Raw genomic sequence first — 121,896 nt, forward strand, 5'->3', positions numbered from 1 at the left:
CAAAAGGCAAATGTTATGTTATGAACCAAAAAAAATAAATAATAAATAAAATTAAATAAATTAAAAAAAAGACAACTCGAGGGTGAACAAATCCAATCTGGCAACATTAGACTACAGTTAGTGATTCATATTGATCCACTTTCTTCCTGTAACCAACATTATCCTTAGTTTGATTTCAGGAATTATAAGACTGTTAAAAATAAAGACTGGAATAGAATGAACTGTGGCAAAAAAAAAAAAAAAAAACATATAGTGAATAAGGTAGAGAAACAAATCTGAAAAAGAAAAATCTCAGTTTCACTGTTGCCATGGAGCCCAGTGCTGAAAGACAGCTTCATTTTCCTCCTCAGAGTGTTTATTGGTCAGTTTACCTCAAGAAAGAATTTATCACTTTTACTAGTTAGTTAGTGGGGTCACTGAAATGTTACTGAGGCCCTGAAAACAAAGAATTCACTTTGTTTTCACTAACAAAACATAATATTTCATGAATTGTGGGAAATTATTGATATATTGTCAATACATATGGGGTAAAATTTTCATTTTTCAGTGAGGGCCACTGAACACATTATGAATAAAAATCTATTATACTGATAGATGTATTTATTATAGTGTAATATAGTGTATTCTTATAAAAATATGAAATTAAGATATTAATATTTTTCCTTAGCAAAATATATAGTCATGGTCAGGTAGCTAGCTTGCTAATAAGATCAGTATTACATAGACTAGTTAGCTATTAATTAGACTAATATTACAATGGATATAAAAAGTCTACACACCCCTGTTAAAATGGCAGGTTTTTGTGATGAAAAAAATTAAACCACGATAAATCATGTCAGATCTTTTCCCACCTTTAATTTGGAATTGCAAAGTACACAAATAAAGTGAAAAACAATAAGAAACATTTTAGGGAAAAATAGGAAAAATAAAATAACCAGGTTGCCTAAGTGTGCACACCCCTAGACTAATACTTTGTTGAAGCACCTATTGACTTTATTACACCACTCAGTCTTTTTGGCTAAGCGTCTATCAGCACGGCGCATCTTGACTTGCCAATATTTTCCCACTCTTTCTTGCGAAAACATTCTACATCCATCAAATTGTGAGGGAATCTCCTGTGCACAGTCCGCTTCAGGTCACCCCTCAGATTTTTAGTTGCGTTCAGGTCTGGTCTTTGGCGCTAGGTCATTCAAAAAATTGATCTTCTTTTGGATAAGCCATTGCTTTGATGATTTGGATGCATGATTTGGGTCGTTGTCATGCTGAAAGACTAAATTCCCAGCTTACTAGTAGAACCTGAATGTTTTGCACTAAAATTGGCTGGTATTCATAGCTATTCATGATTCCCTCCACCTTGATAAAAGCCCCAGTTCTGGCTGAAGAAATAGCCCTAAAGCATGATGCTGCCACCACCATGCTTCAATGTTCTTTTGGTGATGTGTCTTTTTTGCACCAAACATATCATTATAGAATTATTACACCTTTTGGAATTGGTTTCATCAGACCGTAACACATTTTGACACATGGTTTGGGGTGAATTAATTGGGCTTGGATGTTTTTGTGACCAAGGGCTTCCAACTAGCCACCCTACCCCATAGTCCAGACATGTGAAGAATATGAGAGGTTGTTGTCACATGCAGAGAGTAATCAGTACTCATCAGATATTCCTGTAGCTCCTTTAAAGTTGCTGTAGGTCTTTTGGCAGCCTCCCTGGTAAGACTTTGTCTCGTCTTTTTGTAAATTTTTGAGGAACATCCTGTTCTTGGTGATGTCAATGTGGTGCTACATTTTGTCCACTTGTCTTTGATGGCCTTCACGGTGTTCCATGGTATATCTAATGTTTTGGAAATGCTTTTATACTCCTCTCCTGATCGATTCCTTTCAACAGTCAGACCCTGTGCATATTTTGTAAGCTCTTTGCAGACCATGGCTTCAGCAGTCAGATGAAATCTAGAAGATGTGAAGAAAATCCTACAGAAACAGTGTGTCTTTATTTGGGGTTAATATATAATAATAATTTCATTGAGGACAGCTGTATGATAATTACTTTTGAACATGAGTTTGAATGTGATTGGTTCATTCTGAACACAGGCCTATCTCCAATTATAAAAGGGTGTGCACACTTATGCAACCAGGTTATTGTAACTATTTTATTTTTCCTATTTTTCCCAAAAATATTTCTGTTTGTTTTTCATTTAATTTTTATATGTCGTATGTTCACATTCAGGGTGGGAAGAAATCTGACATGATTTATCTTGGTTTCATTTTTTCATCACAAAAACCTGTCATAAACAGGGGTGTGCTTGACTTTTAATATCCACTGTACTTGTAATCTTAATAAGTGCTAATAAAATGTTTTTATGGCCCAGTGACAGCCCACACATCCTTCTTTATCTGGCCCACATTTCACGAAATGAAATGATGGCTGTGAATTCATCTGAATCTGACCTCAACCCAATTGAGCATGCTTTTCACTTACTAAAGACAAAACTGAGACAGAAAGACCTACAAACAAGCAGCCACTGAAGGCGGCTGCAGTAAAGCCCTCGGGGGATGAAACTCAGCATTTGCTGATATCCATGGGTTCCAGATTTCATGCAGTCATTGATTGCAAAGGATTTGCATCCAAGTATTAAAAATAATCCTTATATTTATAACTGTCAGTGTGTCCAATTACTTTTGAGTAAAAATGGAGGGACTCTGTAAAAAAATTGCTGTAATTCCTAAACTGTTAATGCAATATTTTTGTTAAACCCCTTGAATTGAAGCTGAAAGTCTACACTTCAATCAGATCTTACCTGCTTCATTTCAAATCCATTGTTATGGTATACAGAGGCAAAATTTAAAAAAAAAAAAAAAAAAAAAAAAAAAAGTCACTGTAGAAATACTTATGTTCCTGACTGTATTTGGCTCAATTTCCTTGATTCACTTGAATGTAATTTGGCGCCATCTAGTGGTCGTAATGTGAAATGCTTTCATAATCAGTCTGAAAGTACTGCCAAAAAAAAAAAAAGTACACGACCTTTCAGTTAGACAAGTTTGAGACAGTCATTATGAAATAAGGGAAACTTAGGGATAACAATAAGGGACATAGCCTCAGCCTTTTCCTGTGTTTAGCCTGTTTTCTGCACTTCAGTAGCTCGAGTGTTTCAACGCCTTAGGCAGCCTCGCCTGTTTTTGACAAAGCCATGAGCATTATACAGCTTGTAGTCACTCTCTGGCACACCTTTCCAGCCTTATCAGCGAGGGCGTGTCCCAAACCAGGGCACTCCGACAGCAATCACCTGAGCTCACTACGCCACTACAGGAGGAGGAAAATGGGTAAAGCAGGTGGACGTGGGGACTTTGAATGGGTTTACGACGAGCAGCCGCACACATGGAGAAGAAGGGAAATTTTAGGTAGGTCCACTTTTAAAACTCAGTAGACATTCTGTCCTTGTAACATTTCTTTTTTTTTTTTTTAAAAAAAAGGTAGGGAATTATATCTAGGGCAGGTGTTTCAGATTTAACCCTGTCATCGCTGGTATAAATCGGCGTGCTTGTTTTATTTCCTTTCATTTTCATCTTGTTTGTTTGTTTGTTGATTTGTTTGGGTAAATGAGTGTCAGGTTCTGTGTCCTGTCTGGCCGCATCCGCAAAGCCACTAGACACACAGTTACTTCCGCTCAGACAGGTGCTCCAAACCTCACCGCATGGATCCTGGGTTCTGTCTCAATCCTGTGTTTAGGAAACTAAACACCCCAAACAGACGCTCGTCTACACACTCGAGGAGCTCAGAACTGTTTCCAGACTTCCTTCTAGTACTTCCTTCTTGCTGAGGGTTAGATCAATGTGTAAAGTTTGCTGGGAATGATTGCAGCACTCTACCCTGCTGAATAGCCTGTTTTTTTTATGATTTATTCAAGTATCACATTTTTTGGGTACTCACAGAAGCATACTAAATAGTTTGTTCAACAATCAGCATCAGTCAGGTGAGGATATAAAAATGGATTATTAAGGACCCTAAAGCAAAGGCATGTGAGGTCGTACTGTAGTACTGTAGACCTGGATTGGCAAAGCACAGATCCACATTTGCTTATTCAGTTATTGTGTGCCCCGTAGATAAATACCATAAACTGTTAAACAGTAACGTCTACTATTCTGGCTTTTTTCAGTTCATTCACCCTCTAGACTACTGTCTTTACCCAGTCTGGTTGAAACAGAGAGATGTAGTGTGAATGACCAGGCTGAGTTATTTTCTGTACACTGACTCTAGACAAATCACACTTTGACAAGAGGAACAATCGGTGAGTGACCCATGTGTATCAGGGCGGTTGTTAGGCTTTGCTTGGAAACAGAACACAATCGAATACTGTGGTGGTCCACACACACACACACACACACACACACACACACACACACACTGTTGGCATTAATGTCTGAAAGTCAACAGAGCAGAACTCCCTTCAGGACTGGTGAAATGCCACTATACTGAGTTCCCAGTTTAATAGTTACTGGATTGGTATACCTAATCAACTAGTGATTCACTCTAAGGATGTATAAATGCGTATACAATGAATTATCTGTTTATTAAATATGTAGTGTATCTAGATAGATGCTGCTCTGACTGATTTTTTTGTCATAAAAATAAGTAAATTGTAGTGATTGTAAGTATTGTACAAGAATGAATGGCATTTGTGTATGATGAAAAATTCAGTTTTATATTCATAGTGTTTTTCCTCTTGTGGGCTTCATTAAGCCTCTGTTGTGAACTGACACCTTTGGCTCTTCAAATATTTATAACGCTGTATTTTATCATCCCTTTGCACATTGAAAGAGAACCGAGGAGTCAAAATGGCTAGTGTTTTTAAGCGACAGTAAGGGTGTGGAAGGTGTGGAAGACATGTTTCCACCACAGTCATTTTACACCTTAGCTGAAGACTCTAATGCTCATTGAGCTGATTCATGGTGCTTGAAGGTCATTAAGAGCCTGCACATTGCTAAAGGGCCATTTCAAGAGAACCATATTTCTATCAAAGAATCATTTACCACATGTAGCTATTTTCATGCAGCAATACTGGGAAATTTTCTATCAAATCGATCAAATGAGCACTCATGAGATACTTTAGTCACATTCAGGAATTATGATGAAATAAATGTAAGTGCTGACTTAACATGTGACCAAAACAGCTGTGTTAATAATTCACATGCTCAACAAAAATGTATCAGGATGAATGATACAGAGAAAGATGTTATTTTTTTTATGCTAGTTTTTTAAATATATATTTTTTAATTTTAAGAAATACTTGCTCTATAATTTTCCTAGCTATAAAACAACTAAGGAAGATGCTGCACATATTGCATTTACATATTTACATATTGCAAGCCGGTGGTGAAAAAGGAAAAAAATATACATTAATCTTTGTCCAAAAGTCTTTGCACTTTATAGTATATAAAAAATGTTTCTTTTTTGTTTGAAAATTGTTCTTCTGTATTGTATTTATCACATTGTCATTTTAAGCTGAGAGTGAGATGAGGAAAGGTTTAGTGTGGTACAGCAGTGTGCAGGTTAGACAGCCAAACGGCTTTCAGTTCAGTCCATGTCCCCTGCATCAATAAATAGATGTTGCTATAGTATAATTTGGGTGTTGTGAAATCCAACATACATTTTTTGGCACAACCGGACACAAAAAGGATGAGAACCACTGCAGTAAATAATTAAAAAATGAACAGGCAAAAGATAATGGACAGCAATACATTTTACTCTGTATTTTGGAAAAAGTCAGTGGTGAGGTAACCATCCAATCATACACAGTGCCTAACTGTGAAACTGTAACACCTTAACAACCCTGCTTATCAACCAGTAGGCTCCTTACATCCTAAATTATTTGGACTTAATTGAGGCCTAGTAATATGCAGAGTAATGCTTTGTCTGAACTAGGTCTAGTTGTGGTCAGTGAACTGTTGAAGTTTAATTTATCAGTGTTTTTCTTGTCTTAAAAATGAAAGGATCAGTAGTATAATTAAATAAAACACAATTAGACTTTCATTCTTGGGGGGAAATGTACAACATAACCATTAGACACCTTTAAAAAAAGTAGTTCATTCAAATAATACTTGTTTGACTAATAGTGACATAAAGCAACCCAGGGGATTTTGAATTTATTCAAATTGGACCATTGTAGCCCAGATGGTACTATTTTTTTTGTTGTTGCTGTTGTTTTAAGCTATTGCTAGTTGCTTTAGTATTGTTGGAACTATTCCCTTAAAAAAGAAAGGATATTTGGGGTTTCCCAAGTGGAAGTGGGAAGGGAAAATCGGACAAGGCACAGGTGAACTGTAAACACACCTACGGTACAGAAAATAAACTGAAATCTTACATTTGCATACAGCCTACATGCAAATTAGTAAGAGTAAGTGTAAGGCCTGGTTTTCTAGAAATAGTTTTATGTTTATTTTATGTCATAGACCAAAATAATTGAGTGTGTTAGTGCCTACCATGAGTGCCATTTGACAAGTAGGCACAGGAGCAGCAAGTGTGCTCATTTAAAATAAATAAATAAATAACTAAGGCACAGGAGCAACAAGTGTGCTAATTTAAAAAAAGGCACAACATCAGGAGGCCTTCCTGCCCCACAGGGAGAGCATTAACCACTGCATGACTTCCTGTGTTCCTTGTTGTATTTCCATGTAGTATCCAGGTTACCTGCGCCTGCAGAAAAAATGAAAGCAGGATTAAAGTAAAATTCAAGGAAATGATTTTGACTTCCTGCTCTCTCTTTATAGCAAAGTATCCGCAGATCAAGACTTTGATGGGTCCCGACCCCCAGCTGAAGTGGGTTGTGTCTGGAATGGTACTCACTCAATTCGTGGCATGTTACCTAATCCATGAGTTGTCTTGGAAGTGGGTGTTTTTCTGGGCATATGCCTTTGGTGGCTGTATAAACCACTCCTTGACCCTGGCGATCCATGACATCTCACACAACATCGCATTCGGGAACAAGCAAGTGCGCTGGAACCGGTGGTTCGCCATGTTCGCCAATCTGCCCATCGGCCTACCTTACTCGGCCTCCTTCAAGAAATACCACATCGACCACCACCGCTACCTTGGAGGGGATGGCCTGGATGTGGACATCCCTACAGACCTGGAAGGCTGGTTCTTCTGCACACCTGCAAGGAAGATGCTTTGGCTCTTCCTCCAGCCCTTCTTCTATGCACTGCGGCCTCTGGTGGTGAACCCAAAACCTGTGACCAGACTGGAGATGATGAATGCAGCCATGCAGTTCGCAGCAGACATTCTTATCTACTATATCTGGGGACTCAAACCAATTGTGTACCTTATCTCTGGGTCCATACTGTGCATGGGCCTGCATCCCATCTCTGGACACTTCATTGCTGAGCATTACATGTTCCTGAAGGGCCATGAGACCTACTCGTACTATGGCCCTCTGAACTTAATCACTTTCAATGTGGGATACCATATGGAGCATCACGATTTCCCCAGCATCCCTGGTAGCAAGTTACCTGAGGTGAGTGTCCATTTATATGCAATGTTCCCGACTTCGAGCGCCTGATTGACATTCCAGAATGTGTGTTTGAAAATGAATTAGATGAGCGTGTCACCATGTGGCTTGACTTTTAGAAATTAGTCAAGAATGGAATTCCAGAACAAGACTGAATGACAACAATAATAAACAGAACATTAGCCACATAGAAAGACAAATATTTGAATTGTTCGGCAGCTTGTTTAAGGTCTTAACTGAAATTAAATCGAGTGGCTCCCCTAGATAATGTGCTTATCTGACACAAGCTTTTAAAGCACTTATGTATATTTTGGTACCGCATCCATGGTATTATTTCTGTCAATATCAAACATATGAATATGCAAATCCCAGATATATTCTAGCTATACTTCCTGGAGCTTGTTTTGTTTCTGTACCTAGAATGTCAGGTTATAATAGTAGGATACCTACTCTTCAGGGTGTTGGGAAGTCAGGAACAAACTGTAGAAATGCATGGTTTGAATGATTTGACAGCATATATGTAAATTAAGCTGAAAACAACCAAAACAGACTCTTCTGAATCTTGACTTTCAGTCCCATTGCCTAAGCAACTATTGAAATCTTTTGTCCTTTCATTACCAGGTGAAGAAAATAGCAGCAGAGTATTATGATTCACTACCGCAACACACCTCCTGGATACGGGTGCTCTGGGACTTTGTGTTTGACGACAGCATTGGCCCCTATGCCAGAATCAAAAGAGAATACAAACTGGCCAAACAGGAATAAGTTGTACTGTGAGTGCATTATTCTCACAGAGCCGCTATTTAAAACGGAAAAGAAGAACAGCTTGACAGGCCTGCTGAACCAGTAGAAACACGTGTTTAAAACTTTTTTCACTTACAACTGCAGCAGGGAAACGGGTTTAGAGTTCACATGAACTGGATGTTCAGTTCCACTAAGTTGAGTTTTCAACTAATCTTGGGCAGAAGCAACGGATGCTGAGATGAAAAATGTTTTTGTGCTAACCAGCCACTAAAATGTCTTTTCATCTGTGAAAAAAGCATACTGTCCTTTGGACATATAGAATATTTTATAAGAGGCTGTAATTCTAAAGCTATTGTAATCTGTGATTAATCACAAATTTGAATAATAATCTGAGTCATGAACTGTAAGTGACAGTGTGAATCACCCTGGATACTTTACAATGCAATGGCTAAATTAAAACAAGCATTCCTTAAGTAGTTGAAGCATAAGAATATAAAGTGTTGTGTTTTTATTAACATATGTGGGATTCTAAGTTTGAAAAAAAAAAAAATACTGTTTCATAATGACCCATACTTTTCAAAGCTGGGTATGGTCAAATCTTATTTCAAAGCAAGCATCCACACATTCCATATTGCGCATATGAATCAATTTCATCTATCTGTACGATCGAAGTTGTAATTTGAGTGTAATATTTACACAACTTAAAGAATGCTTTATTTGCAGTTAATTGAGTATAATCTATAACAAGCTATAGTAAGCAGACTATAATAAGTGCAGTGCTCATACTAAAACATAGGTAATGGGCTTTAGTGCCAGCATGTAATTTGTAAATGTGAATCAGAATACTCAGAGATGGCTCTTTATAAGCTCATTAGTCCTTCAGTTAAGTAATATGTGTATTTGCAGACATAAAAACACCATGAAGTGCTTGGTGAAGTGGGGTTTGAGGTTATAATATCATTTCGGATCAACAAACATGGCAGCCAGGCCTTTTATTCATTTTGGTAGTCTGATTTTCAGTGCTTCATTGATTTCTTTCAGCATTTAAACAAATTGAAATCTTTCAGCATCTGTTCAAGAGGGAAACTTGGCTCACTTATCGCTTATTTATAAATAAAGCTTTAATAAAATTTGTCCTATTCGGTTCTAAAATGAATCAAAACCTAGCTGTGTACAGAGATCTCCTAACTAGCTGCAGGTCAGGTTGGAGAACAGTTCCAATTTCTTTTTACCCTTTCTACAGAGCACACTTTTTTTTATTTGCAACAACCTCGGACAAAAGCATTTCTCACTCACGCCTATCTTCACTGAAAATTTTTTCTCCTTACTGTTTTGGATGGTTCTTTTTCCTCTAATGTGGTTAGACTGCTTTTCTTTTATTGGCTCACTGCTGCAACAGCTGTATAAATTAGGGTGTGTTTCCGTGTAAATTAGATGTGTATGAGGGTAAATTGGGGGTGTGCCTTATGCATATGATATGTAAATAAAGGATTAGTGGGTTGGAGCCTGCGCTCATGCAGGTGACTGTTATGCTCATAACATGCCTCTGGACGTTATGACTTTAACTACTCTACTTACTGAAGTGTACTTGCTCTATTTTATGATACCGATATTGCTTTTTGATTATTTAACTGCAGGTTGTTTAAATTTTACACTCAAATTTACACACTGTCGGCTCAAACATGAGTTTGATAATATGACTATGCCAAAGATGAAATTTGATGATGTGTAAGGAAACTGTTGGTTGATTTTGCACACGCTCATTTTATGATCAGATTTGATCATATGCAATTTTGATGAGTACTAGTCAATCTGAGGATTGTATTTAAAAAAATAAATTAATATTAAATGATATCATTACAAAAATTCATTTAGTTCTTTAAAATACTTTATACTTTATTTGGTACATTAAAAAAATTATGCTATTTATTATATGTGAGATTTAATTAAATAAAAATAGTATTAAGTGAGTATCTTCTTATTATATTTAAAGTTGTGTTATATGGTGTGAAAGTACTTTTATTTGAAGACATATTGTATAAGAAAAATGAAAACAAATATTTGAGTACCTTCTTGTGCATATAAAAGAACACAAATTCACAAGTTATAGATTCAGTGTTTTATTCAAAGATCATTTGAATGCTAACTTTTAAGAGGATTAACCCAGTAGGCTAGGCTAATCATTTTAATAATTTAGGACCCAATATTATGAACCAATTCTCTTTCAAATCAAATGAGGAGAGTCCACAAACTGCCGTTTCACAGGGCTATAGCTACAGATACATCTCTCATACGACCATCATCATCAATAACTTCACACTACCAATTCAAATTCAAGCTAAAAAAATCCAGTGAACATCTGTATTGGCAAAAAAACAAAACAAAACAAAACAAAAAGATTAAAACTGTAATGCAGGATGGTGACAGACCAGCGCAAAAGTGTGCCGAATGTGCTTATCAAAAACCAAAGTATGAAGATAAACTATAAAACGCCGACATAAAAAGTGAGCAACTTTGTGTTTCTCTTTCTCTGGCTGATACCACTGATAAAATTACTTTTACAATAACAGTAATGAAACAATAAAACAGTATAAAACACAAATATCTTCATCAAGGTCCACCTAGTCAAATTTCTCTTTAAGACTTGAAAGACTGGGAGCAGCAAACTGCACAGTGGGCTTAGTCTTTTAATGTTTATACAGGAGGAAATAGAAAATTCAGTGTGAAGGTCCATCCATACATCCACCCATTCACACATGCATACAAGCACTCACTCTCACTCACTTCCATTTCACTTCTTTCTCTTGCTCCTTTCTGTAATGCTCCTTGTTGATGCAACATTCCTGCAATACCAGCTTTTTCCAAGCCGTTGCAGCTATGTTGCAAGACCGTTCCTCCAAAGCGCCACAGGATCCTTTCCGTACTTTCCCAAGAGCCTTCTGGTGGTGTTATCATGCTTCTAAACACTATGTAGCACCCATCCTAGTGAGTTCTCTTCTAATGGCTAAGGAAAGGAAAATATACAAACAGTGCTAGTGTTGTTGCACAAATGTGGCAGGACATATGTTCAATTAGAAAATATGCGAGTTCTCACCATCTATTATCTCATCTTTGACTTTATGCAGTTCACGCACAACCTCCTCCAAGATCTCCTTTTTGAAAAAAAAATGAAAAAAGTCTCATTTCAGATTTCATATCTCATGTCAGTGTTCAGCTGATGCACAGCCCCTTGTGGCAGGTTGTTTTAAATGGTCATGTCTATTCTCTGTATGGCTATAAAACATACCTGTTTCATTCTGTCGAAGTCTCCTGATTCTCCGTCAGCGGTGCTGCCAACAGCTCTCAACCTGTGCAATTAAGGGCATGGTTAATTAGAAATGATGAATGAAACAGTTTATAATAAATCCCTAATTTATAGTAAAGAAATGTTTAGAATGAAGCTGCTCTAGTTCGGGTTGAATTCGGTCAGAAATATCATTCTGATATAACGTTAATCTATTACGTATTCCCGACAGACCTTGGTTATTTCCAGTGACAACTCATCAACATACAGTATGCATGCTCTACCAGGTTGTCAATACTACAGCTTCTGCGCAAACTCTTAGCCAGAGACAGCGATAAGGTTTCGCTCTGTTTACACAAAGCCGCTCCAGGTTCCTGTTCAATATGTTTTATTTTCGGAAGCTGTGTGTTGATAAGACCCACAATAGTTACCAAGGCATTTAGCAAGCCTCATAATGGCTGAGCTAGGTCATGTGCCCATTGACTCATATAAACCTGAGGCTAATGCACTGGGCAAAAGTTCAATTAGACGTTTGCTTGTCTTTGGACATGGAAATAGTGGTATGCGTCTGTGGTATGGTGGTGTAACTGATGAAGGAAAAGAAAAAACAAATTGATCAAATCAAATTTGCTTGAAACTGACCTTGATCCAGCAGAAGATTTGTCTGAAGAATTTGCTCGCTCCCATGGCTTCTTCAGAGCATCTGGAAATCAAAATTCAGTTAATTGTGAGCATTTGACCGTAATTTACACTGATTTCTTTCTTTCTTTTTCATTTTTAACAACATGTTAGACTAACTGACCCAGAGATCATAACAAGGCTTACTATTTGGAAACTGGTCCATTTTCTAAGAACTGGCTAGATATTACTGTATGATGTGGCTCAAGTTTTCTGCTCTTTACATGATGCTGTACACATTTTTTGGACAGAGGCTTTGTTTCCCAAGTGTATACAAATCCAAGTTAATAATGCACAGCTTTGGTTTATTCTGTTTTAGGAGGGTTTTTTTTCTTATCCTGTTTGATGCCAACCTCGATCAATAAACCTCAATCTTTCAACAATTTCCCAAATATCAGGACAGATTCCGTGTTAGCATCTTCAAGAGTTTCTTACATGTCTTTCATTCTATACATCATTTCTATTTTGTGTCTAAAATTGAAAAAAATCCCAACAAGGATGTTTTTTGGAGCCACTTCAAAATATTGCCTTCAAAATGTGGTCTCTCCACATTTTATCCACCAGTTTGTTTATGCCCCTAGTCATGCACAATTTAATCAAAATAAAGATATAAATATATTCTTGGTTTATTACAAACCGATCAAAAGATACTTTACATAATACGACTAAAATGACATGCTTGCAGTTCTGTTTAACAGGTTGATTAATGTGTTTTGAGCCCACTAAAATGTAATTCTCAGTAAAGCTTAAAAAGATTTACGTAACAGCCCACCTGTGAAATAAAAGCCAGTTCAGCTGTATCTGATCTGTCAAAATACCTATCATTGGCCAGATTCTGATGGGGACTCTGATTTCTTTTGTCATTTTGAAATATTCCAACTATGAAACTCAGATACACACTTTCCTAGGCATAGGGTTGTGTCAGGAAGGGCATCCAGCGTAAAACCTGTGCCAAATCAAACATGCGGACCAATGATCTGCTGTGGTGACCCCTAAGGGGAGCAGCTGAAAGAACAACAACAACAACAACAACAACATTTTCGATCTTCAAATTTTCAATTGGTCACTGCCTTTGCAGATATGTGCTCCACTGTCACTTCTCATTTTCATCGTAACTCCAGCTGAAACTCTAAAGTTCTTCTCTGAAATGCCTTTGTGATGTTGCTGATGATGTTCATATTGCTTTTCTCTGGACTTTATTTACATATGCGACCTTGGAGTAATCCAAAACTAATCAGACTATATTCCTTTCATATTGTGATTACATTACTGATTACATTTTTTATTAAGTAATTTGTAACTGTAATGGTATACATTTTTAAACTAACCCTCCCACAACCCTGCTGAAGAGACAGATCAGAGGAGAATGACCAGACTGCTCTGAGCTGACAGGAAGGTGGTGAGCAGAAAAGCATCTCAGAACACACAACACATCAAACCTTGAGGTGGATGTACAAGAGCAGAATAGCACATTGGGTTCCATTCCTGTCAGCCAAGAACAAGAATCTGAGGCTATCCTGAGCACAGGCTCACCCAAACTGGACAGCTGAAGACTGGAAAAAGACCAGATGATTTTTTCCCCTAATCTTCAACTGTCCAGTTTCCACCCACAGAACTGTCACTCACTCACTGGCTTTTGTTATTTTGCACAATTATCACACAATTCTGTGTAAACTCACAGACTGTTGTGTGTGAAAATCTCAGTTCCTGAAATACTCAAACCAGCCCATCTGGTAGCAACACCCATGCCACAATTAAAGTCACAGAGATCACACTTTTTCTTCATTCTGATGTTTGACGTGAACATTAACTGAAGCGCTTGACCTGTATCTGCATGATTTTTTGCATTGTGCTACATGATTGGCTGATTAGATAACTGCATGAATGTGCAAGTGTACAGGTGTTCCTAATAAAGTGGACAGTGAGTGTATATTTTCAGATTTTTTTGCTAACCTGAGCCACGTGAGGCTGGTGAGCCGTTGGACTCTTCCTGCAAGAAACATGCACAACATTTCATACAAGATTAATGGAATTATTACAAAGTCTAAGAGAAAGAAGAAAAAAGTATAAAATGTGAATAGCTCTTTTGAGAAATATACAAACATTTTGACTGTCTTCAGGTTTTTCAGAAGCTTTCCTCCTGAAGGGAAGAGAGGACAGTTTAGTCAAATCAGTGTGACTAATATACAGTCTTGTACATAATCAGCTATAAATAAATTAAGCAAAGCTAAGGTTCTGATTCAGACTAACCTTCGTGCTAGGAGGGCATTCATTTCTTGCATGAGGCCCTCTCCTCCTCCTCCACTGCCTCCACTGGAGCGGCTGGCATCGTTCTTGGCACTGCCCAGCCCTGCAGAGCTCTCCTCAGGCTGCCAGGTTCAAACAGAGGGCATCAGGTGTGCCCAGAACAGATAAATATTACATTGCTCAACAGATTACTCTGTGTCAGCAGTTTATTAATTAACAACTCAGTGTATCATATATAATTCAAATTTTCCATTCAAACAAAAGAATTTTTGCTCTATTAAAAGTGACAAGTCTCATTAGAACTACTTTTTAAATAATTGTATTTTTTTCAAAAATGTACACTCACCCAGCACTTTATTAGGAACGCTATACTAATACTGGGTAGGGCCTCCCTTTGCTCTTAAAACAGCCTCAATTCTTCATGGCAAGGATTCCACAACATGTTGGAAACATTCCGTTGAGATTCTGATCCATTTTTCCATTGATCCACTGATTCAAGTGAACAAAGCTGCTGCTCTGAATCTGTATGATTTTATACATTGCACTTCTGCCACACAATTGGCTGATTAGCTAATTTCATGAATGAGTAGGTGTACAGGTGTTTCTAATAAAGTGCTCAGCGAGTGTATGTGCCAAAGTTCTTGAAACAATAACTTGACAGTTATAAGTGGAGTATAAATATGAGGCTCATACATGTACAATACCTTTACCATTGGAAAAAAAATGAAGGTTATTGTCAACCTGCACAAATCAGGTCATGGATACAGCATATTAAATGCGTAAGCAGTTACAAGGGGCACTTAGAGGGAACATGTAAAATGTGGGAGAAGAAAAAAATGGTGGAGATAATGGAAGCATAGCTGATCACATATTTCATTAGATTTACTCTAAAAGTATAAGCAATTGTCAGGAATTCTAGCTACACTATGTGGACAAAAGTTTGTGGACACCTAACTAGAACACTCATATGTGCTTTGTGAAGATCCCTTTCCATATTTGTCCCCTCTTTGCTGTTATAATAACCTCCACTCTTCTGAGAAGGCTTTCCATTAGATTTTGGAAGAGCATGAGTGAAGTCAGGCACTGATGTTGGGTGAGGAGGCCTGGCATGCAGTTAGTGTTCAAATTCATCCCAAAATTGTTCAGTGAGGTTGGGGTCAGGTGTGCAGGCCACTCTAGTTCTTCCACTCCAACCTTGGCAAACCATGTCTTCATGAAGCTTGCTTTGGGCACAGGTGCATTGTTATGCTGGGACATGTCTGGGCTCGACCCCTTAGTTCCAGTGAAGGGAACGCTTAATGCTACAGCATGTAAACACATCTAGACAGTTGTGTGCTTCCAACTTTGTTGCAACAGTTTGGGGAAGGCCTACATATGACTGTGATGGTCAGGTGTCCATATGCTTTCGGCCATATAGTGTGTCTAATTTTCTCCACCTCCCCAAATCAGGGTCCTCAGTTATCAATTTTGTATACCCACCAATCTGTACATAAATGATGTGTGCAAACCTTTTAATGCAAAGTATGGGATTTATCAAAGCGAACATTTAGATTTGGTATATTTACAAAGTTCTGACCATGTGTACAAAAAGCACCTGTTGGTGAAAAACAATGGCACAATGTTATTTGTTCACCCAGGAGCACTACATTACTGTACATTATTGCCTGAATGTATTTGTTCAGTTAAATGTTGTATTTAATACATTGTGACTAAATAAGATAAAATCATGAACTGTAAATGTTCTCTCTATTAATATGATCACTTAAACACTCTTAACACTAAAAACTGTTGTCATATAGTCACTGTAATAGTTTGAAAGCATAACCATGCTCAGTGTTTTTGGACAGTGGACGGCCTTGAGTGGTGCATCAAATGAATCTACATTGGCAAAGTTCAATTCATTTAAAATGCACAGGGCAAAAGAATTTAATTTGTAGAAATGAATTGCAATGCTCATCACTATTTCACAGCTTCTCAAGACCATCAGTCTTTACAACCAATATACATGCACCCACCACTTTATTAGGAACAACGCATTCTTGCAATTAATCAATCAGCCAATCATGTGACAGCAGTGAAATACATAAAATCATGCACATACAGGGCAAGCCGAGACTGCTGAAGATTGGAAAAACATTGTCTGGTCTTTTTTCAGTCTTCAACTGTCCAGTATGGTAAGTCTGCGCCCACTGTAGATTCAGGTTCCTTTTCTTGGCTGTCAGGAGTGGGACTCAATGTGGTCTTCCACTGCTGTAGCCCATCCTCCTAAGGTTCAATGTGCTGTGCATTCTGAGATACTTTTCTGCCCATCGTGGTTGTAAAAAGTGGTTATTTGAGTTACCATACGCTTCCTGTCAGCTCAAATGACCTGTCTGGCCATTCTCCTGTTACCTCTCACATATATAATAATACGTTCCACCCACAGAACTGCCGCTCACTGGATGGGTTTTTTTCTTTTTTTTTTTTTTCTTCCTCCCCACTTTTGGCACCATTCTCTGTAAATGCTGAGACTGCTGTGAATGAAATACTCAAACTACCCTGTCTGGCACCAACAACCATGCCACAGTCAAAGTCACTAAGATCATATTTTCCCCTTTCTGATGTTTGATTTGAACACTAACTGAAGCTCTTTACCTGTACTTGCATGATTTTATGCATTGCACTGCTGCCACATGATTGGCTGACTGGATAATTGCCTGAATGTGCAGGTGTACAGGTGTTCCTATTAATTAGGCTGGTGAGTGTATGATTAACAAGGCAAATAAAACCTGTAAATGCACTCTTATGTAGCTGTGCCTAGCAACCACTGGCCACTTACCCGTTGTACTTTGCGCAGTTTGGCTCCAGCCAGAGCTGCAGCCAAGCCTGATGGAGCTGGGAGAGGAGGTGGGTTAGGAGGAGGTGCAGCAGCTGGGGGAGGAGGTCCAGGTGGAGGTGGAGGAGCTGGAGGACCTGCCATGGGAGCAGGAGCAGGGGGGTGGAGGGGGGGAGTGGAGGAGAGCATGGAGGGATGTCCTGGAGGAATGGGAGGACCTGCTGAAGAACAAAAGAGAGATGAGTGCACAGGTGTTATACATGACTCAATTAAGGAATTTTAGTAATGAAATATTTGGTGGTTCAGATCAAAATGAGCCAATTTTAAGTGAAACAATACTAAAACCATAATGGACTCATTAAACATGGTTTTATGTAGATCGTATTGACTTGAGAGTAACAAGCTACATTATGTGGACAAAAGTTTGTGAACACCTAACTAGAACACTCATATGTGCTTTGTGAAGATCCCTTTCCATATTTAGTCCCCTCTTTGCTGTTATAATAACCTCCACTCTTCTGGGAAGGCTTTCCATTCGATTTTGGAGTGTGGCTGTGGGATTTTGTGCTCATTCAGCCATAAGAGCATGAGTGAAGTCAGGCACTGATGTTGGGTGAGGAGGCCTGGCATGCAGTCAAATTCTGTTCAAATTCATCCCAGAATTGTTCAGTGAGGTTGAGGTCAGGTGTGCAGGCCACTCTAGTTCTTCCACTCCAACCTTGGCAAATCATGAAGCTTGCTTTGGGCACAGGTGCATTGTTATGCTGGGACATGTCTGGGCTCGACCCCTTAGTTCCAGTGAAGGGAAAACTTAATGCTACAGCATATAAACATGTCTAGACAACTGTGTGCTTCCAACTTTGTGGCAACAGTTTGGGGAAGGCCTGTGGCTGTGATGGTCAGGTGTCCACATACTTTTGGCCATATAGTATATAATAGGAGTGTTAACAAAACAAATGTCTTTGTACATATGAAACAGAAACTCCCTAAGCACAGGAAAGAGTGTTTCTTTTTTTTCTGGCAAATAATGTTAAAAATGCTAATAACGGAGAAGATGAACTGGTGCAGTTTTTGGTTTGGCTAAATTTTAACTGATTATTTACTTAATCTTTTATTTCAAATAAAGACAGTAGTACTGATAGTAGTGATAGCATTTCTAATTCAGCCATCCCAAAACAAACAGTTGCACATATATATATATATATATGCTACAGTTTAACCCATAAATACACACACCCAGTCTCTAGAGACCCATTACCTCATTCTTGTTCATCTAGTTTATACATATTTTTCCAGTTATTCCCCATCCACCTATAGTATTTTCCTTTTTTTAAAACCTATTTACCAGTACTTTTTTATTATTACTAGTACCAAAATCACATAATTACATAAGAATGTACAGTTAGTTGTGATCAGATTAATGTTTGATATAGCCTATAGTGCCTGACCAAAGAATTGTGTACAATTAGATATGTCATTATACAGAATACAAAAAATATATTTAATTTTATTGTCTTGTTATAGCCAAATAAATGTTGGGACAGTTTTACACTATAATAGCAATTTATGTTAAATATTAGTGCCAGGTCACTAGTGAAGTAGTATGCATAGTTCATGAAACACTTTTATACTTAAACCCAAAGGATAAGTTGAGTGTAAACTAAAGTTCTTTAGTAGTAACCATTTCTGATGGAAATTTAATCAGTCAGAAGATCAGGAAAGGTAATATCTTACTCTCAGTGCGCCTCATTTATCAATCTTTTACTAAAGTCCTTTGTGAATGTTTTCATGAGCCAAACTGAACTAAAAATTTACTCCAGATTTACAAAGATTTCTTTCTTCGATTTTCTTTGTACTCACCAATCACCGATAAATTACAAAGCACGTTCACAGGACAACTGATTTACATTTAGTTACATTTTCTACAAGACTCCATGAATGGCAAACAACAAAATGATGACTAAATGGTGAAAGAGTGCCACCTATGCAGTGCACACTAAATCTTCGTGTAATGCAGGTCAGCCATTGCAGCACGTTGGCTACCATACATTACATTTACACTAACACTTCTTCCTTTGATAGGGTGCCATTTCTTTTGTTCTAATTAAATGGCTAGTCTTATTTGTCTTAATTTATGGATTTCTTTTGGATTGCTTTCTTTCAAGTCAGTAAGGACCCAAAGGAGTAAGTTTTAAAAAATTATCATGAATTTTTTTTGTGCAATTAAAATAAATAAGCTATTTAAACTTGTCTACAACCTATATGTAAATTTGTAGTAACTTGTGCTAATTATATGACTTGAAGCATATTGTTCGAGGTTCACGCTAGTTAGTCTCCTTACAAACAAATTTATACAAACAAAGGAGCTCTGGCAGGATGTTCATGAACAACACGTTTCTTGTGTAAAATGCTCCTGTGAATGATTTATGAATAAATTTGTTCATATCCAGTTTGATAAATGAGGCCCATTGTATGTATTATACAATTACATATGCTTAGCCAGTACGTCATCAGTTGTCTGTTAAAATAAGCCGAGTACCGTGACAGTATGTGTATGAGAACAATTGGTGGAAGAGCCAACAGCCTGATGAATAGTGTGTAATGCAAACGTACCAGTATTTCCAACTACGCACCATTACAGCAACTGTATTGTTTCTTCAAGCAGTACGTAAGAAGTGTGTATATCATCAGTCCTACTTTGTGCAACAGCTGTGTGCAGTGTGTGTGAGAACCGTGTTGAAGTCCCCAGACACACTCCACAGCCAGCTGGATGGTGATCTGAATTACTTACTGCTGGGTGCCGTGGCAGCCTGAGAAACAGCAGGGGGTGTGGTCTCGAGTGACACAGAGCTACAAGAGAAAGGCGTGTTTTCACTGGGGGGCTGAGGGCTGAAAGAGGCAGCAAACTGTGGCTGGTGGACATGGCCTTGAACACCCTGACCAGTGTGAGCAGGAAGGGGGATATCCTTGCAGTGGGAAGGATAGGAGAGCTCAGGATTACAGTATTGTGGGAGAGGAGGAGGCCCAGAGGCAGACTTGGAGAAAGGGTTTTGGAAGGGGTAGTAGTGCTCTAACTGGCTGTTAGCATCAAACTGGGTGGAGGTAGCGGGATGTACGAGTTGGTTAAGAGGTATGAGTGGCTGGGATGAGGAGCTATTTGGGCCATAGATATGAGCAGAGGTCCAGGTGGTGTCTTTGGGGTGAGACTGGCGACTTGTAGGGGGAGAGAGGGGGATCTGACGCACATTTCGAGAAGGCAGAGTGCCCCCTGGCTGCACGGGAGAGAAGGCAGAAGCCAGGGAGGTGGAGAGCTGTGAAAACTGCTGAGCCTTTTTCTGAGACGAGTCCTTCATGTGAGAGATGCTGTCTCGCTCCTGTGAGGAAGAGGAGGAGCAGGAGGAGGAAGGCGGGGAGGGGGCGAGGCGGGTGTGGGAGGGGAGTGTGTTGGCACGAAACTGCCTGTATTCTGGTGGAGAGGAGTTGGACTGAGAGGAAGACACTTTAAACTGCAGGGTGGAAACTGAGACAGAAATGGAAACAAGTGACAAACAGAAGGAGAGAAAAGTGACAGTGATGAAAATCAAACAAAAGACAAAACGAAACAGAAATAATGTGCAAGCGTAAGCAGAATTATGAGCAAAGATGTGGCCCATGCTGTGTATAACATGTATTATGTCTCAGCTGTCAGACTGAAACCTGATGAGTATGTGTATGGAATTATGGGATATGCTGGTCTGAGCTGGACTGATACATGGGCAAGCATGAGTAGAAAGCACAAACTGACAGAGTAAGACAGAAAGCAGAGTCTGAATAAGTAATTTAACAATAAATGATCTGGAAACTGTCAGATCAGGGAGGTGAATTGTGTCCACAGGAGTTTGCAGTGTTGAGTGTGAAGTATCCTCCAAAAACCTTGGCAGAAGGGATGCTTTTTATAAAATTAAAAGTGACCAGTTGTGTTGTGCAGACTCTTTACCTGCCGAGCCAGATGTCCGTCGCTCCCTTTCAATTTGCATCTGATGCTGCTCCATCATCTGCCTACACAGATATAAGTTAAGAAACATTACAGGATGAAGCAACATTCTGTCTCTTCACAGCATTAACATATAATTGACTCTGAAACCTGCAAGATTTGTTCTTCTAGACTACTCTGACCACTCTGTGTGTGTGTGTGTGTGTGTTGTTTTTCATGCACTATTTTCAGTCATGCTCCGATGTCACCAGCCCCAGTAAACTGTAGATGCAATACATTCTTTGAACCACAAGAGGGCAAAAAGCGATTTGTAGACCAAACAGTAGCCACCCTTTGAGGAGGTTAAAGGAGGTATATGTTTGTGAGGCTTGATAAAAGATGACAGAAGTATTCAAGTACATGAGCTGAATAAAGTTAATATCACACACCAGTAACTGGGAACATTTATGGTGTTTAGTGATGAGGAAACATTCTGGCCTAAAGGATTTGTTGCATTTAAAATAAAGACTACAACGGGGGTGTCACACTCATTTTAGGTAACGGGCCATGTTACACAAGTCTGACGTAAAGTGGCCTGAACTAAAAAAAGATCAGGTCAGTGACCTATAACACATAAACAACTCATCTTAAATGTGTTATGAGCGTTTATCTGGAAGGTACATTCTGAATGCACAAATGGCTTGAAGAAGATGCATCACCTACAAGCCACATGATTAGACTGTTTCATTTTCATTACCAAGAAAACAAGGTTTCCAAATTATGTTGTAATGTTAAAACATAGAACTGAAATGAACTTAATTGGGATTATATCTCAAATGTTTAGCCTGTTAATGAAGAATTACATATCATTTGCACATTCTGTCAGGAGCTGTGTTTGTGGTCCTAAGTGTATTGCAATACTGAGTTTATTTTGCCCCTAGTGGAATAACACACTAGCACTTTTTGATTTCAAATCTTTCAGCTCAATTGCAGTCCACAGTCCACATTCTTTTGATGGACCGGATTAGGGCCAGTTCCATCCCGGTATGTTTGACACCTCTGCATTAGAACATCAGGGGTTTTATAAATCGGCTGCTCCAGCTAACAAACTTTGGCCTTATAGTTTAGAGTTTGAATCAGTTTCAGTTTCATCACAATCAGTAAATGTCTGATCCAAAGTCTGACATTTTACATTCAGATGTTTACTGTAATTAGAATGAGATATGACGTGACCTAATCCTCACAGATGAACCAGGCTTAACACACTGTACTGTTAATCTAGAAGCTCCTTTTCACATTGTTGATTTCCTGCCTGACTCTCAGCTGTTTGTGTTTAATATGGTAATGATTATTATTACGTGGTAATAAAATCTCAAGTCACCTCCTCTGTGCTTCTGTGTCATCCGTTGCTGGTCCATTCTGCCGTTGACCAGCTGGACCTGCTGGAGAAGACATGGCAATGTTCTAGACATTAATTCGGTTAGATAATGCAGATGAATATATACAGTGCACCATAATAATATTTCCATCTGGTTTACCTAATTAATGTTTTAATATATAATTGACAAAATGGACAGCGTAAAGGAAAGAGACAAATGTCTAAAACCATTATGCAGTGCTGTAAGTATGCCTATTAGACTCTTCTTGGAACTGTATCCTCATTACTTCCCTTCCCATCTCCAACTTTACTCTGTTATCTGATGGATGGACTGAGACAGAGAGCTGCTTAGAACTAAAAACATGGCTATCAGGTTTCTCAGATGATGTCTGGGTGCCTGGGGTGTGGAGTAGTGTTGCTGATATCTAGCTGCTTATCTATGTGATACAGCATAATATAGTTACATAGTTCTTTACAGTTAGTGAGTGATAGATGGCACTTAGGTCAAAGTTGTGAAAAGTTTAAAAGTAAGAGAAGTGTGGAGTAAATGTTGAATATTTTTTGAAAATGCTACTGTGAATGTGAGTTTGGTCAAAAAGGGTTGTAAAGTCTTTTTCCTCAAGGACTGGACTTCCTCAAGCATTAGAGAAATGGTGCATTTTTAGCTGCTAGGTGCAATTTTAGCGTGGTTTGTTTGAACTTCGCACAATGATGATGCGAAGACTGATGCAGTACAGTTTGTAATTAGCACAATATGTTCAAAACTGCAGGCATTAAGACTAGAAATCACAGCAAAACAAAACAGTTTGCTCTGAATGCTGGATTTCTGCCTGCATTATTACCACACAGCATGCTCCTTCTGAAACAAATCCATGGTACACTGTGCACCAGGGGTTGTCAACCGCAGTCCAGATACAGACCAGGCAAAGTATTTCAGCGGTTTGAACCAAACATTTGAAAAATACTCTGGAAAAAAAACAAAAAAAAAACAGCTACTCTAGTTTTTAAACATGAACCACCTCTGCTTCTGTATCAGATGTTCTGTTGTGGCTTGCTGTAGCTATTCACATAAATTTCTGTAAATTATTCAACTGAAAGCAGCTCATAGAGAAAGTGAGGAGTTTTCACAGACTTTCACAGATTTAAAAAAAAATTTAATTTACCCTCTCTGGTCTGATTAGTGAAATGATGATATGGCTTGTTAAAAAAATTCAAATGTCACTGAAGAAAACAGAACGTTTAAAGACGACTGGACAGAGAAATAGGCATTTATTCTTTGCATCACGTTCAAAACAAATGTCTCATCTGTTCACAGTCTGTGGCGCTACTCAAAAGTATTAATGTGAAATGCCAGTGAGAAACAAAACATACCCACTTCAAATCGATTTGCCTTATTTATAGCCATAAACTACACATTATTGGTTAAGTATTAAAAGTTAGCTGTTGTCACCATTCTGTCATGTTAATTGCTTATCTAGACCTTCGTATGCAAGGAATTTTATGTAGCTCGACTTTTGCAAAGATAAAACTGTATGTATCTGTATGCCTGCATAGCAAAATGTCGAATTCAGGAAGACACTGTCTTTGCTATATTAAATCAGTGCAAAGCTTCGAGATCAATAGATAAGCTGTGAAACCTCTGAATAAGAACGAGTATAATTCATTATTCAGCAGTGAGTTCAGTGTCCACTGCTGAGCGTTGCATTTGTCTGGTCTTCTTCTCAATGTCAGAAAGATAGTGTAAGCACTTTCGGTAATCTCTTAATCAGCTGCATCTGATCATGACTGATCGCCACTTGGTCTAGTTCAGCAAGAATTTTGTCCCGTATTTCCCATAATGACATCTGATATTGAGTATCAGTATGGAAGCTAGTACAGATCTGAAATTCTGGCTCAGTTTTAAGCAGATCTGATCAGCCCAGCATTTAAATGAAAAAAAAATTATTTTTTAATTACGCTGATTGACACGACACAGATGATTAGCACAGGACACACAAAAAAAGCCTCTGATGTTTCACAATCAACTTTCAGACAGTCAGCTCTGTTACTGTGAGGATGTCAGTATCAGATCAGGATCAGGTATTAGCCGATACTCAGAGCTCTGATATTGGTATTGTACTGGAAAAAAAAAGACTGGTGCATCCCAACACCATGAGCTAGAATTCATAAATCTATTATGTTAGTGATGAAAATTGTGAAAATGTCTTAATATTAATGTATAAATGTGACTCAGAGACTGTTCTCATTAGCACCACTAAAAGCATACATGATTAATATTTTGGTTCTGTAGCTGAATATTGACATCAGCTCTCAAAACTCAGAAAATATACTCATTACACAGTGAGGGTGTGTGTTTGGTTTGAGGGGATGATGACTCATTTTCTACTCCGTGTGCGTGACACGGCAAGCAGATCACACATTATGTGCTCATACATCATGTGACTCATACATACATACATCAATCTATAAACCCGAAATGGCAACATGAACTACATATACAATGTCACAAATGAAAAAAACCTGTTTTATATCAAATAACCAAATGATTTCCTGATGATCTGTGGTTAAGCTGTGTATACAGAAAACATGTCTCAGAAAATGGCCAAGATTAACACCACGACCAAGTGTGCATCAACATTAAAAAAGGTGAGTATGCTTTTCCCCAAAAATCCTGTTTCCCAAAAAGCTTAACAAGCAGAACATAAAAAAACAATATGTTTCACTCCACTAACCTATTTAAGGCCAGGTTTTCTTAACCACACTTTTTTTTTTTAAGAGAAGTGCTACAAAATAACACTGAATAAAAGAAACACCATTTTACCCTTGTTCTATTTTGTGATTTCCAGCCTTATTTTGGGGGGTTGCCTTTCTAAAAGGAAACAGCCTCCTTTGAAGGTTACAGAAATGCTCTTTTGAGGGGGCCATAAGAGTTAAAAAAAAAAAAAAAAAGTAAGAACATTATACACAGAACAACCTTAGGTGGTTGAAGTAAACTTTGTATTATTTATTTAATATTTACTAAGAGATGCCCACAAATATCCTTATCTGTCACAAGTTAGGTTTTAGACATACCTTTGTTCAACTGTGTTTGATACAGCAGGTGTGTTTCTGTAGCCATTAACCAGGGTTGCCAGGTTTCAGCAAAATTCCAAGCCTAACTAAATTTCAAAAACCACACAAAAGACTGAAACTAACAAAAAAAAAAAAAAGCCCTGTAGTGCATACACATTTCTGATGTATTGACATTATCCACTCCATAATCCCCCTTTCTCTGTTCCAATCTTTGCAATATATCTTACAAGAGAAATGGTATTCATCACAGACACACTGTCTAGACTTACACTTTCCTTTTTTTTTGGAGAAATTTCTTAGATTTAGAGCAAATCAATGGAACATCACCTTATATCTGTCAAATAGGAGTTTAAAATGTGTGTAGTTGTGAATGAGGACTTTATGAAGATTAACATTTGTTGAACAGATAATATAAACTGGCTAAGAGCTAAAGCTTGCTTTATCAGAGCGGAGAGTCAGTGTTGCATAAAACAAGCTATTTTTTCACCTCAGTCACAGATGAGTCTGCGTTTTCACTTCCCAATTTTGCGTTTTCAAATTCTAGAAATACATCTGACAACAACATGCACTGATGCAAACTGGAAACTTAAAACTGCAGATGTTTTTTTAAAGAAAAATCCTCAGAAAGGAGAAAAATAACAGTAAAGTGTGAAAGAAAGAAGGAATAGAGACACCATATGCCAGACAAAATATCACTCCTCATTCTGAGTTTTGTGACAATTTGTGAAAAAGATTCAGAGTCATTATCCCACACCCTTATGTTTTCATGGCACTACCAAGCACTGTGCTGGAAAACTGCTAAGAGGGGAGTTTTTTGTGCAGACATTGGAGAAGCAGCAGCTGCGACTGCACTTGGGATGAACGTAAGATGTGATTTTAATATTTGCCAAGGTATCTCTAAAGTAGCACTAGTCTACATCCTGGTTAGGAGCTGCAAATACAAACTCTGAATCATCAGAAAATCACTAAGATTTCTCCTTTGTTCAGAAAATCTCTGCAGAACTAGGCTTGATTTCTGAATGATAAGTGGTGATGTATTATACTTCCCTAACTATACATGCAAGGTATAGTTGCAGATGAAAGCAAATGAATAGAAACAGTGCAACAGAATTTAGTCATTTTATTGTAAAGAATAAAGCACTATTAAATACTAAATTGCTGGATTAATAAAATGCTGAATTTAGAGAGAGAAAAGTGGTAAGAGTGATGCAGCATTGCTTAAGTCCTTTACTCTGTCCAGCTCTCTCACCTCCTCATCTGTACTTCTTGCTCAAACAAATCGTCAGTTGTCTTGCCAATACTGCAGTTAAAGCTATAGTGCTTGTCATCTCATAGCTCTCTAACTGGCCACATCTCTGCCATAACTCAGTGCAACTTCACTGTATAAGATGCACTGCATTCTGGAGTCCAATGTATGTGGTGTCCACTAACTCTATGCTGTATTTCTCATTAATATGATATTGATTGTAATTAAAAAAAAGAAGCTTTTGCTCTTCTGTTTTAGGAGGTAACAGCAAAACCTGTTAAAGAGAGACATTAAATTCTTTTCTTATTAAACATGATTGTAACTGAGCTAGCAGTGTCCCCCTGTAACGTGAGTGTGGCAGACAACTGCTAACTTCTCACGAAAAAAACAGCACCAATCAACGAAATAGCATCAGAATCACAAATATTTCAATCTAAATATATTTAATGTGTTTCAGGGTGGAGTCTGCCTTTAAAACCATTCCATGTGAATGTTTCATATCCAAAGCACCATCATCATTTGTGTTGACATCACGTGATGTTTCAAATCGAGGTGGAAGGAGATACTGATTGATGCTTTCTGTTCAAAAATAGTCATGACAAACACGTCCACATTCATGACAAGCCTCAGACAGACACTGAGCCAGACTCCTTTCAGAACCTCCACTGAGGACACCACAACAGCACTTCATAGCCATTGCATTATACTGTCAACATCATGCAGAATATCATTTTCACTTCCATTACCAAATCAACATCATCAGCTAATACACCCTTCAGTAATACTTACTGCTGAGTTTTATAACAGCAGAGCTCACCCGTCGCACTGGCCCAGGTGAGAATGGCGGTCCTGGCATAATGCCCTGGCTAATACTTCTTCTGTAGGACATCAGTATGAACAATGTGCTAAACCTGGGTTCTAGAGGTTAGGTTATTATTCTAAGTACCCATGTGAGTGTATCCAGGCATATACAACCTTCTCTGTGCTTTGCATGGTAAGATGCTTCTAGCAAACTCATCTCCAGTTCCCTCCCCAAAAAAAGCACGAGAACATGTAAGATTGGTTCCGCGACAACTTGGCTCCATGGATATTTTAGCCAAGCTAGGCACCAATGGGAAGACGTTGTTATTTAACCCCCCCACCCCATATGCTTTAAGTAGCAGCAACCTGAAACCCAAGAAGCTCATGTGCTGTTCTTAAGTAAGTGACTACATGTAAAGGAAGAATTAACATACTAGACTGCTGCATCACAACAGCTTCTAGAGTAAACAGCAGCTCTGAAACAAAGGCAAACTAAGACTGCCTCAGTGCAGATTTTTTTTTAATAAACATAATCCCACTATTCAATCATTAAGATGTATTTGATATTTTTATCTATCTATCTACCTACCTACCTACCTATCTATCTATCTATCTATCTATATATATATCTATATATATATATATATATATATATATATATAGATCTATCTATCTATCTATCTATATATATATATATATATATATATATATAGATCTATCTATCTATCTATATATATATATAGATAGATAGATAGATAGATAGATAAAAATATCAAAAAAATCTTATTGTATATATATAATACCTATACCATAGTTCAGTTAAGGCCTGGAAGAACCACAAGCTAAGCAATGGTTATTCAGGGTTATTTTACAAATCTATATGATTTGTTCAATTATAGTATGAGAATATCTGGCAGCTGAGCCAAAATTGAACCTACCTGCATCTTGTGAGCTGAGCACATTGAGGGCAAAAAGCATGGCAGTAGAGAAAGTGGTGGCCTCCTCCTTGCTGGCAAAGTTGAGTCCGTAGACTTGTCTGGCATCACGCCACTGGTGGAACGTCGGAGTGGCCTGGTTATATTTCAGACCCTTCACTATAGAGTAGTTTATCACAACCTGTCAAAAAAACAAGGTGAAGTTACAGGCTACAATACTGCAGCAAAGTATGGCAATGACAATCCATATTCATTCAACTAATGAGAAAAATCAGTGAGGAGACAGTATAATAGTCACTCTTTGACAATAAGACACTAAACCTCCATTTTACATGGATATTAATGATGCATAATGTCATATTGTGTATCTAACACCTTTGTAGTTACCCATAAACTTGTAACTTACAACTATAAGGTAACTACTGAGGATGTACACACTTTTAGAGTACTGCATTTCATATGTACAATCATTGAATACACATGTCAGTGTCTACATACATAGTGACTAAACAGTAACTCCACTTATTTGAAAGTGTAACATTTATGTGATTGTTGTGCAATATTTGTTGATCCCCAATACACAACAGTTAGTTCCAATCCACTAATTTGATTAGACAAGTGGCGATTAAGTAACACTTAGTACAACAGCACTGGTACATTTCACTGTTCGTATCACTACGCTTGTCTGTGTTCGCTACATAAAATTCCAATTGTAGCAATTGCTCATTACACTGAAACCGTTACTACACTTACTACAGGCTGTCAGTACGACGGCCACAAATTCAGTACAACAGCACTCTTGCTTGTGCGATATTGTGCTTGGCAAAAAAACTGATGACAGTATAAGAGGGCGACCCTGCAGACTAATTAATTAACTGGTTATTACAGCCTATAACAAATACAGGTTGCACATAAAGTCCCTCTTTATATTCATATCAGCCACAAAATCGATAATTTCCCCTACGGGGAATCAGTAAAGGTACATCTTATCATTCATGAATAATGTGATCATATCACCATGTGTGATGGAAACTCACATGTCCTGTGTTCCTTCATAGCCTGAATGCCAGATATTTATCACAGAGAAGACAACTTGAGACAACAGTATCCAAGAAATCATCCACAAAAACCTCCCAGATTACTGAATCTGAAGAAAGTTGTCTCTAGTTTTTGCTTCAGCAATGATAAGAAAAAAAAAAATCTGTTTCAGAAATAGACCAAAAATATGTGATGCTGTCTGCTGTGTGTGTTCTTCACACTTTTCTTAATGAAAAAGTGTGAATAATTTTGATTCAGAGACAGTATAAAAGTATTACACTACTAAGTGTAATACACATTAACACATACACTGCTAATTACATTAGAAACCAAGTTTTGGGTTTAGTTATTTAGGTTTCCAGGCAACCAAACATTGGGCTAGCTATTTATTTTATAATTTGTCTACCCCATCCATATACCTACACCACTGAATTTATAGTTTAACTCAATTTGTATGGTGTGCACTGGGATACTGTTTGTGTGATTAAAAAAAAAAAGTCACATTTCCTCCACGTTATTGGCCCCTGCTCTCACCTGCTGGTCCTGCAGTTTGACTCCCACCACGCGGAAGGTGTTGTTAGCAGTGTTGTGGTAGATGTTGATGCGGCTGAAGCCCTGCTGGCCTGGCTTGATGGGCACCCACTTCTTGCTAGTGTCATCGTAGATCATCACAGAGGCCCGGGCCTGGCAAATGCTCTGTTCACTGATGGAGGGAAAAGGAAAGTTGAAAGATTAAAAGGAAATAATACTGAACAGAGTTCTCAAGGTCATATCATGATTTGGTGTGGAAATAGATCTGGGAAATGAAAATATGCACAGACTGATGTTGTATATTTACTTCATTTTATAGTAAGTGATTTTGAAAGAACCTAGTGACACATCTCAGTCTAAATTATAGTTATAAATTATATTCATTATACAGTGTTTGCTCAGTGCTTTTCAAAAGTCACAGACAGGGTCCCTCCTATTCATTTCATTTTATACAGTCGCCCTGAGGGAGGAATGGTTATACTGAGTAACATAAACAAGCATACAAGCCATGAATGCACGACAAGCCCTGAAAAAACAGTCCCGCCTCTACTATGGCAATGTAGTGGTAATGTAATTACACCACTGAATGACACTGAGCAAGGGTTATCTATGCTAATTATACAGTAGGACATGAAACAGGCAAAACCATGAAGCAAATGAGAACTGCAGCAGCTGTGTTGATGGGCTGATAAGCGGCCATGGTTAAATTAAAGCCAAGAGTTTCTCAGATGCTTTAAATAGTCCTCTTTTGTCCATATGTTGACAAGGCAATCAATTAGCATCCAAAGAACAGGAAAGTGTTTAAAACATGGGCAAAACTTAGCCTGCTGAATGAGTTTTCACCAGTGTGGGGTTCAGCTGTGCTTAAATTGACGACTTCAATCTACTCCAAGTGCTGCAAGTCGACTCTGACACATTATGAGACTGCAGACATCATCAAAATTTATTATAAAGTACAGCTGAATTGCTGAGGTTTTCAAAAAGATTAAAAATACAGCCTTCAGAGACAGAAATCTCTTGGGAATATTTGAATAGTAGGGAAAGGAAAGGGGATTAAAGAAGGTTGAATAGAATTAATGCTTTTTAATGTTAAAATTGCCTTTCAAGAGGCTTCTTAACTTCTTATATAACTAATACATAACTAAAATTTATATTGTCAATAATAACCATGTCATTAGAACGCTTTTTGGGACCTAACCTTAATTTAAAAATTTGTCAAACTATACAGGCTATGCCTTGAAAAATATGAAACAAATCTAAAACAAGTAACTATATGCTACACTGAGTATAGATGTATTTCCAGATTTGCCACCACATTTTACTTTACGTTTGAAGTCTGAATATTTTTAGATGTCCAATGAGAGGATAAAGATGAAAGCAGTTCTCAGTATCTGGAGCTGGTCTCTGTTATGTTCTAAGTTAAGCATGGCAAATTTCCACCCTGGCTTTCCCATCACAATCCCACCACTACCACACCCATCTCCATCAGAAGCATCCATAAACACGTCCTTTAAAGTGACTCCAGCAACATCATTTCACATGTCCATTAGAGCAAATAATATGATACATGCTGTATTTACACCAGAACTTGTTGGAAACATAATATGATACATGCTGTATTTACACCAGAACTTGTTGGAAACATATTTGGACATCTAACACAGTTGCATTGGTTAAAATGTAAGGAAAATATGACAGACTTACCAGTTAACTGACATGATATTAATGTCTAAATTTGACTGCTGTAGAGACTACAGTACAAGACCAATAATCTCCGAGTCTAATGGACAGAATGAACAGAGGCTGGACTACTGTGGAAAGAATACCCAAGTATAGAAACAGGAAGTGCACGGACATGCACAGGAAACAGGTTGAATATGTGAAAGTGTTAACTTGTCAGTTTCAAAAACGAAGGCAATTAAATGATCAGAAATTAAATGAAGCATGATTTTCAAATGATATTCATTTATTCATTCATCTTCAGTAACCACTGTAAGGGTTGCAGTAGATCTGGATCCTATCCTGGGTACGCTGCGAAGGAGGTGGGAATACACTGTGCTCATACACATTCACACACTCATTCACACCTAGGGGGAATTTAGAGTAGCCAATCCACCTACGGTATGTTTTTGGAAAGTGGAAGTAAACCCAAAAGAACGTGGTGCAAACACGTTAAACTATGCACAGACAATAATTAGAGCTCAGGATTGAACCAGGGAGTTCAATCAATGCTACCTGCTGCACCACTGTTCCACCCTTCAAATAATATGTTCTAAATAAATCTGATCTAGTACACATGGTCTAACACAATTAGGTAAAAATAACCCACACAGACAACCCATTAGACAAAGTGTGGATTTAAGAACCACATCAGCAACTCCAAACTACCATACCTGTCGAACCGTCATAAGAAATATAGTGTATTTCAACAGTACATTTTATGTAATGAAACATGGCCCTTGTTTTCATGACTGAAGCATCACCTATCCATCAACACTTTCAGTTCTTCATTCTGATATTCTTCAGTCTGCTCAACTTACAGTGACATCTATTTATAGAGTAAGTTTTAAATCCGCTCTAAAATATATATAGCATCTTCCCACTTTAACAACCATCAGTCCATCACAGGCCTGACAGCTCATAGCTCCCAGAAACTTTGCACATTTTATAGGCTCACATCTATTGCAACTTTCTGAAAACTCCATTGCACCCTGATACATTGCTCTGTAGTTTCATCAAGCACTTTCGAAGATTCACTGCTAAGGCAAAGCGAGGTTGCACAAAGTACTAAATGCAGGGGTGCCAATAATTGTGACAGCCGGTTTTGTTCAAAATAAATGTTTGCTAGTGGTTTATATTTCTTAGAAAAATTTAACTTCAAATAAGAGATAGATTTCTGTCATTTTTTCATAACATTTTCTACCAATCTCTGCCAGTAAATGTGGAGCTGACTCTGTAAGTCAAAAACAAAACAAAACATAGTTTCATTATGATTCAGATTAATTAATTGACCTTGTTATTTAGTACTAATGAATATGTTTGTCCATTGCAAATCATACAGAACTTGAGTACACGAGGAGGTTAAAAGTGCCTGATGGGTGAGCAGCAGAAAGGAAGCTTTGTGATTACAAAGCCAACAGTCTGATTCTCATGAAGCCCTGCAGCACTGCATTAATGCGTTCACTTCTTACAGTTCCACACAACTCTCTCCACTCAGGCCTTCCAGTCATCTCTGCGTTAGCTGAGTGCTCTCTGCTGTGTATGTGTAGGAGTAGTCTGGCCTGTATGCAGTTGTCTTATTCTGTTCTTATCAACAAGGGTTTCTGCTTAAGGGGGACTGCTTTAATAAAGCAGGTTAGTAGAAGACAATCTAAACCTAAATGGTTGGTTTGTGTTAGTGATGTCATAGCTGGTGGAGTTTAAGTCAGCATTGCTAGTTAATACCATGGAGAGAGTTGTTGTTTCCAGGTGTAACTGTGTAACGGGGCAGGTAAGTGGAAGATATGCATCATATACATTATTGGCTTGGGAGGGTCTTTTGTGTTCAAAGTAACGTAGATATGAATAAACATACCGAATGGACACTTAAATCCTAATAAAATGTATGTCATATATCAAGCACAGTGAAAAACAAGCACTAATAGTTACTGTGGGTCTGAAATGTCTGATACCACATTGAAAATCTGGGATTGTTTTTATTTTCATTTAAAACTTAAAAAAAGAAACTTAGAATTAAAAAGTTTTTTAAAAATATGAATATTCAAGATTCTGCACCACTTCTAGGTCACCACTTAAATGTAAGCAAATTTGTGATATCGACCATGTAAACTCCTTTGTACAAAAGTTCAGATTTTGCTTATGCCTATTCTTGGCTATTGAAGCAGGTGTTCAGACGACACTCTGATGGATTTGATCTAAAATGTATCATAAGGTTTTACAGAAACTTGTGAAGTCCGTGTCAGCTCGCAGGCACACTGTCATTAAAGCAAAAAGGGGACATACCAAGTACTAAGAAACTCTGAAATTCATGTAAATATTTCAGAGATTCTACTTTTCACTCACATATAATTTGTAATAAAAATTATTGTATTAAATTAGAAAAGGATGCAAAACAGAAGCATTTTCACTAGTGCTCTCAGAAACAAAACAAAACCCCACAGTAAGTATATGAGAATGTTTTAGCAGGAGGAACTGCTGCTCTGATAAAATAGTTTTTGATTAATTAAGGTTAATTAGTTCTCACATCAAAAGACAAAAGGAAAACAGAAAATGTTAGACCTGTATTAATCAAGTATCTCAGATTAGGAAGACAGTACACTCATGAACTGAAATTATCCCACAATACGTCAGCACATGAAAAACCATCCTATTCAATCTATTCTTTCTTTTGTGACCACTGCACTCTGAGATGACTTAAAGTGTTAGTTACAGTAACAGAATGAAGGAGGGCAAATACTTAGGTCATCACTTCCTGTGAACAGGTCAACTGCATCAAGGAGGAATGCAAACATACACCACAATATCCACTTTCCATTAAAATTTACTCAAATAAATCCCAAAGGAATATAATTTCTACTCAGATAGTAAATAAAAGCATACCTTCATAGGACAGTATAGGATTTGGTAAAAGCTGAGAAAATGAGAAAAAAAAAATATTAAATGAAAAGAGTCTGCTGAAGACCAGTTTAAAAAAAACAAAGAAAAAAAAAGGGAAAAACATAAAATGCATAAGTTCCTTGTTATTAGGCAGCAGGGAATCGGAAGTTTTATGGCAGGGTTATATGAGGGAATGTGAGTGATTTTTTAGCTTGTAGGCCAGTAATTATCTGGGGAGGGGAGCTAAATCTCTGGTCTTCTGTCAGAGAAGAACACAGAGCTCAGTAAGAAGATGGATTGTGTTTCCTGAAAGATCATTAACTCCTTCCAGTTCCTCCTTAAATAATGCAGGGCCTAAGCAGCCTTCCACCAAGTGAACTCCATAAACACACACACACGCACACACAAACACACCAGATAATTGAAAAGCTATTCTAATATGAGACATAAGGGAATATGTTGAAATAATACGAGTATATTAATATGGTTTTGAGACGCTCCTCTTGGCCAAGAAAGAATGATGTCAAAAGAGTATTTAGTATACTACTACAGTCAGATTGCTTTATAAGTGGCTAACTATTATCATATTGATTTATTGATGAACTAAAAGCATCCTAGACTAAAAATGCTATAAGCATCTCCAGGGTTGGGGGTTTGATTCCCGGCTCTGTTCTGTGTGCGCGGAGTTTGCATTGTCTCCCCAGGCTGATTGGCATCTCTAAATTGTCCATAGTGTGTGAATGGGGGTGTGTGATTGTTCCCTATCCAGGGTGTCCCCCACCTTGTGCCCCTAGTCCCCAGAATAAGCAGTACAGAAAATGGATGGAATGGATTATACAGCTATAAAACACCTAATCTGTGTGGGTTTGTATGTAGCCAACAATGGTTACTACTATATATGAAGAAGACAGATGTTTAAGTCAGACCCTGGGTTCATTAAGAGACCTTTTGCACAATTTTGTGCCAAGTTGAGTTGAAATCAGCAACAACGTGTAGTTTCTTTCTTTTGACTACTGAATCACATGACAAAAATATCTATAATGTGATGTCCTTGAGCTGCTGTGAGTCATTCTGACAATCCTGTAATAGTAATCTTCAGTCAGCATATCACAAATCTACGAGGTCTCGCATAACCACCTCATTAAAAGTACTCATGCTTTGCACCAATCTATTTTTTTATATAATCAACTCACAGAGCAGCATTAATCCAAAGGTTGAAGGGGAGGTGGTTGATGGCTGTTGGTATGGCAGTATTACACGAAGGCCAGATTTCTTTTAAACCCGGAGGAACTGTATCCCCTTGCAACACCTGCCTCAAATATGTCCTTGCAAATAGTGATTTAGTAATGTCTGTTTAAGAGTGTTTAAAATGTACATTACTCACAGTGCAGGGACGGACAGACACTGAGCTTACTTTGAGATGTCCTTCAGTGTTTTGCTATGAGAACTGATTGCTTGAATACAGTTTATGAACGTGACATTGTGGATGCAGACTTTTAATTAGGGATGCATCAATGCCAATACTGGTATCGAGGATCAGACTGATACCATGCTCATTTACTCACACGCTAATGAACAGATGACACAAAATTACAGTGTTCTGGACATCATTAATGATGACAATCAAAGCAAGGCAGAGTGGAGCCAACCAGTTTCACATCTCACTAGTACAGTATAGGCACAAGTTCAGTACAGACATTGCTAAGTTTCTTTATCTGGAAGAAGGTGTGTAAATGCTTGCACAGAAATGGACATGGACAAAAGCTGTGCTGCTGTAAATTTCCACCTTATTTTACAATCATACTGGACTTTGGAGGGAGGTTTAGTCTGAGGACGAGGGACTGAATAGGACTCCTGTTGCTTAAGTCTAGCAGAAACTTCAGTGTTGTACACTTTCACACCAGTGACACTTTATCCTATATGACCATTCACCATCATAATGAAGTATATCAGCCTCTAAGCATACCACACAGCAGCACTTATTACTATTATTTAGTGTTGATTAGCCTCCAATCACTAATGCTACTAATACACGCTAATGTCCCAGTGCCAAACAGCAGCTGGATGTCCTTCTTTGCCATTAACATGGTTATGTGATTAACAAAACATTTTGTGGAAAAGATCTGCTATATTTTGTAATTCTGGATTTGGCAGAGTGTTCACTATTGGATTAACTGTCTTTTCTAATGCTGTGCAATGTACAATTCCACCAACAATGTATGCATTAATTAAAGAGAATAATTAAAATGTGGGTCACTCAGTTTTGTAACAGTGAATCTAGGTTATTACAACATTTGAAATTAGTGATACAATTAGCTTTTTACTACCTATACATTGACTATAGTGAAGAGATTTTAATCATTTGTAAACTACAGCATATAAAGGAAAATGCTGATATATTATTAAATAAAATTGTTTCGATAAAATTACTATTTTTACTACACATATACCTAACAGAGAGATTCTTTTAAATTGTTTGTTAAATGAAAATATCCACATTATTATTATTAGACCATTTTTCATTTATGTCTCTTAACCATATTGTTTCTAGCTCTGATTCATATTACAAAATGGGCCTTTTGTTCTGGTAGCAGTCGTGTGTCTTGTGTAATGCGGGCCTCACCCTTTATCTTTCCAAGAGAAGCACTTACACAAGAACATTTACCCTAAGTCACTCTTTCTGGAGTAACAGCATAAATTAGACATGAGCTTTTATACAAGACCCCACAAAGGACATCCATGAAACTCCCACAGATATCCATCAGTAAACAGCACTGACTGCGGTATGTATTAACTATTAAGAACATAGATATAATATATCCAATCATCACTCAGGACCTAGGTTGAGACACCATCATCACCAATGTTGTCAAGTTTTATAAGGAGTCATAAAGCAATGGAAAGTGATGTGGGTTGGGAATAAGATTCTGGTGTCAGTACTTGTTTACCTTTTAAGCAAAACTAGCTAAATAAATCAGCACAGTGGACATGCAAACAACATGGAAATACACTAAGTTTCTTTTACTCGCACTTAAGTGCAGTCTGGAGTCACTGTAACTCTGTGGTAGGTAGAAGTGAAAAGAATGGAACATCTGCATCTGGAACACGGCTCTGTGTTCTTTGGTAGCAGATGTGTTTCTTTCTACATCTTTCTATCTCTTTCTATTAAGTGGGTTGAAACTAAACCAGGATTCAGCAGACACATCAAAATCTGCGCACGCTAGTCAGAAAACCAGATATGTATGAAGCTATAAGGTTGCATAATCTCAGTAATTATGACTGCTAAGTCAGCAATGATGTGTACTGAGAAATGATCTGGAGAAGAGCCGTGTAAAGCACTTAGACATGACTGAGAGGTCCACAGTAGAGCTCTACTGTATAGCACAGACATGTCATGGGATTGAATTGCACTTTTGAGAGATTTGGGCTGTTAGTGGACATGCCCTGTGTCCAAGCCTGAGGGGGATTACTTCATCTTACACCCAACCCCCTGCCAAGCGAGAAAGAGATTTATGAAACACTGACACATTTAGAGCTTCATGGATGCTTGTATCTTACACAGATAGACAAAATGACTGTGAGCACTAATCCCACCTCATTCACATCCAAGTACGCTTCTTGCATTTTTATAATTTTACCTTCAAAACACACACACACACACACACAAAATCTATTGCCAATGCCTTAAAGCACACATTTTGTCCTCTAGCAGTACTATAAATGTAAATTTGATATAAATGTCTTTGTACATTAAAGTTAATGAAAGGTGACTTTATCAATTTTATATAAAGGTTGTTTATAAATATGTCGTAAAAGCAACAGTAAATCTGTAAATTCGCTGTTAGGTTGACTGTACAGGGGTGAAAAAAATCATAAATTTATTAGCTAGCATACCAGGAAAGTGAAAGCTCCAGTCCCATATTTTGGCTGCCCAGAGACCTAACTGACTCAGAAGGCTAAAGGGGGTAGCTAATATGATGTAATAGTTTGTTAAAGTGCATTTATACAGACTAAGGGAAACAAACAAGTATATGAACATGTAGCATGATTGTGCTAGTGACCTTAACAAAAAAAGTCAGAAGCCTGGGCTAGTGATATGTCAACCCATGCTATAGTACATAAATTTCGTGTGAGGATAAATATGTACCTTTGATATAAGTACAACTACTATGCAGCCCAAGGGTCCCTGAAGGACTAGTGATCAGGCCACGGTGATCTCAACACTGCGACCTGGGTTCGACATGACAGTGCCCTGCCAGTGCCGGGCCCAAGCCCGTATAAAATTGAGGAGTGTTGCGTCAAGAAGGGCATCTGGCATAATAAAAACAAAAAGTAAAAAATATGCAGACCAATGATCTGCTGTGGTGAGCCCTAACAGGAGCAGCTGAAACAAGAACAACAACAACATTATGCAGCCCAAATAATTCAGAGAACTGCATTTGAGAAACATAAAAAAGTGAAAGGTTACCCATGGCAATGCACATCAGAGGAAAATTTGCAATGCCTGCTATTAGTGCAGCTGGTTTGCTTCATAAGCTACATTCAAGAAAATGATTCTCAGAGCTAAACACTGGCTCTCACCGAAGTGTTGTTTCGTGCACAGCAAACTATGTTGTGTAGGTTATAATGTTACTCTTTGGGAGAACAACAAATTTTATTCCTTTCAAGGAATAAAATTACTTTGCAGAAGTGAGCTTCTGTTCTTCCCTTTCATTGCTCCCAGGTCTCTGCAGCTCAGTTTTTCATCCATCCATTTTCCATACTGCTTATCCTACTCAGGGTCACAGAGGAGCCTGGAGCCTATCCCAGGGAACTCAAGGCACAAGGCAAGGGACAAACTGGACAGGGTGCCAACTCATCGCAGGGCACAATCTCACACACATCACACACTGCAGACCATTCGGAAATGCCAGTCAGATTATAATGCACGTCTTTGGACTGGGGTAGGAAACCGGAATACCCAGAGGAAACCCCCGAAGCACAGGGAGAACTCTGTGCACACAGGGCAGAGGTGGGATTTGAACCCCCAACCCCGGAGGTGTGAGGCAAATGTGCTAACCACTAAGCCCAGTAAGAAAAAAGGAATGAGAATAAGAATGATTTTCATCAGTTTAAAAGTAATTCTATAATGTAAAAAAAAAATAGCAAAAAGTAAGAGAATCTAAAAACTGTCTGAAAACTGCATATACACTATACGGACAGAAGTATGTGAACACCTGCTCATCACACCCATATGTATTTTTTTGAACATTCCATTCCAGATTTAGTTCTCCTTTTGTAATAACCTTCACTCTTCTCCAAGGCTTTCCACTAGATTTTGGAGTATGACTGTGGGGATTTGCTCATTTAGCCACAAGAGCATTAGTGAGGTCAAGCACTGATGTTGAGCGAGGAGGTCTGGGGTGCAGTCGGCATTCCAAATTATCCCAAAGGTGTTCAGTGGGGTTGAGATCAGGGCTCTGTGCAGGCCACTCGAGTTCTTTCACGGCAACCTTGGCAAACCATGTCTTCATGGAGCTCTCTTTGTGCACAGTGGTGTTATCATGCTGGAACAGGTTTGGGCCTCTTAGTTCCAGTGAAGGAAATTGTAATACTACAGCATACGAAGGCATTCTACATTTGTGGCAGCAGTTTGGGGAAGGCCCACATGGGAGTGAGGGTCAGATGTCCACAAACCTTTGGCCATATAGTGTACATTATCAATGGCATAATTACAGATACTCTATAAAACTCTTTTTAGGAAATCTGTTTTTCCTGAAGAATTGTGGGATTGATTCTCTGCTGTTTTTGCCTCATCTGTGCTGAGCTGGATGGTTTAAAGTGATGAGATACAATAAAATATAATTATATAAGTTAGATTAACAATTTTATGATAAACATAATAACTCTGCTAATGGTTTATGGTCATGGACCACTTGGTTATGCTTCATGGACCCCTGGGGTATCCTAGACAACCACTCCCTTAAATTGGTTCATGTTAGCCTAAGACAGACCTCCAGGCGTCCGTCAAGGATAACAAAGTGGTCTGTCAATTTTTTTCTCACCATAACCAAAGTTATTATGTTTATCATTGAGCTGCTATAATTAGCTGGTTTAAATAATTACTTGAATTGAAAGGGTTTAATCCAAACCTCAAAACCTCAAAAACAAGTTGGTATGTAACCAATGTGAACTGGTTCTGTCGGGGAAAATTCAGAAATAAAAAGCTCTATGGCTCCAATAAATAGCCAAAATATCACTGTACACATTTGAATAATGAGCCTAATATGTGAATTGTTGGATTATGTTCATAAAATAAATTTCTAACAGGAGGTTTGTGGAACTTTGTACACTGAGATAAAAGTTTGAGAACCTCGGGTTTAAGGTTTATCTGTTACACAGGATAAATTCCATGCGCTAATGTTAGTTGAACTGAAGTCTGAGTGAAGAGTGTATGTGTGTGTGAGGGGAAGCTAATTTCTTAAGCTCAGTTAGCAAATCAGTTGCATGAGCTGGTGAAGTGTCTGATGGAAATGTACTTCACAGTTTTTTCTTCGTTGTTCACTAGGCCGATGTGACTCGATACACTCGGAACAGTGCACAGGAATAACCGAATTAATGCTACTTTAAACAACACCACAGTGCATCTTTGCTGATCTGTATTTTTACAGCATTAATAAAGTCTTCCTGAACCGTAAAACAAATATACTTTACAGCTCCAGCTTTTAATTTTTACAGCAATTAATTTTCAGTAATTTACTGTTAAATGTACAGATCTCTTTTAACAACATGTCCAAGCGAAATAATCACACATGACATGATGAGAAGGACAATTTAGCTCCAGCTCAAGATGTGAGTACAACAGAAACACACACACACACACACACACCCAACGCTCATGAACAACTCTTGCTGTGGGCTCATCATTAAGTCACAAATTAAAAAACACGCTACAAACTGCTCACCCCAGCCACATGATATAAGCAATTATCACATTATCTCCAAATGTATTATTCCTGGTGCTAACTTTCCTAACTCCCCTACAGTCCCAGAGTAATGATACAGACAAAATTGCTCTTACAGAACATTTACCCCAACCCCCCACCCCCAAAAGCCCCAGCGTTAAGCGGCTCTGTTATGAGGACTGAGAGCATGCCGCGCAGGAGGTGAGCTAGGAAGCGGTTCCCATAGTGACGATGAAAGTGGACACATGGCTATCTCCTTCCCCGCTGAGGCTAGAAAGAATAGCAGCTGCTAGTCGCTCATTCACAAATCCTCATACATGCAGTCTAAGGGCTCTGCTTGCAAAAAGCATGTTACCTGAACAGCCATCAGAGACAAGCTGCTGGGAAAGAAGAGATACTGCTCAAAGTAAGTGCAGATTCAGCAAGGCTTCACAAGGTCAGGGACTGTCACAGCACCAGTGTTTTAAAAACACTGTTTTCCTTGCCTTCTCTTTCCTTGAAACTTGTAGATTATCATTAACAGTACAACTGATGCATCTTTTTCAGAGATGTCAGTCTGACAAACGTCTGTTCAACAGAAATGAGCACCAACAGTAATATACAGTAGTTGCTGCAGAAGTATCCACTAATTAGCCAGAAATAGGTGCAGACAAATCCATAATATAACTGTATTTGAATAATCACTAGTACAGTACACAGTGCAAAGCACACACTACCACTAAGCTACAGTACATCACCCTACACACTCTAAAGTCCACTGATCAATATTCCTTACTTCCTATTACAAATAAATTGGCATTATCTGGAGAACATGGTAAAACAAGAAGGAAAAAAATCTGCTGACTGCAAAACCTAATGCAGTTAGATGCTAAAGTACCAAGTTATATTTCTCCTGGCCAGGTAATGCAAGCATTAATTTAATAATTATGGCTTGGATCAGAAACCACTGCAAGTCACTTGGCATGTCAGTAATTTACATAATTATTAGTTTGTCAGAATGGATTATGCAGCTGCCTAAAATAAGCAGTAAACTTCCAAATTCACTTTCTTCCTAGGAATTCCAAATTATTACATCAATAAATTAGTAATGTGGCACAGTGGTGCAGTGGGCAGTGTTGGCACTTCACAGATCCAGCGCCTCGGTTTTGCATGTTTTCCTAATGTTCTCGTTTGTGTGTGTGTGTGTGTGTGTGTATGGTGCCCGGGAATGGCCTGGCATCCCATCTGGGGTATTCTGCCACTTTGTGCCCAGTGTTCCCAGAATAGGCTCTGGATTTACCATCAACCCTGACCAAGATAAAGTTAAAAAGTTTAAAAATGTAGTAAGCAATTCAGTGTACCGGTATTTTGTCAGTCATAACTAACATTATGAGACAGTTATGAGACAAGCAGTCAACAGTACTTGACTGAAATATGTTCCAGGTGTGTATAAATGTAAACTCCAAAACTCACTCTTCCTAGGCGGTCTGAACAATTCTAGCATAAAGAAATCAGTATGTTATACAGCATGTCAGTATTTCACATATTTATACTTATTTATTTATTGTCTTAACCAGTGGAAGTAGAATGAGATGATGGAAAGTTAGCTAGCTACCAAACTAATGTGGATAACCTGGTTATTGGCATCTGGCAGCATTGTGTTAGTTAAACACAAATTAAATAATAGAATAATCAGTGTGAAAGTAGTTTGTTTTCGACTTACATGTGACATGCTAGGCTTCATGCTAGCTTTGTGGCCAGATTAGCAAAGCAAACAGAGGCACTAACATTTTCTGCTACTGCCTTCCGAGCTTTATTTTTCTTTGTGAACTTTGTGCACAGGACAGGATATAATGAAACTGAAGAAGCGTCACACCAACCGTGCCATATGTTTGGGCCAAGGAATCATTTGAGTCAATCGTTTGGATTTGTCACTGCACCTCATCATACCTAATCTGCATATATTGCTTGTCTTGCTGTCACGTTGTTGCTTGTTGATGTCACTAAAATCGCAGCTGCTTGTTGCTTGCTATTGTGAATGTAGAGTGATAGGGTCAAAGAGTAAAAAAAAAATCTTTCCAGTGTATTTATAGATTACATCGTAAGCACTAAAGAGAAAATTCTGCCCAACGCACCTTTAAATGAAAAAACAGAAAGAGGTAGAGACGGTCTTGACTCACAGCTGCAGCTGGCATGGATGCTTATGGAAACTTTCCCAAATCTGGCCTTTCCAACAACATACTTACACTTCCTGAAAAGGCTCCCAAGTGAACGCCGTCTCTATTTTTCTGCCCAGCAGCTCTTCTCTTTTGAAAGTCTCAAAACATTTTTCTATTCACATGGACCCTCATTACATGTGTGTGTTTACACCATACAATTTGTGTTCTATATATGTCATTCTTCACATATAATGAGGCAGCAGGGAATTGTGGGAGGCACATGCAGTAATGAAAGCTATTATTTGACAGCTGCTCCTTGGCTTCTATCCACTGCAGAGCAGTTGTATCTTCAAAAAACTGCATGTTCATGCCTTTAAAGCTCACAAGAACGTGAGAGTTCTGTTTGTGTTATGGCTCAGTGTGAGAAAACTAATCAGCTCGTTCTTCTGGAAGAACAGCTGGCGAGACAAATCAGCATGACTGACTACCACACTTGCTGAATGAGAGTATGTGTATGTGTATGTGTGTGCGTTTTAGTAGTGCTGCGAAGAAGAATTAAACCTTAGACCTTGCACAGGAGAGCAATAGTATGCAAAGAAGGAATGGAGAGAAAGAAGGAGAGGAGCATAAGCATGTGACAGCTACAAACCAGTAGCCTTCTCCTTCTGACAATCATTTCTATCCACAGGAATGAAGGGTGGAGGAGGAGGCTGGAATATTGCTTATGTTGAACAACCACATGATCTTTCTAACTACTGCAAGCAAGAACACACACACACACACACATAGAGTAAAGCCCACAAGCAGAGATTTCTGCAATCAGTAGACATGACACGAGATTGCTTAACTGAAAAACAAAGTTTTTTTTTGTGGTGACACTCAGTCTTACACGTCTTATGATCTAAAATGTATTTTTAAAGACTGTATCCCAGATAACACACATCTGCACACACAGCACAACATGCTCAGATTACATCTCGACAATGTCACATGTAACTTGCTTGCTAAAGTGATGTTTTGGACCACTGTAAATGTATGTTCTTAATATTCTGCTTTATATAGATTTAGACAAATTGGACTATTTATTTAGCTACTGGTTGTAGTCATTAATTGTAGGTTATGTAGCTTAATCACAGGAAGAAACTTGCATGAAGTGAACACAAGCTGAATCTGCTTATCAGTTATCAGTGCGAAAGTGTGGAAATTAAGTTATCCCCAGGAGGGTGTGCTGTCTTACAACTTCTGATAGGATTTTAATCACACAGTATACTGAAGGGTGGCTGAAAGTAACAGATCATAAAAACAACATCGTCCTGACTTCCCATTTAGGAAAAAGGTTGTTGTGACATTGTTGTGATACAAACTGTGCCGTCAAACAATGTCGTGCCGATGTATGAGCGATGTATCTGGGATTTGCAATGTCAAGGGCCACTGTTGAAAGCACTGATGTATAATGCTTCTAAGAAGAAACACTATCCATTCTATCTTGTATGCTTCCCATCCCATAGCTTTGCACTCATTTCATCTGTATAAACAGCCAGCTGGATACTTCAAATCTAGCAAAATGAACCATAAGTTGGGTGAGCTCAAACGCTTACGAGGATTTAAGCAAGTGAGGAAACAACGTAGACAATCCTAACAGGAAGTAGATGTCTTTACAGGAAAAATGACAGGCCAAATAACTGAAAGGATGTCCAATTAGCTACATTTTTTAAGGATAAAGTTTATGGTGGTAAATGTTTTCATGATTTCAAGTCTGCCTAAACAGTCATGAATACTGATTGGGGTTTTTAATTGCTTCATTACTTTTAAGCATGCATGGTAAGGGGTTGATATGTGATTTCAACAAAAAAAGGGGAGAATAACATGACTAAAGCCTGGTCACTGACAACAGTTTGGTCATTTTCACGTTTCCAAGCATGTGGTGAAGCTTTTAGAGGCGTAGCCTCTAATGATTTTTCTGCCTCAAGAGCCCCTTCACTACACCTGTGACATCCAGACCCACTGATCTGAAAACATCACTACACACACATGTACAGACTACACACAGACCCATGCACAGGGCCACCATGAGTCACTCAAGCAAACGCTCTCACAGTCAGTCTACAAAAATAGCTCTTCTGAACATTTTCATATTCCCACTATGCACATATGGCAGACAGGGGAAAGAATGCAGATTCATCTTACCATGATGGAGTACAACTTCAAAATCTAAAAATAACCCACATTAGGAAGATATATATTTATATAAGAGAGCTGTGGGTTGCGTAAATTCTTCCGGCCGACCAGTGGAGTTTTCTTGCTAGAGAGGACGTCAGCTGGAATGGAGAGCTATTTGAGACTTCCTTTTGGCAACAAGTAAAAAAGAAAGTTTATAAAGAAGTGGAAGGAAACTCTTAAGACAAACTCATGATTGTTAAGGATTTGGGGCTAAACCCTTGCTGCGTGACCAGTGCAGGTTTTAGCTGGTCAATCTGATCTAATCAGGAATTTGAAAAATTCATTACAATAAACGAGTAAATAGTTTACACTAAGATCGCAGTACTAGTTCTGCAGTAAAGGTTCTGTGGTGGGGACCAGAAGGTTGAGTTCAATCCCATCATTGGCAATGGTTCATCTATATGCTTGAATTATAATTTTGCCTCAGAAAGTGTCAAATGAATTAATGTAAAGTATTGGTGTTAGACTAGCATTTAGATTTTTTTTTTTTTTTTCAAATAAAATCACTCTTGTGTAAAAGTGGCACAGCAGGTAGCATTGCCCCCTCATGGCTTCAGGGTCCCCAGTTCGATCCAGTGATTTCTTCCTATGTCTATGTGGGTTTCACTGAGGTTTCCTCCGGAGAGTTTCCTCCCAAAAACATGCCAGTAGGTGGATTGGCACTCTAAATGGCCACTAGGTAGAAATGAGCGTATGAATGTGTGTGGTGGCCTGAGATGGACATGCAGGGTATATTCCCACCTTGCACCCTCTGTTCCTGGAATAGGCTCCGGATCCACAGCTACCTTACCTTACATGTTTCATTCTCTCCTCCTGAGCATACCAAGATGAACTTTAGGTGTGAGGTACTATTGTTCACTCTGCTGCACTTACCATAACAGTTTATGTCCAAGACTCACCCATTCTTCAGTGAACAATTTCACTTGGATACTACCGGTTGTCCCAACAGTCTCCATACGTAGCAGAAATTAACACTTTTTAGCAAAATGTCTTCCAAAATTTTTCATACTTACTTTACATTATATATTTTAGATATCCAGATAGCCTTTAAGAATGCCTTGGACAAAAGAAGAACTTAGTGAAATCATTCCCATGACTGGATCGGGAAGCTGTCGCAAGGTTTCACAGGAAACACAGAAAGCACATCACTGACGACGCTGTTGCCAAACTTATTAACAAATTCTAAAAGACAGAAAGTGTTGCAGACCAACCAAGAAGTGGACATCCACGAACATCCACTGACGAAGGCACAACCAATGTGGTGCTGGTGCACATACTCCCCATGTATGGAGACTTTTGACACACCGTGTATAGACGTGAACCTAAAAAATCTGCTTTAATCATAAAGAAACTGATGCTCATACTGAACAACCTTTCAACATACTCAGTACTGTCCCAGTATAATCCCACTATCTGATGTCAACCAGAAGATGATGGATTCCTTTCTGAGTCTGGTTCCTCTCAACGTTTCTTCCTCATTTCCTTGCCACTGTCTGCACTGTGGCCAGTGGGTCTCTCGGTAGGGATCTAAATCTACATCCAGATTTCTGTGAAGCTGTTTTGTGACAATGTCTATGGTTAAAAGCTAAATAAAATTGAATTGACCTGAACTATAGTAATGAGACATAATGAAAGAAAAGACGGGTTCAGCTTCACTGGATATCAATCACCACTATAAAGAACAGATGTGTTATTATTTACAAACTAGTTTGTTGCTACATATTCTGACATTTATAAAGGGGGGAGGGGGGAGAGGGGGGGGGGGGGGGGGGGGGGAGATCCTGAACGTGCGCGCGCGCGTCTTCTCTTAAGAATTCAGCATCTCTGCTCAACATCCGAATTGTGACGTCATCAAGACTTGTCGCGTCGCCTGACAGTCACTACGATTACATCATTTTTACTATTACATTTAGTACACAATCACTAGACTATTAGCCAGTAGATTATATGATGGGCGGATCTTTATTTGCACTGTATACAATTTTTCCCCAATAATAATCAAATCGATGAGCATGACCATATATGGTGCCTCATTCACAGAGCACTGAATGCATAGTCTGTAATATGGATCATAATAGAGGATGAGGATGATGATGTTTGGGCGCTGGATGAAATATAACACACCCTGATTTCTGTCAGCACAACAGGAGGACAGGTGATTTGGCCATTTCACAGGCCCTGTGTGAAATCAGACAGCACAGACATCTGCAGTTAGATGAGACACGGATTTAAAAGCAGATTTCCTGAAATCTCATCTGTCTTTTCATTCACGTTTCTAACGTCAGCGTCCCTGTCGCTGTCAACAAATACGCCAAAGGATCGCTTACCTCATTTTAATGCCGTTTTCCACGAACTATTAGACAATAAGGAGGTAAATGCAATGCAATCTCAGTCCACGCAGAATCACCGGCGCATTTAGATCGCGTATGAGCCAAAGTCAGATGTGCAATTCAGTCGTATAAGATGAAAGCCTTGAGATTTTTTTTTTTTTTTGGAATAATGGCTCTCAGGCGAGGTGATAACAGCTCTCCGGCAGTGATGGGCGACGCAGCCCTCTCAACAGCTCAGCCGACTCAGCAGCGTCTGTATTACATCGCAATTTCTCATTATATACATCTAAAACAAATTCCATGTTCAGACAACAGTCGCGCCCATAACATCGTCAGTAATGAATAGTGTGGCTAAAGCGCTCCGGAGATACCGTTTTAACTCCCTCCTGAATTTGGGCAGCCGGTTTGAAGGGAGCGAAGCTGAATATTGGCCGTAAAACACTGGCCCCTAGTGGCAACTACGAGTACTGCAACGTCTGTGTTAGAAGGTGTGGCGATTACTCTTCCTGTCGCCTCGGTTAACTTCTTCACTTAAATACACAGCTAACTGCATGTATTTCACCAAATCTGAGACTTTTTTTTCTTTTTGGCTTTCTTTTCATTCTTTCTTTTTCTTTTTTCTTCTTTTTAAAGCGAGCCAGTCAGCTCGGGATCAACTCAGCCCATCTGACCTTCTCTCATTGTTGCAATGCGCATGCGCGACAGTTCGACGGGACGTCACGCAGAGTAGGCGGTGCCCTCTTTGTTGGACAATCAATATGCTGTAATGGGGATTCATAGTTCAGCACGTGCTCGGATTAATGAGTTGCTGGGCCACTGTTCTTCCAACAATCATAAATAGTTATGCGGATGAATAATTGTAATAATCATCTTCAGCTGTAGTTAATTAGGTTGTAAAGGCAGCTTCTGTTGACTTTTCCCCTAAAAATATTCCGACTAAATAATAATAAAGGCGCTGAAAAATATCAGCATGGTCTGACCAGCCACCAGCTGCCAAAACACAGGCCGAGCTGGTCAAGATGGTACACCACAAGTTAATTTCCATTTTACTTATTACTTGACTAAATTGAATATACTGTACAATACATGTTTCATATTTTCTGATGTTCTTACTGCTGTGTTATGTTCTTTAAAAAAAAGTCTATTGTAGCTTCAGTAGTAGTAATTTAGGAGCTTCAGCACTTCAGCACCAGTTTGAGCAGCTCGGCCTGTGTGATGGCAGCTGGGAGCTGGTCAGACTATGCTGGATTTTTAGCAGGGTTAGCACTCAGACCTCTAAAAATACTCGGTGAGAACCAACTGAGCAGAGATATCCATGGCCCGATTTAAACTGGCCCATAAAAAGATGTTATTATCAGTCCACCTTTATATAGCCCATAACTATGCAGAAGACCTTCTGTATAGTTGGACAAAATAACAGTAACAATGCATGAAAAATTACACATACAGCTGTATAGATGAGTTATATTAGACTGATTGCCAACTAACAGCATGTAGGTCAGCTATGGAAGAGGTCTGACAATTAGTGCTTTGAGATTCAAAACATCATGAGACAATAAACGGTTCCAAAGAGGGCAAATAGTGGATGCCTGAATAGCAGGTGCATCAGTTACAAAAACTGGAAATGATTTAATGTATAAAGAGAAACAATCTCAAAAGTCATGGCAGCATATCAAAACTGGACAAATGGCAAAGAGGACACTTTACAGAGTTGCTAAGTGCCCAAATATACAACTATAAAATTAACCACAGAATTGAATGAACACCTCTTAATAAAAACTGTATGTCATGAACTTTGCAAAGATAAACTTTGTTTCAAAGGTCAGTGACAAAGATACATAACGTGGTGTAAGGAGCACAACATTTGCAGTCAGATTATTTAATTTTTATCATATTTTGTTACATCTGGATCGATTTATGTTGGAGGAAGACAAAAGATGCCTTCAACACACAGTGTCTGCTTCCAACTGTTAGGTACAATTGGAGATCCATAATGGTATGGGCAGCCATCTCATGGAAATCATTAGGTCCAGTGAATGCTTTTCATAGTTGTATAGCAGCCAACAAACATGAGGACATTTTCCAGGACCAGATGCACCCTGTGGTGCAAACACTCTTTCCTGATGATGTACTGCTATAAATATTTAAAGGTTGATGCACTGGGATGATGTCAAGCTTCTTCTTTGGCCTCCCCAATCACCAGATTTAAATGTAATTAAATCTTAATGGGAAGGTCTGGAGCTCAGACTGCAAAGCAGATATCCACCACCTTCATCCCTCACAGGACTGGAAGATTTTCTTCTTAAAGAACAGTCTAACATCCCACCACAAACCATTTAGGATTTGTGTGACAGCATTCCAAGAAGGATTAAAGCTATTCTGGAAGCAAAGACTGACCTTATTTATAAGGTTCTTGCTATTAATATATAGTTACAGGTTTCTGTTATTTTGTCCAACACCTGTATGTCTTTTTTTTTTTGGTCCTTGGCAAGTTTGACATCTTGAGTACAATTACAATAGTCAACATTTCTATATCATTACAAAAAAAAATATTAAAAAAATATTCAATCTGGTCAAAATTTTGACATTCTATTAAAGATGTCTATTTAATGTCTTTTCATTGTCTAAAGTATGTTTTGATCATAGAATAACAGACTTAAAGTCATAGGTTTTTAATTGACAACCCTTCACCAAATATCAGCATGAATTAAATTCAGCTCTTAAGTTGTTACTTAATTAATAGTGACATTCTAAAACAACCCTGGTTGCGAATGAACAATTCTTTACAACAGACAATATATAATATAATAATATAATATAATAATATAATAATATAATATATATATATATATATATATATATATACACATATACCCTGAAATGTTAACTGAAATTGAAGTTAAAATTTTAAATGTTCATTCATGAGCAAAAGACAGAAAACAGCGGCAATCACTGTAAATCTGTCAGTAACTTGTTTTTTTCTTTTAACTTTGAAGTTACATATTAGCAATTTGAGCAATTAATAGGAAAGCTTGCCTCCAATTTTACCATCATTATAAAAACTTCTCATGTAATTTACCTCTTGTATAATGCATTATATATAACTCAAATGTTAGAACATAAATAACATCAAGCTAATGGGTAGTATTCCAAATTGCATGGACGGAGAGCCTTCTTAGCTATAGAAATGTGCTTATTGGTGCTAGATTAGCATATCTCTTAATCCTAATGGGAGATAGCAAAAATAATCCTTGATTCTTATTTAATACAATAGCAAAGTTAACTAGGACCAAGACCACCATGTACTTGTAATGACTTTATGAATTTTTTCAATGACAAAATTGAAAATATTAGGCACAAAAATTCAGAGTATTAATATAAAGCCGTACAATTTGAAACCTCCTATGTAGAAAACAATATAACCATGTCAGTGGAACCATTAATCAAAAACCCTTGATCAAAAAACCTGCCCTCAACTCTTGTCAGCTGTCTAAAAATAGGGTGTAGCTCAGCAGTTATGCTCATACTTGCATAGGAATAACATTCATGAAATCTTTCAGTCAGGATTTAGGCCTCATCACATTACTGAGACAACAGTGGTTAAAGTGGTAAATGAACTACTACTGGCCTCCAAGCAGGGTTGTGTCTCCTTGCTTGTGTTGCTTGATCTTAGTGCAGCTCTTGATATCACTGATCATAATATTCTTCTAGATAGACTAGAAAATGATGTTGGAGTTAAACGAACAGCTCTCACCTGGATCAGGTCTTATTTGACTGATCACTATCAGTTTGTAGATGCTCCAGATTGCAAATGGTAACATCTCTATGCATACTAAAGTACAGTTTGGTGTTCCACAAGGTTCTGTTCTAGGCCACTGCTCTTTTCTCTATATATGCTACCTCTAGGTACAATTATTTGTAAACATTGTATTAGCTTCCTCTGCTATGCTGATGACACACAGCTACATGTTTCAGCAAAGCCAGATGAAATACACCAGCTTAACAAAGTTGAGGAATGTGTGAAGGACATTAGACACTGGATCCTGAATAACTACCTCCTACTTAATTCTGACAAGACAGAAGTACTTCTACCAGGACCACAGGCAGCTAGAAGCAAGCATTGTGATTACATAATAACTCTGGATGGCCTTCAGTTACATCATGTGCAGCAGTAAAAGACCTTGGTATGATTATTGACTCCAGTATCTCATTTGAAGCTCATGTAGATAATACTACTAGGATAGCCTTCCTTCATTTCAGAAATATTGCCAAGAATAGAAATATAATGTTACTACAAGATGCAGAAAAACTAGTTCATGATTTTGTCAGCTTTCGGTTGGGCTATTTTAATGCCTTGCTGTCTGGATGTTCCATTATGTGCATAAACAAGTTCCAGTTGGTCCAGAATGCAGCAGTCAGAGTCCTTACTAGAACCAGAAGATTTGACCACATTACCCACATTATCCACACTGCATTGGCTCCCATTAAAATTTGGCATTGATTATAAAATACTACTAATGACCTATAATGCACCGAATCGTCTCTTGCCGCAGTACCTGAGCGAACATTTAGTTTTTTATGATCTACTATGCCTGCTTCCATCAAAAGGTACAGGCTCTTTGTTGGTACCTAGAATAAAGAAGACTAAAGCAGCGACCGGAGCTTTTTCTTACAAAGACCCACAGTTGTGAAACAGCATTTCAATTAGTGTTAGAGAATCATCCATAGTCTTAGGCCCAATCCCAATTCTATTTTATACCCCTTCACCTACCCCTATGCCTACCCCTTCCCCTTGTCCCTTGAAACAGAGTGTCAAGGGGTAGGGGTGAAAATATTCCCCTAAGAATTGGGACACCACTACTATACCGTTACACATCATCATACGTGATCTAGGTCCTAATTCTCTCTCTCGAATTGGCAATATTTGAGAAAAAAGTTTAGCGATTTCTGATTATTGGGGGGACTAGACCCCTCAATGTCTTTGGTGGTTACAGCCCTGATCAGACATGAAAATACGTTGTGGCACTATTGTGCAGTCTGTAATTATATGACGTTAACAAACTTTAGCGATTTTTTGCAAACATTTCTTTGAATAACATCACCGTAAATATGAACACACGATTGAATGTAACATAAAACAAATGATTTATGTTCATTAAAATCTTTATTAACGTCAATAATGCTTACATTTGTGGGTCTTTTTGTTCGCTCGGGCAGCCATGTTGCCGCTGTAGCCGGTTTACGCTGAGATAATTCATAGCCTTTCGTTTGCCTTTTGTTAATAGTTTTTCTCTTAGGTAATTGCACAGATCTGGATGTCTTTTGGTAGTCTTTTTGAAGTCTTTTGGCTTGCTCAAGAGGGGCAAATCCAAGTCTATATCCAAATATCTGTAAATCTGCTTTGTGACAATGTCCATCGTTAAAAGTCCTACATAAATAAAATTGAATTGAATTGAATATATTCAGTTGCATTTGAGTGCTGGATAGCTAGCAAACAAGCATTTTAAACCATGTTTCCATCTAATTATGCATAGTATGCATAAGATTTAGCAAATTCATATAAATTTATAACACAAGAACCATGTTCCCTATACTTTGCATTATTAATCTAGGTATCTTGCTAAGAATAAAGAAAAGTGTTTATGGAATTCATGTTGTTTGGTGCTTTTCATGATGACCAGCTGTGCTTGTCTAAGCTATTTGTTTTCAGCAGGGAAAACTAAGCTTGCCTAGTCTTGTTAATGGATTTAACATACAGGTCACATAGGGCCATGCTGTAGTCTCGCTCTAGAAATCAGGTGACACAAAATCTCTCTTTATAAAATATTACAAGTAATTTATCCGAGAGGTGTGTAAATAAAACACCACATACATCCAAACAGATTTGAATTAATTTAATCATGAAAGAAGTATCAAAGTTGTTAATGGTTATAATGAGGCCTGATTTTTACATTTTATTATGCATTCTGCAACAATTGTTGTCCGTTCATAATTGCCAGTTACATGCCTAATACCGACAAGGCTACTGATTCATTCATATGTAACGTTCAATTTCAGCCTACACCTTAATGTTAAAAAAAAATTAACACTCACATTTTCTGAAACAAAATCACATTTTTACATTGTGTTACCTGCCAATCAATAGGCAAATGAAAATCTGAATGAAAAAGTCTTTAAAAAATACAGCCAACCATGTGCATGCTAAGACAGTTTTAATATATCAACTACAGTCATTAAAAACCCTGATGAGTTTCTTCTCTTTCAGTGCAAAAGAAATGAAGCATGGTTATGGCCATTAGGCAATGCAGAGAAAGTTCAGCATAGAGAAGATTAAAATAATTACATTGCATTGCTAGATTTGTGGCATTAATAAAAATTAATGTTAGTCCTGTTTAATCTAGTCTACATGGTAACAGTTTTCTCTGGGAGAGCTTTAGAAATGAATCAAATACAGCGTATTGCATAAATATTGACCTCACCCCACCCCTCCTTGAATTTTACCACATTTTGCAATGTTACAATCTGGAAATGAAATGGAATTAATTTGGATTATATGTCATACATCTACACAAAGCCCATAATAGAAGAATATTGAACTAATTCAACTACTGAATGAACTGAATGAGGCCCGTTTGCCAAAGTTGTACCACTACAAAATGCAGAAGTGGGGTGGGGGGATGGGGGGTGAATACTTAAAGAATGCACTTTAATATTCACCAGTCTTATTAACTTGCAGTGAATTAAGACACTTCATTAAGCCTTATTAGAGAATACCTTTATAAGGAGCCTAGGAACCTAACTATGAACTATTGGCTATAGTGTTGTCATTAGATTTTTAAAAAGGGTTTCACACATCATTTTGGTACAACTGGGAATTATTTTGATCACAGTGCCTTTGCCGTGTTTGGTAAAGTCATGCTGTTTCACTTCTTTAATATATACAATGTCTCTTCAAAAGAAGAGTGAAAGCTGAGATCAGTTCAGAAGGTTTTGCAACAATCATAAATTCACACTGAAATTCAATCACACAGGAGTGGTTGCAATACTTCTTGAGGCCAGACGGTGGGGTCATACACCACTGTCTGCTGTAACAGTTTCAAGGTAAATTTGTCAGCTTTGGCATCACATAATATGTATCATGTGGAGAGAAGTTTTTCATATTCATCACTCCAAGGTAAATGTGTGGGTTGAGGTTGCAAAATGTCCTCGTTATGCCCAGTGAGACAGTAAGCTTATTTTGAATGCTGGGCTCATGTTTTAGCAAATAGCAAACAATAGCTTAAACTGTCTGCTTCACGTCATTACACAGGATATGCCTTCAAATAACTGCCACTCCTTCATTTCAGTCTAATAGAAATGGGAATAGTCCCACTCCATTTCCACATACACTGTCAGTAGTTGTTTATATCACACGCCACTGCATTACACTCATGTCCTTTCCACCAGTGGACACCAAGTGGCTGTCGTCAAACAGGAAGTTAACATTGGTGACATGACTGCTGTGACCGCCATAGACATGACTAGGAGCCTGAGGAGAGAGAGAGAAAAAAACAAAAAACAAATCAAGTGAGGTATATATTTTTCTCCTCTGTATATAATGTACAAAAAGGTAATAGAACATATGCTGATTGCTTACTCTTGTTTGAGAGCAGGGGAATGAGAAAAGGTGCACTTTTCCAAAATCGTCCCCAGTGGCGAGAAGTCTCTTCTCACTGGAAGTGCACACGGCATTAATGTCTGTCCCATCAGAGCCATCTGGCCATAAGCCTGAGGGAGAGCACAAGTAAAATCACCTTACCCGAGAACTAACATTCAGCAAATGTAATCCATATTAATCCATATACAATTATACAAAAGGACATGAAACAGTGCAGGCATTTTAATGAACACATTAAGCACTTTTAGTATCATCTCCAATGAAACCTATTTCATGGATCTTTGACCAACCTTATTATTACACATTACTGCCTGAAACTCACCAAACACATGAAAGCCCAGCGTGCAGGTAAAGGTGGCCCATGGGATATCTCGAGTAGTTTCCACACTCACTACTTGTTTACACACCGAGGGTATCCCTGGACAAACAATCACATTACCCAGTGACTGACTTCTTATTCATTTCAATAATTTTAACAATTGGCATCATCCAGATGTTTTGTACATCACGTTTTGACAGACATAATGTACAAAAGACAGAGCTCATATCAGCAGATGTGTAACTCAATGCTAAACAATGACCTGTTTATGAGAATAAGGTTAAACTGGTTAATAGTAAATGTAGCTGTACTCACAGTAAAGGATCTCATAGTCTCCAGAATTGGACACCAGGTATTGAGAGTCTACAGACCAATCTAGATGAGTTATGAAACTGGAGTGACCCTACAAGAGACCACAGTGAAAATATCTTCAGTAAAACTGCTTTCTAAATTGTAATTTACAGGGAAAACATTCCACCCTGAACAACTTTAATGTCAATATTTATAATTAATATGTGATCTTCAGTGGTGTCAAAACTTTATTTTGTAATGAACTTCTGTGTTGACTTTTGTTTTACAAGTCTTTATTTTTATGGTATATTTTAATTCAACCATTCAACTACTGATAATCGTGTCATTTGGAATAAAGAGAATAGTGGAACAGCGCTTTAGTCCTTTAGTCAGTCCATCTCTCTCACTTCCTCATCTATACACTGTGCTCGAACAGATAAGTTTCCAGAGCTTCAACTTTCAAACTAATACTGCTGTCAACACTATATACAGCACTAACCAACAAATTAGCACCAAGTACAACATAAATATTTCAATATAAACATAAGATATTTAATGTATAAAAGGGTGGAGGTATCCTTTAACTCTATTATTACTGTAGCATAACGTTTGTGTGTAAAGATTAGAAGAACAAACAATGGTCAATTATGGTCATAATTTATAAGACAGCAGTTTGACACTAATTACCATTTTTAAAAAATAAATGTAAACTTGAAATGCTTTACAAAAAAGAAAAATACTGAGCAAAATCTTACTGAGCATTTTCCCACTCGACTGTACTTCTTGCCATTCTCAGCCACAGCATAAATGTAGATGTAATTGTCATGTGACCCAATGGCAAGGAAATTGCCATCTGAAAGACAAAATGTTCAATCCAGTTAAACATAAGTGTCATGTGCACTGATGCTCTGTCAATGTCCCTGCGTTTATTACTTTAAAAAAAAATAAGATGGAGAGGGAAATTAATTATAGTGGCTGTCAGAAGAACACTGACCTGGAGCAAAACGCATAACTGAGAGTTGTTCATTCCCATCCGTATGTACCGTGACTAGATCCTTAGTTTCGGTATCCAGAACAAGCCACCTGTCCATACAATTACAACAGCAGAACAGACCATGTAAAGCGCTGCATGCTGAAGAGCTTGGAGCATTTTCAAAGACTTCTATTGTTATGAGGCTATTTTTTTGATATGTTGATGACTGTTTCATGAATATTAATAGTTTCAAAAGATATCTGAACAATGAATCTAGACTAGTCCTCTGTCTGTGTATTAAATTTGCATAATAATGATGTGTTTGGGGTCTTCCATGTATTAGACTATTAGAAATTTGCCAGAACAGTAATGACATGTCAGAGACCTCATTGCTATGAAGGGACAGCCTCTCTCACCTGCCTGTCTGTGTTCCTATGGCAACGATTGCCCCAGAGGGATGGAAGCCGGCAGACTGAGCAGCATCCTATCCACATAAACACAAACACAGACCTCAGTCATACACACCAAGTTCAACCCAGACTTACATATTAATGTGAGATGCTTACTGACATTTTGGTCACTTTATATAGCTTTAAGAAAGACAGTGCATCGTGAAAATATTCTAGAAGTTCATAAAATCACTACCATGTCTTCTCTGAGATTATTACAATTTATTTTATTTATTTAGCATGTGATGCATGCTGTGGTCTCTGCTCACCTCTAATGTCTTGGTCCAAAGTGGCTGATGGGATTCGGAGTCCCACAGACTGACCAGTTTATCATGGCCACAGGTGAGGAACTGCAGCTTCAGTGGGTGCACAGCTAAGCCCCATAACTCATCAGTATGACCCTGAAAAACAGCCATAGACATAAGTTTCATCTAGTATTAAAGTTTTTGAGAAATAACAATGTTTTACAGTTTCGTTTATAGATACTGTAGAACTGCTCCTGTAATCATAAAGTACAATGATCCTCATGTTGTACATCTTTCCACCTTAATTCTGTTTGACTTTACAAACAGAACTATACAGTTCTGCATACAGCTGTGGAAGAGAAATGCTTTATAATCCCACTATCTGATGTCACCCAGAAGAGGACAGTTTCCCTTTTGAGTGCAGTTCCTCTTCGGGTTTCTTCCTCATATCATCTCAGGGAGTTTTTCCTTGCCACTTCCTTGTCACCTCTGGCGTTCATTTGGGATCTAGATCTGAATCTACATCCTGATTTCTCTAAAGCTGCAGTGTGATAATGCCTACTTGAATTCAATTGAAATATTAAGCTTAGTCGTAGATGAAAAATGTTTCATTGCAGAATATCGAGTCAAAGTTTGGGTTGTACTTACAATAATTACTATGCATTCAGGAAAGCCAGTGTTATTTTTACATAATTTAATTATATACAATTAGAATAAAATGAGGCATTTTCCACCTAGTTAAAAAGAATACTACCTTTATGCGTAATAGTGAATCACCTGTAAAAAGTAATCAGATAAAAAAGACCATGAGCTAAATAGACCTTTTCAAGTCAAAGTTTTCTATTTCTTGAGATAACTTTCAGTATTCACCTGTGTAATGGGGGTGAATTCCCCATTCAGATTGCCCAGCAAGATGTAGTTTTTGGTTGTTCCAATGAGAATAGTTTCTCCCTTTCCCTCAGCAACTGTGCGAATAGGCCCATACACTTCAGGAACCTAAGAAAAATAACACACAGTGGCAGAAAACTAATATTATTATTTATTAGCATACTGGGTGTTTTACTATATACAGGAACACTAAATATAAAAATCAGCACATCACATGCTATTTAATGTTAAATATGAAATAATCATAATTTCATAATTTCATATTGAGGTGACATAACAGTGTCTCACCTCCACCATATGAATCTTCTGGTAGTTTCCATCCCAGGAAGTGAGCTTACGGTCTTTCCCACCCGAAACCAACGTGCCGTCTCTCAACATGCACAGAGCAAACACGCTGCTTTCATGTGCACCCAGAATGGACAAACTAATGCGATTAGAGCCTTCAAGACAGACACAGAGCAGTGAACCACATTAGCAAGCATTAACCTCACTCTCTAAAAGGTCAGAAACAATGAGCATATGAGGGATCTGCTCTGCAAGGCAGCACTGATTGAAAATCCTTACTAGACATCTATAATCAAATTTTGTGGATGCAGCTGTTACACTGCTACAGTTTGCAAAGCTCAGACCAGAATGATAAGAATATAATACTAACACAAACCTGTTTATAAAATATTCATCATGTGTATATGAAATGGTTACAGAATGCATTATGTATGATCTAATATCCATCCAGGCTTTAAAATCAGCAATTCTTTAAACATTGCCACAAAAAAATTGTGTGTCTACAGTTCTACCATTGATTACTTTACCTTTGCCCCATACAAGTAGATTTCCACTGGAGTCACCAGTGATAGCATCACCATTTTCTGAAAAAGTCACACACAGGACAAACTTGGGCTTCTCTTGTTTCTGCAAGAAACATAAATATGGCTTGGTATTACTTACAAAGTAACTGTCTATGCAGCCTACCCCCAAAAATATACTGTAATCTGTAAATTTACCTCAAACAAACCCTGTTTCTTTAGAAAGGAGCCTTTTTCTAGTGACCAAAAGCAAAGGTGGGACTTCCCACATGTTACAATTATGTTTGCATCTGTTGGATGGAAATCAGCAGCAAAAATGGACTCATTGGAACACTGTAATAAGAGTGCAGAAAAACAGTGATTAACATTGGATTTGGAAACTAGCATTGGAAAAAGAGAAATAAACTGTTAACAACATTTTTTTAATTCACATACAAGACTAAAAACATTCCTCTTCTAAAAATCATAATATTTGTAACAGAGGACTGATCTAGCTCCAATATGGCCCCAATGCTTTATACATGACAGTACTAATGGTCAGATTTGAAGTTCGACAACTTGCTCAAAGTGGTTATTTAAAATGTTGACGTGTCCCAAAATTACATACCTTAACTTCAGCAAGTCTCTCTTCTCGCTGCCAATCCCATACTGAAAGGACATGATCGTTGGAGTCATCTACTACACACAGCCAGCTGCCCCCATTCTAAATGGTTAAAATATAGACATAAATACAGTTATAAGTACAATGCTCTGTCATTGATGGAGAGTGTAACAATAGTAGGCTCTTTAATCTGAAAACCCGAAAACAACCTTTTCCTATCAGAAATATTAAAATACAGTATGGTAAATGGATAAGTTGTTGAAACAGACACAAGTATAATAGTACACCTTTAATGTCATATAAAGCCATTCTGAAATGCAATGTGCAGAAATTGTCTCTTACCGACTTTGAGAAGGAGAGGCACACAAGAGCCCTGTCGAAAAAGCCAGTTCCAAGAACATGCAGTGTGTTTAGACTCACAGAGTCCCAAACACGGACATGAGGAGCTATCTGCTGCAAAAAAAAAAAAACCAAAACAGTTAGAATTATTATCACTGAGATAATATAACAGACTACACATCAAACAGTAAAATATAGAATTAAGTTTAAACTGAATCTGAAAATTGGCTTTCTTGTGCTTTTTACTTCAGCTAGGTAGAGGAAGGTGTTTCACAATGTCTAATATAATGGGGTGCAGAAATGGAAAAGGGTCAGTGACAAGATGCCCAGAGGCACAGTAATACTATAACAAAGGCAAGGCTTCACCAAAAAAAAAAAAAAAGACAAGTACAGATAGATATAAATACATTACAGAGGTAAGATCCATGAGTAGCTGGGGCTTGTGGTTGGTCGACTGCCTAGACAGTGCACTGAAAAGCCCAGTCAGGATTAAGGATAGACTGGCATATACATAGTCCACTAAACACTGTCACAAATGCTGAGACACCAAATACAATTTTGAAAACCAAACATTCCACAATCTCCAATCCTTTAGCAGCTGTCAGTGAGTTCTTAGAAACATCCTGACTTCCTTCTTAGTGTGTTACACTTGGCCTTTGGATTGTGTATGGTATTGGAGGTAAGGCTCACTGATTCTCAAGGAAAGCTTTCTACATGCTTACATGGAAATTGGGACTACATCTGAAAGGCCATGATGGCAGAAAACCTCAAATAAAATATCTCTCCAACATGGAATGTATTCAGGAGTGTAGTTATTGGTATGAGATTTCACACCTTGGAGAAATTATCCAATACCACAAAGACACTGGTATATCCTTTTCAGTGGGGTTTGTTGTTGGCGTTGACATTTGGGTAAAGAAAGTGGATGTGGGGACTTAGTGCATGTGCTGCACAACTGAATATTTCTTAATGCATCTTCAGCTAAGGTGGGCCATTCTTCAGCAATGAGGGAGAGCAGTGGCTACTAGACTGTTATGTTTCTTAAACCAGTGATAAAAGTGAACTGATAAAACACATTGTTTGCATTAAGGTCATGCTACCACCACAGAAACCATTTTGCCCTTCATTTTAACCGCCTCAACACTAAACACACACACAAGGATAGAGATACCGCTCTGGTGGAAGGGACATTTCTAAACTTATAACTGATTATTTTGCAAACATTTCAAAACCATATGAATATACTGTATTTAGTATGGTCTTCCAGATTATTTGGTTGGATGAAATCATCTGTAAATATAGCCATGTATACAGCAACTTGCAGAACACATCATTAATGAATGCCTGAAAAATGAAAGGTGCATTAGCTAGCCTTAAAGGCATTACCAGATATTCTTAGTGTCCTGTAATAGTACTAAAAAAGAGGTTTTCCACTGATGCCCTCTTGGATACATTTAGGATTACATGCACTACAAAGGTTTAAATTTGTAAAATACTTCAGCACGAATCTGTGGGTGCAGTGGGCTAAAGTGAGTGTGTTGAAAATGATTTACAAAGAATAATTATGTGAATTATGACATGCGCAAAGCCAGGGGATGAAACAATAAGTTAAAAAAAAAAAGGATTTTGCGTGCATTAAATGTTTCCCACCGTGGAAAGTTTGGATATCAGGTATGGATATCAGAGACTCCTGGAAAAGTAAAGTGAAGTTGAAACTCAAGTTCAAAATACAATATGAATAAAAGAGTGTAGACATGAGTGTGCATTATGTTAATAAGGAAAATGTGAAAACATTTTTAAAGGCTCTGCTGAAATGCTGTTGGCATCTGATAAGTAAATCACAAAATACACCATCCTTTATTTTGCACCTCCAGGACGAAACACCCCAGATTGATTTTTCATTAAGCTAAATGCACGATACATGTGTTATTATGCAAACAAACCTTTAGTAAATGTTCCATGACTGCTGGAACAAATGAAAGTAGAAAGGTCAAAACTAGCATACTCACTATTATAGGCAAAAACCAAAGCAACATGACAAGAAGGGGAAAAGGAAACATTACAGTGATGGGAAATAAATATTTGGACACTTTTGTTTTTTAATTATATAATATAATTCCTGTGTATATATTTGGGTCCATATTCTGGACCCAGTATTTGGACAGTGACACAATTTTTTGTCATTTTGCCTCTGTCACCATCACAATGGATCTGAAATGAAGCAATCAAGATGTCATTGTAGTGTCAGCATTTGCTGATGTCCATGGGTTTCAGACTTCATGCAGTCATTGACTGCAAAGGATTTGCTTCCAAGTATTAAAAATAATCCTAATATTTATAATTATGTTAGTTTGTCCAATTACTTTTGAGCCTGCGATAGTGGAGGGACTATGTAAAAAATGGCTGGAATTCCTAAGAGTTTAATGCAATATTTTTGTTAAACTCCTTGAATTAAAGCCAAAATTCTACACTTCAATCACATCTTGATTACTTCACTTCAAATCCATTGTGGTGTACAGAGGCAAAATTATGAAAATTGTGTCACTGTCCAAATACTAATGTACTCAACTGTATATCCACTCCAAATTTACACGTCTTTTGTGTTTGTACTTATAAACATGACCCAAAAAAGTATATACTAATAAGCATAACCAAAGATATTCTCTAAAAAAACAAAACTGATAGGGAAAAGTTTTCAGACAATGAAAATTACCAACACTAGTACTTTGTTGCAAAGCAGTTGCAACAAAATTCTAATGTACATTAGCAATTACAGCTTAGAGACATCTATAGTAAGAAGTAATTAGGTTTTTACAGCATTGTGGCTGAATTTTGGCTCATTCCTCTTGGCAAATCGTCTTTAATTCCCCAAGGTTACGAGGGTCCCTTTGATGGACTCACAATTTCAAAATCTTCCATAAAGTTTCAATGGGATTCAAGTCAGCAGATTAGCTAGGCCATACAAGGCCTTCTTGAGTTATTTTGGCTGTATATTTGGGGTCATTGAAATGTCCATCATCTCCCCAAATTCACTTTCTTTGCTAAGATTAAATTCTGCTCTAATATGTCCCATAAATCACTCCATTCATGGTTCCTTCAATAATGTGTAATGCCGCAGTACCATTTGCAGAGAAGCAGCCCCATATCATGATCATACTCTGTACTTGACGAGCTGAATTATTGCCAAAGAGTTCTATTTTTGTTTCGTCTGACCAGTATATGTTTTTCCAAAAGAGGTCTGATTTGTTGAAATGTTTTTAAACACAGAAGACTATCAGGTTATCCTGCAATTCTTTTCGAGTGATTGCTGGCTTCTCTTTTACCTTCTGTATCATTGTGAAATCTTGCATGTCTGGGGACCATTAGTTGTGGTTCCATGAACTTTCCACCTGAATATTATCGAACCAATCGTACTGACAGAGATTTTTAAGGTCTTTGCTATGGCTATGAAGCATTTACCATTCCAGTTTCATAATGTTGTCCATGAGAAAGGAGGCACCTTCAACTTCACCATGATCGCTTCTTGTTGCAGGAAATCTTCCCAGCCAAAGGTTTGTGGACACCTGACAATAACACCCACATATGTCTTTGAACATCCTATTCCAGATTTTGTTTCCCTCTGCTGTCTCGAGCTCTTCCACTCCAACCTTGGCAAACCATGTCTTTATAGACCTTGCTTTGTGCACAGAGGCATTTTCATGCCTGAACAGGTTCACCACGGTTCCATCCCTTAGTTCCAGTGAAGGGAAATTCTAGACAATTTTGTGCTTCCAACTTTGTGGCAACAAGTTGGGGAAGACCCACACATGGGTGTGATGGTCAGGCGTACACAAACTTTTGTCCATATAGTCTATCTTTGTTTTATGCTTATGAATACATACTTTTTGGTGTATATTTATAAGTACCATGTCAAGACATTATGTGTGCAAATTTGACGTTGATATATGCACTGTATATTAAACCACAAAAAAAAGTGTCTGAATACTTATTTCCCCTCACTGTAAACACTGAGAGAATGTGCATACAAATAAAAGGCCAAGTAAAGAATAACTCTGTAAGACTTTGTTAAGACAAGCATAAAATGGTAGGGGTTTACAAACTGAAGGATAAGCAGTCTTAAAAAACATGGTCAGAATAAAGAATGGACTAGAATGTGACAATATTCCAACGAGTCTCAAGAAAACGATGTGCTGTATCCATTTGATTTTGCTACATAGAAGTACAAATTTGTTCAGTACACCCATTGTATGATGTATAGTTTTAGTTGGATGCTACACTGTCTGCATTGGGGGAAGGTGAATATATTCCATAACATTTGGTATGTGATTTTCGTACATTATATTTACACTTTTTTATTTAAAAAGAAAGCTTACAGTAAATTAAACATCAAATGTTATTCATGGCTTGTGGTTCTAGCAGAAATGCACTTGAGGCAATGATTCAATGATCATTCAATGACAGGTTTAATTGTGCCCATCCTTCAAGTCAACTCAGTGTCAGAGTCTGTGATGGTATGTACTGTCTTACTTTGCCATCCGAGGAGGTTCCAGCCACTTGTCCTGTTGCTATGGTGATTTTATCAGGATGGACAGCTAGGCTTCAGGGAGCAAGAAGGAGACCAAAAGGACAGTAGTTATTAACAGTGCTGAACAAGAATGAAAAGTACATCACAAGGACTGCTACAACAGTCATGATATAAGGATTCGATATCTTCGTTGGACATTTATTTTTGCATTATATATAAATCAAGTTCATCTTATAGAAAGTAAAGTATTAGTTGCCATATTCACTGTGGCCCCTTTTGACGATCTGTAATAAACAAGATACAAATCACTTTACACAGTTCTACGCAGTATATATTTACTAGTGCACAGTGATAGTAAGTTACAAAAAAGATCTTCAAAGTACCCTGTTAGGCAGAGCTGAGCAAAAATATACTCATTATTATTAGAAACCCAGTCTAAGTAAATACTGCTACAATGTGTACTTGCCCTGTGTTATCACACAAAAGAGAACAGGATGTGGATAAATGTTGTTTACCGTACCAATTCAAACAAATCACAATGAAACCTGGTTTCACTTAGTGTTACAACACCAATCTGGGCAATAGTGACAATAAACTGCTCAGCTGATTAAAAAAAAAGGCATTGCTGAGCTGTTCTTTAATGTGAAAATCATAGTGCAGTCAACACTGCCACATTTTCTTACAAGGTTAAGAGTCGACATTTTTTTTCATTTAACTCATATTAATATTTTTGCATACTATTAATATAACATATCTTGGAAAGGTAGATGGAGTTGCACTGATGATTGAATGCCATCCAGAGGTATAGGTTTTGTTCTTACCATTTGATGTCATCAGTATGCCCAGTGTAGTGTCTCTGCAACTGCTCATCTACGTTGTACAACACCACCACAGAGGCAATAAAATAAACCGTCTCTCCAGTGGGGAGCAGGTAGAGATTGGATCGACAGTCACGGCCCCGGTAGCCATAGCTAACGTTTGGTTAAGAACAAAAGCAAAGCTATGTGAAATTAGGCTGTTAGATACTAATTTGGCTTTGCCGAGAAGTGATCAGTTTAAGAGATTGATATTTGCTCACATTCGCTTTACAATTCATAGCTCACTTTTTTTGGTTTCCAAGAAAGCTCTGACACTGACAGATTACCCAATGTCAATATGTGAAGCTAAATCCACAAGGTAATCACAGAGTTTCTAGAGACATCTCTCTAAAAGTGTATAATCCATTATGTTGTGAAGTGCCTGATGAATCATGAGCAGGAAAAGACCAGACCTGCAGCAGCTCTGACAGTCTCCAGCAATGAAGATTAAAAGCCAGCTGTAACCCACACACTAAAAACTAGATTACTTGGTCTTCCATGTAGATATTACAAGTAAGAAAATTACAAAATAGTAAATCATGTTAAAAGATCATTGCTTCTCATTCTTTGATGTACAAGTAATCCCAGAACACAAGTTGATTTCCCCTTTAGGCTTTTCATGACCTCCATACTGAAACAGAGATGCATTATGCATAGATGAGTCAAGATTATAATATGCCTCCAAACTATAATGATTTGGAAATCAGAGCAACTGCAGGTGGTGAAACTTTTTATATCTCTTATGAAAATAGATTTCCACTTGTACAAGATTAGGACTACAAAGACACTTCTGTTGAAGATTACATATTTTGGCAAAAGCAATTGAAATCCTTTAATTTCTCTGACATACTAAATACATTAGAACACAACATTCTTTGCTATTCATAAAAGCAGCCAAAGGAACAGAGTATCCATTTCACAGCTAATTATGCAAACAAAATACATTCTTGAAGAATTCATTTTCTGTTTCTTGGTTTTGAATAAGAAGAGCTGGTCCTAGCATCTTTCTTAAGAGGAGTGTGTAGCTGTACTTTTCTAGAAAAGAATGAATATTTCCACTTGGTCAAGACACCAGTTCCCTTGGCTGTACTCAAAAGATGAATATTTCAGTAAATGCACAATGAAAAACTCACATTATGTTGTATATAGTATAATTGTATATATTAAAATATACTATATCTAAAATATATTTTAATATAATCAAATGAAGTTATGAAATAACTATAGTTTGGGAGAAAGACCATGCCTGAAGCTCCAACTTCTTATTAGTTAACTTCCTATAAATTCCCATCTCTCCCATTCTCTGTTCATGATAGAGATTCTGCACCACCATCTAGTCTCTTCTGAACTCTTACCCAAGAATCTATGCTGGCTGTCCAGCACAAAGCAGAAGGTATACAGAACTCCAGCACAAGTTCTCAGACTTCTCTCCCCATTACAGTTCCACAATATCTCTTCATGTCATTTATTTGAGGGCATAGTCTGCACTCACGAAGTGCAACATGTGTCAGTAGATAACCCCATTATTCATTGTTTAGGCCTTGTTAACTTATTCATTCATTCATTCATTCATCCATCCATCCATCCATTTTAACTGTTCTATCCTGGTCAGGGTCACAGCGTATCCGGAGCCTGTCCCAGGAACACTGGGTGTTATATGGGATTACAACCTGAAATGGGAAGCCAGTTCATCACAGGGAACCATGCACACACGCATTCACACACTCTTTCACTCATTCCTGGCATGTTGTTGGGACGTAGGAGGAGAAACCAGAAAAAACGTGAAAACATGCACAGAAGTTCATGCATTTGTAACCTACCATCATGTAATATTATTCTAGTGAGTCAAAATGAGTCTACTCATCTGAACAAACGAACAGTTACAGACAAGCTGCAGGTGAGAACAAACAGATTAATAACCATTCACTGTACATGTTCACATCATAGGCAGCGGTGATACAAAAGGATACACCCAGTCTAGCTTCAGTTTCTTAGGAGGCAGATCGGCTTTTGCTTCGAGACAGTATGTATCCACCAGCTCTTTTGGCATGTACATGGTGATGGGTCTTCCTTTCAAATACATTTTGACATACCCTTCATCTAAAAAAAGCAACATATTTTCAGAACAACAAATTATCTAACATTGTGAGACCTTAGTATTATAAGGTTCTATCTCTCATTCATTCGTAACTTAGATAGAACCTTATAATACTACGGTCACAACTGCACTGGGAGGCTGTATTTATGTAAAGATATGGATTAAGATTTCTATAAAATGTCAGTGATATATTTGCTTTAGTAACCAATGTAAATGTTAAGTGAGGTTACAACAAATGAATGGAAAGCAATTGTTTAAAGAAAATGGAAAAAGAAAATTATTTTCAATACATTTTATTATTTCTCTATTATGCATGTTTTATTATGTGTTTTTAATGGACAATGAATAAACAAAAAGAAATAAGTGCAGTTTCTTGGATTGACAGCTTAATAGGTGCAAATGTAAATAGTACAAATTTAAAGAAAGCAGATATGCAAGCAAAGCAGAGAGTAGTAGGTCAAAAACAGATGTTAAAAAACTGATCAACATTTAACAGACAAAAGAAAAGTGTCAAAATGGCAAGTAACATGCAGAAAGACAGACAAAACAGCTCAACAGAAAACCACCAAAAACAAACAAGAAAAAAAGCAAAGAATGAGAGAAGATTAAAAAAAAATCAGAGCTGTTGTTTATAACCACTGACCACTACTTCCATAATCAGTGCTATATCTGAGATCAGTAGCAGATTTGAAAGTACTGGCTGGGGGATTTGATGGGGCTCCTATAACTTGGTGTGTCTAATGGAGAGTCGGTGGAATGAGAAGGACACTTCTTCCTTGGGAGGGTAAACGGTACAACCAGTCTGCCCCTGAACCGAGTTGCCTTGCTGGAAGAGATCTTGGCCTCGGGGGAAATGTGTGTAGAGCGCAAGGGCACAGCTGATTTGCAGGGCTCAGTGGACGTGGTCCTTATAGCTGGATGGTGCAGATAGATCTGCACGGTCACTAGGTGAAGTGATGGGATTGGGGAAATGGCAGAGAAGTTGGATGGAGTATAAAAATAAAAAAAATTATCTTCTGCATCCTCTGACATGACCACATTCAACACAATAGGACCTCTACAAAATGAACTACTGGATCACAAACCAGTGTGGGAAAGGGGCATTTGGCAACTGAGTATTTAATTTGAGCATCATTTTTCTTGTGAAGGGTAATGTAGGGCAAGCAGACACATCACTAACATGGTGACTCATCCACAGACGTAGACAAAACTCTCACTGCATCTAAATCTGCTACTCACATGACAAGAAGATTGCCCAAGAATATTCAGAGGCATTTCATATGGTTAAAAAAAGAATTAAGGCCTCTAAAAGATTGATAAAACAATTAGAGGTGCGTGGAGTGAAAGCAGCTCTACTCTTATTGCCAGCAAGCCTTTGAATGAGCTGCTGGGTAACTGCAGGAGAATGTGGGTTCCTGTGGTGCATGTGAAAAATAGGCATTGAGGGCTGTGAGCAAACACACAGTGTGCCTCTAGCAGGTTAACAGGCAATCAACCACAGGCTGTCAACACTCTCGATGCATGTTAGGGAGAGTGCTCATTAGTCGATTGGGAAGAATTGCACTTTGGGGGTCTCTTACACACACATCCATCAGATCAACCCGTGCCTTTACACCAAATATGGATCTGGTGCATTCTGTGCCATTCTAAGCTAGGCCAGGCTGCTCTGAGACGGTCTATGGAGGAGCATGTATAATTAAAAAAAAGGACTGCTAAATTACCCCATTGGATTAAAATCCAGCCTGTGGCCTCATTTCCTAGAGCAATGTTTCTTAATCCTTGCAGTAATGTAACCAAGCACTGCACTGTTTTGTGATTTTCTGGATTCAGCACACCTTATCAAATTATTGAACTTTTCAATGGTTTAACTTCATATGATAAAGTTATAAGAATAAACAGTGTAGTGTGAAGCTACTCCTTTAGAATCACTGGGAAGCTCACTCCAGTATCTTTATTGTACATTCATTCGTGCTCTACTGTACCTTTCCTTGTAGCTGGTGTGGTACCCTTAAGAGTACATCTTTTGTGCATACAGTGCACCTTTAAAGCTTTACGGTTAAAAGTCATTACGGTCCAACTATGAATCTTAAATTATTTTGAAGGTATATTATACCTTATATCCATATTTCCAGGTGAAAGATGCATATCAAAGGTAGAAAAGGCCATCCCAGCAACACAGAAAGGTACAGTTTAGTACCCTTTTTTTCTGAGACTGTACTCAGAGCAGGAGTTCATAATGGATGTCTTCCAGCTTAAGGATGACACAGTGCCCATAGAGCCATTTGGGTAAGTGAGGGTTGATGATCAGAGCCTACCTTTGCAGTGTGTCACCCGCCGCATCCCTTAGTGAGTGTACACAGACAGAGACAGAGACTGTGTGAGAAGGCTCTTTACAAAGGGAGAAAGAGAGAGAGATCCTGGCTCACTGGCTCCTAGACCTTTCTTAATTACTCTACAAGGCCCTTCGGGGAGACATCTCTCTGGACCTGTGCTCTAGATAACAAATCACTTATGTTAATGTGCTGTTTTGTTAATTTACTTAACATCTGGAGTGGTTGGTGTGATGACTTCAATTAATCAGGGATTAACCAACATGGACAAACATAAGATACATGCCATGTGAGGTCTAAGGTCCCAGATAGTGTAGTTCAGTATTATGTAAAGTAGACTGGATTTAAAAGAGTGGTAGGTGTATATATTAAATCAAATTATTGTGATGATCACACTTTATACCTTTGGTGCCTTATGAGGTTTTGTGTGCTGCCTTCAAATCTAAGGTAATGCAATAAAATAAACAGTAAATGATATACGCTTGTAATGTGAATGACATACTGTATGTGTATTACATTACTGCTTGTAAAAAGCAGATAACCATTGACATTCTGCTTAAAGTAAATTAATCTGCAAAGAATAAAACTATGTAAACAAAAGCACAATCACGTTAGCAAAACAAAGAGAAAGTATACTGTAGTTAAATGATGGGTGAAATGGGTTACTGATGATAGATGTGGTTGTGATTAGCTGATTGGATGAAATGCGTCATACCCCAACATACACAGAAACAAATTGTCACCAAGGTTTTTATGAGCTGAGATCAGAGGAGGCAAGCCCATGCATTTGAAATGATATTTCCTTTAGACTTGTTTTCCTTGTCTTAAAATGGAAGAGATTAGGGATATACTGTAACCCAATATAATATTTGAAATGCACAAATGCTGATGTGTTCTTTTTTTCAGGCAAGAGGACTGCGAACCAATAGGGCATAAAAGAAAAATCGTACAAGTGGGAGGTTTTTACTTCCACGTGGTTGCAAGCGAATGGTCAGATATGAAGCTTGCCTGACAAACATAGACCATGTTCAGTCATTTGTCCTTAGTAACTGTCTGCTTAGGGTCATGGTGGTTTAAAATAAGCTACTAGTTTGTTTATATTTGGGAAATAGAACCAACTAAATTGGTTAGCAAATATTTTACACAGGTACAAACAAAAAGAATTTTTTGAAAATTGGATCTCTGTAACGTTAACCATGGCATGGTGGTTGGTGCCAGATGGGCTGGTTTGAGTATGTCAGAAACTGCTGATCTCCTGGGATCTTCACACACAACAGCCTCTAGAAACTCTAGTGAATGGTGAGAAAAAACAAAAAACATTCTGTGAGCAGAGGGTCTGCAGGCTGAAGCACCTTGATGATGAGAGAGATCAGAGGAGAATGACCAGACTTGTCTGAGCTGACAAGGAAGTCTACAGTAACTCAAATAAGCACTTTTTACAACCATGGTGAGCAGAAAAGCATCTCATAATGCACAACACATCAAAGCTTGAGGTGGATGGGCTACAACAGCAGAAGCCCACCTAAGGGTTTGATTTGTTGTGCATTATGAAATGCTTTTCTGCTCACCACAATTGTAAAGAGTGATTATATGAGTTACTGTATCCTTCCTGGCAGCTTGAACCAATCTGGCTATTTTCCTCTGACCTCTCCTATCAACAATTCATTTCCACTCACAGAACTGTTTCTCACTCAATGTTTTTTTGTTTTCACACAATTCTGTGTAAACTCTAGAGACTGCTGTGTGTGAAAATCCCAGGAGATCAGCAGTTTCTGAACTACTCAAACCAGCCTGTCTGGCATCAACATGCATGTCACAGAGTCACAGAGATCACATTTTTTCCGCATTCTGATGTTTGAGGTGCATATTAACTGAAGCTCTTGACCTCAATGTGCATGATTTTATGCATTGTGCAACTGCTACCTGATTGGCTGATTGGATAACTGCATAAATGAGCAGGTGTACAGATGCTCCTATTAAAGTGGACAGTGAGTGTATAGATACATATACAATGAATTTCTTGCCACAGCCAGTAGTAATCAAACAACCGTATGGAGTTGTTCGTGCAACTATGACGTCTCCAGTCGTGGTTCATAATTTTAAAACGTTGCATGATAGTGAATAACACTGCAGCATGTGTCACTTACCAGCACTGAACACAGGCTCCCTCTGTTTGCTGCAAGGTGTGAGAGAGAAAAAAGCATATAATCCAAATAAAGTGCATGTACCTGTGAGTGCAGTGTTAAATTAACCAGAGAGTGATATTTATATCAGCACTGTAAAATTAGATAAGTTTAATATATTCATAACTGGGGGGTTACTGTGTCTTTATTTTTAGTAGTTATGCTCCTTTTCTAAGTAACAGGCTTAGTAAATATACAGCAGTTCTGATAGTAACTATGTACCAGTAATGGAAAATATGTACTGTGTTTAGTAAGGGTCAGAGGTTGCTATACCTCTCACTGGCTCTCTTGCCACTTGAGTTGCTTCCAGTTGAGGCGGTGCGTGTGCGGTTGCTCTTGGCTTCACCTCCAACCTCTTTCCTACTGCTAGGACCTACTTGCTCTGACGAGCTTGTTCTTTTCACAGTGCTGAAAAAATAAAAAGGATGGTCATTAGTCCCATTTTGAATCAGTTATAGGCTGTGTAATGGGTAAAGGTAAAAACGGATAGATAAACTCACCCATTCTCTAATTACACACTAAAAATGGATTCAATTTAGAATGCATGCAACATGCTTTCTAACTGATACACGGGTGGACAAATCATAAATTCATTAACTAATACAATGACACAATAACAGTATGTCTCAAAGTGTTTTACAGTGGTTTACAATTTTACATTTATTAATGAATGACACATTGTCCTTTTTATCCATTTATAGTTACATTTAATGTTATGGAACTTCTACAAGACATGTTAATGCCTGATATCACTTACATTATAGCAGCTACACTATATGGCCAAAAGTTTGTAGACACCTGACCATCACACCCATATGGGGGCTTTTCTCATACTGTTGCCACAAATTTGGAAGGACACAACTGTCTTTGTATGATGCAGCATTACAATTTCCCTTCAGTGGAACAAAGGGGCCAAGCCCAAACATGTTCCAGCATGACAATGCACCTGTGAACAAAGCAAGGTCCATGAAGACATGGTTTGCCAAGGTTGGTGAAGAAGGCAGGAGTGGCCTTCACAGAGCCCTGACCTCAACCCTACTGAACACCTTTGTGATGAATTGGCACTGACTGTGCACCAGGCCTAGTGGAAAGCCTTCCCAGAGGAGTGGAGGTTATTGGTATGGTCAGGTGTTCACAATCCGTTGGCCATATAGTGTATAAACAGTTCTGTTCACCAGGTTCTCTTTTTTCTCTCTCTTGAAGTTAAAACACAGCTTGTCTTGTTACCAAGAAAGCCCATATTCCTCTGTCCTGAAAACACTGGCAGAGATGGAAAACTTACTGACCGTTATAAAGCGCTGACACACAAGACACCTTCCATAAATGTTAAATATATGTTAAATAATGTTAAATAATGTTAAATATATTAAAAAAATGTTAAATAATGTTAAATATAAACCTGCTATTTGAATTACACGTGGGACTATGCTCAGGGCTAATGTTCAATCAACACCTTCTCAACAATGCTGTCATATAACATTATTTAACACAAAGGCATGAGGAGCTAATTTTGTGCATTAATACAGACTATGGAAAATAAGAGAGTACTTGAATCCCTGGCAGGGGCAACGTAATGTAGCTACAGTCTTTATCCTCTCCTGATAATGTCTCAGGTGTTGAAGCATGCCATGTTTGTGCCCACAACAACATGTTTGGCTAAGATTTCTGCTCTGCGCTGTTGCATTTTCTTGTCACATGTAACTAATCATTGTGCTAGCATTAGAGTTATATAACACTGTGCTGCACTGTATTTTATTCTGTTTAGTCATTGTTTCCACATCCCTTCATATTTATGATTATAAAAAAATAGTGTCTAGCATCTGCTAATTAATATGTGTATTAAAAATAGTTCCAACAGCCAGACCACATCCTTGGTGCAAGTATGTATTGCAGCAGGTAGGGAGTGGGAGGCAGAAAAGAGTAGCGCAGGCCACAGGTTCGGGGTTACTTTGTGCCACTAAGGGTTACATGAACCAGATGGAGCATGTTACTTTTAAACAACATTAAATTTTAAATTTAAATTTAATTTAAATTTAAAAAAAAAATTTATGTTCTTTGGCGGAATTCAGTAGGAAGTTAAATTTTTCTTTCTCTGCTTGTTGGAAACCTGGTGACCATTTATATTAAATGCTTACTGAACCTGTTTTTGTACCAGGCAACTGTGAATGTAAAAGCCTGAGAACCTAAACTGCTTGTCCTAGGTGCCTGTACTAGCAATTTGTCCACAATCCCCCTTTAATGTAAGAGAAGACTGAGGCACTAATATGAGGAGATTGAGAAGCTAAATTAAACAAATGAACTGCACAACCTTAGATTCTGCTTATGAACTTAAGAACAGGTGTAATGTTATATAAATCACCAAATCGAACTATTATAGCAATGGAAAAATGACACTGAAAAACATATTTTGTAGTTCTTAAAAGCACAGTACTGTTCCGTGAGAAATTATTTTTAACATATCAGGCAGCATTTTACTCAGGAACTGGCCCTGTGCATGAGCATAAACATTTATTCAGAGAAGAGGAAATGGTGCTGGGGAGATAACGCAGGACACATCCCCCACTGACAGTCTGTTATACCAAATATCCAGTCTTCACAATTACTGAAAACACACACAAGACACATGCTGGATATAGCTGGACAGGCCAGCATATTTTTATTTGCTTTCCCATGACACACTCGTCACCAGGTTTGTAATGGCTTAGGGTGGACAGAGAGGCCTGGACAGAGAATGACTGCCCTTTCAAAACACCCAAACAAAGAAAAAGGCTCTATCAGCAGCTTATTGGTTGCCAAGCCTAATCCAGGCTGCATGGGCAAAGCTCTTTCAGGTCAGTCACTGGCTGGTGATGTTATCCTCTGTGAACGGAGCTGCTGGATTTTTAAGCTTGAAGAGGTGCTTTTGTTAAGAATGAAACTTCAGGCACTGAATTGGAGCACACACAGTTAATCAAGAGACTACACAGCTTTCAGTCATCAAAGAAATTGTGGGTTGAAGTGGGAGCTTTAAGAGAGACTGATGGCGATGGAAACTATGGAGCTTTGTGATGAGGCCAAAGAATGTTTAGTTCCTGAAACTGGACTCATTACTTCCTGGGTGATTTTATAGCATCCATGGTCCATGTGAGAAAGACATTTGTAGAGGCAAAATGGTTTTGTACATATGAAAGCCTTCCAAATAACCAAACCATATACAGAGATAGTATTTTGTTTTAAAAAAAAATAAGTAGTGTAGAGCACTCATGGAAAGGAAATATCAGCGAACACATATTCTCACCTGTAGGATGGTCTGAGTGGAAACTTGGATGAGCTGGACAGACTGGACACAGAGCATGCAACATAGGAACAGAGAAAAATCTAAGAGTAAGGTACACAGGGGCAAGACACATGGCTTGAAGGTGTTTAAAAGAAATGAGTGAGGGAGATGAAGTAGAAGGAAAGTGTGTAGTTTTATTAGATAAGGATTGTAGCACACACACACACACACACACACAAAATTTGTCTTACAATACTTGTGAGAACCTTCCATTGCCATAATTATTAATGGAGATGATTAATGCTGTGCCTACAACTAAATCTAACCCTAAACTTAAGCTCAGCAATAAAAATGTTTTAGTTTTTAAATAAAAACTGCAATTTAAAAAAAATAAAAAGCAGTTTTCCTCATGGGGGCATGCCAAAAATCCCATTAAGGCCAAAACCATCAGAAATTCCTATCCTTGTGGGTACATTCGGTCCTACCCAAGACATAAAAACATGCCCTCTGTTACAGTAGTCACCTCATCATAATGTATTAATGTATTTAAATCTCTAAATGATGTGTGTGATGCTATGCTGATAAAAGATAAAATATAAACCACAGAAAAGTTACTCAGTTTTATATATTAGCATTATTTTTGGCAGACACTGGTGTTCCTAACATTCACATGCATGTCCTTTTTCACATCACCCATTTATATAAGGCTAGTTTCTCAAAAAATAAATAAATAAATATATGTGCATATGTTAATATGCACATTCATTCATTAATTCATTCATTCTTACACTGAACTACTCTATTGACCATGGCCCTTTACACACCTTTCAGGCCTCCATTGTCTCAGTCATCCATCTATCCTTAAATTATAATTGAGCTCCAAGCCAGACAACATCTGAGGTAGTGCGTATTTATTGTGTGGGTGTGACAGAAGGAAGACGGATCACTTCTACTCATTCTTATTCTTCACAGCTATTCTTTCACACAGAGCATCAGTGTGCACTGGGACTGACATCACCACAATGGCTGTAGCGGCTGTAACCCTGCTACTCATGAGAAATGTCAGGTTTAGTCACTGTGGACATGTGTGTCAGTGAGAGATTATATTATCAGGCTCCTGTGACATGTTGGCATTTCTAAAATGGATACGATGGGTACGGGAGATGCAGAGACCAAAATATTCAAATTCAAATGATGGTAGTAGGATCATTTTTTTTGTTTATGGTGACAACTATTCCCTTGATGATCTGACTGTGAAGAGCACACAATCTCTGATAACACAGGGGAATTCCATTTATTTTTCAAAACTTAATTCGACATAAACGTACAATTACGGCATAGTTCAACAATTACGCCGAGAGTTTTGAATTATAATGGTTCTTTCTGGGAAATTTACTATGTGATTTCTTTGCACTATGTGATACAAACCAGGTCAAAGATAGCAAAGCTACATGTGTGTTTGTGGGTAATGAGTGCATGAGGCTCCACTGTAGGCTAAATCTATTTACACATAAACTGTAAATGAAAGATAATATTACTGCTTCCACTCTCTGTGTTGATTGGCCCCAGCTATAGGCTACTATAACACCACAAAAATCTATCGTTGCTTTATTGGAGGTTGTACTAGTACTAGTTCATACAAAAATATGTTGTAAAACCTTATTAGAAAACTTACCAACATAAAACTCACAGTCTCTAAGGCACTACACAATGTTTTTAAAACCATTACATATAATAACTATCTATGAAGTTGTTTATATGTACATAGATGTATGTATATATTCAGTCATCCCTTACTAAACAGTCAAATGAATTTCACATGAAATTTCCACATTTTATTTCATACTTTTTTCACATGTAGTGCATGTCATTTTTTTTTCACAATTTGTTTATTTTCATGTTACTTCTTCTCATATATATACAGTACTGTGCAAAAGTCTTAGGCACCCTATTTTTTTAGTACAAACTTCGTTATAGATTTTTATTTTATGACTTCTACATTATTGATTCAGTACAAAAACTTTTTAGATTTCCAAACATTAATTTTCCAGCACAAAATTAAATGTTACAGAAAAATGTTTGTATGTCAGTAAAGAGAGCAGCATATTACATAAGAGACACTTTTCAGACAGAAAACATAATGAAGGCTGCTGGGTTTTGCTGCAAAAATAAAAAGCAAGTGTGACAGTCAAAGTCTCCAGAAGAACTGTGGCTGCTTCTGCAAGATGCTCAGTAACACTTACAGCTCATTTCCTTATAAAACTGCACACACTGTACCTGAGACTAAGATTTTTTTTTTAAGCAAAGGGTCGTCACACCAAATACTGACTTTGTTTCATTTATTACTGTTTACTGCTCTTTATAGCTGTTTTTTTTTAACATTTAACATTTAATTTCATTATTTTTGAAGGCATCTTTGCTCTACAGCATTTCTTTGCATGTGCCTAAGACTTTTGCACAGTAATGTGTGTGTGTGTAAACACATTATTAATTTTCACATGTGGTTTTTATGCGATAAGTTACTTCTGCATGTTAATTTTTTACATTTTATTTAAAGTTGGCTTCTTTTTTTTTAAAGATTTCCTCTTTTTAGGTGCCTTGTAGGACATGTAGGACATGTGGGTTTTTCAGATATGGTTTTCTCATATGAATAATTCTTTTGTGATCACATATAATTCATACAATTGTACATGGATTTACTTGAAATCATACTGGATGTTCAATTTCAGGTGAAAAGCACCAACACATTTTTTCAGTCGATCACATCTTAATCACATAATCAAATGTGACCAAAAAAAATTATCACTTGTAAAATGTATGTGATTTTTTTTTCTGTATGGGTCTGCAGTGCTTTATACTGGTCAGGGTTGTGGTGGATCTGGCAACACTGGGCGTGAGTTGGGAATACATCCTGCAGCTGATGCTGGTCCATCACAATCACATAGGTATATTTAGCAAATATATTATAATATATATATATATATATTATATTAATATTAAAATATATTATAATATATATTTTAGATATTTTACAAAAGCCCACTGAGACCACAGAGCACACAAAAGCAAGCTGTGAGGCACAATTTTTTGTTACTGCATTATGGACATTAGTGACTTTTATGCAGGGATTGAGCAAGGTGGTAAGTCTCTTCCATACTTTTTCTTCTTTTCTCGCCCATTAAAAAGTTAAAAGCTGTCTGAATACCAAGTCCATCATTTGTTATCTGTATTTCCAAGATTGATGTCCTAACCCAAAGATCTCAGCTAGCTAAAAATCCTATTACAGTGTTATAGCTCCTCAAAACCTAAATATTATCTCTGTGGTCCAACCTACTAAAATTTTGTTTACCTGATGCATTTTACTAATTACAGTTTGAACAAAGTTTATGAGTCATGAGCAAAAAAGAGCTAGCTATTTTTATAAAATCTGAAATCCTTCATTCTTGGTTGAAATGAAGGTCACAGTCATAGTCTCTCACCTTTTGGTCGCTGGTGTGTTGTTGTCTTTCCTGGAGCCTGAGGGCGACAGCAGAGTGGTGCTCTTCTTTGGTAGGACATTGCCATTGTGGACTGTGGGTTTCAATGGCAGTGCTGCAATCATTGGCCTGGCTGTGAGATAAAAGGACAAAAAGGAGGGAAGACATTAGATTTTCCCAAAGCCCACAAAGCAGAGATTAAAAAACACTGTCCGGTAATCAATATTAAAATGAATAATAGATGAACATATGACCTGCACAGTGTAACACAGTGGCATTACAGAATAAACTATGCAGATTGAATACAAATGGGACTTTAATAAAGGCAACTTATTCTTCAAAACTATGGGTCCTGTTAATTATTACCAGGAATATTTATTTATAATTTATTATACACCATGTGTGCAGTTCAGATGTCCTTTGTTCCGGTTTAGTTTCATTAGAGTACACCTATAGTGTAACTGCTGAAAGCAGAGATGAAGAGAGAGGAAACTTTATTTATATTACCCTATGAACCAAACCTATTAAAAATTCATCTCTGCAGATTTGCTGAAGCTTTTCATGTTTCTTTCTTGGTTACTGAGAATGTAAGCAGCAAATTTCAGAGAAACACTACAGAAAGTGATGAAAGAGATACCAAGAGAAAGAGACAGGCAGGAAAAGAGAAAGAGAAGAATCAGAAAACCTGAAGGTAGGCAGTCACAACTGACTTCATGAACACTTCGCATAGGCACAAAGAGAACAGAGGAAATGTAGGCGCTTCAATCCATGATGGCTAAAACAGAAGTGTGTCTGTCAGTGCAGGATGGGGGAAGTTGTTTTGCTCAGACTGAAAGTTGGCAGAGCCAGCTCTTATAGCTATGTCTAATTAAAAAGTGCCTGACATCAAAAGTGTGCCGCTTTGATTCAGATCAAAAGTTACCCCAATTATCGTCTACCCCACTGCTGTGTAGACGACAAGTGATATTAGAAATGCATGCTCAGGATTATTATACACAATAAATGATGCAGTGCATCAATAATATTTCTCAAAGTTTTACAGTTTCTTTCAGCCATCAAACCTCCATTTTCAGTGGACATGCACACTGCTGTTCTGTAATAAATAACACAACCTGCCTACATGCTTGATTTGGCATCACTGCTCCCTGCAGTGGGAGATTTACTTATCCCTGATTCGTTTTAAAATGAAAGAGGAGTCTGAAATCTAAAGGTAACAGTATGGGAATTGAAGGGCTCTGGGCTACTGCTTAGAAGATTGTGAGTTTAATTCCCAGCACCGCTGCCACTGTTGGGTCCTTGAGCAAGACCCTTACCCCTCTACTGATCAATTACATCCTGTAAGTTCCTTTGGATAAAAGCATCAGCATTTTTCTTTTTGATGAATATACCAGTCAAACTAGCAAATATGGCAAGAAGGTGATGAGAAACAAAAAGACTAGAGCAAAAGGGAAAATTGGACTTTGATTCTGCCTATATCATCATATCATCATGACACCTCTACTTAAAAATATATATATTTCACCAAAATGATGTGGAAATGTTTTAATTTACTTTTTAATCTTGTCTAATTTAATTTGTCTAATTTTAATCTTGTCTAGTTTAATCTTCCTGCAAAGATTGCATTGTTAAGGAGTCAGTTTAACATTAACACAGTAGTAACAGGACTGACTGGATTAATCAGCTATTATTATTATTATAATTATAATTATTCAGCACCAATGTAAGATGAAACAGAGCTCATTTGAGTGAAGAGACGATAATGTTTAAATGCTATGGATGACATTTTTCACTTTTAGGACTAAAATGCTAGAACTTTACTTGTGTTTGAAATGCATGCAGTATAGAAACATATTTCAGGTCAGGAAAGCTGTAGTTTTCATTACTTCATATAGTACAAAATGTTAAAACTTTGACCATGTGAAGGGTTTTCAGAGGCTGCCACACATTTATAAATGAGTATATAAATACACAGCAAAAATCTGACAAATTGTGCAGCATTTCTCTATAACCATATGGAAGTCAATCAGGTGGCAATAACTGATGTATACTCACATGGGTTTTAAACCTGAAAGCATAATATGTTGATACAGTCATGCTTCTGTGTGAGTGTTTATGTAACAGTGTGTGTATGTGTGTTTGTTACCTTTGGTTGGTCCCTTCCTGCTCAGCATGGCCTGTTGCTCCTCTGAGATGTTGAGTCTCCTCACCACGTCAGCTAGCGCTGACTTGAGCAGCTGAATCTCATCTTCCTGCATCTGAACACGCTGCTCCAGGGATGCAAGTCGGTCTGTCACCTCCATGCTGCTTGTCGCTGAGGCACTGTCATCTACAACACACACACACACACACACACACACAAATCAACAAATACCAAATGCAGTAATAAACAGTTTATAAGCAAGTAATATGTAGTTTATTAATTAAAGATTTATGACTAATAAATTATCAATTAAAGGAAAATTATTGTATAAAGTTAAAAATATTTCTCAATATATTTTAAACTGTATTAATATTAATGTATCAGTAATGTAGTAGTACCTAATAAAACTTGCATTATAACAGAAATTTCTTTATTTAATGCAATTTTATTTTTAATCTATTATTTTTAACTTAGACCAGCAGACCTCAACACTAGTCCTAGGGCCTCTGCACATGCACATGATACAGTTTCTAGCTTTTTCTTTTCCAAACACTTCTCAATATGTTAATAATAAGTATAATAATAACTGAGGAACCTTTTTAAATATTTGTTTTCAAATTTCTTAATTAATGCATTTATGAGGTTTATTATAGATTTAGAAGAAATCTTTAATTAGCACACTGCAGTATTTGCTTATAAATAGTTTATTACATAAATGTATTTCATGTATATGGGAGACATACAAATATCCTGGTACACATCTGGACAACAGACTGGACAGGAAATGATAATAGGACAAGAGACTGGACAGGAAATGACAGTGCAGACTCTATTTCTTGAGGAGGCTCGGGTCTTTTAATGTATGCAGCACAATGCTACACATGTTCTCTATCAGTCAGTTCTGTCCAGCACCATCTATTATGAAGGAGTGCACTGAGGGAGTGGCATTAAGGCAGGTGATGCCAGCAGCCTGAACAAACTGATCAGGAAAGCCGGACAGGTCCTTGGGACCAACCTGGACTCCCTGAAACTGATTGCTGCTGCTTATCCTGGACAATGCTTCCACCCCATTCATGACTATCTAACCAGTTAACCAAGCACCTTCAGCTCCAGACTAATCCAGCCATGCTGCAGCAATGAGCAGTACAAGAGGTCCTTCACACCTGCTTCCATCAGGTTCTAAAACTCACCACCAGGTGTTGTCTATGACTGTAGACACCATCCTCCATACAACTGACTCAAGAACAACACCAGGATAAAAACTTTGTACTTTACCTCAATACCTCAGATTGTCTACATTTATTCATTTATTCATTAACTCATTGTCACTTTATTACCTGGCCAATTTAGTTCACTTGACACTTAATTCCTGTACCTACCTTACTTAGATAAGTGTGTCTTGTTAGTATTTGGTGTCTGTAATGTCTGTAATTGTCTGCTGCTGTGACAAAGCAATTTCCCTCAGGGATCAATGAAGCACTCTATCTATCTATCTATCTATCTATCTAGCTATCTATCTATCTATCTATCTATCTATGCAAAGAAGTGAAGGCCAGGTCCATAATATGATGTGTTTTCAACATTATCTGCCACAAATGCCTCACAACCATTAGACTGACATTTACATTTACACATGGCTTTTAGGTTTTAAACATTTTTCACATTTAGTGCATGTATTTTCATTTCCATATGTCATTTTTTCAGATGATTCATTCATTTTCACATGGCACTTTTTCATATATAGGGCATATGATTTTGTTTTTTCACATGTGATATCTTGTGTGATTTATTTTTATATGTTAATTTTTCCACATGTAGGGCATGTGGTTTCATTTTTCAGATGTGAATTTCTCACAAAAATAATGCTTTTTCAGGTGTGATCGCATTTTTTACATGATGTCACATGTGTTTACTTGTGTTTACATGTGCATTTTCAGGGCATAATGCTGAAATGTACCTGCACATGGTTCGCTCACATAATCACATTTGAATAACTTATGATCACAATTGAAATGTATGTGATTTTCCATAAGACAAATGGCCATAAGAGAAATACTTCTTTGTTTAGTAGATCATTCTGATGAAAACCATGTGCGGACCAGCAAACAGCAGAAATACCCAGCTGGAGATGTTTTGAGATGCCTCCCCCTCATTCCACACAAATCCTTGGCTGTGTCATATTACTGTATACTCTCTCTCCCTCTCTCTCTCTCTCTCTCTCTCTCTCACACACACACACACACACACACACACACATGCACACACACAAGAACATAAGCATCATGAAACATTGATAAACACCAGCTCTCTTTGAGACAATAATGTCTTCATTAATTATGCAAAAGGAGGAAGCAGCTGCTAAGGTAGTAAGGTAATAAAAATAATAGTTTTAAACAATACCATGTTATGAACATTGATTAATGGTGATGGTGAGAGAACTGTGTTAGTAAGATTGGATGAAGGTAAATGTATGATTGTCCTAATAAAACCGAATATTTAATCAATATTTTACACAGTTAATTATATGCACAGTATTTGTTTAATGTTGGTCCAGCTGTAGAAACCAATACAAGGCTCTATACCGCTATAAGCATCTGTTTTAAAATGTCGTAACAAAGAAAACATTGCTGAAGTTTGAAAGAAAATTTACCTGATTGTCAGATTGTGTTTGGCGAAATCTTAAAATCCATTGAAAACTGAAGAATGTATCATTATACCATTATATTTATTAAATGCTAAGAAGTAAAAGAATTTTGCTCCACACTCTAATAATATGTACACATATGTACCATTTATAAAAGTTACTTTAAAAAAAGACATTAATGAATATACTTTAGTATAATAATAAACTTATAATAATAATAATTCATAGATGAAAAATGATGTAGATGAAAATGGTTGAATTATCAATCCATATATGGTAAAAATCTCTAGCAATCCCATTCCATTAACTAAATTAAATGTATTTCACAAATAAAAACAGTGGATAGTGATTAAGTTTCCTATCCCAATTCATCTGCATATTTATAAGCCTGCCTCACACACACAAATCCCATTTAATGGCCTCCAGCCACTTCACTTAAAAATTCAGCTGCTGTCGCTACATTAACAATTAGAGTGATTACTGTGCAGTAATGATTAATGATTAATTCCTTACAAGAGACATGCTTCACCCTGTTAGATACGATAACACAACATTTTCATCAAAAGTGCCTATAATGTTAGACAAAGTCAAAACCTCCAATGTACATTTTTTGGAATATTGGCCATATTATCTTTAAAAAGACAGAAAATTGACCATCTTCAAGGTTAATTTGTGGTGACTGGAACAGTTTGTAATTTGCCTTCATGCCTTCATTAAAATGGCTCATTATCATGATTGTAGAAAATGTGCAGTCTGTTCTCAGTAGGAAAACATAGCGTGTATTATAATGATATGATAAAAGTGCCGAATAAAATAATATTATGATCAGTGAAGCTGCCGTTAATCTGTCCAGGACATCTTAAGATTAGCAATAGTCTTTTTGTACAGTGGTATTTAGTGAATTTGTTCAATTCCGTGGATTTCTGAGTAAGCTAAAAGAAAAGTAGTGCATATCTGTAAAACAACAACAACAACAGAGATTTGCAATAATGTTTCATAAAATTATCATGATAGAAATATGAACATCCAGCACTACAACCTCAACTTAAACATTTGTTATGTTGTGTACAAGACACATTTTCACGATAAATGCTAGGGACATTTCTCAAGTGTTCATATATGTTTTTAATTCTAAGACAAGCAGCCGTGAATGCTAATACATGTCTCTGTGAGTAATGCCAAACAAAGTGGTGACCAGAGAATTACATCTAATTTTCTCAACAGAAAAGATTAAATGCAATGGCTCCAATATTTGCTGCACCCTTATTCCTAGTATGTGTTTGATGATGAGCTTTGGTTTAACTTTTGTTTCCATGGAAAAGGCTGAATGTATCTCCTTTAACTAGTCTCCACTCTGCTCCATTCCGCTTGCACACTTTCTCTGAAAGCACACCACAATTACATTTCAATTTTATGCTAAAAGAAAGGGATGCACAATTAAACACATACTTAATGATATCCTTCATAAAACACAAATGCCTTCCATAAAATGATCTCAACCAATAATCATGGCCAGAATTAATTAGGAAATCTATTTGACTACATTAAAAAAACATTTAAGGGTAAAATTAGGAGAAATCCATCATGATTGCTTGCTTTAAAAAAAAAAAAAAAAAAAGCAATTTTCATCATTTTACAGAAGACACCCAGATTGGCAAACATCCATATCCTGTGAAAACACACTGCATTTGCCCTATTTCTCTTTCTATCACTTCCATTGATTTCATTTTAAAGCCTTGATTCATATTAAGATCCACTCATTGCAGAACAGCTGATGTACTTATCTTATGTATTTTCACCTCAGTCTAGTCAGGGTAGGAACTGAAACATTAACTCTCATGCACTGATACACAGTGTATGAATATTTTGCATTCATTTTAAATCAGCCAAGGCAATGAGTTCACTCAATGCACAGACTGACTGCTCTTCATCTCTGTCTTGACTTCAGAACATGCACTATGCATGTGATTACCACTGATTGCTATTATATCCAGCGTCACTGTGCAGACAGTTGAAAGGAAGGGATGCACAAAAATGTTGGTGGATTATCAAAGCAAAATCAATCCCTTTAAAGTCTCCCTCTTAGTGCACTGAACTCATTAATAAAACATCTTTAGTCTCTGTTAGCAGAGACCGGCTGTCCTCCCTGACTCAATCCCGACACTCTGAGCTCCCGATGCAAAATCACTCAAGAGCAGCCTGATGAGGAGATTTGAAAGGATTAGAACAGCAAGTGTCTTCATAATTCTAGGCCTTAAAGCTTTTTCTGCTCTTATGAGGTAAAATCCAGAGTGTTCAATGTTACTGGGCCAGTAGGATTATTGATGTGTAGTGCTCTCCTGTCCTTGCTTGGCAAGCAATTAGACAGAAAGACAGATAGAAACTAGAGGTGTAACAATACACGAAATTAAAATTTGATATGATACAGTGGTGTCTCAACACACTACATTTTTGATACAGCAGAAATAAACATTGTCTGAATATGTGCCTTAGGTTTCCATTTTCAATTGATTAAAACATTCAACATTATAAAAGTACAATAATTGAAATTTAATAATGGCTGTTCGCATGATCCATTCAGACTCTTGGCGGTATATAATAAAATGTGTGCATTACAATGTAACAAAAGGAAACACGGCTTAGCTTTCACTGGTGTGACTCAGAAGACTCACATTGTTGTTGTTCTTGCACTAATACACTAGTATGCTAGCATATTGGCTCATGAAATACAGCATGCTTAAAAGAAGCCCCCCCCCCCCCCCCCCCACCCCAAAAAAAACCCTGTAGCCTTTATTGAGTCGAGATTACGAGGAAAAACTGTTTATCGCACCTCATGTATTATAAGCGGGCTTTATGACAAATAGTCTACTTTATTATGCAGTCTTTTGAATATATTGTTTGATATGCAGATGTATTGAATCAAGAGCCTCGTATAAAAAAAACTGCATAATATGCTGTATAATTGCACCCATAGTGATAGAGTAGATATATAGACAGATATATATGTAAAGAATATGTGAAGTAGAATAAACATGAAGTACAATAAATGATTTGAATCTAAATTAATATACAATATAATATATATATATATATATATATATATATATATATATATATATAAACACTATAATTAATAAATAATCTGCACAGTAAAGTAAATCCATTGTTGAGAGCACTGAAAGCATTCATACAATCCTATTTTTGTTCAACAGAAATAAAAACGCACGTTAAATTCTTTGGAATTTAACATGCGCGAATCATGCTTCAATCAATAAGCCGGCACTTACACATGAACCCTCCATGCAGAGAGAGGGAGTGGAGGGGAGAGCATAGGTCTATGTTCTATAAATGGATTACAACAGCTTGTTTTCTCCCCACACCTTGTTGTTTTCACAACCCGGGGTCACAGATACAAGGTCAGTGATTGTCTTGAAGCAGTGCCATCAGCCGGAAATGAACCTGCTGTCTTGAGGTGTCAATGATTCAGGTGTAATTACTTCAGTCATGTGATGGAGCACATTATAAAACCAATCATCTAATCTAATCTAAACTCTACCTAAAAGAAGAACAAGCAAATCACTGGATTTGATAAATAAAAAAAATAACACACAGGAAACTAGCATGGAGCCAAAAGCAGCTGAGAAATCATTAAAGAGACTTCACATGTGACCTCTCAGGAAGAAGAGGAGGAAGGGAGGAGGAGGGATGAAAAAAGTGGATGAAGAGGAACAAACGGCTCCCAAGGGACAGGAACATGTCCTCGAACAACCTGAGATCAGCAACGTGCCTCAACTGTCAGCTTATTAATGTGGCACACCCTTCTATGCCTGCTTTACTCTAGGTTTGTATTTAATAGTTTTTAGTGTTAAACACTAAAAATGGTTTAGGCGCTACAAGGCAGTACCAGTGCATCGCCATGCCTTGCTGCTGCTCTTAGATTAATGGCACAACTGTGCTGTGAAGCTTCTTTTTCCTCACACAGGAGACAGAGGAGCTGCGAGACGATTATAGGGATACTGAGCCAATCCCACTCGCTGGTTATCCTTAAGCTCCAAGTGTTGATTTTGCTCCCTCTGATGTGTGGCCATGTAAGGGCTGTTGTCAGGGGCCGAGTGGGTTGTTTAGCATCTACACAGCATGATGTCTACAGAAGCTATGAAGCAATTCACTGATGAATTCACTGAAGTAAGTGCAAGAAAGAGCTTGAGGAAAATAGCTATAGGCATGCATAACATACTGTATAAATCTTATTTGGAGGATATGTATATTTCTGCAAATTCTTGCTATATTTTTTTTTGTTCCAAAGCTATGATTTAGTACCTCTTTTGTCATTTCCTGAAGAAACAGAAAGCCCAAAGCTCATGCCCATAGGTGTGCATTAAGTAATGAATAAAACTAAATAATCAACAATGTGGTGGTATTATGTGGCCCATTTCTACCGAAGTTGAGGTTGACAGCATCTTCCCATAACAGCATGTCTCAAAATATTTTATTACTCAGCAATTTGCCAGTTATTATATATTTTTTAAATTAAAGAAATGTCCATGAAACAAGATAGTTCCTGTTATAACTTATGTTATAGCAGCTGTAAACAATCATTCCCTCAGCAACCTCTCTTTTTTCTGTCTCTATAAATTAGATAGAAGGAAAAAAAGCTTGCCATGTTAACGAAAAAAAGGAAAGCACATAGTCCTCGGTCCTCATGACTCTCTTATAGCGTAAAACGTACTGACTATTACAAAGTGATGCTACCTGAGATTCCTTCCATAAATGTTCTCCTTACAGAAAGCTATACTATATCAACAACTATGCAGCTTCTTACATATCTGTCAACTTCTTTCTTAAAAGTTCACACTCAACAGTCTGACCTGACCTGTGCCCATAGAAATGAGAGGGAGAAACAGACCTGGCAATGCCACGCTGTGGTAGAGGAACAAGGCTAGCTCACACTCTCCTGGAGAACGACAGTAACAGACGAGATGCCAAACACATGAGGTGAGGAAATGAGGTCAGTTTGCTGGAGCAAGATGCAGAGCACTCGGAAAAGGAAACATGGATCATAGCAGTAACTAATGGCTTGTTCTGCTTTCTTGCCTCAGACACAAAGCTCTTTTCAGCTTCAGCATTAGGGTGAGAGTCCAGATTCGCTTACACACACACACACACACACACACACACACATACAGACAAAAGGTCACTGAGTACAAACAGCTGGCCACACTGCACTGTACAATGGGTAGATGCATGGTGTATAACAAATAATCGTGTTGTTCTAAGTATGACATAAAGGAGGTTAAAGAAAGTGCGAAGAGGAAGAAGCGTTAGGATGCTGGATGTTACAAAGGGCTTGTAATATGTCACTATTCACTGTGCACTGCTGTGAACACCTCAGTCGCCTAATGGTATATTATACCAGAGGATTATACCACAGTGCTTCTGAATTCTCAATTCTGATTGGTCAGAAGGTGTTGATTAGTTTTTTATAACAGCACAGCTCTGACAATAGAGCCAGCTACTGTATAACAAGTAAAGCAAATACTTTTAGACTGATGCTCTTGTTCCAATACATTATTGTTTCTGTAGTAACAGCAGGAACAGCAGTAACAACAGGAATTCACAGGAATGTGTGGTGTGGTGGACGCTCCACATAATCTAAGACTAATAATAAACAGATAAAAAAAGTTGTTATCTAACAAAGAAAAATGTATCACTGATATGGTGGAGTTTTCTGTAAGGAGACATTTATCTAATATTTATGGAAGGAGTCTTGATCAGTACCTTTTCCACCATGAGAGGACAGAGGACTCTGTCAAGCTGTGTTTTTTGTCTTATTAAGAGAGAAAGAAAATGAGAGAGACTGTTGTGGGAACGACTGTTTATAGCAGCTATAACATAACTATAAACTGATTAAAGTGTGATTCTTTCTTTAATGAGTTAGAAAGTAATTAAAATTTGCCATAGCACACCACCCCATTGTTGAGTACTGTCCAAGAAAACAGCACGTATCCTCATGTTTATGGTAATATTAACTTTGGCCAAATATACAGAAAGACAGATTCTATTCTATTGTATTCTATATTAGAGCCTCACAAGTCTAACACCGACCGTGTTTCAAAACTGAGAAGGTTTAGCTGAATTGCAAAACTTTATAATATATCCATATAATCACCAAGCCAAGCTGATTCTGCATCATTTAAGGCAATTTAAGCTCAGTCCAGTAGATCTTTTCTTTAGTCTTCTGAAACACTAAAGCAAACAATGACACAGAGGGAAAAAACAATCAAATAGTTACAATCTAATCTGCATGACACAAGTCCTTTTGTTGAAAGTCATGGTCAAAATACAGTCGAAACAATTTGGATTATCCTGTCTGCCTGACAGTGTCAAAAAAGAATCCTTTGTTCTGGCAAATCTTATAGTGGATTAAGGGAGTGGAATATCCCCTAACAGCCTGGAGAGCCAAAACACAACAAAACAACAAAAAAAACTACCTCTTTATTGAGATTCTTCATAATAGCGCACAAGATTCAGTAACAAAAACATAGCCCTTTGTCTCTAGCTTGTGCTTAGAGCCTGCCATGATTGTGTGTGTGTGTGTGTGTGTGTGTGTGTGTGTAATTTTTAAAGTAGGTCATCTTGTATATCTTCATAAATGTCAGAGAATCAATTGAATCAACTATCAGTAATGTACAAACTGGATGAAGCACAGCAAAAGCAAGTGGACAATGCAGACTTGACAAGACGGAGAGGGAGAGAGAGAGAGAGAGAGAGAGAGAGAGAGATCGCTTGACGAAGAAAGCCTTTTGTGGTGTTCTCAAATAAAAGATGTGTTTAAAACTGTTATCAGTAGAGTACAAAGCGAGAGGAGCTCAAGAGTAAAAGGCAACATTTTATCTTTACTGGTGCACAGCACTATAAATGACAGCGCAGCAGGAACAAGTAAATCAAGGTGGGCCTTGAAATGAATAAGCAGCATGTGATTTATTATTTTCCTAATAGCATTTTTTAAGGAAATCCTCTGACTTGGTTCTGGCATGAATAATGAAAAGAAAAAGATATGTGCTGTAAAGTGTGTTTGCTTGCTTGTAGTGAGTCTGAGAAGAAAAACTTAGCTCACAGCTTTGAGAAATCATGGTCTCTGGTTAAACAGAGCACATTTTAGTAATGTTTAGTGCCTCCTCCAGCTCATGTTGGTCTGCTTGGCTCAGTGATTTGAGCAGGACTTCAATCCTACTCCTGCTGCATGTGTGGTTATTAATGAATTTAGGGGCAGCTGATAGTGAGACTTCAGCTTCAGAGCCAAGAACGTTCTTCTAGTAGCACCGGTCAGACGACAAGGAAAATTTTAAAGAAAATAAACAATCATGGCAGATGTTTAAATAGTAGATTTTTAATGTATTTTTTATCACACTCTGTAATGTGTTAACGTATTTTCACAGAAATATTCAGCTGTGGTGTAAAAGAGAGTTTTCTCTAAGACCTTGGATGCCATAGAATCTGAAATGTTTTCACATTGAAACTCGCCATCTTGGGGAACCTTGGCAGACAGGAAGACAAATACATTAGACAGATTAACATCCAAATTATGGTCCAAGGTGTAGGATATTAGTTGATTGGGAGGCTATCTTTAAGATATAAATTTTAAGCTATAAGCTACATTTGTTTGATGGTCACCAGAGACCCATTGTTTTTTATTCTTCATACAATTTGCAAGGAATGTTGAGTTCTCTGTGAATTTCATTTCATTTGGGCCTGTTTGTTCATTTATATGATCTATTTTTCATCTATTAATACTTGTCATACCTGTCCCTCAAATAAACTCTGGAATAAAATCCAGAGATTGGACCTGTTTGGATTCAGTTACTTTTGGAATTTTTTGGAAGTATATTATGTCTTCTTCCATTACAAAATACAAAGTTAGCTAACACTGTATCCATAAATATTAGGATAGGAAATAGGAAGAATAGGAAAGTACTCAGTAAAAGTCGATTGAGAAACTGGAATAAAAAGGGGAATATGCTCTAAGTGTAGCACAAATGGTATTTGTGTTTGCTTGGCCACTTATTTCTACCTTATTTCATTTATATGCATGTTCTAAGAAGCCCTATTTCCTCCCAGTAAATGTCCCACATTTCTGTTTTGAGTTAAAAAGGAGTGTTTTTGGTTAATACATCATGTGTGGTCCAGGCACAGAACATCCAGTGCTTCTGCTTAAACTTGAGAGACACACAAGTTTTATTTGCAGCATCTTGGAAGAAGATGTAATGCTAGGCCACGAACAAGTAACAATAGGTATTACAAGCCTACACTTACTGATGATGACAGAAACAGACCATCTTCAACCAAGCTAGCTAGCAAGACTACCTGTGTTTACCTGTCACTACATCCAGTTTAAAGAAATTTCAAAGCAGCACAACTAATTGAATGAAAAGAATAACTAAATTAAAGTGTGTAGAAAGCCCACATGGACCTGGGGAGAGCATACGAAACTCCTGACAGACAGTATCCCGAGCTCAGGATCGATCTAGGGACCCTGGAGCTGTGAGGTAGCAATGCTGTTATTAGTTCCTTGTAATTAGGTCTTTGCTAATGCTGTTTCCTTGTCCTCAGTTTTTGAATTTACGCAACTGTAATATATGCGACGTATCCAATATTCACACTGGGGAGCTAGATTGGAAATGGAAATGAATTTCAAGTTCAGATAAGCTTGTACTACCCATTTTGATGCAGAATGCAATTTGATATCAAGAATACTGGACACTGTCATTTGTGTCATTTCATATTTTAATGATGATGCTTAATGCTGTACTACCCTGCACCTGAAGAAACTGCTCTGTATTTTCCATTCAGCTTGCTAGTGATTCATAAAGCATTCAAGAAGTAATTACACCAGTCTAATGCATAGTGACCACACCCACCCCATCACGTATAGGCAATTAGCCGCAATACTGCAAAGACAGCATTTCTCTCGCCTCTGTCCAAGCAACTGTTAACTCTACTGGAGAACAGTCAATAAAGAATGCTTATATAGTCTCATTTCATCTTCCAGCTCCTAAAACATGACAGTCTGGAAATTTAAATTAATGGGACTTTATGACACACAGGCAGCTTCCACCTACTCCGTCTGAGCTCAGGGACCTTGTGGATATGAGTGAGTCCATGTCAAGTCTCAAGTCTTTAGTCACATACTGTAGTTAACACTTAACTCCTTGCTGTATTTATTTCTAGAGAAAGCACTGACTATACAATATATGTAACAAAATAACACAAAACATATGTACAGAATGCATAAAAACAACTGTATCATAATTTCTTTTGCTAGGTATAGGACTAGATATCCTTGGACTAGGCATCCTCAGTATCTAAATGAACCAATATTTCTAGGTAATTTACTTTGCTTATGTCCTGTATTTTGATGAATTAATTGCACACAGCACTTCAGTTATATCTATCACTTTGTTGTTACCAAATCTTATAGTAGCGTTACATTTGAAGCAGTGCATTTTTTTAAGATGTAAAAAAAAAGCATAAAACATCTAGGACTTGTAGAGGGAACATATTTGCATTTTAACATCTATAATCACCATTGTACAGCATTTGCTTGGGACAAACCAACCAACACATTTTTATCACACAGGCCTATTTGACATGTCAGTGTACCCCTCTGCCTTCACCCAAATCCAGGCCCAAGACAACTTCTCCTGTGACAGCAAGGTTGAATATAACCAATATACTATGACTAATGAACAATTTAATGTAATGTTCTTCATTGGATTATACTATAATACAATTAAAAATGTATTGTTGATGTCAGTGAAGTCTTACTACATTACTACTAAACAATAGCTCAAACAAAAACTGAAAGAAACACCACGGCATATAAATGTGGTAGGTTCTTCTATTGGTCAGATTTTTTTTTGTTATGGCTCAGGATAATCATCTTAACTGCTAATCATTATCACAACACATCTGAATATTTCTCACAAGGAAAATCTGTCCGTATCAGAAAGCCAGTGAGAGACAATAACACTTCAGTTGTTATATTCACGATAGCTTCCTTAACAATAGCTTACTGCATTCACCCTATCTATCTGACAATAAACAGAATAATCTTCTGTAACTAAGGATGCCTGTTTTCCTAACTTGCCTTTTGGATATGAGTCTCTAGTCCAAGTCATGTTCCAAGTCAGTCAACATATGACACAAGTGCAACTTGTTCCTAAACCCATCTTTGTACCTTTGTGAAGACCTTCGACTAACATATTATTACTGCAGCTAATAAATGCTATGCCTACACATAAATCCATAAACATAATCGTGACTTTAACCTCAGTGACCAAAAGCAAACCTTTTGGCTATTTTCATTTTAAAATAAAAGCTGAAGTTTTTAAAAAAAAAAAAAAAATTTTTTTCATGTCCCCACAAGGTCAAAAGTGTCAGATATCCTTATTCTTATAACCTTAACACACACACACACACACACACACTATCTATACTATGGATTGATTCATGTGAACCTAAACTGAGCAGGTGGACGGGGAAAATCCAAAAAAAAAAAAAACTCTATAGCTATATATGAACAAATCATCTCAATCAGAGAGAGACCTTAAAAGTATCTCTATGTAAAATGGTTGAAATGTGGGTCAACCTATATCCATGAAGGAAAACGCGTTCTTGATAAATTATGGCCGCTCACATGTAAGCAACAGCACCAGTTCTACAGGTAATACAAGTTTATATATAAGATGTCCTTCACAGCACTTGTGACTCATCAAGACCTCTCAACAAAAAAATCTCAAAACTGCCATGTTAATACAGGCCAAAAAAACTGGAGTTTAATTTTTAGCAATATTCTAGCAGGAAAGAAGGATTTACCAGAGTGTTATCTTTGAACCTAAGAAGTCACATAAGGTTCCTTGATAAGAAAGATTAATGATGCGGAACTGACCAAAGCAACATGCACCTTTACTCATCCGGTAATGAGAAAAACCCTTATCCCTCATCTCCTCTCATTGCTTTCCTCTAATCTTCTCCCTTCCCCCAAGCTTCTGACAGCCACTACAAGCACCAGCACATACAAGCACGGATTGCAACTGACAGCACAGTCTCCTATAACGAAAGTGGAAGGACCATAGCCTTAAACCAGATAGACCAACATTATAATCTATTCCTCACTAAAAATGTTTTATGGATTGTGTTTCAGTCATTCTTTTAGTTAATAATTCCTGGACATGATACTGTCAAAACTATCATATTGTGGTTCATGAGCTATGTATGAGTTGTTTAAAAATCTCTGTTTGAGAAGTCATCTGTGTCAGTCTGCTATCCTGACAAGTAATTACATACCTCAATCATACTTTATATCCCATAAGATTCTTAGTGTTAACTGAGACACTGAAACATTTCCACTCTGAGGCAGAAACACAAGCTAAAACAGTTCTTGAATCAAAGTCGATCATGATCTAGTAATACTCCCTTTTAACTCATCTACAGATTTCCGCTGCTTACTAAACAAGAGAAACTTTCTCTCTGTCCACTGTAAGGGATTTGTAAACACTCCTATGGTTCAGAGTTTAGCTGAAACTGCTTTAGCAAGGGAGAGGCACAAGGCAGGACGCCAAGCTGTGAGAGTGAGTGTGCAGGATCAAGTTTACCATTACAGAACTGCAGCAGTGAGGAGGTGTCATAGAGAGAGCTGTAGCTGGAAAAGCTGTCCTCCATCCTCTCCCTGTGCTCTCCTGCCTCCTTCTTCACTGTCACTTTCACTGGCTTGATACGGTGACTCTATCTCCGTTCACCATCCAGCATGCTAGGGTCAGCCCGCCGTGGTCAGTTACCATGACAACCTGTCCCCTCTAGGGTGGCTGTCAAGCCAACTCGGTCCCAATCTCACTTACTCTCCAAAATAGGCTTGCAAGTCCCCCCCAAAAAGCAGGAGAAAATATACATATATAGTTTTAAATGTCCTGTTCTTCTGTTTCTCTCTGCTTTTTATCCTTTATGACCTTCTCCAGAGCAGCTGTGGGCTGTGTAAACATCCACAAGAGAAACAGTTTTAGACAGCTTGAGCTCTAAGAGGAAGAGCTGCTGAGTGTACGTGTGTGTGTGTGTATGTGTGTGTTAGAGTGTGTGCAGTAAGAGTGTTTGTGTAATGTCGTGGACACACCAGTGAGCTGCCTGGGATTTCTCCCTCAGCCTGGTTTGGAATGTCCAATCAGAGCTCAGGTGGGTGGGGTTTCTCTCGAGTTACCCCACCCTGTAGCTGAGAGAGAGAGAGAGAGAGAGAGAGAGAGGAATATGAAACAGCAAAAGGAACTAAGGGGAATGACTTAGCCATGACTTAGCTGCTTTGGCAAGACTGAATAGAACTTTCCCTTGAGTGAAACAATATGCATACACCAGTCATAAGCATTCGACTGCTGAAGTCTTGGTATTGACGGTTTAAATAGCCATTGCACTGTATTTATGAAAACAAAATGAGTACCCACACCTAACACCAACCAATTTAGATATCCTGTTCTACTAAAATTACACAACACACTAAAGAGTATTATAATGGCAAGGAATGTACATTCCTAGGTATTAAAGAAAGGAACACTATTGAACTAGACAGAGGAAGAGAACTGAACACAAAGAGAAAAAACTGATGAAATGCTTTTGTATTTTTATGCCATAAAACAAGCGCAAACAACCTGTACTGAAGCTAAATACTGACATTCCAAGCCTTATCTTTTATATATTCTAAACAAATTATGACTTGGACTGAAATATCATCAAAGAGAAGCATAAAGGGAAGTGGGCTTTGGCAGTGGCCTACAGCAAACATGCCAAAAAAAAATGAAACCATTCAATGAGCTAAGCACAGATGCATAAGCATTAAGAGATGATTGCATGACCTCATTTTGTAACTCTTTAAACAAAACCCACACTCGCTGAAAAAAAGAAAAGGCAGCATTGAGAAGTCTTTTTGAAGCTTATCGCATGCCTCACAGCAGCAATGGAAAGCAGCATTCTGAAGTGGAGATTCATGTCTGTGTGTACGTGATTTGGCCTTGGCTGTCACCTCCAAACCTAAAGGACTAATCCCTTTGGAAAGCAAGAGACTTTCTCCTTCTCTTTGTCTATATCTTTCTCCCTCACCTCCTTCACTGCTGTGCTCTTCTGTCATTACACAACAGATTCTCTTGACCATGAATAAGAATCAAGTTCTGCTTATGGCATACAATCTTACGCTGGATTAAAGCCTTGACACAGACCCTACTGTCTGTTCCACTCAAGATCAAATGCTTATGAATTCCCAAAAGCCAAGAGAAATATCACTGTGATTCGTTACTCTTTATAAATCTAGAGACTTATTGTGGTAACACTTTAAAGTCCACAAATAAGCAGTATACTAATACTTAACTAATGCTTTCATAAGGATGAATTAATACATTCACTAATTTTTAGTGCATCAGGAAATCATAAAGCATATACACTATATGGCCAAAAGTATGTGGACACCTGACCATCACACCCATATGAGGGTCTTCCCAACACTGTTGCCACAAAGGTGGAAGCACACAAATGTCTAGAATGTCTTTGTATGCTGTATGCTTTAACATAAAACTGGAACTAAGGGGCCTAGCTCAAACATGTTCCAGCATGACAGGCACCCTGTGCACAAAGCGTGGTTCAGGAAAACATGGTTTGCCAAGAATGGAAAACTGCACAGAGCCCTGACCTCAACCCTACTGAACACCTTTGGGATTAATTGGAACAAGGACTGCATGCCAGCGCTTCTCACCCGACATCAGCACCCGGCCTCTCTAATGCTCTTATGCCTGATTGGGCAAATCCCCACAGCCACTTTCCAAACTCTAGAGGAAATCCTTCCCTGAAGAGTGGAGCCTGTTAGAACAGAATATTAATGCCCATGGTTTTTGAAGGGGATACAGAGATGCGCTGGTCAGGTGTCCACATACTTTTGGCCATATGGTATATATGATATATAGATATATGGATATTATATGCATCATATATGAATAGCCAGTGTTAATGGCAATAGATGAGTAGTAAAATCTTGTTAACTCATTCTGTTAATTCATAAATGATTACAATATAAATAAAGTTCATTTATATTATTAGCTGTTTTTTCATATAAAGTGTAGGCTAACCCAAACTTTAGATTATCTGAAAGCGAGCACCACTAACAAGATTCTTTGAGACAACCCACTTTATTGGCATGTTATAAAATAGTTTGATCCATTCAACCACAGGGTCAGGACAATGGTATATGCTAAAAACAGTAGTCCTTAAAGATTAACTTAGTGGTAATTTTAGAACACTGTATTAAAAACTTTTTATTTTCAACTTTTCATTCAAAAGTTCAACATTCAAAGTCCACTTTAATGTCTGTACACCTGCATAACCATGCAATTATCTAATCAGTCAATCAGGTGGCAGAAGTGCAATGCATGAAATCATGCAGATACAGGTCAACTGTTTCAGTTCATTTTCACATCAAACATAAGAATGGGGAAAAAATGTGATCTCAGTGACTTTTGTGCCAGATGGGCCAGTTGGAGTATCTCAGAAACCGCTGATCTCCTGGGATTTTCATGCACAACAGTCTCTAGTGTTTACACTGAATAGCGCAAAAAAAAAAAAAAAAAACATCCGGTTAGTGGCGGTTCAATGGATGGAAAAATTTTGTTAATGAGAGAGGTCAGAGGAGAATGGCCAGACTGGTTCGAGCTGACAGGACACTCATTACAACCATGGTGAGCAGAAAAGCATCTCAGAACACACAACACATTGAACCTTCAAGCAAGTGGCCTACAACAGCAGAAGACCGCACTACACCTGTCAGCCAAGAAGAAGTATCTGAGGCTACAGTGGGCACAGTCTCAGCAAAATTGGACAGTTGCGGTGACAGTTTTCCAATCTTCTACCGCCCAAAACATGAATCAGTTTTGATAAACCTGTGTGTACATGTGTGTACATCAATTTTGATAAACCTGTGTACATGAACATGAAAGGGTACAGGTGTTCCTATTAATTTGGCTGGATATTCTGTGTTAGGGTTTAGTTAACAGTTGGGAGTCAAAAATATAAAAGGGTATGCATACCCTTTTATATATAACCTACACTGTATGCACTCACACCCTTTATAGTGTAAATGATCTTCATTAATACTGAAAGTCATGATATTAATTGAGAAAATATTAATGCTTACCTATTACCATTATTGATGCATATCCATATATACGTAACTCAGAGGCTGGTAATGTAAATATAGATTGGTAATATAATATATAAACATTTGTGTATATAATATGGCCATACTCACTTTATATCCAGTATTACATTTTATAATTTTGTACTGAATATGTTTATTTTTATTATTTTGAATACTTGTGTTTGCCGTCTCTGCTTTTTGGATTGCTGCTGTGAATTTCCCTCCGGAATTAATAAAGCGAGCTATCTGAATTCATCATTATAAAAGCGTTAGTAAATTATTAATATATTACTTATTTGTAAACATTATAGTTAAGTGTTACCCATATTGTTACTAGGTTTTTGTCTCTTCTGATTCAGGATTCTTTCTCACGGATTTTGCACCCATTGTATGACTGAGAATCACTAGGGCTCTTAATTTTTAGTGCCTCAGTTGTCTGCATGATAATTGAGTCTCAGAGCGCTCAGAGGGGAAACACAGCTTATTGGTGCTTAGAGATTAGAGAGCAGTGTGTCCCCTCCTGCTCTGGGACAGACAGAGGGAGGAAGAAATGAAAAGAGAAAAGGGGGAGAGAGAGACTGGGATGAGAGAACGAGGGTATAGCCTCCCTCCGCTGGCAGCTGGACGGCTCAATGCCCTGTTATTGTTCTCCTGTTCTTCTGGGTGCGCTTTCTTTCTCTCACACATAAACACATGTACACATATGATTTAAAAAAAAAATACACAAACACAAGAGTTAGGACTCAATAAGAACTGTCACTTAAAGAATGTGTAATGTGTTCAAACCATTACAGGCACTATATAGTGACAGCAACATTTACAGCTCTAACAGTAAGTACCAGATATATCATAATGAGGATTAATATTGCACCAATTAAACCATCTGCTGGTTGTGAATTTTGTTTTATTGGGAATACTATAATATTGGAGCTCAGCTATATTCATAAGACACTCACTATACTAGGTGAATCAATCTCCTCAGCTACAAGACCTGTGCATGATTATGATTCTCCAAAAACAGATTTCAACAGTGGATTTCCTGGTGTGTTATAATAAATGTCAAGAGGTTATGAGGATAATCAAGGGGCAGCAGAGCATGACACTGCCTGTGGTTCAGACTGTGACTCCAGCTGTAGAGTTCTCTGCTCTGCTGCTTCCCACTGAGGAAAACTAATGAGAATTACATAGAGCCATTGCTTCACATAATAACATTCAGGTGTGAATAAGATGCAAGCGTCTTTGTGTGTGTTTGTGAGTGTGAGAGGGAGGAGGAGGAGGAGGAGGCGAGATGGAGTGGAACATCGCACATATGGAGTGTGTTAATCATGTGCTAATGCCTCATTCAGAGCAGATTCAAAAAGAGTGTTCAATAACACTTTGTATAAAAGGCGAAAGAAAGAAACTGATTGTCTGTATTATTAAAGAGATAGAAATGTGTTCATATATCTAGATTTAGGCTTTCAGAAATCACCAATTTAAAGTTAAATCAACCTAGGTCAGCCATATTTATTGTGAATGCTTCTCCACCTAGCAACAGCAGCTGTGCATGAAGAAGTCATTATTCACCGAATATTCTTCCATAGTCAATACTGCAAGGAGAATATAAAAGACCAAGCCTACAGTGTTTGGGTGAAGCACAAGGCTTTCCAGAAAAAAAAGCCTGCTTATATCCCTAATTTACATATCAAGAGATGAAAACCTGAAAATGAGAGCTGTAAAGATCTGGGTGGTGCACATTTTAATTCTAAAGGAAGACTTGAAATATTTGAAGCAATTTATCCATTGCCTTGATCTCCTACAGTTATGTATGAAAAAGCAAGGTATTTGTTCTGTAGTATAAAATTGCATCTTTGATTGATGCTTAAATTTAGGCCTTATATTTAATTTTGTTTTGATGCCCAGAACAAAAAAACCGCTGACTAGACAGGTCATGACATAACAGTATCTTTATGTTAAATTAAATAATAAATTGTATTATGTAAACAATTTGCCATTCATATCTCCATTTTCAACTAGTGTTGTAGTCTAGAAAACTATAAATATAATCATCTAATAATCATCTAATTAAATAATGGATGAAAATCATATTGTTTATGTCTAACTGTTTAAGTAAATACACTTAATTATTTGTTATTATTTACTTACTTACTACACTTTATTTTTATTATTATTTATAATATTTATTAATAATTATTTTATTACATGCCCTTTCTTTACTTCTTTGTTTGAAATATCAACTAACTAATACTGACTCAAAATGTCCTTTTTTGAAATAACGATAAAATTATTATTTTTTTTTTTGGATATATGAGGGAGCAGAGCTGGTTTACATCAGTGAAGTTTGTAGAGAGACATCACATTGGAATTAAAGGTGAATATAGCATACACATACCATAAATACTTTACCAATCAGTGCACTGCCTGAAATGTTTAAATATTCCATTACATTTATCTGTTTTCCACTGGATACCTCTAGAGGGGCAATGTAAACCAGACTGTTAATAACAGGTCTGCGGTCGTCTGGAAAAGCAAACTGATGCTGAACAATAGGCTCATTTATATGGTAAACACCAAAACTAAACCATCTCCTTCATTATATAATCCCCTTACATAAAAAAATTACGTTATAACAAGCAACTGCAAAATCCCACACACCCAATTTTAAAAATCATAGCTGTATTTTCCAATATTACCATCTACCACCTGCTCTCTGTCATCCAGCTGGTGTGGGACAAACTCTGACTCATGTGGTACTCACACACTTCTCCAGGACGTTTTTTTCCCCCCTCAGCCTGTGTAATATCACCACTGTGTAGCGTCTGTTGTTCCGAGAAGCTGTGTTCAGCGTGCCAAATGGAGATGAAGGTTGGCTACTTCTATCTCATCATAATGCCCTGTCTGTCCCTTCTCCAGCTCTTATTCACCCATACTTACATGATGATGTCATTAAAGCCTGGATTAGCTCTTGTAAGCCCACTGCAACTTCCTCAAGCTAAGCCAGTTACGACACCATTTTCATGCTTTGTCATAACAATAATAAAAAGCTAAATGATATGAGCTGCCTATGATGTTTCACTTGCATAAATCACGAGTGGCTTTGTAAGAGTTACACCCTGAAGCTGTGCAAGGCTTGGTGTGTGTACAGGATCTAACCCAAATTGCAAATTACTCATAAAATCACTTATTACTGCAGTGGTAGCTGGACAGAGTATCATGCACATACACATCATCACAAACTATGGCTCATGTAGTATAAGCCAGAAATCTCCCTAGTTTAGTTGATCACAGGATATTTCTGAACTTAATTCAACAGAAGTTCATTTATTAGACACTGCACACTGTCATTCTCTAAATGACTGTTCTTCATATCAGTATTTCAGTATTTTAGCTGTGTGTAGGCTTCAGAGAAGCAGTGGCATTATACATCTGACTTGAGCACTGTATTAATGTTAAGCCCCTTCCCCCATTTCCTGCATAGGAACAGACACACAGTACATCATGTACACACATATATTATAAGGGAATTATCAAGTTTGGGAGAAAGACCATGCCTGAAGCTCCACCTTCTTCCTATTTAACTTCCTATAAATTCCCATCTCTTCTTTTCTCTACTCGTAACAAAATTCCCATACCCACCGCCTCCTTATCTCCTCACTACTATTCAACTTTTCTACCCTAAGACACTTCAGTGGGTGGGCTGTCTGTCTAACGCAAAGCAGAAGCTGCCCAAAACTCCAGACCTACTTCTCAAAGTTCTCCCCTTTATTCCAGTTTCCCAATCATTCTCCATGATGTTTATTTGAAGGTGTGGGCTGCACTCGCAATCTGTATATAGCACACTACACTAGAAAACTCATTCTTCATTATGTCTCATAGCAAACAATCTGAAATATGCAAAAAAATTCTTCTGGAGTGCCGAGAGCTCTGAATAAACATATAGACTGTCATTCATTAAATTACGATTGTATTGTTTTAAATGTTAGAGACCTCCTGTTAATTTATTTATAGTACTTCTGTGATCTATATAAAGCCTTGAGCACAGGCTCTAGATCCCATTCTTATATTAATCTCTCGGTGAGAAATATAAATAGCCTGTGCCTGGTCAGAGTGCAGTAGACATCTCACTTCAAGTCTAGCACTCACATCACATTACCTCACATGTCTCAGACAGTAACTCTCAGACAGTAACTGTCTGTCTGTCTGTAGACCATCTCCAACACAACATGCCAGGTAGGAAATCAATTTAGAGCTGAACTCCTTCTCGACAAGGCAGAGGAAGGCCATTACATCCTCCACTCAAACTGCAGCTAAAAGCTGAGGAGAGATGACATGAAGATGCCTTAAAGCAGCATTCCTACCATAATCTTGATTTTTAATGGATTACATGAAGGCACTAATTATATTTGGCTACCCACATCAAGTCTGATATATTAAACCTAATATATGGATATTTACCTTCAAATTGATCTTACTTATCTTGACAGGAAAGCTAGGGCTGGACAGATTTTTCATGTTTCGCGTTGTCCTGGCTGATATGATTCCGGGTGGGCCAGTGCATCAGTGAAGCATGATCATTTTTGCTGAGCAGTAAATAAATGAACGCTGGTGGCTGCTTGCCACAAATGCAAAACTGTCAGGTCTTATCATGGGGAAAATATGTCTCATTTATATTTCTGCAGAGGCGGGTAGGAGGAAGAGTCACCCATCCAAAGAATAAAGATGAAGGGGATGGGACACGAGAGCGCAGCAGCTGATCACGGCAGGTCAGCTTTGAAACCTGATGGAAAATTTCAAGATCATTTAAGAATTTAGGTCATATAGCATCAGATAACCCTTATTATTGGCCTACTATTATTTGGGCTTTGTGTAGTATTATTATTATTATTATTATTATTATTATTATTATGAAAACATACAGAAGGACTATTATAAGAGTTATGGGTGAGTCACCTAGCCTATTTACACATCAGTTTAAAAACATGAATTATTTTTTAACACACCAGTTGCCCATCCTTTCTTAATAATAAAAATAATCAATTTATAATTAATTATAATCACTAATAATAGATTTTAAATCAATTATAACAGATAATAATCTATTTATGAAATTCATTTTAGTCATACTATTTAAATCGATGCATTGATCCTAATTGTCTGATTGTTATACCACTAGAAGTAGTAGTGTTGGTCTCACATTATTAGGCCCCAATGAGTTATAACTGCATAAACCATATGGTGCACATATAGTATATGTTATATCCTAACACAATAATTGTTACTGCACAGTTTATTGTGTAAATTAGAGGTCTCCCATTTACAGAATCTGTAGCTCTAGTTCCTCTTACTCTAATATAGATACACAGCGACATCCAGTGGTTTATGAAAGATAATCCCTTCCAAAATACTCCAAAAGTTAATGCATTTAAGGATCATTCTAAATTCCATCCATTTTCCATACCGCTTATGCTACACAGGGTCACAGGGGAGCCTGGAGCCTATCCCAGGGGACTGGGGGCACAAAGCAGGGGACATCCTGAACAGGGTGCCAACCCATTGCAGGGCCCAATCACACACACTACAGACAATTTAGAGATGCCAATCAGCCTAAAATGCATGTCTTTGGACTAGGGAAGGAAACCAGAGTCCCTGGAGAAACCCCTGAAGCACAGGGAGAACAAACTCCACATGCATGCCACGTGAGAATTGAACCCCCAACCCCAGAGGTGCAAGGCAACCATGCCAACCACTATGCCACCATGCCCCCAATCTGAATTTATTTAACTTAAATATTTCTTTTTTAAATTAAACAGAGCATGTATTTAAAATAACAGTAATAGTATCATCAGGTCTGTATTCCTGACAGAATGTCTCTTTGTTTGTTTCTTTACATATTGTTTTAATTTGTCTCTTTTGAACACATGCTTTAGTGGAGAAAGGTGCTGCAAAAATGAAACTTCTGCTTGTGTTCTTCTTTTGAAACCTGGATATATCACATAATCTCACTAATTTTGTGTGAGACCTCATTTTGAGACTCAGACTTCTTCAGCATCACACAATAGTTTTCTTGTTATGTTAGTGATTATGTAAAGCAGACTGATTAAAAACAGCACCTTATTAAACAAAGACTTTATTCAGAGTATTGAATGCGACTTCAGAAACATGGCCTCATTATGTATCACTGTACGCACAGATCTGGTACATGGATTACAAATTGCGTGACTAAGCAAAAAACAAAGAAAATCTTGCTGGAAGCATAAGCCACCAAACAGTTATTTTTCATATGTATTCCACCAAAAGATTATAAATGAATTTAGCCAGATGGCATGTGGCAACAAGAACAAACACTTACTGTTGGTGAACAGCACCCATAATGCAATGCCACAGTTTGCCCTTTTCCTTTCATGCCTCACTCACTTATATTACCCATGTAATGTAAAATGGACTATGATAGTTGATTAAGCTGTGATTCGAATCCATAAACATAAACTTGCTTTCACTGGAAAAAATGAAACCATGTTGCTCTGGCTATAAAACACAAACAGATTGGATAAAACTACTAAATGAGACAAGATGACCTTTGATGATAATATGAGTGTATTCAGTCACAACAAGTCAACCCAGAAAATTCCATCATGTCAGGCACACGTTATTTGGGTGAAGCTACATACAGGTAATATGCACTACAGATACTCTTCTTTAATAATAATAATATACATTATGTTTTCTCAAACACATTGTTTGACAAAATGCTTTGGATACTGATTGTGCTTGAAATTTATTCTTGGTTTTTGTTAAAAATGGTTTGTTTTAAACAAAAAAAGGATTTTACTCTTTATAGTCTATTTACAATACATCATGTTTCAAACTGAGATATAGTATGAAGTGAGTAAAATATGAGCTTTCCACCAAAGGCCTCTACTGCAGCACATTAGCAGGTAAAATATTTATTAGCAACTGACCTACAGACAAGGAGGGAAAGTGGCAGAGTAGTCTATTTATATCGGATTGTTTCTGTTGTGCTGCCAGTAAAGCAACCATCAGCTTTTCCTAGACAACACATGTTATCTGTGGGGAAACAGACCATCAGCATTTGTCTGCTGGATGAGTGCTTATTGAACCTATAAGTACACAGTCAATAGACACATGACACCAGAGTATTTAGCTGATGCATCAAATATAGCCTATAGGGACTAAGTGAGCATTGAAATGTGCAGATAATAACACTTTTTTCATCAAGGTATGACAGAGCTCATTATACATCTCTCATACTTCAATGTGCACACAGGCATACACATTATAAAATGTGTCCTGGTTCTATGATGATATTGACCATTGAATAAAAGAAGCCATATAAGGCAGAAATCTCTGTGCACTTTGAGCAGAATTTTTGCAGTATGAGCTGTCCCCATGGAAAGGGTCCAAAAAACAAAGTGAAAAACAAAGCCTAAAAAGTTACTCTGACACTCTACACTCACCCATTGCAAGTCCCTCGCAGTCTGACATCATGCACAGTAATGGAAATGTCTCACAGGAAGGTTGTTTATTAGTGAGTCTCCTATGCAAGGTACCTGAAGCAATGCACACAGAGAGCACAGAGACTGTGGACACCACCGACACTGCTCCTGCCCTCTCTGGCCAGTCGATGACCATGGGATGCTAAGAATGCACAGCCAGCGTTGGTGGACTGTCTGCTATTGGATGATAAATATGTTTACACCCCTCCCTTTCCCCTTCTCAGTCTATTTAATCTGATGGGCCTTTACCCCAGGAAGGCACTGTGCCAGAGTATGAGTGCAATCACTCCTATTTTAATACCCATTAGAGCACTCAGGGTTGACTGGGGTTTAGAGATTATTTTCCACCAGAAAAGTACACTGAGGACTTACAGAGCATGTCTGAAATGTATGTTTGTGGTATAAGTTCTGTTGAGAAGTCAACCATATATCCCATTTAAAACAGAGAGGAGAGAATCCAGAATCTATCATAAATTATTTATAGAATCATATCTAGAGCAAATAAAAATACCTTTTCTCTTTCCTCCCAGGTGTTTTGTTATGATACAGGCTGAATACAGGGCTGTGCTCAGCTGCTTTACTGAACATCCACCAGATGGAGCTGTTGTAAAACCTCTCCCTGAAAAGAACCCTATCAATCCTTACACAAATATTTTCACACATTTATTATTTAAACCTGCCTTACCAGATTGAGACAAGGTCTACTTTTTATATAGTTTTATTTATATTTACTTTTTATATTTTGTTGTATTGGAACTTGTACATAACTTGTATAATGTTTATGTAAATGTCATTGTCTAATTTTTTTTTAATCAATTTTCATTCTTCACAAAAAATTTGCTCTTTGGATATTAGTCGAAAAATGTACTCTTTGGATATTAGAATTAAAATGATAATTGCACTCTATAGAGAAGGACTTTTACAGAACAGTTTGTTGTAAAATGATTTTTTTATTGTTTAACCAAAAAACACCATGTGCTGTTATTATATTCTGTAACAATATATACTGTATACTGTTATATACTGTATATAACACACACACACACATATATATATATATATATATATATATATATATATATATATATATATATATATATATATATATATATATATATATATATATATTGCACATGCAAAAAAATGCTGTAAAGATGCCTTCAAAAATAATGAAACTAAATGTTAAATGTCAGTATTTGGTGTTATGATCCTTCGCTTTAAAAAAATAGTAGTCTCAGGTACAGTTTGTGCAATTTTATAAGGAAATGAGCTGTAAGTGTTACTGAGCATCTTGCAGAACCAGCTACAGTTCTTCTGGAGACTTTCACTGTCACACCTTCTTATTTTTGCAGCGAAACCCAGCAGCCTTCATTATGTTTTCTGTCTGAAAAGTGTCTCTTATGTAATATGCTGCTTTCTTTACTGACATACAAACATTTTTCTGTAACATTTAATTTTGTGCTGGAAAACTAATGTTTGGATTCTAAAATGTTTTTGTACTGAATCAATAAAGTAGAAGTCATAAAAGAAAAATTTATAACAAAGTTTGTCCCAAAAAGAAAATAGGGTGCCTAAGACTGTACTGTATACACACACACACACGCACACACACACACACACACACACACACACACACACACACACACACACACACACACACACACACACACACATATATATATATATAAATATGTCTCTGTGATATCCTTCCACTTATGAAATGAACAATGTAAAAGTTCATGAATGCAGGTGATCTAGAAACCAGGATTTTGTTTAAGAATATAGATATTAACTGAATTTGAGGGAAGAAAGTTTTAAAAATAGAATGTGGTTTAATCTGTTTCCACTCTAGTTTGATCAAGAAAAAAATGTGTGTATATTTATGTGTATATCAAAATGACAGACAAATTGCCAGATATGTCAGGAAACAAGCTTTTCAGGGATATATGACTACGTGTGTGGAGCCTAAGCGTTTTTTGGAGTTGTTAGGTTTAGTATAATGTAAAGAACATGAGTGTAGAGAAATTGTGAAATTAACCACTTTCCTGTTGAGTTATGATATTTTTATTACTGTATAGAGATACACATGCAATTTATCCAAAAATCATAAAAATTATTGGCATGACCAAAATTGTTGTTTCTATCCAAGTGTCTTGTAAAAGAAAGAAACCTGTTCCATGATGTCCCCAAAAGAAACAATAAAACCTATAAAAATAAATAATTAAAATAATAATAAAATAAAATAAATATTTACTACACAAATGCTTACAATAAGCCATTAGAAGGGTTTTCTTGCAGGGTAATGCTCCTGAGCACTACATTAAAATTAGCCTGTACTTCCAGGCTGATACGTGACATTATTTATTGTCAGGAAGTCTAGTGGATTAATTAAGATCGTTTAAATCCAAGCACCATCTAAAATTTTATAAGCTGAAATAAGAAAAATACACCGAAATAGTGAACAAATAGTGCTGCTATAAGTATTCAGTCTTGCCCACTGCAGTCTGCTTATATTACATAGCCTAATCCTTTAGGCCTCAAACACATCTGGTAACAATTCTTTTGATACAACATGCAGACCTCTGCCTGCGTTTAATTTTCTGCTTTTTTTACGCTGTTATTGATTTATCGATATATGTTACAGTTTCATATTTATTTGCTGTGTAGCCAAGACTGCTTATTTTGCTGTGTGCTGTGAATGCCACGCTTAAGATCGATTGCATTGCAGAGGTGTTTGGTCTCTTACAGGCCTTGCTATTTCTGTGCTCATGTTGGTGTGCTTCCCAGGCAGTAAACTGAAAAAAACTTTAGGCCTGGTCATCAAGTCATAGCAGCCTCTGTTCATTTGGTTGTTTAGTAATCCCAGCTTGTAGACTGATTACTTTCTTGAGTAATCAATTTGGCCTTGTGAGAGTTCGGCATTGAGTGATTTTCAGGCCTCTGTCAATCGTGTGAGCTTAGCTTTCTCCCAGGCTCAGCATGAGCACTTCAGACCCTCTGGGACCCCTACCTCCATAGCTCACTTTGATCCTGTTTGCAGAAAGGTTTACAGAGGACATGCTTTCTCTAAACGTAACCTCTTCCAACCCTTCTGCAGTAAGCCCAGTCCCAAGCTGGGCTATTTTCATTTGCAGATCACTAAAAATGAAATATTACCACACCCAAAACACAAACACTGTACCTAATTTCACTATTAGATTTTGATAAAAAAAATGTCTCGTACTAAAGAAAATAAAAATATGTTTCACCCCAGCTAAGGTGTTGGGAAAAATGTTAACAGCAAGGACACTTAGACTATCCAACATCCATTATGGACTTCCCACAATGAATCATTAATACATGCAGTAGTAACAGCATGTTAAATCCATGATTGGCATTTAATTGGTATTCTTAAGAGCAATTGCCAGCCCTGTTCTAGTGATCAAGGGTAATGAAGTCTTAATGGTGCTAAATTTAACAGCCTCCTCAATGATTCCTTAACTGTTTTATGGCCATTGAGGCAATTTGCTAATTACATCATAGACTTTAAGCTGACAAATTTCTGTCTTAATTGTGGCAATAAGATCACAGCACACATTTATGATGCCAGATCTCAGTTTATCCACAAACCAAACAAAATCTGGTTTCACACTTTAAGTAAAGAAACACAAAAGACAACTATTGAATTGCTGTACGTATTTTTAAAATGGTTTGTAAAAAACCAATAAAGAATTTTGTTTATATAACAAGCATTAGAGTAATTTAAGGTCATCGTCGTCATCACTGTCTTCTTCTGGATGGTTTTCCTTTACAAAGGATCCAAAGCTCTGCTCCTCACTTGGGCTTTAACCTTTAAATGTTTTCTTGCATATTGTGGTAACTGCACTGAGTCCTGTAGTAGAAAGCATTGAATTTGAAACGCTTATATTTGCTTTTCAGACCTCAAACAGCTCAGTCCCATGCTACGGCCAAGATGTCAAGTTTTGTAGTGCATCTGATACTGAATTGCTCCATGTCTAAACTCCTTCCATTATTATTTCCAACACCTCCATCTTCAGGCTGTTCCTCAGAGAGCATACGATACAATGAATACATGTATAGGTGTATGTTCTTGGCCATGCCGATGCACCTATAGAAGATAAATGGAAAACTTAGCTTCTAGCACTTAGCTTATTCTAGGATGTTCTTTTGTGGTAAATGTAAGTGAATCTTTGTAGATTATGTATACATATTGTCAATTTCTTTCACTATGGATAAAAAACATCCACTTAATGACTAAACAAACATGTAAATAAATTGATACACATATGTGAATTTCACTAAATTTGTGCAAAGCATGACAAAAAATGCCAATAAAACTGACCAATGGTTTGAATTAAAAAAAGAAAGAAAAACCTCACCGAAGCAACATAGTTAACACTAAACTAGCTTTTAACTAGTCATGAGGTTAACAGATCTTCAGAAACAAAAGGCTTGGAGAGCTTTTTGGCAAGAATGTAGTTCTTTCTACCCTTCCCCCCTTCCCTTCGTCTCTGAACTCAAACCCTGCCTGTCCGGCCCTCGGGCAGCAGAACGACCAGCCAGACGGAAGATGATTTACAGAAACTGTGTGTCAGGCCATGGCGATGGAATGAAGTCCTGGTGAACACGCTGTGATGAATGAGCCTGGGTTGTTTGAAGAGGAGGAGGGGAAAGGAGAAGCAGGAGTTACCTTCAAATGCAAAAAGCTGATCTGAGAGTAAACTCTGATGTGTGTTCAGGGGGGGCAAGACTCTTAAAACACATTAATCCTTAGGTTTAACATGAAGAAGGCTACTAGCAGAAAGTTCAGACCTCCCGGAGGCATATATCATGAATGTGGCTGTCAGCACATGCTATGATCATGCTCTAAAATTTAGGAGTATGTGTATAAGCAAAGAAGCTTCAGCAGTGAAACATCTTGCAGAATAGACTGTAATTATCTAAAATGCTCAAGCCAGTAGTGAGACAGAGAAGTCGACTGTTTGCTCTTTAGGAACCATAAGTTCTTTACATTTGGGGCCCCAAGTGCAGCTTAAAACAACAGTGTCCATAGGCAGTAATGCCCCTTGACGGGTTCTCAGGCTGACAGCACTGGCTTGTTTTTGCCTACATATCATTTCCAGATGGCGGTCAGAAATAAAAACGATGGAAACACTTTGGTTGAAACTGGAAACTAAAGAAACAGAATGGAGGGTACTGAGTGGGGTGCAATAACAATTCCATTCACTATCACACTAGTACCCAGCTGATGGTTTAACCCAGAGGAACAGAAGCCCACTGTGACCATCAGGAGGTAGAGTAGAAAGAATTCTTCTCTACTCCATCTCTGCATTTTCTTACTCTTCAAATATCCTAGAAAATTCTCTGTTTAAGGACTATTGACTTTTCACAGTAAGCAATAGAATTGTGCTTGAGCTTAAAATAGTTTACGAGGTTTGTGTAGAAAATATTCAGTGTTAGAACTGAGCAAAGCAAGCTATGTAAGCTGTCTATTCTTGTATTATACTCTTAAGATCGTACAAAAAGGAAATCATACTCCATGATGAATGCGCCATGGTTGTTTGAGGAGAACGAGGCAAGGAAAGAGAGGGGGGTTACTTAAGAATGAAAACACTGATCTGATACTATGTTCTCGTGTGGTGGAGAACATCTGAGATCCCAATACTTGTGTGAGATTCTGGATGCATTTGAAAGCACATGAACCCATTTAGCATTAAGCAACAGGCAGCTGGGGTCATATATGAAATGTATTTGTTGGCACATATTATGATTATTCTCTGACCCTTACATGCATAAACTTGCATTTATGAATAACTAAATGGTTTGAAACAGCACTGAGACTACTAAGTCCATTCTTTGCCCCTTAAGATCTCCTAGAATTTTTTGGGCACCCAAGTGCAGCTTGAACCAGCAGTATCTACAGGCACTAATGCCCCTTGACATAATCCCAAGCCAACGGCTCTGACTTGCTTTTACATATCATTTCCAGATGGAGATTGTGAATAAAAATCATGGAAACTGCTCAAGTGAAACATGAAACTAAAGACACAGTATGGAGAGTAGAGTGGGGTGCAATAACAATCCCATTCACAATCAGACTAGTACCAAGCTGAAGGTTTAACCCAGAGGAACAGAAGCCCACTGTGACCCTCGAAGAGACAGAAAAGAACCTCTTTCTGCATTTCCTTGCTTTTAAAATAACCTAGAAATTTTGTTTTAAGTATTTGTTTTACTTGCCACCCAGCTAACAAGCTTACGGTTCTACTAATTTTTGGTTGTTTAAACATTCAATCTGTTAGGTTTTCTACATTCCTACAACATTTTTAGTTAACTTAACACTCACATTAGTTTTTGTCTAAACAGGAATATTATCTGAGCAACATTAACTTGAACCATTATTATACATATTACGTTTGTAGAGCATTGCAGGAACGTAATTGGAAATTTATAGCTTAACATTTTTTAATATTTTATGGAATTGTCTCATAACTTAGTTGGTGAGTAAACAAGCACACATTTAGGGTAGTCTAAAATTAAGTACAATTTCCTTTTTCTATATACATTCTCTATTCATTTTCTAATATTGGGTGTAAAAAGCTAGAGCTTACTGTAATCTCATCAGGGCTGCAGAAGCTATAGCTTTGTTTGTTTTCTTTTCAAACATTAAGTCAAGAAAAACACTGTGGTCAAGAATTTACGTTACAGGAAGGAATATAACAGGCTATTTTAAAACCTTAGCTTTTGGTGCCTTTTTAGGATGTTAACAAAACCACAAGAATTGGTGTTTTTTTTTTTGTGCTACCAGAAAACTTTTTTTGAATATTGTTTTGGAGTGGTATGACAGATGGACATCCCCTGCCCTCAGGTGAGTTCCATTACTGCTGATTATTCAAGTCCTTATTTTCAATGTGTCGGATAATTCAGGATAATTTCAAGAAATCTTATCAGAGCTCATGAAACCACAGGACAGGGAATGCAGGGGGGGAGCAATGAGCTCCACATTAGTCCTGGGCAGCAGCATGGAGCAACCCTGCTTATCTGTGCATATCTAAAATAGCACTCCTGAATGGAGAGCCAGATGGCTCAACCATTCTTGTGCTAACGGCAGATTTACTTTAATTGTTCTTAATGCGCTTTTGTTTTTCGGGTCTCTCCATGAGAAAAGGGCTCCAAACAAGGAGCATTTACATGTAATAATTAAACCATAATGACCCCGCAAGTGATTAATTAGTATGCACTGGAAAGGTTTTGTGTAAACTTTGCGGGGCACAGTATGCTGCAAGGCTCTCCATTGACAGACTGAAGGTAGGGGAGAACACACAATGCAGAGTGGCTGCTTTTAAAAGTGAAGAAGGGAAGAGTATTAACATCACACGTAAGACTTTCCTATTAAATAACCTGAGAAAAGAAGCTACAAAACAAAACACTTTTATTAATTTCTTTCAACACAAAAACATACTGCACAACATGTCAAAAATGTCAAATAACAGTAACTCTTTCTCTGAAAGAACAACTAAATCAATCACATCCACTGGATGAAAATGTACAATAACAATAAACTACAATAAAAATGAACTGCAGTGATCAGTAAAGTGATCCTAAACAGCTATTCAGTTGTAGAACTACAGCTCAGCTCCTACACAGCTGTAATTTCAGTACTTTTTTCCTTGCCTGTTGCAACACTGTGTTTAAGGCATACCAGCATGCAGCACAACGCCGCAGAACTGCTGGCTCCATTAACATCAAAGTAAATCTGTGTAAGAGCTTGTATAGAATAGGCTCAATATCCTTTCATTGGACTGTGCCATACAAACACAACAGCACAAGGCAAAAAACAGAGGGCTGGGTGTTTCTTTTTGTGTAAGGAGAGGTAATTATACCTGAAGGGAAATCCTTTTAGACGTTTCTTGGCAGCGTGCAGCATTGGCAGGCAGATCAAACAGTCTTTTGAGTGTGATGCCTATAAATACATCTCGTTCATTCACTTCATAGTTCTCCCTCCCCCACAGCATCTCTCTTTCTGTCTCGCTCTCTATTTCCCCCTCTTACAGAGTAGCTGCCGAGGCTTTGGCCGTCCTCACGTAGACTGTCGAGCTCACATCTGGAACCAGATGACTGAAGCCACTTCTGAATGAGGCAAGAAGTCGACCTGCAGACAAGTAAAGGCAAAGAGCGTATATGCTTAGGAACACACACTTAATCAAAATGTGCTCAGAATCTTTTATTTTTTATCATAATGAATAGTGGAAGCTGTGCTGAAAGCCATCCAAACACATTAAAAAACTGAGCATTGGGATGCTAATGTATGCATAACGTGAGACAGCGGTGGTAGAATTCACATGCTGAATTTATAAAGCTTAACATTACTCAATATTACATTCAGAATCATTTGCAACTTCGTCATGCTCCATGTTAGTCCAGGTGTAATTGTAATGCTTATTTCAAAGCAGACAGTACATTTGGTTTGGGTTTTGTAGGAATGACTCACTGTGTAACTGTTATTCATTACTCATATGAGAGAAATGCTAACCTGTCCATGTCTTTTGGTCACTGAGGGAGAAACTGGTGCATTGTGGGTGAGTGTTGCAGATGTGGGCAGCCTCTGCAGCACTGTGCACAGACAGCATGCATCCTTGATGGTTGTAGGAAGGCCAGCACTTGTACTCCTTATTTCCAGATGTACCCATGCCTTTCAGCACAGCATAGTCTATGCAGATGAGAGGAAAACTATGTCAGTGTTTAAACTTGCCAAAAAAAAACATTAATGTGTTTGGTGTATATAAAATCAGCAGATATCTCACACTTTCACACTCTCAGCAAGAGGTGTCAGAGTGTTGTGTTACTTAAAGACATTCCTTTGACTTCATATGAGACGTGGGTAAATATGAGACCTAGTTAAATGTATGCATGTATGTATGTGTGTGACAGAGACAGAGACAAACACCACACAAGGAGCTCTGTACTACTGACAAACTGACAAAAAAAGCTGCTTAACAAATTACACAAGTGTTCAAAATGTGTCAAAATATTTCACAAGAGCTGTAGCAAACTTGTTCGGACATAACATTTTGAAGGTCTTTTTACACCTCAGTGCTGCTGAACTCTGTCTATGTGGATGATTTATGGATGTCAAAGCTCAGGCTCAGTAGAGAGAGAGAGAGAGAGAGAGAGAGAGAGAAACCCAATGTCCTGCAGGGGACATCACTATTTCACCAGCGCTTGAAGACAGATTAAGTTACAAGGTTTCTTTTTATGACAGTTCGCACATCTGCTTGAAGGTGCTGTTTGAGTTATGTTTTTGACATTAAAACTAGCACACATCATATTCTGTGTTGCTTTAACAGTCTCCTGAAATGTATTCACATTCAGCGACTGTATTTGTCTAAAAAAAACTGAGAAATATTCATGTGTATTTAATTTTCATTGCCAAAATGTCAGCAAAGAAACCCAGAAAGCACATTTCAGTTGAACTAAAATCATAAAGAGAGTTTTATGTAATCTGTGTGCGGTATATAAGAAATGTGTTTTAATTCTAGTTGCAAGAAACTCTGCATGAGCCAGCATGTTTGGGACTGTAAACCATGGATAAAAAATATGATTAATGAATGATACAAGAGGATAACATTTAATACAGTCTTACCTTTAATTACAGATGAAGGCATGTTCTGTAGATGCAGCCCAGATTTGTATACATGCAAGACTTCTTCAAAAGCCTCTAGTGTTTTGTTAACACTGTGTCTCAGTTCCCCTATGGCAAACACCAGCATTAGCGATACAATAGAAGTAGATGAGTTATCCGCCAATAAAGACATGTTGTTATGATGACTGAAACCACACACTAAGAGAGACTGCTCACCTGTTGTATTCATTATCTGATCCACAAGAGGTTTCAGAATTGTTGGAGCCTGATGAGGCAGTAGATAGATGAAGAAATATCTGGAGACATACAGCAGAGACAATCCTGAATAATGAAATCCTCCTTAGAACAGCATGTCTTTTGACAGTCAGCCATAAAGCATACTAATACACACAATAATAAGCTATCCAAACAATATGCTTTACCTGATGCCCAATTACATCTCGACAAAACTGATAATCAGAACAAGCACACTAGGTTGGTAGGGTTGTTGTTGGTAGAACGTTGGCCATAAAACTCCCAAACACACCAACTCTGGCAGATACTTGTAGAGCAAACTCTATATCATCCAGCGATGACCATAAACATGGAACGTGGGCCACACTCACCTGTAAGCATTGTAGAGGTTCCTCATCTCGTTGAGGCCTTGGCACACTCCGCTGCCCGAGCACGGGAAGGTGAAGTTGCGCAGTGGAAACTCCAGCACACAATCTGAACTTGTCCTGCATTGTGTCTCTGTTACAATGGCATCATCCAGATCGGTCAGCTTGAGCTCGCCAGACACCATGATGAACTGACGAGGCTGGAAGTCCAGCAAAGCCACAGAGCCCAGAGGAGAAAGCGACAGATAGTGAAGAAGCCTGACCAAGCCGAGACACACCTGCAGTGTGGAGAGATCAGAGCTTTTATAAGAAATCTGTCAGAACACTGACAATATAACTAGCATTATAGTTAAGCATGCAGACATCTATTTCCTCTTAATAGATGATTATTTGCTTGTGATGAGTGAGATATTGAGCCGAAGCAGTAAAATATGCAAAGTGAGATGATCACAGTACTAGTGGCTTAGCACAAATCTGCACTTCTGTAATCATAACCATGTCCAAGAGCTAATGGGCAGCCATATGAGCTACACGATTATTTGAAAAGCCTGTAGGGAACAACAAATGTATTATGTCAGTCTTTTGTGTTTTATCACAATGGAGGAGCTGAACACTGTAATAACAGAGATGGACTTTGTATTACTAGCAGTTCAGTATATTCACTGAACCGACTCGCAATTCTACAGCCCCTCCAGGTAGAACCATTTCTCCTGAAAACCTGTTAAAAAATCAAAGAGCACCGACACTCTGCACCTGCCTAGTGAGCCAAGTACTTCAATAAACCACTTCTCCTTTCCTGGAGCCGGATATCAGATCCTCTGTCTGTACCACAAACGGCCAGATACTGCTCAGTTTCACAGCTAGCCAAGATATTTGAGACGGACATCTGTCCCTCTGAGTATTTGATCAGGCTCAGATGGTTTGGAGATAGGGCTTCAGTTAAACCAGAGAATTTTCTTCCACCCCCTGCCCCAGGTATGCCCTGTGGGGGGCTGTGGGTGGGAAACTCCTGATTAACACTCCACAGGAGGTAGGGGGGAGGTGGTCGAGTCGAGGTTCTTACCCGAAAGCGCTCTTCCCAGGGGCTCTGCAGGAGCTGAATCATCTGTACTGGGGTTCCCTGCTCCAGCACTGCTGTGATGCCACCCACCAGGGCACTGTCCTGGCACTGACCTTTCAGCTGTAACCACAAAACACGACAATCATTTAGAACCACAGGGTGGTACTTTAATTCTACAACTCACATTAGCAGCACACAGGCTTTAGAATGAGAAAGCTTTCTAAAACTAGAGTGTGTGTTTCTAAATGAGCTTAAAATGGATTTTTTTTTATTATTTTTTTTAATGAATAGTAGTGAATTAAATGTGCAGGGGATAGTGAGCAGCAGAAAATGACAGGTGATACAAAAATAGACACTTAGTGCTGATCAGTTTAAGGCAAATTGCTATTCTTCTGTCTGACACTGGCTGAAAATCAGTAATGGACTGTAGATAGTAACAGTCGTAAATCTGTTTTCTGTATGTTAACTGCCCAGCCAATAAGGCATGCTGTTACGAGAAAATAATCAGGATCCTATGACAAGTTACCACACAAAAAAGTCTTGAAGCGTTTTATTCCTCTTATTCCACAACAGTCTGTCAAAGATTCCAATGTTTAATTGATTAGCAAATAACGCATCATGCTTTTTAACCGTTTAGAGTAACACTTAATGTTGTGGAACATCCATCAGCCAAGTTAGTTCCTGTTATCACTTACATTATAACAGCTACAGACAGTCATTCCTTCACCAGCGCCTAGTTTGTTCTTGGACTTTTTGTCATAAGACCAAAAAAAAAAAAAATATATATCAACTTGTCATGTTACTAAAAAACTGGCGCTGGAGACGAGACATCCATAAATGTTAAATAAACATCTCCTTCCAGAAATTATCACCACATTATTGTAAATTTTTTTTCATATAGCAACACGCGTTTTATCTGTTTATTATTAGCTTTAGATGATGTAGATCATCTGCCATGTCATCCAAGTCTCTGTGGATGAGCTGTGAGAATAAGCGTGTCAGAGCTGTGCTGTTACAGAAAAGTAATCAACACCTTCTGACCAATCAGATTCAGAATTCAGAATTAGCTTTATTCGCCAAGTGTGTGCGCAGACACACAAGGAATCTGTTGTGGTTTTTTAAGGTGCTCTTGGTACATACATGCGTACATACATACTGTAGATATCTGACATGAGAACAGAAAACATTTAAATAGTAAGACTTAACAATAAAAAAAATAATAATGTGTATGAATCTGGAACAGAAGATTTATGTATAGATTTGTGCATTATTTACTCTATATACAGCTGTATAAATAAAGAGATATGCATATGTATTTACATAATACTTCCTAGATTATTAACAGTGTAATGTGTGTTATTATAACTGGTTAGTTTTCATGTAACCTATCAGTAACAAACAGTTCTTATCTCTGACAGCCTATAAAAGTTACTCCTTAGGCTGTTAGTGTTTAGAAGGGATTACCTTTACAATGTTAGGGTGCTGTAGTCTCTGCAGCAGGATGATCTCTTTTCTCAGTTTGAAGGACACGAGGTCCTGGCAGCCCTGTGGATCCCTGAAATCCTCCAAACAAGATCTCATGTCTGTCCCCTGATTGTTGACGGTTTTCAGCGCCACTTCTACACCCTGCGCTAAAACGACTTTCAACACCATTTTTGTGTAACCGGCGCCAAGAAAGTCCACAACTGTCAAGCCGCTCAGATCACTGCATCCAATCTCTGCTCCCGAAGCCTGCAGATCTGCGTGGGGAAAAGTCGCTTGTACTTCTAATGATCGATGCCTATGATTTAAGGTGTAAAACGGAGCAATCTCCTGCTGTCTGTCTCTTATGTGCTGAAGTAATGCACCACGTAGCGGAGTCAAGCCCGTGTTCAGAGCAGCATCCCCCAAATCCCCTCTGAGCCCGAAGTGCCATTTCTTCATCACAACCGTTAAGCAAACAATCATCAAAGCCAGACAACAAACGGCAAAATACTGTTTTCTCGTTGAAGACATGACCAGCAGTTAGTTATTCGCGTTATATACTCACTGCTAGGATTACCCCTATTCAGTACGCTCATGCTTCTCAGTCTAGTAGCTGTGTGTTTACTGTGATCACGGGTTCCCTCATTGTGGCAGTAGATTAGAGAAACGCCCAGTAGGCGTGGCCGTCTTTGTTCGCCCCTCCCACGGTCAAGAGATCTGCCTACACAAATACAGCGCACGTGCCCAAAAATGATGCTGTTTTTTTTTTTTGTTTGTTTTAATCAGTCATTATTACACAGATCTCTATATACACAGACTGTAAAATTATACATTATTATTCTATAATGTTTAAACACGAATGGAAACCCTTCTAATTCATGCATGATTTAGATAAAGATTCTTTAGTCTTTTTTTTTAAGCTTAAAATTGCATGATGTATGAATTTTGATTCTAATCAAATATTAAAAAGTATATGGTTTGTCCATGGGTTAAAAAAAAAGAGGCTAAAACAGTATGCCTGAAATAACTCTAAAAATGTAAATCTTATAATGTCTAATATTTTTAACATTTACATCTCAAATATGTAAAAAAACTCTGAAAATATCATTTCTGAAAATACAAAATTTACAGTTCATGACACAAAGAGGTAAAAAAGGAGAAAAAGGAGAAAAGACCCCCCCCCTTTTTTGACCTCTTTGTGTCATGAACTGTAAATTTTGTATTTTCAGAAATCATATTTTCAGAGTTTTTTGTCTTCAGCATTACATATTTGAGATGTAAATGTTAAAAATATTAGACATTATAAGATTTACATTTTTAGATTTATTTCAGGCATACTGTTTTAGTCTCTTTTTTAAATCATCGACAATCCATTTACTTTTAATCCATTTACTTTTGAATGTTTTTTCTTTAATTTTTTTCTGTAGAAATATTGAGAACAGCAAATATTCTAGAGTCTAGAGCTACAGAAATTTACGTTAATTTACAGTAATGCTCTAACGTGATTTGGAGGTAATTTACATCTTATATTTTCCTAGACTATATTTTTAAAAAGCACCTTAAATTGACTGTCCATGAGTGAGGATAGTAGGCATGAAAGGGTAATGTTAATCAACACAGCATAAACTGACTGAACTCAGTCAATATCAAACTGTGACGAGAGCTTGTAGGAGGTTTATGTTAAGACAAATACTCACAGTGTGACTGCTCAGGTGTGAGGACAAGACAGTGACCTCTGCTGAGTCAGACTGGCCAGCGTTGTCTGTGACAGTCAGCCTGAACTTATACACTCCAGCAGACAGGTTGGACACCCTCACTTCATCTTTAAAAGAGGTTTTCTGAAAGGAACGGACACACTGAGCTGTATTTCAG

General features: G+C 37.7%; 4 protein-coding genes across 20 annotated transcripts; 1 reads left to right on the forward strand and 3 right to left on the reverse strand.

Moving 5' to 3' along the window:
* The first annotated feature begins 3,065 nt into the window (after nucleotides 1-3,065).
* On the forward strand, nucleotides 3,066-9,380 carry degs2 (delta(4)-desaturase, sphingolipid 2). The gene is made up of 3 exons (XM_026933742.3): nucleotides 3,066-3,399; nucleotides 6,766-7,508; nucleotides 8,124-9,380. Exons 1-3 carry the CDS (start codon nucleotides 3,189-3,191, stop codon nucleotides 8,265-8,267), a joined length of 1,098 nt encoding a protein of 365 aa, XP_026789543.2. The 5' UTR covers nucleotides 3,066-3,188; the 3' UTR covers nucleotides 8,268-9,380.
* Nucleotides 9,381-10,350: 970 nt separating this feature from the next.
* Nucleotides 10,351-49,147, reverse strand: evla (Enah/Vasp-like a). 10 transcript variants are annotated; one of them, XM_053237535.1, is made up of 14 exons: nucleotides 48,448-49,147; nucleotides 30,226-30,394; nucleotides 28,657-28,834; nucleotides 22,603-22,663; nucleotides 21,246-21,307; nucleotides 20,061-20,789; nucleotides 17,273-17,490; nucleotides 14,458-14,576; nucleotides 14,311-14,347; nucleotides 14,161-14,197; nucleotides 12,172-12,232; nucleotides 11,533-11,593; nucleotides 11,341-11,398; nucleotides 10,351-11,250 (listed from the first exon to the last, which is right to left on the reverse strand). In XM_053237535.1, exons 1-14 carry the CDS (start codon nucleotides 48,450-48,452, stop codon nucleotides 11,213-11,215), a joined length of 1,833 nt encoding a protein of 610 aa, XP_053093510.1. In that variant the 5' UTR covers nucleotides 48,453-49,147; the 3' UTR covers nucleotides 10,351-11,212. The 10 variants fall into 10 exon arrangements, with proteins under 10 accessions (XP_053093510.1, XP_053093507.1, XP_053093508.1 ...); XM_053237532.1 differs by lacking the exon at nucleotides 48,448-49,147 and adding an exon at nucleotides 31,927-41,814 and having other exon boundaries at nucleotides 22,603-22,660; XM_053237533.1 differs by lacking the exon at nucleotides 48,448-49,147 and adding an exon at nucleotides 31,927-41,813 and having other exon boundaries at nucleotides 17,273-17,487.
* A 5,182-nt stretch (nucleotides 49,148-54,329) lies between these two features.
* eml1 (EMAP like 1) lies at nucleotides 54,330-107,390 on the reverse strand. Of its 8 annotated transcripts, none has more exons than XM_053237509.1 (24): nucleotides 107,223-107,390; nucleotides 81,887-82,069; nucleotides 79,747-79,876; nucleotides 76,289-76,330; nucleotides 73,285-73,419; nucleotides 72,976-73,004; nucleotides 70,814-70,840; nucleotides 68,371-68,500; nucleotides 66,365-66,514; nucleotides 65,546-65,615; nucleotides 61,022-61,129; nucleotides 60,686-60,781; nucleotides 60,277-60,411; nucleotides 60,085-60,184; nucleotides 59,561-59,712; nucleotides 59,255-59,380; nucleotides 58,409-58,540; nucleotides 58,107-58,174; nucleotides 57,712-57,800; nucleotides 57,473-57,570; nucleotides 56,742-56,829; nucleotides 56,430-56,525; nucleotides 56,087-56,217; nucleotides 54,330-55,978 (listed from the first exon to the last, which is right to left on the reverse strand). In XM_053237509.1, exons 1-24 carry the CDS (start codon nucleotides 107,251-107,253, stop codon nucleotides 55,853-55,855), a joined length of 2,472 nt encoding a protein of 823 aa, XP_053093484.1. In that variant the 5' UTR covers nucleotides 107,254-107,390; the 3' UTR covers nucleotides 54,330-55,852. The 8 variants fall into 8 exon arrangements, with proteins under 8 accessions (XP_053093484.1, XP_026789650.2, XP_053093487.1 ...); XM_026933849.3 differs by having other exon boundaries at nucleotides 61,022-61,132; XM_053237512.1 differs by lacking the exon at nucleotides 107,223-107,390 and adding an exon at nucleotides 96,182-96,688 and having other exon boundaries at nucleotides 61,022-61,132.
* Nucleotides 107,391-114,673: 7,283 nt separating this feature from the next.
* On the reverse strand, nucleotides 114,674-120,727 carry pkdccb (protein kinase domain containing, cytoplasmic b). The gene is made up of 7 exons (XM_026934266.3): nucleotides 120,025-120,727; nucleotides 118,564-118,680; nucleotides 117,507-117,778; nucleotides 117,118-117,197; nucleotides 116,902-117,009; nucleotides 115,792-115,968; nucleotides 114,674-115,410 (listed from the first exon to the last, which is right to left on the reverse strand). Exons 1-7 carry the CDS (start codon nucleotides 120,553-120,555, stop codon nucleotides 115,307-115,309), a joined length of 1,389 nt encoding a protein of 462 aa, XP_026790067.2. The 5' UTR covers nucleotides 120,556-120,727; the 3' UTR covers nucleotides 114,674-115,306.
* Nucleotides 120,728-121,896: the final 1,169 nt, after the last annotated feature.

This window comes from Pangasianodon hypophthalmus, chromosome 10 (assembly GCF_027358585.1).
Source record: "Pangasianodon hypophthalmus isolate fPanHyp1 chromosome 10, fPanHyp1.pri, whole genome shotgun sequence".
Lineage (NCBI taxonomy): Eukaryota > Metazoa > Chordata > Actinopteri > Siluriformes > Pangasiidae > Pangasianodon > Pangasianodon hypophthalmus.

What these genes read in the sequence shown, in the direction of transcription:
- evla (XM_053237531.1), bottom strand. An exon ending in TCAAACTGCAGGACCAGCAG is followed by an intron (nt 28,835 to 30,225) that starts GTGAGAGCAGGG and finishes TTTTTTTGACAG; the next exon opens with GTTGTGATAAACTACTCTAT. An exon ending in ACTTCGACAGAATGAAACAG is followed by an intron (nt 11,399 to 11,532) that starts GTATGTTTTATA and finishes TTTTTCAAAAAG; the next exon opens with GAGATCTTGGAGGAGGTTGT.
- eml1 (XM_053237512.1), bottom strand. Translation starts at nt 96,248, where the DNA reads ATGGAGGACAGCTTTTCCAGCTACAGCTCTCTCTATGACACCTCCTCA. An exon ending in ATAGGAACACAGACAGGCAG is followed by an intron (nt 57,801 to 58,106) that starts GTGAGAGAGGCT and finishes TTGTATGGACAG; the next exon opens with GTGGCTTGTTCTGGATACCG. An exon ending in TCCCCTGCTCTCAAACAAGA is followed by an intron (nt 55,979 to 56,086) that starts GTAAGCAATCAG and finishes CTCTCTCCTCAG; the next exon opens with GCTCCTAGTCATGTCTATGG.
- degs2 (XM_026933742.3), top strand. Translation starts at nt 3,189, where the DNA reads ATGAGCATTATACAGCTTGTAGTCACTCTCTGGCACACCTTTCCAGCC. An exon ending in GAGAAGAAGGGAAATTTTAG is followed by an intron (nt 3,400 to 6,765) that starts GTAGGTCCACTT and finishes CTCTCTTTATAG; the next exon opens with CAAAGTATCCGCAGATCAAG. An exon ending in CTGGTAGCAAGTTACCTGAG is followed by an intron (nt 7,509 to 8,123) that starts GTGAGTGTCCAT and finishes TTTCATTACCAG; the next exon opens with GTGAAGAAAATAGCAGCAGA.
- pkdccb (XM_026934266.3), bottom strand. Translation starts at nt 120,555, where the DNA reads ATGTCTTCAACGAGAAAACAGTATTTTGCCGTTTGTTGTCTGGCTTTG. An exon ending in AGCACCCTAACATTGTAAAG is followed by an intron (nt 118,681 to 120,024) that starts GTAATCCCTTCT and finishes TTGTGGTTACAG; the next exon opens with CTGAAAGGTCAGTGCCAGGA. An exon ending in CCTGGGAAGAGCGCTTTCGG is followed by an intron (nt 117,779 to 118,563) that starts GTAAGAACCTCG and finishes TCCACACTGCAG; the next exon opens with GTGTGTCTCGGCTTGGTCAG.